Source organism: Parasteatoda tepidariorum, chromosome 6 (genome assembly GCF_982258835.1).
Source record: "Parasteatoda tepidariorum strain Cologne lab strain chromosome 6, Ptep-v5.0, whole genome shotgun sequence".
NCBI lineage: Eukaryota > Metazoa > Arthropoda > Arachnida > Araneae > Theridiidae > Parasteatoda > Parasteatoda tepidariorum.
In genome coordinates, this window is record NC_141760.1 from 74,031,044 (window position 1) to 74,175,222 (window position 144,179).

At 29.0% G+C, this 144,179-nt stretch overlaps 2 protein-coding genes across 3 annotated transcripts in view; one reads left to right on the forward strand and one right to left on the reverse strand.

The window, feature by feature from the left end:
- Positions 1-2,338: 2,338 nt before the first annotated feature.
- Positions 2,339-83,038, reverse strand: LOC107438379 (calpain-9). 2 transcript variants are annotated; one of them, XM_087166036.1, is made up of 19 exons: positions 82,649-83,038; positions 47,930-48,250; positions 34,376-34,445; positions 30,181-30,433; positions 27,827-28,001; positions 25,094-25,168; positions 21,409-21,572; positions 17,657-17,829; positions 15,278-15,441; positions 12,042-12,247; positions 11,088-11,160; positions 10,961-10,996; positions 9,862-9,919; positions 9,455-9,519; positions 8,248-8,316; positions 7,002-7,080; positions 6,794-6,907; positions 4,937-4,992; positions 2,339-4,020 (listed from the first exon to the last, which is right to left on the reverse strand). In XM_087166036.1, exons 2-19 carry the CDS (start codon positions 48,176-48,178, stop codon positions 3,994-3,996), a joined length of 2,106 nt encoding a protein of 701 aa, XP_087022162.1. In that variant the 5' UTR covers positions 48,179-48,250; positions 82,649-83,038; the 3' UTR covers positions 2,339-3,993. The 2 variants fall into 2 exon arrangements, with proteins under 2 accessions (XP_087022162.1, XP_087022163.1); XM_087166037.1 differs by lacking the exon at positions 2,339-4,020 and adding an exon at positions 4,082-4,140.
- A 19,504-nt stretch (positions 83,039-102,542) lies between these two features.
- The window catches only part of Cad87A (cadherin 87A), a 70,693-nt gene continuing 29,056 nt past the window's right edge, over positions 102,543-144,179 (forward strand). Inside the window, exons 1-24 of the mRNA XM_087166039.1 lie at positions 102,543-102,816; positions 109,372-109,448; positions 113,730-113,807; positions 114,892-115,025; positions 116,416-116,484; positions 118,101-118,190; positions 118,820-118,918; positions 123,639-123,773; positions 125,527-125,640; positions 126,571-126,649; positions 128,023-128,135; positions 129,702-129,902; positions 131,806-131,961; positions 132,060-132,224; positions 133,106-133,179; positions 133,275-133,542; positions 134,674-134,819; positions 136,551-136,623; positions 136,973-137,045; positions 138,079-138,257; positions 138,472-138,598; positions 140,106-140,254; positions 141,439-141,571; positions 143,279-143,494. Coding sequence (XP_087022165.1) covers positions 109,412-109,448; positions 113,730-113,807; positions 114,892-115,025; positions 116,416-116,484; positions 118,101-118,190; positions 118,820-118,918; positions 123,639-123,773; positions 125,527-125,640; positions 126,571-126,649; positions 128,023-128,135; positions 129,702-129,902; positions 131,806-131,961; positions 132,060-132,224; positions 133,106-133,179; positions 133,275-133,542; positions 134,674-134,819; positions 136,551-136,623; positions 136,973-137,045; positions 138,079-138,257; positions 138,472-138,598; positions 140,106-140,254; positions 141,439-141,571; positions 143,279-143,494 — 2,908 coding nt within the window. The 5' untranslated portion in view covers positions 102,543-102,816; positions 109,372-109,411. The remainder of the gene's footprint in view (positions 102,817-109,371; positions 109,449-113,729; positions 113,808-114,891; positions 115,026-116,415; positions 116,485-118,100; positions 118,191-118,819; positions 118,919-123,638; positions 123,774-125,526; positions 125,641-126,570; positions 126,650-128,022; positions 128,136-129,701; positions 129,903-131,805; positions 131,962-132,059; positions 132,225-133,105; positions 133,180-133,274; positions 133,543-134,673; positions 134,820-136,550; positions 136,624-136,972; positions 137,046-138,078; positions 138,258-138,471; positions 138,599-140,105; positions 140,255-141,438; positions 141,572-143,278; positions 143,495-144,179) is intronic.

The following is a 144,179-nucleotide window of genomic DNA, read 5'->3' on the forward strand; positions in this document are numbered from 1 at the left end:
CAGATAGATGTTAATATCATTAAACATTTAATTTTTCAGAAAATGTTTGCCAAAACTTACTTTAAATGTAAAAAACTGTTTTAGAAAAATGTAAACATTTCCTAAAACTTTTTCTACATATTATAATATTTAAAAGTGAATAATGAAAAATTTTAAAAACTTACATTTAAAGTTATTTTAAATTTAATTTCAATTAATTCTTTTTTATTCCTAAGACTTTTTTTATCTTTTAATTTCTAATTCTTTTTATCTTTTAGTTCTAAGCGTAAAAAGTTAAAACTTCAAATTCAACTTAAAAACTTCAAAAGCTTTAATAAAAAAGTTCAAATTTATTTTTGATAAGGAACTATAAACTATTTATTGTAGAAAATTACCAGAATATATACAATTTTCTACAAATAGTAACAATAACCGAAACAAAGCTATTTTGAAAAGCAAAATTTCTGAAACCACATTAGCTTTGATATTTGTGAGTGGAAAATTCTGTAACATAGATTGCCTGTGCAAACATTGAAAATGTTCAATTTTCGATAACCAACATTATTATTATCTAACTATCAAAGTGGAATAATTTCTGAAAAAATAGTCGAATAAAAAATAAGACACTAAAAATAGTATTGAACAAAGAAGATTCAAAAATATCTTAATGCATTCAAGCCCTTAAAACCTCATGAAAAATATTAATCTTTTGAGCATGGAGAGCTTGTTTACGATTAGAGAAGAGAAGGAAAAGTGTGTAATGTCGTCGTCCCTTTAGAGTGAAAGTTGCCAAATCAGTCTGATGAGGAGAGTATTATCTATAAATAGATTTTCCAGAAATCTGCCAACGCGACCGTTTTTCCGTCCGAGATAGAAATAATATCCAAGTTAAAATGACTCTAATTTAAGAACTCATAAGTAGATCGGATAAATTAAAAGACCGGGAGCAAAATTTATTACAAATAGGAAGAAAAAAAAGGAAATTTTATTGTATGTTAAGGGAAAAATATTTGTTTAACAAATTTACTTCTTCTTTGTAAATAGATATTTAATAAAAAATTCCGAAAATTCCGTAAAATTAAAAAAAAATTTTAAATATATATTTCATAAAAGATATTTAATAAATATTTTTAAAGAAATTTAATTAAAGTGAATAGATTTTCTAGAATTCTGCCAATGTCCGCCAGAGTTTTTCCGTCCGAGATAGAAATAATATCCAAGTTGAAATGACTCTAATTTAAGAACTCATAAATAGATCGGATAAATTAAAAGACCGGAAGCAAAATTTATTACAAATAGGAAAAAAATGGAAATTTTATTATATCTTAAGGGAAAAAATTTATTTAACAAATTTACTTCTTTTTTAGTAATAGATATTTTATAAAAATAGATATTTTATGAAAAATATAGATATTTTATAAAAAATAATAGATATTTTATAAAATAATCTATTATTAGGTATTTTATAAAAATTCCGGAACGAATTACGGTATAAAGCACCGGCACTTTGGGTGCATCATCCATAAAATCCATTTTTTCCGTAAATTATTTTACTACAGTAATTTTTACAGTCATGTCTATTTAATTAAAGTGAATCGGTTATTTTGCGGTAATTATTACTATGAAAACGATACATCAAATTTTGTTCTCTGTAACATTTTCCGGAAAAGTGTATGTTTTGGTAAAAAGTACTGTAACCCTAAGTACTGGTACTTTTTATCCTTATTTGACCCAGAATATTTCACAGTATATTTAATTCTTAATTTTCTTTTGCGATTTCTCTTGAAGAATCAGTTCAACAATGCTGTAACCTTTATAGGGAATTAAATGTAACCAATGTTCAATTTGAAGTATAGTATCAGATCAATTTCAAAACGAGCAACAGTGTGGTTTTATTTGTTTTTGTTTAAGGTTTAAAACGATATTATTGTTCAACGTATACAGAAGTGAGGACAGTGCATTTAAAAAATTAAATCACCATAGTCTATCTTTATAAAGATAATCATTTCCATATGCTATATTTAAATTTAGTTTTTTCGCTTTTTAACACCGCCTAATAGAAGTGCAATTAAATCTAAATAAGTTAAATCAATCCTATTTCCAGTTTTAAATTTTTATTAAAAGTGACAATAATGTATAAATAAATTAGAATAATGAAAATCAAAATCATGATAATTGCATGTATGTGCTTACTCTATATTCTAAATTTCTTGAATACTTTTAGACCAAATAACTGACGCAAAAGAGAGTAATTTTTAACTCATTCATTTTTTTTTAATAAAATTTATGTGACTCCATCAAAATTTTCCAATCCCTAACAGAAATAAAAATGCATTTTCAAGAGTAAAGTCACAAAACACAATTTTTTTAAATATTTATTTATTTATGTACACATAAATTGTGTTGATTTTATACATGATAATTTAATTTGATTGCACATTAAGATATATAAAATGCTTCGAACATATAATGAAAAAACCTTTTAAAACATTTTAATTAAATTATATATTTAGCTTATAATACAGTCGTTGATTTCGATTAGGAAAAAATACTGTTGATGTATGTAAATATTTTTAAGTAAAATTGAATAAAAATAAAAAACACTGAAACACTATTTTTTAATTTATTTTATTACAAATTATTAAATGTAATAAATACATCGAAATTGAAAAACCAAATATATTAATGATTTCCTAGTATTCATAATGAGAATAATTTCAAATATTTACTGAATTAGGAGAGTACTAAAGTTTGCACATCAAATTAATGAATTTAATTTACAAATATGATTGATAGTTAATATTTATTAGACAAAATGCATTTTATCAATTTTAGTAGTTTAGTGAAACTTTCTTTTTTATTTTAATATCATAAAGGACATAGAAATTTAACCTTAAATAAAATTTGGTTTTATTTCAAATGGCACAAAGACCTTATTTTAATTCACAATTGACTAACTTATTTGAATTATAAGTAAACTTTATCTAGGATTAAATATTTTCCTTTATTTTCTTTTCGGTATTTGGAGGAATACCAATAATTAAGTTGAAGGTATGCGTCTCACACTTATTGCATCGGGTAAACTTAAGATGTGATTTGAAAGTTATTAAATTTTGAAAATAATTAGATCAAAGTCACATCGAAAAGAAAAAAATTTAACTATTTTTCAATTTTACGAATTTCAAATTATTCCACTTACTGTGATTCGGTTACTAGTTTTTTTACGAATTGTTCATATATATTTCTTTGTTGAATTAAATTTCAAGTTAATAGTATATAAAATTAAATTAAATAATAAAAATGTTGCTCAAACCATAATTGAATCGAATTTTTTTTATTATTAACTATTTTAGTGTAATAAGTTGTCTAAAGTAATTTACAATTAAATTAAGTGGACTTAACAAATTGCTGCAATTAAAAGTGCTACGCATACTGTCATTAGGCGATTTTTAGCAGTGGAATTTTAACTTAATTTATGTTATTTTTATCATTCTCTATGAAATGTAGAACTTATAAACTATCAGCTTCTCAAAACAGCGTAGTTTTTTTTATAGAAACAATGAGCTTGAATGAAATTATATTAATGAATAATACAAAAATAATTATACTCTCTTATTATGATGAAAAGAAAATGTTATGATATAAAAATCTATAACCATGGCTTAAAAAAGTGAAAAGATCTTAAAGAATCAATACAAATAAAATTTAGAAATTATCACAAGAGTTTTGAGATGCACTCTCATTACTTGTAAATTGCAAGGATTTTAGCATTGACAACAAAAATCTTACCGTTTAAAGTTCTTCTCTCATGTAGTTTGCATAATAAATATTTGATATATGTATCACATAAAAAAACATACATTTTATGTCTATGACTAGAATAAATTATAATGAATGTAATCTCAATAATCGGTGTCTTAATTATAATCGAGTCTTCATCGATAATAAAAATATCCAAAATTGATTCAAAGCATAATATGATTCGAACATAAAGACTTCTATTAGAAGAGTGTGCTAAGAGTACACTGTTAATAGAATCATCTGGAAAAAAAGAGAAATAAAATAAATAAACAAGTATTAATTAATTCTTACGAATTAATAAACAATAGGATTTAATAATATTAGAAGAGTATGCTAAGAGTACACTGTTAATAGAATCATCTGGAAAAAAGAGAAATAAAATAAATAAGTAAATATTAATTAATTCTTACGAATTAATAAACAATAGGATTGAAAAAAATTTATTTCACAAATTCAGAAATTTCTCTTTAGGCAATGACGTATTTCGATTTCAATTTATGAGTTTAAATTCAGATTACTTAACAAATATTGCACTGTCATATAATTATATTATTTAATTTTTAAAAATGTACAAATAATTTTTACTAGTTTATATTTTCATCAAACTTATCAAAACCGAAAAAAATTGTCTTAGTACTGATTTATATGATTTACGGTAAATATGAAGTACGACATTTATTATAAAAATTTCTTTCAACTCTGAATAAATTATATTTAAGGTTTTATTCTATTTCGCGTTCTTTGTTATGGCTTTTAATGTTAATATCTTTAGTACTTTGTTCATTCTTAATAACTTTTACAATTAACTCTTAAAAATCATTTTTATATTAAGCATATAAATTTGATTTATATGAGAGCTCTACTAAAAATTTTATTAATTCAAAGTTTTCTCACTGTAGTTAATTTTCATTTTCCACCTTTCACTACGCTTACTATTCTTCATAAAAGATTTGATACGACCCATTTCTTTATTATATTTTCCTTCAGTAAGAAGAAGGCTTATATATAATAAGTATGATAAAAGTAAAACATGGTCATGACGAATGATAAAAAGCTTTATGCATGATAAAAGTGTGACATAATATGGAGAATAAAGTATTAATGCATCTATAGTAAAAGTTATAATCCCAAAATATTATAAAAGTAACAAAATTACCTCTTCCAAAGTCATTGCGTTTTCTTTCATCTTTTTCTCGACTGTCACAAATCTCTCTGAAATTTATAGTGACAGTAAACATCAAAAATACATTTAATATAAATTTAGAAATTTTCCAAGTTGAAACAAGTTAAGTATATTAAACTAAAATAAATAAATAGTTTCCAAAAAAGTGGATGAAATGTTACAGCTTGAAATAATTTTTAAAAATATGATAAAGAAATAACTCTACAAGTAAAATACAAAATACAAATCATTCAATCCAAACTTATGTAAAAAAAAGCTTTTAACAAATATAAATTAAGTAAAATTATCAAAGAGATGAAGTTACTTAAATATTAGTCAGGAGTATTTTGGTTTTAAGGATTTATTTCAGTAATTGTTATTCTAGTGGTAAGATTGAAATAGATAACACTTATGTCAGAAAATTAGGAATACTTGAAAGATTTCTATCAAAATTTATTATTTAATTTAATTTTAGATACTATTAACTTGAAATTAAATTCAACAAGGAAATATTGAAAAAATACATATAATCAATTCGTAAAAAAACAATAACCGAATCACAGTGAGTGACATAATTAGAAATTTGTTTTGTAAAATTAAAAAATAGTTAAATTTTTTCTTTTGGATGTGAATTTGATCTAATTATTTTCAAAATGTAATAGCTCTCAAAACACAATTATCATCATAAGTTTACCCGATGCAATAAAAGTGTGACATATACCTTTAAGTTAATTATTGGATTTATGAATTATTAGATAATTCTTTTTCTCGCTTTAAAATTTGACTAAAAATGACTCTTTAATCCAATTTTCATTAATCCGATAACACAAATTCAATTTTAAAATAATTCATTTATCAAATAATGAAAGTACGAGGTAATCTGTATTAACCATCCTTAAAATATAGTTTTAGAATCCTTCTAAAGAAGATATAGACATCAGTTGTCAAAAACTAATATTTAAGTTAGACAAACTGTTTTTTTCTTCTTTTCTTTTTTAATTTTTATCTCGCCATCTTCATATATGATTCGTTAACGTCTTTGTCATTTCCTTGTTTAAATATCATTTGGAGACCCCTTGTATGCTTACTTTCTTTACTTCGATGACCAGGTTCAAGATTATTGATTATATCTTGAGCGTTGCGATTAAAAATATCAATTGAAATACGATCTAGAAATACAGCTGTTGCATAATTTATTAATCCCTCTAAGTTTTAAGCATAGGCTAACCTATTAAGTAGTAATAAATTATGTAAAAGCATTTTGTACTAAAAATTAAATATACTCTTATTTTCTGCTTAAGAATGTAAGTTGATGGGATATAGGTTTCTAAGTATGCACTGTAAAAATTTCCGGATCCAATGAGGCTGAAAAATGTTAGCACCATCAGCCATGAAATCCATCATACAATAAATTCTATTTTTACCGTAAAATTTTCATTGTAATTTTTACTTTAATAATAATTTAATTAAAATGATTTTACAGTAAAAATTGTGATAGATCGGATTTTTGGCTCCCTAACATTTTATGGTAAGAAGTACTGGTGTAATTATCACCCTAATTTGATCTGGAATTTTTTTATAGTGTAATCAAGAAAACAAAGAATGGTGGAAACTTTAATTAGACAATAAATAACTACATATATCGTATGATCTGCTTGTCCTACACTTCTTGTAACCGTAATATTTTTTAAGCAAAAAATATAAATTGGTAAGCATGTACCACTGATTGTAAATGTACCACTGATTGCAAATGTACCACTGATTGCAAATGTATTTGTAAATGCACCACTGATCTGACGACCTTCTTAAAAAGCAAGTTGAAACTTTTAAAATGAATTAAACAATACTCACCATGAGCCAAATATAGTTTGACTAGAGCCAATAAATACGCTTCTGATGTTAAGATGCTGTTTTTAGTACAACGTAAAACTGCACATTCTAAAACTTTGTTGCTTACAGTTACGCCTGTTAAATATTTAAAATTTGATTAAAAATGACGGCCATTTTTTTAAGAAGCAGAATTTCTATAAAATTGATGATTTCCGGAGAATTTCCTTACCTGCATCCCATAGAAGACTTCTAAAATTGAAACTACTTGATTTGCTTCTGTTATTGGAATCGTGCTTAGCAAAAGCAACCTTTAAAATATATCTAAGATTACTACCAAGACTACATTTAATGTTTAAAAAGATCACTGAATATGAAGTTTTATAAAAAATAGTTACGATCAGACCTGATGCAATATTTCTGTAACTGTGAATTTCAATTAATGAAAACAAGTCGAATAAATTCATTTATAGAGGATCTAATCTGCCTTCATGACAATTTGTTAATTCATTGTGTATTAATATTGTATTTAGATGTTGGTACAATATTATGCACACTGTGTAAGTAAAAAGAATTCAGCAATATTTATTAAATTTACTAATACGAAAAAGATTTATACATGTACCTTCTTCCTCCCTTAAAAAAAGATAATTATACTCATAGTCATTTGAAAGGAATATAAAAGTTTAGCAAAATATTTTGTGTTAGTAATATTCTGTGAAATGTTAAGCGAGTTAGGTTATTTTCATTACTGTCGTCAGTCACATTTTTGAAAATTCTTTAATAATTTTGTCGATTTGTTATTTTGTCTATTTATCTATTTATTAGCACAAATTAAGATATCTTTAACCTTATATTTCCTTAGGTTCTTCTGACGTATTTCCCTTTAAATGATGTTTGAAAATTCATAAAAAAACGCTTGAGAATTTGTAAAAACTAAAAAGAAATCATTTAAACAAAAAATTGCTCTTTTATTGGGAAGTTTTTCGCAAAAATATATGAAATATAACAAATTACTATTCTATATTTAAAATCGACCGCTACATGCCTTAAAATGCGGTGTAACCTTGAAAGATAAATAACCTTAATAAATATGTAACCTTAGTAAGTCTTAAAATTTGAATAATTTTAATATTTATCTTAATGTATTATTCTTATTAGATATTAAATTAATATAAACGTCGTTTTAATAAAAATTTCTTGAATACTGCAAGGGTGGTATGTCTGTAGTTGGACAAATCAGAAATATTAGTAAATTTTATCAAAAATGAAATTTGTGTACTCATCAAAGAAAATTTCCTTCATATTTCTATTTACATCACATATTAGTATTAACTAAAATATAATACAAATATGTGGGAATAATTTGAGGACCTGATAATACTTTATCACAAAAACATAAGGACAATAAAATGGAAAAAAAATATTTTGAAAATAAAAATGCGTCTTTGAAAAAAATAATAAGGGTGCTAACTTACTCTCCAGTATTGCAAAGTATAAATCAATCCAGGTAGCTCATTTCTACTAATTTTACCTGTAATTAAAGGCTATAGACATAGTTAAGAAATATAAAGTTATTAATTTTAAAATTATCCTTTCTTTAACACTTTGATTTTTACTATGATCAACTACATACTCTATATATATGCACTATATATATGCACTATACTACAGTGGTAGAAAAACTAACTGTATTTTAATAACTGATATAAACTGACAGAGTGTAGAGTAAATTCAGTTAAAAAAGTATGAAATAAAAGTTTGAAAAATTTCTTCAAAATTTTCAGAACTTATTATATGAATTTTACATAAAACAGTAAAACTAAACACTAAGTATTTAAATTCTACAAGTAAAAATCTGGAAAACGATACTCAAGTAGTTCAATAGTTTTAAATGATATTCTAACGCATTAAAATTTATATAATTCTATGTTTTTATAAATAATTTTAAAAGATCATTGCGGATATTTTTTTTAATTAGGAGTGTCTATGAAATTAAATGCATGGCAAAACTACAGAAAAAGCTTCGACATAAAATACACTGGGAAAAAAGTATGGTTAAATCTACTAAAATACGATAAAAGTTATTTTGCTTCTGATTCTATAGAAACCACAAAGAAGTCGGTAAATTTCACCGCTAAGCCAAATATGTGATAAAAGTTGTTAATTTGATGTTGCAAAATTTGATAATTTTATCATGAAACCTTACAGCATGACATAATGAGAAATGATCGGTTAAATTTACTTTTCAGTTTTGTATTTTTTACTAATTGAGAAGTAATAAGGGTTATAATTCTGAAAATAAAACATTTTGGGAAAACCTTTAAGACATGAAAGGAAAAAATATCAAATGAATGGTTTAAATAGGATATATTTTAGTTTTATTAACCAGAATTATAGTTTTTTTTACCATAAATGTCATTACCATACAGCACGTTAATTTTACCAGAATTGTTTTTCCCCATGTAAATATGAAAAAATTATTGTTTTAAAATTTTAATGTAATTAAATTGTGTATTTTTATAAATTTACAGTTTAAATACATTTTCAGCATATATATCTCAATTCATTATTACAGTACATGAAATTAAAATTGATTGCGGAACCTTTAATTTAGAATAAATTTTTCCTTTTAACAAAAAATTTATGAACCAAATAAAACATGTTCACTGTAAAAAAGGATACATCCCTTAACATTATAAGATTTCGGCAGAGTTCTAAGCTTGGTTTCTCGCATAACAAATTGAGAGCTGTAAAAAATAACACCACACAATACTAAGAATTAAACACTTGTTAAATAATAAGCTATACTTTAGTATAACTGTTATGATATGTAAAAACAACAGTTTAAAAATAATTTATTTTTGCAATATATCTTTGAGCAGGTAATTTAAAGTTTGTAGTTTATAAAAAGGAGTATAAGGCATGTTTTTTAAAAGCAGCATATTGCGTAATTTCTTTAAAAATAAACTATATTACAAAACTCATTTTTTAGGAAATTAATATATTTTGCATTTTTTATACAATAAGCATAAAGTGTGTTTCTTAACAAGCAGTATGTGATTTGATAAAGAAAAATTTCAAAAACTTACACTTCCAACTAGATCTCAAAATTTTTTGTAATGTTAAGGCATCTATTTCAGGAGGAATCTATAAAATAAAATATGAAATGATTTTAAATTTAAAATTCTCTCAAAATCTACAACATAGTGATGTGTAGCTAACTTAATCTGCAAGTATAACTTAAATTTACTGGCCTATCATATTTTAACCAAAAAGAAAAGCTTACACAATTTCAAAATGCAACAATTTTGGTGCTTGAAGCTGTGTTCAAGCAGTGAAAATTATTAAGAAATAGATTTTATAATGTACTAAATAGCACAAATATTGCTATTACAAATAATTTTACTAATAGGATTCATCGTAGTTTTGTGATGTTAAATAAGAACAAGTGCATACAATACAAATAACAGTGGGAAACACATTTTTTGTTGCATTTATAGAAATACTTGATTTTGACTAATTCGGGTGTGAATTTAAAACTAGTTTTGCTCTTAAAGTTGCAGGCTTTTATTAAAATGACATTTTCATTGAATTTTTTGTCCAAGTATAAAAGTTTAAAAACGTTACATATAGCAGGAAGTCATGTAAATTTTACGACAAACTTCTAGGGGAGTCTAGAAACATCATCAAGATTAAAATTGCATGTGAACAACTGCCCAGAAATGTAATAAGTGCGTTTCCTTTTTATGACTTGCTCAAAAGCACACGATGAAAGAGTTCATAATAGAGAAGCACCCCTAGCGGCGTATGATGACATTTCTAGGCATGGGTTCCTATGCAATTTTAATCCTGATGGTGTGCCTTAACTCCCTTTGAAACCCCCGCAACATTTATTCAATCCCCTGTCATATATAATGTTTTTAAGCTTGTACATTTCGACAACACAACAATAGACCAAATGTCATTTGAAAAATTGAAAAATAAAAATGTAGTTTGTACAGAAAAACTGATTGAAGATTTGAAATCAGCGAAACAAAATTATCTAAGATTCCAAATTCTTAGATCAGAAATTATCTAAGAATTTGCTCCCCAGTGTAATTTTTGTTTAATAAAAACAATTTTATAATCACGTTCGCCATAGACAGCTGTTGAAGCTGTTTGTAAAGTGATATAAAATGTAAAACTTACTTTATGCATTAGCTTTGTTAACACAGGAAAATCCTTCTGAAATATTTAAAAATTGGAGCTGTTATTCTCGTTAACGATTGAGAGAAAAAATAAAATGAATTCGAATTGAAAATGAAATGTATCAAACCTGAAGAGTATTCATATCTGCATTAAAGGTAAATGTTAATTCTCGGCAAATCATATTTTCATCGTTTACCTCCCTACAAAAAATTTTCATATAAATTAGTACAGTTCTTCAACAGCGTTACAAAATAGTTACACATTTGGGTGTGCTAATTACTGTAAAATCACTGAATCTTTAATAAATATTACTGTAAAAATTACGGTACAATATTTTATGATGGAAATAGATTTTACGAATTGCCGGCCAAAGTTTTGTAAGTCTAATTCAATGCTGTAAGTTCTGAATGTAAGGTTAATTTTAGATATACAATGCTGTAATTATACAATGCTGTAAGTAAGGTTAATTTTAAAATCCTAGAGTTATGTTGATCTCTAATATTGTCTTTATTCTAAAAATAAATTTCAAGGGCAGTGATTACATCGCATCCTTTATTTGAATTATACAAAGTAAGAGAACCTTATATATTCCTGATAATGAGTAATTTATTTAGAGTGTTGCAGTTTATAAACAAACTATTTACATGGTGCTGTGTAATGATAGCCTTTAATGTGCTTTTTTAGTATCTTCGTCAAAAATTAAAACAATGAAGTAAAACTGGGGTCGCAAACTAATATTTCACCGAAGAAAAACCAAAAGTACTTCCGTAATATGATAAATCATGGTACGGGAATATGAAACAGAAAGGATTTGAAAGACGATCCTTTCGAAACAGCTGAATTTTCAACCTCCAATCAAACCTGTTTTGTTGTTTATTACATTTGCCTTTCTATGTTTTAGATGATCAGATATTGTAAGCGTTTTTAATTTTTTGTCAGTTAATTCACGATTCCCAATGTGAAACTTTGTTTTTCTATTTTTTATAAGGATTCTAAAAATGCATATGTGGGGTGGTTTTTAGAGAACATCATGTATAATTGGGAGAAAAATATTAAAAATAATAAATATGAATAGTTTTACCAAATGTTACTCATTTCATCAGTAAATATTCTGAGTAAGAACTTTGTTTCACAATTTGGCTGAGCGGTAAATGGCATGATCACAAAATCACCCGGTGGTAGTGTAAAAAATATGACAGACTCCCTGACTGGTGGATGCTGAACAACATCTAGAGGTTGGTGGGTGTGCACAAAATGACTGTTGATGCGTGATATATTTGGAGGAACCTGTTGGAAAATATAACACTCATGTACAATGTAATATAGATAAAAATTTATTTAACTGAGCAATCATTATAAACTAGAAAAATAATTCACGAATGAACATCATTCATTCAGTTGTGATTGCACCTTTGCAAATTTTTTGAATTGTTACAAGAAGTTTTCAACATAGAATCTTAACTGTATTACAAACGTGGAAAGCTGCAGTCTTGTATGATTTTTTTAAAAATATTTGTACTTAATACAATGAAAAATGTATAATGATCATAATACCTGCCTAAGTTTAATAACTGTCTGGAGTTTATATGTAATTTAGTTAATTTACTCAATTGTATGGTATTTGCTGTGTATACAATGGGTGATTTTTTTGACAAACAAAGAATGGAAAAAGAATTAGAGAAAGAAAAAGATAAGGAAATCTATGTGAAAAATTTTTAATTTGGAAAATAATGGAGCTTCGTAGAAAAATATTTGTTGATAAGCTAGCAGTTTTTATTATTAAAAAAAATATCGCTAGAAAGCAAAAAACTCCAAGATGTTATATCAGCAAAAAAACTAAAAACAATTGCTGGTTTATAAATATTTTGCGAAGTGAAAATTTAACAACGTATGATTGCGGCATGATAATGAATCATTAAAATTGAAAAACGTATTATTACTTCATGATTACATATAATGAAAGTTTCACAGCGGGTATATACTTATAATTTTAAAATAAATAAACACAAAAATTCCTGGTCAAAGCCGCTATATTTTTTTTAATAAATTTACACACGTTACTCTGATTTTTACCGCAAACTCATATGGAGGACTTCTTTTAATACCAGTTTTAACATAAGGAAACAACTAAAATAAATAAGGTTTTTACACTTGCAGCCAAACTGATGTTTAACTGTCATTTAATCTACATAAACAATTTAATCTGCAATAACAATTTACTATGCATCTTCACTGATTATTTCGCTACTTGCAATAGTTTTTTTTCACGCAAAACTGGAAAATTTCGAGAATTACTGGTAATCTCATTATTAAAGATAAAAATCGAAATAAATTCGTAAGTTATCATAAAATTTAATGCTTCGAAAGTAGGAAAAAAAGATTGATGAAATCTATAAATCTCTTCGTTTGAACCGTTCGTATCATTGCGGCATTAGTCTTGGCACAATTATTTTTTGACAAAAAGAGGTATTTTAAGGTTGCTTGTTACCCGTTTGTTACCAATAGCACTTGTAACACCAAAACTTAATCATAGATTTAAGTAACCGAATTTAAGAAGAAATAATTTACATGGGAATGTAAAAACCAAAAAACCGCAGCAGCTCAGTGCTTAAGGCTCTAAACTTTCATTGTGAAGAACCGCGTTGAAACCCATCCAGCTTTAAATCGATGGGCATACAGCAAAATTTTTAACTAGCGGAGCATTTTAGAAATCTTTTAACTAGACATCGGCCAGTTGTAGCATTTTTAACAGAGTCCACTTGTTAAAACATACAGCCATTGTAGGCCATGTTATGCATATAAGGCATTTTTTTGAAGTTATACTTCTTATGCGACTTCACGTGGAATCACGTGGTAGGATCCAGTTTTCCCTCATTCATTTCCATATTGTTTTGGTTCTCACTAGCATAAAAATAATAAAAATATTGTTTTTCTATAAATATTTTTTTAGTTTGTTTTGATACACATATAATTTAATAGGGTAGTATTTTTTATTTTCAAATTTAGTGGATAACAATTGTAAAAAATGAGTGAAAACAATCCCACGGACAATGCGACGGATTTAAGGTTATGTCAAGGTACGTCTCTTGTGAATATCAGATGATTGTTAGATTTTCTCTTCTGAAATTACATTATGACGCATTCACATACATTATTAATACAAATACATTTCCCAGGGCGAGACGATGAGGCAACCACAAGCACTTCCACTGGTTCAAGAGGGGAAAATGCACAATATTACCGTGATTACAGAGCACGGAAGCGAGTGGAGCAGGAAAAAGAGTCGTTGAATAGAACTAGTGATCCTTCTATGACTGCTGATTCTTCTGCAATTAACAACGCAGGTTGCGAAGTTTAACTTCTTCCGCGCGGAGGGACTCCACGCACAATTTTTTTTCCATATACAACTTAAACAGCCGTGGTGGTTCAAGAGATAGAGCGTTCGCCTTCCAATGAAATGAACCTAGTTCGGATCGCAGCGATGGCTGGTCGATACGAATTCCGCACCGGACTTACACCGACCAGAGTGCTGAAGTAAATTATCCTCAGTGGTAGACGGATCATGGGTTAGGTTCCCCTTTGCCATCAGGCTAACGAAGTTTTTCGTGGTTTTCCTCTTCATGCAACTGAAATGCGGGTTAGTTTCCCCAAAAAGTCCTCCATGAAGGCAAATTTCTCTCAGTACTTGATCCTGGAATTCCCTTGTGTTCTGGATTGGATTGATTACAAGGCTAAGGAGTTAAACATTAAGCAGTCGTAAACTTAAAATTAGGTCAGCTGTTCAACGACTGTTATAAAATAAAATTAAACATATCTCAAAATATGAAAAATATTACAAGATCAATTTCTAAAATGGAGAAAGACTTTTAAGAACGAGTGCGAAGCAAAGTAATTTACTGAATGTTATAAAACGTTCACAATAATTCTGTATTCATGAAAAAATAATGGTTATACAATGCACATAAAATACATTTTAGATGAAAAAAGTGGTGATTGGCTGACAAGTTTTTTAATCGCCACTTGTTATAGTTAGCCGCCGCCCTGAGATGGGTGGAAACCGTTATTTTTGCCCTTTGTCTATGGGTACTAACTTGTCCCTGTAGCAAAGGCGGCCGGTGCGTAATGCTGGCCACATTGCCACCATCTTGTAACTGTGGGCCTTAGCCTCAATCACCCCTTAACCAACAAATGGCTGTTGCTAGAATCATATGCTCCTTTCTTGGCTCAAAGTAAATATTAGCATGGTATTAAATTTGTTGTAGTTTTCAGCAATATAATGGTTCAACACGCTTCAAGATATCAAATAGTTAGGCTTACCTCATAAACAGTGAAACCAAGTGGAAGAAGGGGATGTTTCTTATTTTGCTCCATGCTCTGCAAACCTAGAGAATAAAATTGGAGAATCGAAACTACTACGTGACATTTTTTGGCACCACTTTTTGCTATGTGAACACGAAACTGAGGATTCATTGCAGTTGTGTCTGAAAAAAGAAAAAAATGCTTAGAAATACAGCTTTGCCACAAAGATTCTTAACTTATTTATATAGTATTAGATTTTAGAAATAGTTTCGATTTATTTGTGGGATGCTTATATGGGTTTAAACTATGAACATGAACGACAATACTTAAGAACAATGCACTCTACGTCTTCACGACTCTTCCTCCTAGTAAAACTGTCCCATCCGCTCTCAAGCAACACTTAAAGGAAACAAATAGTTTATTCAGTAGATATGAATAGTTGACACTCTACGGTATATAATTTAGTTTATCTGCCATATTTTTATTTATTTCTGTATGATTACATTTGTAGTATGATTGAATAACAATTATTTGTGATTTATGGTTTTAAAGTTGACTTTCTGCTTCATTTTAGTAATAATCATTGAATTTAGATTGAATTGAGTGGATTTATGTTAGTGTTATGAATTTTTTTCACATTGTGCATTTGTGTAGAAACGCCACATTTTCTAAACAATCCAGTTCTTTTATCTTATATTTTAGTTCTACTATTTGTGGAAACTTCTGTCATATTTTTATTTACTCTTGTTTACTTTTTTGTCCTACGCTAAATTGTACTGTAAGCAGAGAAAAATCTTCCTTTTAATCACGATTTTTCTCGCATTTATTCTTCAAATAGTTATAAAAGATCAACAGTGCATGTCAACCATATAAATATGCATGTTGTTCAACATTAAAATACATTTTAGAATAAAAGAAATATATAGAAATTAAAGTAAATCCTAATTCATTTTGCAAAAAGTGCTTTTTTCTTCATTAACGCAAGACATTTTTAAGGAATTAATTTCTAAGCATTTTGAAAAACTAAAATATAACAAGAAAAAGAAGCGAAGAAACGGATTGCAGTGAATTAAAATTTATAAAAAAAAATTTCAGAAAAACAATAAACTCAACAATCCAACCAATAGTTAAGCTTTTTATCGTCGCATGTCGCTGATACCGTTTGAGTGAAAGTTGCCATTTTCCCGCACGCCTTACATTGGAAAAAAAAATTATGATAACGCTTCGCCTTTTTATATGCTCTATCTTTTGAGTGAAAACTCTTACTGTATTTTTCTGTGAGTATGTCACTCAAAGCATCAGTGGTTGTCATTCTTTTTTTAACATTTAATTAAAAATAATTATTAGCCACTGAAAAAAAACAAAGAAGTTTAGTTCGAAACAAAACTAGAGTGGCTAGATTAAGTTTGAAAGTCTATTGACTTTATCGCGAGCTCCAGTTCAATAACTGTAATTCAAAATTTCTGTCAAAATTTTAATAGAATTACAGGAATATGTAACTATAATTAGCGATTTCATGAAACTCTGTGTTATAAAAAAATTTCTTTTTTTAATTTAGCTCGTTTCGAGTGAGAGAACTCGAATAAATTAAACTTGAAGTTAAGAAATGTCAATGTTTTTGTGGAAATATCTTTGGATTACACAATAAGTTTAGATCACTTACATTTAACGTAATATAAAGTTCAGATCAAAATATAATACAGACAAGAATATTCTGCTATGATTATTTATTACTTATCTATAATCTAAATAAATACCAATTTTAATGAAGTAATTGATTAAAAAAACGGTCTATAACTTAGTATTTTCAGAGTATTCAGAAAAACTTCATCTTCTGTAATAAATTTTTATAAAAATAATAGTTTTGCGCACTCATCTTATATATGTTCATTTATTGTATCTTTCTTTAAATTTAATCCAATATATATTTTAAAAAATATTAATTTCCTTTTATTTCGTTTTTTTACTGCCATGCTCTAATAATGTAAATTAATAGTACTGCAGTCCATCTTCAAAATTCAAAACCAGTGAGAATTAAAAAGATATTATTAAAATAGGTAGCGGTTAACGATGCCCTATAGGTTTAACTAAACTAAGGAGGATTTACGACGATTTAGAACAATTAACAGTGTAGACGTCGTTCGGTGCAATGCTCATTTTAGTTCTGTTTGTTTGGATTATTAATCAGTTTTTTTTCTTTTCATTTTTAAATGCTTCATTAATTTTTTTGATTTAAAATCTTGTGTTCAATTTTCAGTCAGTTGTTTGCTGAAGGCAGTAACCAATAATTCTCATTCATTTGTATACTAAGATATCGATTTCCGAAAAGTTAGTGACTGAATAAGACCACATTGAGCTGGAAATATCAATATTCATCTGAAACTTAAAAAGAGATACCTTTGTACTGGGGTCCTCCTCCGGCATTAAAGCCGACTCTCCATCTCCTGCGCGCGAGGACCGCCCGCCAGGGTCTCTTGCTGTGGAGAGCAGACTCCAACATCCAGTCATCCGGTCCCACATGGAGAAGATCTAGGAATGTGAAATTGCGAAGGAAATCTTCGAAAGACATCCTGCAAAGGCACACTGAATCTCAACATTCATAATACCATAAAGATAATTTTTTTTTTTTTTTTTTTTTAAATATTAGAAGATTAAAAGACCTTTCTCTTCTCAATCAAATTCAACTTCGGAAGTGATAAGACTAGGAAGGAAAAATCTGAATATGCTTTTATTCCTTTCAAAAATATGGTGGATTTTTACAGAGCTCGATAGTACACTGTAAAAAATTCCGGATAAAAGTACGGTCAAAAAGTACTGGCACTTACCATGCTTTCACTTTTTACCGTGAAATTCATTTTTACTGGAACATGTTACGGAACAAAAAAATCTGATATACCGTAATTTTTACTGTAATAATTATAGTAAAATCACTGAATCACTCTAATTAAACAAATATTACTATAAAAATAATCTACAGTAATTTTTACAATAATAATTACGGTAAAATCTCTAAATCACTCTAGTTAAATAAATATTCCTTAAATAATTACTGTTTAATATTTTCGATAAAAATGGATTTTCGGATAAAATGGATTTCATGAATAATGCGACCGAAGTGCCGGTATTTTATACCGTAATTTGATCAGGATTTTTTTACTGTGTATTTTTAAAAGCATGTAAAATATAATGTCGTCATCCAATTATAATTTGAGATATCATGCGCGTGGTATTTCAGATTATTCATCCCTTTTTCTCTCTGAAAATATTATACCAATACGATTCTGCAATCACCATTTTTCGAAAGGTAGATAGAATTATACATTTGTTAATTTTTAGAATTTTGATGGAACTAACCCTCATTTGCGTTACATTGTGAGAAAAAGCACGAAAACCTCCCACGGTTAGCCTGACAGCAAGGGAGCTCTAATCCCTGATCCCTCTAACACTGACGAAATTTTGCATCATCATTATGGTTGGTGAGAGCCCGGTGAGGAGTTCGTATCGATCAGTCATTACTAGGGTTGAACCCGGATCTCTTCATTGGGAGGAGAGTGCTCTATCCTCTGAGCCACAATGACTCGTATTGTGCTATCGAATGATACTAGTTCTTCAAAAATTTGTTAAAGAATAAAAAAGGGCAATTTCAAAATTCTACGCCCTCTATACCAATTCTGAAAATTGTGCAAAATGTCATTATGACTAAAAATAAAAGGCTTTGTAATTTGCTAATTACTTTCCGCAGCACATTTTGTTTGCAAACTAATTTTCAATATTTACAAAAGTAACCTCAAAGCTGCATTATCTGGACTCTTAGCAAATTTTGCGAAAATTGAGAAATATTTATTAATTTTCATACTTTTCTTATAAGTAAACAAAAAAATTAAAAAAAAAATTTTTTTAATACATTATTAGCCCGCCCTAAAGGCTGGATAATTCTTTACGGCAAAATGCTACATACATATAGTTTAAAATTATAGTTTTGCTTCAGGTGCAAGGCTTATGACTCTTCTGAATTTCTTTTTGAAAGAGAATCTTTTTGAAAAACATTGTTTATTTAATTACTGAAAAGTCTTATCATCGTAAAAAAAACAAGTCATAGCAGGCAAATAGAAGCCTTTTATTTCCCTAGTAACCGAATGTTTAAGATGAATTGCTTTCATGGCGCCTACATATAAACGTAAGTAGGTGCAGTTTTTACTCTTAAGTCTTAATACAATTCTACAACATCAATTTACTTTTGATAAACTTGATTGCTTTTAAGGCTGCACCCATATCCCCTTTTCTTTGTTCCTTCAAAAGGAAATATCTGGCTTCATCAAGTCATCTACTACATAAAACCGTGTTCATTTAATTCAGTGAAGAAACTCCCTTAAAAATGTACCCTATAGAATAAAAAGGAATTGATCATGCGGATAAAATGGGAGAAAATAATTCTATTTAGGATATTTTGTCGGACCTTCCCTTCCGCAGCTGAGTAAAACATTCGATAATTTCGAAAATGTGGCACACTTACCCAATTATTCAATTTTGTTATTTTTATTATTATTTTATTTTTTCATTTCTAAGGCATATTTGATTGCGTACTCGTCATTTCCTTTGAATTAAGATAAACGTTGAGAAAATTTGAAATCGTTGAAAATTGTTCCAATTCTAAAAATCCGCCAAGTTAAGTAAACATTTTTGTATTACATAAACCATAAGAACTTCTTCGGCAGGAAAAGTTGAAGTTAAAGTTAATTTGAGTGAAAGGAATATCAAATATTCCTTAAAAGTGATGTACCGGTTCTCTTATAAAATCTGATCAATGTTAAGCCATAATTTTAGTACACTGATATCGTGTAAATATGCTTAAACCGTGTTATCATTTTAAATTAAACCACGGTTCTGTTCAAGTGGAACAATATCGAGAATCTAAATAAATTACAGTATGCATCATATTAAGGTTTCAGCTTATTTGAACAATGTTATGGTTCAGCATACTGTAAAATATATAACACTGCAATAAGCTTGATTACACGAAATTGGTTCAAATTGAAAGAAAGAAAGACTCAATTTTACAAACAACTTATTCAGTAGAAAATTTGCATAGTATTAACATTTGATGTACTAACATTATGGCTTCAAATGTGTGTACATTTGTTTCGGGAGCGTTAGGGTGATTAGGTTCGATTAGTAAGCACATGAGCGCAGGAATTACATTCGACGACATTCATGACTAGTCAAGTGCTACTGCTAGTTCACGACATTCTTTAGGGCAAGGAAAATCAAGTACTTCATAATATGCAACTATTTTAAACCATTTCAATTTAGAAAAAAAATTCATTTAAAAAAATCAAACAATTGCTCAATCAAACAACTAACATCCGCGACCCACAGTTTTCCAAATGTAGCCCCGATCAGGTTTAAATGCTAGTTAATTCATTTTTACTTTGATTAACGGCACACTTGCCGGAATGATGGGAATAAACACCACTTCAATAAGTGGCAGTGGTGTTCATTTCTGCCATGGCGTGACTGAAATTGATATGGGTTCAATTAAGTTTAATTTTAAAAAAAGAACATTAAATAAGTATAATGAAAAAATTTCAACGAAATTATAATACATTCTGTAGGAGCTGCGATGGCTCAGGGGATAGAGCCTTCCAATGAGGTGAACCGGGTATAAATCCCAACGATGGCTGGTCGATACGAATTTTGCACCGACCACAGTGCTGACGTGAAATATCCTAAGTGGTAGACGGATCTCGCGCTAGAGTCCTCTTGCCGTCAGCCTAAGCGTGGGAGGTTCTCGTGGAATTCCTTTCCATGTTACACAACTGCGGGTTAGTTCCATCAAAAAGTCCTCCACGAAGGCAAATTTCTCCCAATACTCGATCCAGCAGTTCCCTTGTCTTCTAGATTGGGTACAAAATTACAAGGCTACGGAGTTAAACTATAGTAGTCGGAAACCTATAAAATTGGGTCGGCTGTTAAACGACGGTTATAAAATAAAATATATTCTGTAAATGAAATGTAGAATAACCGTTCTGTCCTTAAAAATGAACGCTTTAATGAGTTAAATGATTATTTAGCAAATTTCAAATTGTGAAAGCAGTTTCTGTATTTGCAATCCTATGTGATGATGTAATGCTATGAGATGTAGTTCTTACCAAAATTCTCCATCATTTCTGATTCTGACACTTAAAAGCTCCTGGTCCCTCTCGGGAAGACTGTCCCATTCCCAAGAACGATCACTCCAGGGGCCATTCCATTCTCCTTTACCCCAAGGATTTCGAAGACGTATAAGTGGCACTTCTCCAGTTCGTGTTCTTACCTATTAGAAGAAAAAAATAAGCAAGTCAGATTTAAATCCACCATAAACTATTAAATGGCATTGGTAAGACTTTTAATGAAATATTATCTTTTAAAGTGGTTTGTGTGTTTAGAAATAACGCACAACCGTTCGCTAACTTTCCATTTTATGCGATTACGTAAAGTGACAGAATTCATAAATTTTAATTTTACACTTTTGTATAAGCTTCACCAAGTAAAGAATACAGTTGAGTAAAGAAAACCTTCTTATATTCGAAGAATGTACTGGAATAAAATTTTAAGGCCCGTTGTCACACTAAGAATTTTGTAATAAGAAATTGATCTTTAAATAAGATAGAGCTCATTTCTTTGAGAGTCAATTCAAAAATGGCTTTCCAAAATCGGAATGCCTGGGGTTGATGTTTTGAAGTTATAAATATGGTTGATGAATGTCTATTCTTAAATAAAATACTCCAAAAGTTTGTAGTTCTAAAAGTAGCTACAGTAGGTGCATACATATGTGTAATCGTTAAATTACATTGCCGTATATTAAGAGAAAAGTTTTGCACCATGACACTCTTTTTTTACGTTTTATTTTTTAGCTTTGACAATTAAAGTCAAATTTACAATCAAAAGGCGATTTTTAAATGTCTAAATATTCTTTGTGGTAACATTAAAAAAAATTATAATAACTTTTACATGGAGTTATCTTTGGATAAACAAGTTTTATACCTGCGAGTAAAATTGTTTTTATTCGCTTAGTTGCAGAGTTATGTAGAAATGCGCAAAAAGTGAAATTAGCATTACGAGGCCTAAGCTTTCAGTTGCTCTCCAACCTAAATTAAGTTTATATTCCCTCCCCCTATATCTTGAGAATGCAAGTCCGGCGAAACAAAAGGTATGCTTATTCAGAGAAAGTTCATTTTTGCGCATGATTTCTTGACTTAAAATTTAGTCTGCAATAATTAATTAACATATTTGGGTCACCTTTTTTCACCATTAAGATTGATTCTAAGGAACCTATAGATAAAAATATCAGAAGATAAAAAGTAATTCATGGTGTTCCGTTTTTTATTTAGCGCATTTTTAAAAATAATTGATATTAAAAGTTTTAAAAAAAAGCATTGATTCAATTTCAGTACAATTTTTTTCTACATGCAAAATACAGTTCAAAAGATTTCAACTGCTTTTAAAAATCAAGTTTGCTTCATAGAAACAGTTATATATTTTAAAATATTTACATAACTCAGCTTTCAGATGAGAATTATGTCGCTATAAAACTACCTAAAACTAAAATATCGCCCACGCCTTGTCAGAAATTTGAACTTCAGGTCAAGAAAGTCACGGATAATGGTAGAAACTGAAAGCATTTGAGTACTATGACCTACATTGATTGACCTTTCTTTCCATAGGTGTTGGGTTTAAAAGTGAGCTTAAGCGTTATAGAAATTCAGTTATCAGATGTTAGAAAAAAGATTTGTAGTAAATAATAGGTCTGAACTAATGGTATAAAAATTACATGGTCATGAGAATATCTTTGCTAACTTCTTTTTGAACCCGTCTCATCATGATGTGATATTTAGTTGATCTCATTGAACTAATACGAAAATTAAAGAGTTGTTTAAAAAATTATGACTCGTTTGTTTCATATTTGATTTATAGCTAAAGAATTATATCAAACTTATTATTGTACCTCAATAACGTTAACTAATTTACTCTTTTTTTTTCTAAAACAGGATTTTTAGTTTAAAACGATTTTAATACAATCTTATAAATTGGTTTCAGAACAACTTGATTTTTTCCATTACAAAACTAAAAAGGAAAGCTTAAATATTGTTTTGCAAACTGCATTTAAGATCATAAAGTTTTTTCAATTTTAACTATTTAAATACCAATTGGAATAAATATTTCAAAAGGATTTCAATATCTTTTAAAAATAATATTATTGTTTTTCAACCCAAACAGTTTGTAATGTAAAAACTACGGTATCTATTTATGCATATTTTGTTTAAATCTAAATAATCACGACAAAAAAAATTTTGAATTTTGTGAAAAAGTTTTGATGGACATTATTTGATGCAATGCATATGTTTAACACTAGAAAGACGGAAAATTAGTATATACCTAGATTTGCCGAAAAGCAGTCAAAATGACTGCATTGTGAATGCGTAAATAAATTTGTTTAAAATTAATTTTTAAAATTTTTTGTTTTATAACAAGTTATTAGTAAATATTAACAATAAAAAAATTATATGTTGTACAAAAAGTCACAAAATTCTAGGAAATTGTGTCATTGTATACATCATTGTTTTTCTAATTGAAATTAAAAAGCAGTCAAAATGACTTCCTTGGGCTATCTAGTGTTAAAAAAACAGGGTTTTTTGTTTAAAACGATTTTAATACAATCTTAAATTGATTTTAAAGCAACTGGTTTCTCGCATTGTGAAACTAAAAAGAAAAGCTTAAATATTGTTTTGCAAACTGCATTTAAGATCATGCAGTTTCTTTTTAATTTTCCATCAAAATTCTAGTATGAAGAAATATACGTATACAGTATCTATTTATACATATTTTGTTTACATTTAAGTAATCGCAGGAAAAAAAAATATTGAATTTTGTGAACAAGTTTCGATTGACATTATTTGAAGCAATGCATATGTTTAAACTACGAATAAAAACGAATGAATTAAAATAACTGTAAATAACTGCAGGCTACAATTTTGATGTGACTTAATGAGCATAATTATATTGATGAAGAATTTTGTTTATGTTAGGTTAAGATAATAACCAGGCACATTTGAAGCATAAAAATCGACATTTAATCGAAGAAGGCTAATATTAATCTGATAAAATATTTCTTTGGGATTTAAAATATTCGAAACAAAGAAATGCACCAAAACGTCTTCGTTAAATAACAATAAATCTTTTAAGTGCCTGAAGAAATTAATAAAGCGTGAAGGAAAACAAATCTCCACGAAGACAAATTTCTCCCAATACATCATCCAGGAGTTCCTTTGTCTTCTGGATTGAGTTCAAAATTACAAAGCTACGGAGTTGAACATAAGTAGTCATAAACTCAAAATTTGGTCGGTTGTTCAACGACAGTTATATAAGAAAATTGGTAGGGCACACGAGCAAGAAAGCAGTTTCGTCAAATATTTTGGAAGTGTCGCAATTTTCGTCAAAAATGCCGAAGTATTGTTGAATCATCAAAAATACGAATTTTATATCTGATATCCTAAGGCTTATACAGTTTAGAAAGTTCTTTTTAATCCCAGTATACCACGAATGACAGAGGATACCGGAAGAAACTTTCTAATCAATCTAATCAATAATTTGAGTGAACTTTTTCAAGCATAAGCACTTTCATTCTTGAAATGGAAAGTGCGTGGTAGTAAGAAGATAAAACAGAAAGATTGCAGCTAACCACCATAATCTATTTTCTAATGAGTTGAAGAAGAGGAAGCAAAGCGTGTAATTCCATTTAAAAATATCTTTATTTTAAGTGTTTCTTAAGATGATTAGAAGAAGATCTATACTAACCCTTGCCAGTCCAGTCACACTATAAGCATGTTGCGTAACTAATCCATTACGTAGTCGCACAGGTGAGCGCTGATCCTGAAAGCAAATTAAAATAGAATATTTTTAGCTTAATTAACTGAATTCCTACTGGAGAAAGTACCAGATTATCAAAATCAATCGGAAGTAAGAAAAGATCATTCAAGTTAATTTGCGTTTGGGAATCGAAAGTTAAAAATCAATAATGTTAAAATTTTATAAAAATTTCAAAAACTCCGTTTTTCAAGTGGACTAAAAAAAGGAAACTAATTTTTGCCAGACCTTAAACGAAAAACGTAAAGCTCATCGAAAGGTTTGAGGTATTTTTAATGATGATAAAGTTTAAGACAAAATCACTCCTTTCGTTTAAGTTCAACAAAAATAAAGTTATTCTTTTTGTTTTCTTCAATAAAAAATACAGTTTTTAAATTTTTTATTTTATTTTCTGAATTTTTTCTTTTTAGTTTTGTGATGGCTCATGTTACATTCAGATTAGTGGTACAACGACTAAAATTCGCTTTCTCCATTTAGGAAACAATAGGTAGCTAAATGGGCATCCGACATGTTAAAATGTAAGCATTCTAACTACTCGAAAAGCGATCGAAATTTCAATTAATGGTAAAGTGGTATCATACATTATGCCAGTGTTTCACAAAGTGTGGTACGCGTACCCCCAGGGGTACGAGAAGAGTTTAGGGGTGTACGCGTTCTTATGCGAAATATCTTGCAACAAGTTAAAATTTCAAAACATTTTATTTAAAAACAAAACTAGCCATTAAAATTTTCGATTGCGTATTTTTCTATTGGCTACTTTTTGCAGAGTTAATAGTTAATCATTAGTGGTGTCAACAGTCAGTTGCGATTTTTAACTTTTGTGCAATTTTTTATAGTAAAAAATGCATTCATTTTTTTTATTAGTGGTACACAGCGTTACGAAAGATTTAGAAAGGGTGCACAAAAGTCATAAGTTTGGGAAACACTGCATTATGCTAATGGTGGTCACGAAGTGATTGAAGCTGATTTTGTACAGTAGATAAATTTCTTTTGGCGATAAAATGGTATTAAATTCTACTGATAACAATCAGGAAACTATTCGCTACTTGCATTGATATTCAGCGCTGAACTTAAAATGAAGAAAGCAAGAGCAAGAAAGGTTAACCTTTTCTCTAACTCTTCTTCTTTAAACTCCGAACTTAAATTCCTCCCCTCTTTTGCTGCTAACCGTAGATTTAACCTTTCTATAGTTGATTTAGCCGTTGCTAAACTCCATGAACCCAAACGCCCTTCCTCTTCTAATCCTTACAGAGAACTTGTTACCTTATCGTTGTTATAAAATTGCTAATATCCCCTCCTGTTTTGGTTTTAAAGTCGTTTTTAGGCCTTTTAACAAAATCAAATTTAAGTTTCTTTAAGATCCTATTAGATTTGATAATTGCTAGGCCATTTACCCTATTCCCTGTTGTGCGACCTTGGCTACATCGGACAAACTAGACTCTATTAAAAATTCAGACTTAAGGGCCACGATAGACAAGTTCATTATCAAGAATTCTAAAAATTGTTAATTGCTGCACATTGTCGGAATCTTAGGCATAAATTCAATTTCGACAATGCCAAAGTTATTTCTCCCCCCGCCCCAGTCACATCAGCTCATCTTGATGCCATTGAATCTTGTTTTATTCATATGAATACTTATTCCCTTGTTAACGACATTAGTTCCTCGCCAACTCTCCATAGCACGTAGAAATGCATTTTATCCTGATTTGCCTCTCTCGACCACTGTGGGTTTTCTTGTTCTGTTTTTCTTCTTTTTTTCTTTCTCCCAATTATTCTGGTTTTTCTTGTTTTGTTTCTGACCTTTATTTTTTTTCATTTTTCGTAGGCAGCTTTACGTTTGTTATTCCAAACTAATGTTTCTTCTCATTCACTTCTAGTGAGTCTTGAAAATGGGCGCTTATTTTTGAAGCGCCTGAAACATGTCGACTATTATTTTTTATTTGTATATTTTTGATAAGTTTTTAATTAAAGAATATTATACTAGTCAATATGAAAACAAATAATGTAATAATGCAGGTTATTAAAAATATAGTATTAAAATTACACTTTATTAAAAAATAGACTCAAACTACATACTGATAACAGGAATTATTGATATTATGGAATTAGTGGACATTTAAAGAAGATAAAGCATTTCAGATTTTGATATACTTTTAATCCTTTTTGCTCATAAAAAAACTGAACGATGTAAAAATATGTGCTTTATTATGAAAAATAATAAGTTCGAAAATTACTTAAATTCATACAACAGAGTATTTTTCCAGTTTACTTCCAAAGATGGTTTAAGATTTTTGTGTAAACAACTTTTACTATCTAATAAGATCGAACTAATTGCTTTTAACATTTAAAAAATGAATATTAGAGGTTTATTGCTAATGCTGCCAACGTCAATTTTGTAATTAGTTGTAAACTATGAAACTATACACAATACTGCCAATAAAACAATATTCTAGTATGAAATTCATAGTATATATAATACTATGAAACTATATACCAAATCTTTCTACAGTGTAAGATTAAAATAAGAACTTTTCCATATAAACTTCAATTTTTCTGAAGTATCACCCTCCATCCAATTATTTCCTTAATTGTGTGAAACGTAAAGCAGAAGATGAAAATTTTTAAACATCATTTGATAAGAAAAGGGGTTTGCTTGCATCTTACCGTATGAATGCTAGCTGCGAGTAATGTTGACCGAGAGATGCAACTGTTGACCGTTTGGAACATGACGTGTGGATCGTGTTCTGACATTCGAAAATTCTGCGCAACACCACCTGTTAAATCTTGCAGAGCTTGAGCTGTTCTTCCAACGAGCAAATTTGAATAGCCTGAGTAGAACCTTAATAACAAAAAAGACAGGTATTTACAAATGTTTGAAGATACTACAGAACAAAACAGTATGATAGCTATAAACATGATTTTCAGGAAGCCCTAAAATGACTGACATTTCAAATCGATTAACAAATATGAATGAAGATAGAAATGTACGGTTCATTGTGTTCTGTTTAGGAAACGAGATTTTTTTGCACACCAAATTTGAAAATTAGTTACAAACCATATTAAGAGATAGTTCTGCTTTCTCAGTAAAACTATACATGATGTTCTGCTGCTTGTGAGACCAATAAAAGTGTAGGAAGGCATTTAATTGTGTCTTTAGACCGTCTCTACTTACTCGATGCAAAGGGCACCTATTTTAAATATCTTAGTCTGCTGTGATAACTAACTAATAAATTTTCTAATTTATTTTAAAAATTAGTAAGAATAAATTGTTGGTTTTTTTAAAGTTGTGTGCAGCAAACTATACAATTTTATCTCCATCCAATTCTTCTTTAATTGATATTTAAAATAGTATATCATTGTGACACCTGGTATTCTTTTCTATGAGGATTTATGATGCCCTTGCTTCAAATAAAACTTCTAAATTTTTCCGATTCGATGGAATTTTATTTCTAACGTAAAAGTTACAGATTTTATTCGATGTTATTATTTTGGTGACTATCTTCATCTCGATCTTATACATGTAATCTAAGGATGACAATGAAAACGCCGTAGTGTGAATGAAAATTGTTGCCAATACAGGCAATTAAATAAAATCTTTGCAATCTTTCGTTTAAATGCAGTTATTAATTTCATTAATGTCTTTAAAATATTCATATTTTTGAAGTTTTTATGAACGGTAAACACAAAAAACTGATGTGAGAGGTAGAAATCGAATTCCATTAGAGAGTGCGATGACGCAATTCTCTTTTCATTTGTTACAACATGAAATAAAGATAATGAGCTGCAGCTATTATCTTCGAAAAAATTTCACTGCGAAGCAAATTTTCTGTTGCATTTATGTAAATACTTGATATTGCCTAATTCCAGTGTGGGAATTTCAAGTATGAAATTTAGCTTTGGTCTTAAAGATACAGAATATTTTTAAAATGACATTTTTTGTAAATTTTTTGTCTAAATGTGCAAATTTAAAAACGTTACACATAACAGGGGGTCGCATGAATGTTCCTATAAATTTCTAGGGGAATTAAGGTGAATCTTCAGGATTAAATGATTTACAATGACCTGTTCAGAAACATACTAATTAATAGGGTAGCACTCCTGGTAGCGTATGACGATGTTTCCGGACATGGGTTTCTGTGCAAATTTAATCTTGATGCCCCTTAACTCCTCTAGAAGTCTGTTCCAACATTTATGTGATCTCTTATATTATATATAAAGTTTTTAAACTGCTACATTTCAAGAAAAAATAAACTAAAAATATCATTTTTTAAAAAAACTACAGCTTGGAGAAAGAAACTGATTGAAGATTTGAAACCAATGATACAAAAGTATCTAAAAGATCTAAAGTATCTAAAAGATCCGCTAAAAAAAATCTCACGCAACAGAAGAAAAAAAAATGGCTCCTAAGTGCTATTATTTATTTACCTTACATTTTCTTAAGTTAATTTTATATGCTACTTTTATGTATAATTTTACTGCCAAATACCTTATATAAGAGAAATTTTTTCTCTCATATAAAACTAAAATTAATTAATTATATTTAAATAATGAATTAATATTTGAAAAAACTGTATTAACATCAAATGTCATCCACTAGAAGTTTAAACAAATGTATTTGAACAAGACATAAGGAACAATATATAAGAAGGGTGTGAAGTAATAGTAGGAATTGAAAAACTATGCAACTATTAAGTAGGTGTTCTAATTATGATCAATTTTTGCTGTATATAAACAAGGAAAAATTCATTCTAAATTAAATTATCACTTAAGTAACAAGGTAATTTGAATGTGTCACTTATTAATTTTCCAGCCAGATTATGATAAGTTCAAAATAAGGCATTTGATTCAGTATTGTTTTGTAAAGTGTTTTTTTTTTTTCAATGGCTAGAAAAATTCTTCAACCATAATAAAGCCACAAGTGAAACACCCGTTTTACTTCATATTTTATTTCATCTTTCATTGCGTGTGTGGCTAAATAAAGCAAATTTCATCAAAATCTGAATCAATTTTAATATTACTTGGCATAAGCTTTTTCCAGAAGAGCCGGCCAGAACTCGGTGGGATCAGTGGATCTCAGGAAAAGTGGACGTCCTTTGGATGTGGGTAGTCTGTCGTCCACTATAATCTCCACCCAATCACCGAATCTCCAGAAACGGAATCTGAAGATGCCGCAGTATGCTTGGTGAAAGCTTTGGTCAGGAGGAACGACTCTTTCCAGGAACCGTGGTGTCATGGTTAGGCAAGAAACAGCTGCCACGAGACTGTAGTCTCCTGATTTAATTAAAGGGAATACTAAATTAATGAATCTTAAAACAAGTCATACAAATAATATAACATTAAATGAATAAGTCCAAGAAACTCAAGTGGAAAAATCTACTTGATCATATAAAAACTTCAAATAATGTCAGTTTTTCTAGTTTTGTTTTTCACCTTGTATTTATTTTACAATTTTCCGTTGACGACTCTAGGTTATATGTTTTAAATACCTTATATTATATGGTTATATGTTTAAATATGTTTTTACAACCTTTTCGATAGATGTAAGTCCTAGAGAAAATTGTTTGATTGCGATAAAATTGGACAAGCATGAGTTAGCTGCAAGCAATAACATTATGCCAAATGATGGTGAATAAAATTAAGTATTATTTTGATGGAATGGACTTCTAAAAATATGTCTTGCTTAGTCTAATAAAGTAAAGTCATCGGGAAGGGCAACAAATAATAATTATTTTTGTTAAGACGAAAGGAAATTACTTTAGCTTTGTTAATTGTGTCGGCATATGCTTTTTTTTCAGTTTTGTGCATAATTTCGCAGTAGTAATCACTACCAATTACTTTTTACCCCGTAGAGTAGTGATACTTTTTTCCACCCTGTACGAAGAACGGGTATTCAGCTTATGATTAATAACTAGAATGATTATGCTTATGGTTTCTGATTAATAATGAAAAAAATTGCTGGTAATTAAATTATAAAAATAAATTAAAATATTTTTATTGGTACAGTATTTCAGCTTTTATTAATAAAACTGTAATTATTTTATAGTAAACTATGATAAAATTGGTTTCTGGCTCTATGGGAACCCCAAAATGCTCGGTTTTTATCAAAGTGGTTTGGTAATGATTTTGGTAGAATTAGGTAATTTTATTCTGATGCATTAGAGCATAGCATAAAAATTTTTTATTTAGTTAAATTTACTTTTCAGTTTTATATTTTTTCTAAATATGTAGTAATATAATTTTTAAAACCAGAATTTCCAGTAAACCGCTTTACCATATGAAATGAAAAAAATACCAAATGCGTGGTTTAAACACAATATATTTTGGTTTCATTAACCAGAATTATGGTATTTATTTTCCAGAAATGCCATTACCATACATAAGGTAATTTTATCAGATTTTCCCTCTTCATGTTATCTAAACATCTGCACCTGATCCTTTTAAAAAATATTGCTTGGCTTAGAATTATCAGAATATATATTTGTTACCAATGGCTATTAGTTTTTTCAGAAAAATTAATGAAATTCTAAATTTGAGTTTTACAATCAAATTTACCCAGTTTTGCGTTATGTAAAAACAGTTTAACTCAATAAACTAATTTTGTACCTCCAAATAATTCATTAGCTTTGGCTTTTAAAAAGAAATCCACATTTCTTCTTTTTTTAATTTACTTAATTTTAATAACTTTTTTCTAATAATTTTTGGAGAAAAAATTTATAAATTCTTAAATTGAGTTTGCAATCCAATTTAACCATGCTTGCTTTATGAAACACAGTTAACCGCAATAAACTAATTTTATTCCTATAAATAACTAAATATTTTCTTTCTTTATTCTTTTACTCAACTTCAAAATTTTAGTAACTTTTATTCAATTAATTTTTAAGGAAAAGTCATTAAAATTCTGTTTTACAATCTAATATATCTAGTATTGTGTTACGTAAAAACATGCTATCTCACTAAACAAATTCTGTGCTTATAAATATGTACCCTAAAAAAATATTAATTTTTTCCTCTTTTTCATTTTTTTCTTCTTTTTTATCAGTTACATTGTGAGACATCCATTTCTCGTGTTTCCCATCTTTATCAAACTGCAGAAGAGGGTGCAAAGGTTGAAAAGGAAAACATATTAACCCGACCTTTTCAAACAAAACTCTGTTACAATATATCTTTATAACTGAAAGTTGATGACCATACTCAACAGGAGTTTTTCCCCTTTAAGACCAGGAAGTCAACTGACAGTCAATTGGAGTTTAATGTAGTCAATTGGTCTGCTCAGTGGACCTTAAAAATCAACGAAAGTTTAACGTCCCAAGACTGATAGCATTCGCTAAATGAATGGTAACGATCCTTATCTCAGTTCGAGTTCGATAATATCAGTCTGGAGCAACATTTTGTATTAACTTGTGAAATGTTAAATGGCTGAGCATGCTTAACATACAAAAGAATTCGTTACATTTCGAATTCTCTTGCGGTTAGGGTCAGCACTCTTATTTTTATTTGTTTATTTATTTTTTTGGTAATTAGGTCATTGCTTTTTAAGTGAAATTCTATCATGAATACATAAGCAACCAAAATTATTTTTTCCCAATTTTTCTGTTAATTATTGAAAAAAATTTAATTTACAGTTGATTGTTTATCAATTTTTAAATAATTGTAACCTAACCCTTACATAAATTTAAGGTGTTTTTGAGGTTTGCGTGAGATAGCTACGAGGTGTTAAGGTTTATTAAAGTTTTTATTGTTTTTTTATTTATTGCTTGAAGTTTATTTTACTTCAAAAAACAAGCTCAACCCCCAAAGTGTACCAAGTTGTTTTAGTCACACTTGAGGTTGTTTTGAGGTTGATGGAAATCAATCTTTGAGCAATCATCTTAGGAAGGTTGTATTTTAGGTGCACATTCTATTTTTGTACACTTCAAGGAAATAAGTACATCTGAGGTGTGAATAATTCTATCTGATCTCAACTAAAAGTATTGCTGAGTATCTCAACTAAAAGTGTGAGGTTGATTTTATGAGGCGAAAAGGATTTTAAATTGAGGTTTATTGATGAAGCTATTTTTGGTGCTATACATAACCTCATTTTCTACCTCAGATGAGTTTTTGTACGCCTGTCAACCCTAAAACAACCTCGAAAACACCTTATTCTTTGTGAAGGAATTTAGGTAATTTTTCCATTAACTGTCTCGCTAATGTAATATTATATTGAAGAGCTAATTGAAAGAATTCTCCAATAAATTTCTATTTCTAACAATCAAAATATTAGAAGTTGTTTGATAAGTTTCCTGGAAAGTTTCAAAAATTAAAAAAAAGAGTGGTTTTTAGATTCCATATTCATGTAGGAATTAAAGATTTTCAGGACGGAAAAAAACTATTGCAGTTATTTTTGAAATCTTAGTAATATTTTATTTATCATGATAAAACGAAAACTTTAATGCAATCTGTAATTGTCAGAATTCTTTTAAAACTCAATTTAATAAATTATATTTAAAAAAAACAAAGAATAAAACGGATACTTATTATATAATTTATAATAAAATTAGAACATTTTGTTGCTAATCAACAAAATATTCAATTGAAACAATCTGGTTATATGCTTCTAGTTTATGCAGACTAATTCTCAAATATTAAACTAAATCTAATAAATATAAAGTACTATACTACTTACATTAATTATTAAATAAAATATTTATGGCGTAGGGGAATTGGAAAATCGGGCTCTTTGTACTTGTCTCAGGTGTTTAGTAATACGTCAGGCTGATTGAACATATCTTTAGCATTATCTAGATATCCTGATATTTTTCAGGCCAATTACAATCCACCCAGTTGCCCTTAGGCTTATCATAAAATGCTCGTAAAATTACTCAAACATTTACACTAGGCTTGCAGTGAACCTGTTCTCACTACTCTCAGTTCATTACAAACGCCCTGAAATAAATAAAGGTAACTGAGCTGTGACTAATATACTCTTTTAATTAGCCTAAAAGTTTTCAGTCTTATTGTAATAAGCCTAAAAAATTCCTGACTTAATGGTATATACAACATGCTTTTTCTCAAAGAGCCAAAGATATATGCATGTTTACCACTACAGGCACATGGCACCACACTTATGACTCATTTAAAGCATTCATCGATATCATATACTACATGTATGTTATCGATATATGCAAGTATATATGTATATAATGTATATATATTAGAAAAATAAATTTTATCTACCTAATTCTCCTTGCTCGATGTCGAAACGAGAGGTGTTTTCGGATATAAAGCGAGGACGAGCGCATATTTCCTAAAAAGAAAAAAAACTTTTGTAATATGACAACAATTAAGAAAAAGAAAAAAATAATAGACGATGATTAAACAGAAAAAAATTAATAATATAATTAGACTATTCAATTTACATAAATAGTTAACTTTCAATTTACATAAGTAGCTAACAATTTACATAAATAGTTAGTAAGGAAACTATTAAAGTCATTCAAATCAATCAAAACAATCTTTCATATCGAACACATAGAAAAGATTGTTTCTATTTCTGCAAGGAATCAAGCATTTTATACTTCGTAGAAAAGAAATAATTCATGAAAACTCAGCACACTAGTCTGATTTACATGAGATTGGTATATCGCGGCCTACTTATCATCAAGCAAGTAGTGCTTACGCAATAATATCGAGCTGATATGATATATGGTGCATTTATCATTAATTAACTGTTTTATTCCTGTTTTTTTTTGTCATCGTAAATTTAAACAAGCAATGCTGTTACTTTAAAACATATCGCGCAAATAATAGACAACGCCTAGTAAAAACAAAACTAACATTTTTAAAAAAATTGCAATATTTGCGAGTTCTTCGCTTCCATTTGTACCAAATAAAAACAACTCAAGTAATAGAACTACAAGATTCTACCGTTCATTCTAAATTTCATTTTAAATTTTTACTTTCTCGAACGATACAAATCTAATTCCCATATAACTACGCTAACTAAGAACTGATTCATAACGGCTTTTAAACAGAGCCGGTTCAAACAGTTCATTTTGTTCACATCCGGTAACTCAGCGAGACATCTCATTCTACTCACACATTCTGACATAATTTGTGGTGGTAAGCATGCAAATTACAATGCTAATGGCACTTAGTTATGCGTCTTATCGGCGGGCGGTGATTTATTTAATTTAATACGTAGGATGTAAAGGCCATAAATAAATCAGCAAGGCAATTATTCTGCTATTCACCCACGCGAAACGGACAGTGAAATTTTATTTAATCTTTACATTAAGAGGTACTTTACTGTACACCCACATCATTGTTGTCTTGAAATTCAGTAATTCAAAGTATTTCTAGAATACTATATTTAGTAATTGCACAATGAGAATTGAATGTTTCTATAATGTTGACTTATGCTTAATGCTCATGCATAGTTTGCACCGTTATTTTGTTCCAGAGCAAATATGTAGCATGCTACGAACTTACTTATAGTGTATATGTTACTGTTAAAGTGTGAAATCCGTTATTTCATAGAATAATTATGTATTTCATAGAATAACTATGTATTTCATAGAATAACTATGTATTTCATAGAATAACTATGTATTTCATGAAATAACTAGACAAGCCAGTTAAAGTATATAAAATTATTGATTTCTATCATTTAACTAGGTATTCTATAGAATAACGATTACTTGATCGTTAAAGTATGAAAGTTCTTGAAACGGTTCTAGATGCTTTTAGTCAGTTTTGAACAGTTTATACCTGCTTTGCAATGACGTGTGTGTACGATTCATTCCGTTGCTTTCAGACGTAGTTATTAATATGAGCATTACGAGCAAAAATAAATTATATCATCTGCTTTTCCTAATTTTTTATCAGTTAATCCGCCGCAATAGGTATTAAGTGTATTTTTCGAGACATTTTAGCTATTTATGGTCAATTAATTTATAAAATAGCTTTGAAATTGTTTATTTTCACTTTAACGTTCTGCAGTTAGTTATTTCATAGAATTACTAGGTAAAGTACGAAATTTTTAGTCTATACTTTAACTGACTTGTCTAGTTATTTTAAGAAATAATTGAATAAAACACTTTAACGGTAACATATATATACACCAGATTATTATTAGGAAATATTTATTATATTTATTATTAGTCGCTTCCGTCAAGCAGCTGGATTTAATGAAATATCAAAGTTTATGACATATCAAAGATCATTGTGATTATTTGAATGAAATGTCAAATCAATTGTAATTTATTTGATTAAAAATAAAAGCAAATTTGAAAAAAATGGAGAAATATCACAATAATGTAATTGAGTAAATGAAATATATAACAATGTTGTTATTAATTGAATGAATTATCATAACAATATCGTAAGAGATTGAATGTAATATCATAACCCTGTGTTAGGTAAAATATTACAATAATGTAATTGATTAAAGGGAATATCATAACTATATTGTGATTTATTTCATGAAATATCATAACAATATCGTATTAGGTTTGAAGAATCATAACTTTTTTGTGATTGAGTAAATAAAATATCATAATAATATAATTTATTAAATGGAATATCATAACAATATTGTAATTGATTTAATGAAACATGATGATTAAACAACAAATTTATTAAATTAAGCTATTTGAACAATACTGTAATTTATTAGATAAAATATAATAGCATTTTTATAGTTAATTTGATGAAATCTCAGAACAGAATTGTAATAAATTAAATGAAATATCAAAACAGTATTGCAATATACTGAATGCAACAGCCATATCATGCATTATGATCATAAGTATCATGATAATAACATAACAGTCATTTCAGTTTGAGATGTAGACCATTTTTCCAGTTTGAATTAACCCTACCACCACTTTAAAAAAAATTATCCCCAATTGATGACAAAATATTCGATAAAAATAAAACTTTATCCTCTTACCCTTAAACAGAAATCTGAATTTTTAGAAGAAAATGTGTTCTTAAGCTGATTAATTGATTCCTATGTCTCCAATTTAGGAAATAAATCATATTTACCGGAATAATTTACAAAATAAATAAATAAAAATATGAAGAAAAAAACTATATGGCTAAATGTTGTTAATTTGGGTAATACTTTCTATAAAAATGAAGGTCGCTGTGCTTGAAATTTACTTTAGAATAAATGCCTTTAAATACATCATAGTACCTTTACAATGAGCAAACTAAAATAGAATTATAAAACGTTTTTAATGTCGATAAGATTAAAATTATATTTTAAAATACATATTAACACGCTTTTTCACTTTTTTCAATATTTTAAAAACAAACAATATTATAAAATATTGAAACTATCTTTAAATTTTGCAGGGGAAAAAAACGGTCGACTACTTCACATTGCTTAATTCCAGAGGTTCTCACTTCTCTTTGCAAAATTACCCCCAGTACTCTGTGGTGGTAAAGTAGAACATGTTTAAAATTTAAAAAGTTTTTGCTGCACTATATTTTAAATTTTGAAATTAAAAAATAACTTAGTTAACTTCTTGTCAGCTAGACGGTGTAAAAATCCTTTCGCAAACATACATTTATGCGAAACACAATTCACCACATAAGGCGCTACTAAACAAAATACGCAGCAAAGTATTCAGTTGCACCTAGTTAAAATTCAGTCAGATATACAGTCGAACCTCGCTAACTCGAACCTCGATTTCACGAATTTTTCGATATCTCGAAAAAAAAAAAAAACTCCCTTCAAATTTCATATACACTCAATGTTAAAAAAACCTTGATTACTCGATTTTTTTTTCTAATCCCTCGATAACTTGAATTTTTTTTCCATAAATAGTGTAGATTTTTTTCAGAAAATAAAAAAAATATTCCAAAAAAATTTTTAAGAATCGAAAACTAATTCTCATAATCGTAACCAATTCTCAAACAAGCACTTTCTGCTGTAGACACTATAAGGAGATTTATTATCAGAGGAGACATTTAAAGCTATAGTCCACTTAGAAAGTGTTATAGACAAACTTTCTTACACATCTCTAAAGCAAACAATTGAATCTTTTTAAGTGTAAAAAGTGTTTTTAGAATAAATATGGAAAAAATAAGGCATGTAAAGAGCATTTTTCTTTATTCTAACATCGATAACATGCGATTTTCGATAATTCGAATTTTCGATATCTCGAATTTTTTCTCCTCTCCCTTCAAGTTCGAGATATCGAGGTTTGACTGTATAACGTAATTGTACAAATCATAACATTCAAATACTTCTTATTAAATTTCTCTGTCACAAAACCAAGTAGAAACGTATAAAAATGTAACAATGTAAACTTCATAAAATCTTAAATTGTGGATATGAAGTAGATCCCCTGAATTTATTTCCACACGTTTTTACTATAATTATTATTTTATAACCAAAGTTAAACAGCTGACCCAATTTTCGGTTTACAATTACTAATATTCAACTCCATAGCCTTGTAATTTTGAACCCAATCCAGAAGACGAAACTCCTGTATCAATTATTAGGAGAAATTTGCCTTTGAGGCGGACTTTTTGATAGAACTAACCTGCATTTGCGTTACATGTAGGTGAAAACCAGTAAAACCACCCACAGTTAGCCTGAGGGCAAGGGTATCCTAGCCCATGATCCGTCTACTACTGAGGATATTTTACGTCAGCACTGTGGTCGGTGCGGAATTCGTATCAACCAGTCATCGCTGGGATTCGAACCCGGTTCACCTCTTTGGAAGACGAGAGCTCTATCACCTAAGCCACCACGGCTGTATTACTATTACTATTCATGCGTGTTTTCCCTCTGCCAACGACATACAACTCAAAAATATTTAAACGGTGAAATTTATTGTCATGCAGGCTTAAATGACAAAAGTACACTGTAAAAAATTCCAGATCAAATAGCGGAATAAAGTAATGACAATTTGGGTGCATTGCCCGTAAATAACATTTTACCGTGAAATTCATTTTTACCATAAAGTATTATACCGTAATTGTTTCAGTAATATTTATGTAATTGAAGTGATTCAGTGATTTTACGGTAATAATTTTTGTAAAAATTACGCTGTATCAGATTTTTTGTTCCGTAACGTGTTCCAGTAAAAATGCGATTTTATGGTAAAATACCAGTACCCTGAGTTCCAGTGCATTTTACCGTAATTTGATCCCAAATTTTTATAGTGTGCCGTGTATGGGGTCAATCCTCCTTAACATGCAATTCAGAATTAAAAAAGAAAAGAAAACTACAATCCTGGGAAATATATTCTTTTTTTTGAAATTTTGTGCTCTAAGTTGAAATTCCAATTTCAAAGGTGCTGGAAAAGGTGGTAGAAAACGTTTGAGAATCTTTACTTACGGTATTAAAAAAGGGTTATATTTGTTTATTTTCGTTATTTATTGCATTTGAGTAGGTTATAAGAATTTTTCTTTAAAAGAATAAAAATGGAATGTTACAACAATCGAAATAAAATATGAAAGAAACTGTTGACCATAACAAATTAAAACAAATAGACCCAATTTTATTCTTCCTTATTTTAATTTTTAACAATGCATTTTTTAAAAACATATCCTCAAAAGTTAATAAGTTATTTTTAAACGAAATATTCACTTGTTAATGTAAACTTAAATATATTTCTACATTTAATCAAAACTAAGCATACATTCGAGTTATGAGAACTTTGTTTTTAAAAGGCATTTTATTTCTTTTAATTCAATCTTTAGAATCAAAACCGCAAAAGGTTAGTCCTTTCTATTTCTACCTTTTGTCTTTTTTTAATGGCTAAGGCTTATAAATGAAATTTTTATTGTTACATAACTCATCTTTCACCTTTAAAAACTAAATTTTAATGATTTATAGATTTTGTCTGATAGATCTTATCTCAATTATGCAAATGTAACTAGTGTCCAAAATTTAAGGAAACACATTTACAAGAAATAGTGAACCAAAACAAGTAGAATTTTAAACAACGTACATATGGTAAGAACGAGATAACAAAAAGGGCTGGATTCTAGACATTACAGCATGATATTGACTATCATGCTGTAATGTTATATATAATGCTGTATATGCTAAAGCAAAATAGCAAATATGTCGAAGGTATAATATGGAGTTTAACTCTCTATTCTTCTTTCCTTCTTTCGCTAACTATTACTAACGTCCACTTTTTACTTTCATTTTTGCACGCAACAGCAAAATCTTCAAATTCTTCACAATTTATACTTATTTCACATTACTTTACTCATTAGAATTTTCTTTATAATGTCACTGTTTACATTTTAAAAATTAAGAATTTCGGTACAAGTGCATTTACTGGTAGAGTTAGTTTTCAGATATATATCTTAACTATTTGTCTTCCGGAGAAAGAGTGAGGTTTGGCTGTGTCATTGAAGCAACAACTTTGTCTACATATTTCGTGCCTCTTAAAAAGTTTGGAATTTGCTTCTTAAAGCACCTCTAATAAACAATACACTTAATTAATTCTATTATTAATCCTACTATGCACCTAATTACTCCTACTATTTAAAATAAATAATATTGGATATTATTTAGGGCGAATTGAATGCTATTTTTAAAGGTTTTTTTATTTATTTATTTTTTAATGGCGGGCACTTGGGGGTTGTCCCATTGGCCACAGAATATTGAAATTGTCAACCGCAATAAGAAGATTTAATTCTCTGTCCCCCGAACCCACTTCAATGCTAATAATGTAAAGCTTAAAAATCTGAACTAAATTTTTCTGAAAACAAGGTAAGTTTCGATCAATGACAATGATAATCGAAAGAAGCAAAAAAACAGCGGAACTATTCATATATGTTCTATAGTTTTGATTTTATAAAAACTTTTATTTTGAACAAAATGCTTAGTTCTTGATTTTTTGCTTTACAAATAGATGCCAGAAAATTTCAAATCCAATAATTATGAAGAAGAACTGTTTAAAGAAATGGCACGAGTGTTCGAAATCCTCAGACATCATGTGCCTACTAGTGCTGAAAGTACTCCCTCGTCAACAAAAAGCGCGACTGCAATTATTCAAGCTGAAACTGAACATAAAACTGGAGCGAATTATCATAAGCCCAAACATTTTGGTTTCGATAGCAGAAGTGAGCATCTTCCGATGCACGAAGCTGTTCTAAAACATACTTTTCTAAAAAATTTTACACCATCTCGTAGAACAGATTCACAGAAAAAACAGGATTTAAAGTATCATTCGGAAGTGATCAGACCTTTTCAACAAGTTTCAAAGAAATTTAAAAAGCCTGAAGGGAAGATTTTATCAAAGAAAAGTAAATCTCTCAGATTAATTAATTCCGTTGTGAACGGTAAGCAGTTTCAGAAAGTCGACGGAAAACGAAGTCGACAATGGCGTTCAAGTGTGAAAGCAAACATTTCCAAGCAAATAAAAGTTAATACACCTCATGAAGGAAAAATGTTTAATCAAATGCCTAATGAGTTCGTTAACAATACGTTTGACACGTTTATAATGCACCCAATAATGTCTACTGCAAGTACAACAGCTGTTATTATTGAAACGACAGAAACTGCTAAAGAAGAAGAACGTGAAAACACTACAAACTTGCTTTTACTAACTTCCCCTCCTGATTTTGGAAATCAAAAATTTGTTACTACAGAATTCAATAGCTCAGTAGCATCTCCTCCTGATGAAATAAACTTTCCTGGAGAACAAGTGGAAAATATTGAATCTACGGATGGAAGTGAATTGAGTTTTGGGACAGAACAAAACCATAGTATAAACAAAGTAGAAACCAGGGTAAAGCATGATACTTTGTCTGAGAATCACGAAGACTTAAATCAAGGAACTCAGACATGGAATGTCTACATTTGGCAAAACCCTTACTTTATTGGGGCATTATCTGGCTTAGCTGTATTGATGGTTTTGGTAATCTTAGTTCTTTGTGTTTTTTTAACGGGAAAGAAAAGTTCAACAGGTTTGAAGAAAAGCGAAAAGAAATCCTCATCTGCAGTAAATAAGCATAAGTTACCTGCAAGATCAGAGCAGTTTTCGGATATTGATAACAGCTCCGAAAAGGGTCGGAATAATTCATTAAATTGTGATTCCGTCCCGACGAAGAAGAAAAAATGCACTCGTAGTCACTTTGGTCTGGAAACAATAAAAGAAGAGTGCTCTCGAAGTCAAGAAAGAAGAAATTCTGTGGAAGACGAAGGGTGTGGTTTCAAAAATAGTAAAACTCTTCATAGAGAGCCTAACAAAAATCCTTGTGAGAGATTGAAAAGACTTCAGGAAAATGTGAAGCTAAAACAGATGAGGGAAAAAGCCTCAAGAAAAAAAACAGTCATGAAAGGAACACAAAAAAGAGTGATGAGTGATGTATCGAATAGTTTGTTTGATCCCGAAAAATCTCTTCAAGCTGAATCTTTCGATTCTGAAAGCGATAAAAATCAGAATGCTTCGAAAAATTTGAGACAACTGTTTTTTTTAGATATGCCATCAATGCATCCAAACTCGAAGCTGCATGCGACTGATTAATTAATCGGTGTATTTAAAAAAAAACTAGTTTACAACAGTTAAGACATACAATTTTGGGTTATCAGGACAAAAATACTCAAATATGTAAATCAAGAAAATTATAGTGGTTTCAATTTGAAATCATGCGATTTTCAAGTAATTTCTCAAAAAGAGTTATAGTTGTGCTTCACAATCTTTGGCAAGATATTTGATGACAGAGTAAACACTGATATACAAATTTCAAGAAATATAAATATTTTTTTGATTAGTAGTAGTGTTTGCTTTTTTTCCTAATAAATTCACCTAATACATCAATGAAAAAGTATAAAAGTTTAACTAAAACAATTACATGTCTTAACTGCATTAAAAATTCTCTCATTTAAGACGAAAATATACTATAAATTTCCTCATTTGCCACTCGAATTTTAATTCTTTTAAACGATGCAAAAATTTAAATACGTTGCAATTTAATATTTTTCCGACTATTATTAAATAAAATCAGAAAATAGTGGAATAATAATAAAAAGAGAATAATAAAATAATAAAGACAGAAAATTTAATTTGCGTTATTGCGATTTGCTAGCTACCCATTGGTCAAGTGTTTTATTTCTTTATTTCTTTCCTTTTATTCCCTTTGTTTGGCTCGACTTTTATAATCGCCACTACATTTAAAGTCATGGGTTGCAAAAGCTGCATCAATTGGTGCTTGTCCTCTTCTCGTTCAATGCGCAGGATTAGTTTTTTTAGTTCCAACTGATGCACGGTAGGGGAGAGTGGGGTCAATTGTAACAGGGTACGATTATAACAGAGCAAACATTTCGAGTGTCGGGTTCTAGATTTGGTTCCTATGTGGTGCACAAGGTGTATTTAACAAATCTACATGTACACCCCTGATGGCAACCATTTTTATGTACTTTTGAAAGAGTTACATCACAAAAGATATTTTCACGTCACGCAAGTATTTTTTTTGGTATTAGAATATTTTATTGTAACAAAGTAATTTTGTTTAAACAAATAAAAATTATTAACCGAATATGTAAGTGGACACCTTAATTAACATTTCAATTAAAAAAAAGATTAGTTTTTCTAATTAACTAGCATTGTTTTTAACAAATGAAGCTGAAATGGCGTCTCGGGGACAATTGTAACAAGAAGTAAAGGGACGATTGTAACAGCTGAAAATAAATAATCTTATGTTTACAAACCATTACTTAACTCTTTAAGAATCACCAATAGTTTCCTATAGCATTTATATTATGTTGCATGTGCATTATTTTATTTTTCACCTTTCACAGCATAAATTAAAATTTTTAACCCCTTAAAGTTAAAAGTTTAACCCTTTAGGTCTCTGCTCATTATTATTTTTACTCCTAAAATATCACTACTATTTTGATCAATGAAAAAATATATCACAACTATGATAATATGTATAATTAACTATGTTTTAGTTGAATTTATGAACTGTTACAATTGACCCCGTAAGTGGGGACAATTGTAACAAGTGCACGACTGTCAAAAATTGTTAATAACTAATATAATAATATTTAAAATAAGGTATTTAATTTTTTTTCTAGTAGAGGATGGTCTACTTTACTCGTCTGTCAATTAATACTAAAAATATATTGGATTTTTTGTTAGTTAAAAATAGTTAAGTAAAAAGTGTTACAATTGACCCCACTCTCCCCTACTTAATACGTCACAAAATTCTATTTCTCCTCCAGTATTCATATTTAAATTAAAATCGCTGACAAGACAGTAATTGTGAATAATTTTAATCTTAAAACGAACATAAAAATACTTTAAATTAATAATATGTAAAAAAAAAGTTAAAAATACACGCAGGTGAAAATAAAATAAAAAATATTCTATCTGGAAGGCAATCAACTCTAAAAGGAGCCAAAATTATCTCCATTTTTCATTTGATCTTGTTGTGCTGATTTTTTAATAATGCTTCTGCTAGCCTGACTTTTTATGACTCTTACAACTCATATTATTTGTGATTCCGGTGTTTATAAGTTGATGTAATCGAAAAGTATGAGGACATGAAAAATCTCACCCATTTTCTCAATGAGTAATACTTATTAAATTTTTTTTATAGAATTAACTTTGGAGAAAAACAGTCTATAATCGTGAGAAAAAAATTTCGATTCGCTTAAGAATTTTTTCAGATATGGCGAAATACGAAAAAAGCAAAATTAACATTAAGGGGTTCATACTTTTAACTCCTGTCCTCACCGAACTACTGGGGCAATATTTTTCATATTAGGGTTACCACTCATATTTTCAGGTTCAGGAATCCACATCCATCGAAAAAAGGTATGTTAATTCAAAAAAAGTACGATTTTGCGTTTGATTTTGAAACTTAAAATATCGTCTGTAATTATTAATCACCATTATAAGCTCACAAAGCATTCACATTGAGTCTTAGTACGAGTCCTAGTATGTAAAAATCTCTTCATTAAATCTAAAGTTATTCAGGGTGTTCTTTTCTTTTTGCATTAAACAGATGCTTAGCTGTTGAATATAACACGTATGATTTCGTATGCAAGAGTCAATCAGTGAACAATCGCTGCAGGACAACAAACCAAGCCTAACTAATTTCAAGGACGTGGTCAGACAAAAGACTGTAATTTATCCAATAAATTTAATGACAAAATGATATCCATAGAGTACCAGATAGACGAGACTGATAATCATACCGGATGCTGAAAAATTTTACCAACTATTTCTGTTCCAGTGAACTATATCCGGTAAATTGAGCTTCTTGTTTTTAAGGATAATTATGTAGTTATTCTTTATGGCATGCGGTGAAGAAAAAGAGAATGATCAACCTATGTAATATTACTTGAGACAGAGATAAACTAGGTGATTATATTTAAAATGCACGCCTTCGTTTGCATTCTAATCTAGTTCAATAAGCTTTATCGATACACATTTTTAGATTATTATTTAATTATGTTGAACAATATCAGACAGTTTTATTACAATAATTATTTGATTTTTTCTTTTACAATAAAATTAGGAATTATTATGTAATCAAATGAAAAACATTGAAAAAAAATTGTCGATTCACTGACGCATATATGAAATGACTGACTCTTCCAGATATTAAATGTTCAAGAAATTTTGTCTTCTTTGATTAAAAATGCTTTTCTATTGAAATTTAAAATTATTTTAAATCAAATATCTTATTAATTACAGTAACATTACTTGAAAAATAAGCATGAAAAAAAAATTTCCCCTTCTTTGTTAATAGTCTGTGCATGTTATTCACGCTTTATCTATATATATATTTCTCTTAAACGGCAACAAAAAAAAGCCTCATTACAACTCCCCGAATGGCAACGCTAAAAAATCGACCAATGATTGCCGCTGAAAATGTCACATGCCAAATCTAGCTGAGATGGCTTAACATATAGCGCTTTTAAAAACGGAAACTGAAATAACCAGAGAGAGCATAAGCTAAGCAGAAGTGAGTAGTCTTTGTCGATAGATCTCTATTTTAGTATTTTGTCGAAAGCGCCTTTTTTCACGAATTTATATATTACGAATTTATCTGACAATTTTTGATTTATATCACGAATTTATTTGCTTTACTAGAATTTATTTGTTTATGCAGCTTTTTCCATTACAATTCACTTATTTCAATTTTTAATAGACTTAATTATAGCCAAAATTTTAACCTTTTTAAAGAGATATCAGTTTTAGAAATTTTATCAAGATTTTATACTATAGCACATTTCTAATAGGTTTAACGAATTACGTGTCATTTATTTGAATTCAAATTTATTTTAATGACTTAGTATTTACTAAAATGTGTAATTTTTTTTTTAAAAAAGTTGTTATGTGGATTTGAATGATTGTTTTGAATTCTTAGAATTTTGTGCATTTGCAATGTACCTAAGTTAGTAGCGAGCGAAGCGAGCATGGTTTGCGAAGAAAACCAAATAAGATTGCGTAGCAATTTTCGGGGGTTTCTGAGCATTAGCGAGCAGGAGGCGCAGCCCACTAGTTTACAAAATTTAATTACTTAATTAAACTAGAAATATTCATTTTTCTCGCTATTAAAAATCTTTTTAAAAGCATGACTTATTATACTTTAGATTATGAAAACAATGTTATTTTTAGAAAAAATCACGTTAAAAAAATCTTAATTTAAATTCATAATTTAAATCGTTGATGACATGAAATATATATTTACGTTCCTATTATTTGTATTAAGATTATTTAATGTTTTCTTTAGAGATTTTTTTTATCGGTCTACGTTTTTTTTTTTTTTTTTTTTTTTTTTTTTATGCAATAATCGTTATCGATATCCCCCTCCATATCAGTATCAAAAAATAAGCGCCCTTTAGAAACTGAGGAAGACCCTTCTTTATAAAAACCACAACAAGATTATGTCCTTTTATATACATTTATTCATGCTTTATACAAGTTATTTTGCTTTATTTATTGTCTGAAGGTTAGTTTATATGGTTCAAGTTCTTGAATCTGAGGACTTGAAGAAATTTTTCTATCCGGAAAATTTGGTGATTCGTTGAAACTATCCAAGTTTTTGAATGTCACTGATGGGTCATACGAAAAACCTGCGTATGTGCATTGTTCATATTCAATATTTTAAAAAATCTTAGTTACATGAAGGAAGAATTACAAAATAAAATCATAATAACGTAAATGGTTTAACCGATTACTTTATTTATACCAGAAAATATGAAAACTAAACAAAATGAAATGATGGAAGACGTCATGAAACTTTAGAAACTAATTGGTTAATCCTTTGACTACGAATTTTAAAAAAAATTATTTTTTTGTCCCGTTTATTATTCAAAAGGACAAAATAGGTCACAAATAAGGCAAATTCAGTATTTGGGATTTTTCTAACAAGCAGTTATCAATTTAGAGGCTGGGACATATATGTCCCTGCCATACTTAATGGTGGGATACATATGTCCATTAGTAATTTTTAAACATTTGTTGGGACAAATGAGTCCCGTTAGTAATCAAAGGGTAAGGGAAAGAAGAACTTAAATGGAAAATCGATCATGTTCTACTATTATCCAAAGGCTCGAGTAATCTTTTACAAACAAACAAACCTAACAAGCAAAGTTTCCATCAATATCAATAGGACTAGGACTGTATAAACAGGCCTTAAGTATGGCTTCTAAACTTGATTAGATTTGGCAATAACTGATGCGATTTCTTCTGTTTTTCAATGACTATTTCAGTGGTTATTAAAGTTTAATGAATTTTTAATGAATTATACTCCATATACATAAATACAATGAATAAAAAACGTCAAACTTACGAAGGGTCGCATCCATGTTATGGAGGCTTGTGATCTGTGTTTGTTGGTGGGGATTTTGGCTGCATTTAAATTAAAATCTGGATCCTCAAATAGTATCCCTCTCTCCCTGCAAAGTCTCTTCAAGTAATGGAAACCAAGAGGTGTGGGAGGTTCACCGCTACTGTAATTACTCGGTATACTACGATGAAGCCTCCCATTCGGCACTTCAGACACATGGTCATCCGGAGGATCGACCACAGATTGACCCATCAGTTGTCATGGAAGTCACCAATGCCAGCGCATCTCTATTAATGTTATTTCATATCGATAAAGAAAAATGACCTGAAAATAAATAATTGAGATTTTAAAATTTATAAGGTATCATTGACAAAAGAAACAATTTAAAAAATTGTAATAATATTGTTTTACAACATATTGAAAAAATGGCATCTTCAGTTACAGATTATAACATCTTAATAACCCTGTAGCTATTTTTTTAATATCATATGTATCAACAAATGCTGTTTTCATGCACTAGAAATAATAACGCGTCCAAAAAAATAATGAGGATGAATAATGAGAATTGAAAAATAAATAGTGACACTTTCTGCTTTACACAACAAAGCACAACATAAAAAACAATTGCAAACATAAAAAATATTCAGTAAAAAAAGGGGAAAAAACGAATTTGACAGAACCCGAGAGGGAAAACAAATTTTATATCCTGTAATTTTGCTGCAGATAATGCAACATTAGAGTAATTTTTCAAATATTGAAAAATCAAACCCCAAGCGCTTTTCATTTTTACAAAACTGTAGCTTTTCCCCATATTGACGTTTTGCTTCATTTTGAGAATAAGCTTATATGGCTCTGGCTCCTTATATAGGCTAAACTTGACATAATAGTCATGAGTAACTGTTGCGAACTCACAACATTTATGAAAATTGCATATTATTCTCAAAAAAGCATCATTCAATATGATGAAACTGTCCTCGGAAAACTGCCTTAAAAGGCAGCCACTTACATTGCATCTAATAACTGTTATTATTAAAGCTGTCAAGCCACTTAAATTCTTGTACTAATGCTCGAACACACGCTATAATTTTTAATTGCAAATTACTTTTCGGAGTAAATGCCTCAAAGTTTGTTCATATGTATGTGGGAAAGTACACCAACTTTCCTTACCAAACAACTAGAATTACTTCAAAGTTCGTTTATAAATAGCATCCATTTTCTTCAATGAGGTAAAAGTGAACCATCAAGTACACGCGATTACCTGTCGGCTGGAGAGAAAGGCAGAAACGAGTCTACAGACAAACAAATACACACACGTGAAGAAGAAAAAAAATAATTATAAAGAAGAAACAATAATGAATGTTAAGGTCAGCAGAACGCCTGAAGTCAGCGTCGAGTGCATAACACCGTTACAATGAAATACGTTTTGATGGAGGAAGAATGCGGAAGTTTTGATTCTTCATTGGACACTGAGTTGCCAATGAAGGTTTAGTATTAGGTCTGTTGAACCCAGGCATTGAAATTTAATTTACAGAGAATGATGAGCGGAATTGAAAATGGGAGTTTTTTTACTGTAACTTGATGTCATTAAAAGAGTATCAGGAGGATTATATTAACCTTATTCGTGAGATCTTTTTGACCGAGAGAGCGACCACAAATAAGAGACCATTCTCATTAATAAGAAATAAAACTACTGAATAAACATTTTCTAAGCAACAGGTATAAATAGGAACAATAGAACTGATTGAAAATGAACTAGGAAGATGGTTTTTCATTATCTTCTAATTCATTTTTTAGTTCAATAAATTGAAAATTTCGTCACGAAGCATTTTGCCTACTACTCCAAATGAATGTCTCACGCATAGCATAACTATTTACACACCAATTCTATAATATTTTGTTTTGAAAAGTTGTTTTATTTTTTAAGGTATATGCTAGCTTTTCAAGTTACAATATTATTAAAAGTTGGTCAAATTTACAAGTAAACAAGCAAATTATACTAACAAACAAATACTTGTTAAGCATTTCATCAACACAATATGATGTAATATTTATTGAAAGTAATTTTTATTTAAGTATGATTTCAAGTAGTTCTTGCACAATGAAGTAAAAAGATTTGTTATTAATATTGTGATTTAGTGTACATTGTAAAAAATTACGGATCAAATTATGGTAAAAAGCCGACCTAGTGGCCGAGTGGTTAGCGTGTCTGACTGCGGAACCGCTGGTCACGGGTTCGAATCCATGCTCAGGGCATGGATGTCTTTTCTCCTTTGTGTGTGATTGTGTGAATGTTACCCGCCCTATAAACGGGTTTGTGGTTGTGTGACGTGGGCAACGCTGCTCCACCGCAGTGGCTTCGCCACAGGTGCCCACTGGGTAACGAGAAGAGAGTAGCAGTTCTGGCATTCCTGTGGCCAATGGGACAACCCGCAAGATCCCTCCATTAAAAAAAGAAAAAAAAATTGTGGTAAAAAGTATCGACATTTTGGGTGCTGGTACTTTTTACCGTAAAATACGGTTTTACGAAGATATGATTAAAGCATATTTTAAACTCATTGATTAGTATAACACTTTTAACTCGAAATCTTGTTTTACACCTGAGAAAAACAATACTTTAAAATTCAATAATATAGCGATATAGCAAAAGGGGTTATAATCTAGACAGGAAAAATCCCCATTTTTTATTTTTTAACATGTTCCATAATTATTATTATGTTCCGAAAAGATAAGTGAATTCTACATTTAGGTTTATATAACATATTTTATTAGACATTATTGTATAGGACAATAATGTATTATTTTCTTATATTTTATAATTATTATATAAGATGTCCTGATAAGATAAGTAAATTCTGGTTTTAGTTTTGTATGACATATTTTATTAGACATACAGTATTGTATATTTCATTAAACAAACAGTTTTAAGAAATAACTATACAGTAATCTGAATCTATTACTAATGAAAAGCTTAGAAACATTTTTAATGGAATTATTTACATTCTTTTTCTATCTTGGAAACATTTTATTTTCTTATAGATTAAGTCATATAAAAGACTTTTTGAAAACATATAATAATTGTTCGTATATTGTTTCGAATTTTAAATTTAACTTTTAAAATATTTTATAACGTGTGATAGCTTTTCCGCATTGCAATGTTAGTAGAAAAAAATTCAAATGTTGTAAAAATTACCCAATATTAAAAAAAAGATATTGTTCTCAAATTGTTGAATAGTGAAATAAATTAATGGAAACTAATATGTCTGATTACTAATATTTCCTAATCAAACGTGCTATTAATGTCAAATAATGTAACCTATAATTAATGTGTATGAAATGCAAATGTTTTCCTTTACAATTAAGTTCTACAATAGCTTTAATTTTTCTATAAATACCCTACAAAAGATAAAATAAAATGTTCTCTAATTGTTAATTAGTGTTATTACATGTGTACATTGTACAGTGCACGGAAAAAATGAACCATCCTAAATAACATTTGATCTAATGATCGGATCTTCACGTTTTAAGACTCATTCTTAATGGTTTGAGGTAATATAAATATACGTCTACTTTAAAATTCTATTTCTCATGAACTGTTCAACCGATTTCGCTCAAATTTTGTATTTGACAATGAAAAATTACATACTTGAAAATTATGTAGAAAATTATATATCTTCCAGTTCAAAATTTTTTTGACTGCCATTAAATAAAATTTTGAAAAATAATAAATATATGCTAAATTGTATTTTTTGAGGGACCTTATTTCCCAGATTGCAGTTAACCCCTATATTTTGGGGGGTCAGAAATCCGAATACTTCGGAAAAAGGTATGTTTACGGTTAGGTATGTAAAGGTATGTTACGTAGAAAGTTCGTTTTTGTGTCTTATTTCATAACTTTAAATATCGTCTGCACTAATAAATTAGCATATGTGAGGTCCCCTCCCCCTCAAACCATTAAGAATGAGTCCTAGAACGTGAAGATCTGATCATTAGATTCTATGCATATTTTAGTAATCTGAAAGAGTGAAACAATTTCACTACTAAGTCAATGAATTGATGAACGGCGACATTGTTAGAATTTTGCCTCCTTGAATGTCCTTCATGAAATCATAAGAACCTCCATGAATCCTCATACTCTCATCTCTGCCACTCATTATTTTCAATCTCCATCTTCATAAACGTTTATAAAATTTGAATATATTTTTGAAATGCAGTTTTAGAAAAGAACAGTTTTCATCGTAGTTAAAATGACCTACATTAATGATGCAACTACATAAATGCCATTGATAGAGATATATTTTTAGAAAAGAGAAATAATTAGATAATATTTTATGTTAATTTGTCTATCATGTCCTATTAGTCTCGATTAATCGAATCTATCAGTATTGTCAATCAGTCAAACCTATTATTAATGTCAGAACAATCTAAGATAAAACATTAGTTTAAAAAAGGAATAAATGATAGGAAAAACATAACGTAGCGTTTTTGACTAAAAGAAAAATACAATTATTTTCCAAACAACTGCATAAGTTAAGATGTTACGTCAGTCAATCAGAGAACTGCTTCATTGTTAGAATTATGCATCTCTTCCATGAAATCTTATTCTCATCTCTGCCATTCATTATTTTCTATCTCCATCATTATAAACGTTTATTAAATATGAATATATATTTTTGAAATGTAGTTTTAAGAAAGAACAGTTTCCACTACAGTAAAAATGACCTACATTAATGATGTAACTACATAAATGTCACTGATAGAGATATATTTTTCGAAAAGAGAAATAATTTAATAACATTTTCTGTTAATTTGTCTAACACGTCCTGTTAGTGTCGATTAATCGAATCTGTCAGTATCAGTCAAACCTATTACTAATGTCAGACCAATATAAGATAAAACATTAGTTTAAAAAAAGAATAAATGATACGAAAAACATAACGTAGCGTTTTTGACTAAAAGAAAAATGCAATTATTTTCGAAATAACCGCATAAGTTAAGATGTTACGTCAATCAATCAATGAACTGCTGCATTGTTAGAATTATGCACCTCTTCCATGAAATCTTATTCTCATCTCTGCCATTCATTATTTTCTATCTCCACCCGATAGGCTGCCATGTAATTCTTACGCCTGACACATGAAAGGGTGTTGAGTGAGAAAGAGCAAAAAGGCCCTTTACGGGTGACTGAATCGATAGGGCCTTTTTGAATGGACCCATCATTAATGGAAGGTCGTCTTGGCGGGTCCCGAAAGGTGTCGTCTATCTCGAAACAATAAGATGTTTCCTTCCTTGAATTTATTTGTTTATTTTTGGCGTTTTTCTTATTAAATTTTCATACCTTAAGGTCTATTTACTCTGTCCCAAGTTCTTGAATCCGAGAAATTGGAGGAATTTCTCTGTCTTCAAGAAATTGGCTGATTCGTCGACACTATCCAAGATTTTGAATGTCACTGATTGCGCATGCGCATTGTTCATATTCAACATTATAAAATAATGCTTAACTTACATAAGTTTAGAATTACTAAATAAATTCGAATAAAATCATAAAAACACAAATAAACCGTAACAGATTTATTTGGACTAAAATGCATGAAAACAGACAACAAAATGACATAATCTGATGCCTGCTTGTTGACGTCACAAAACCTAAGACGCTGATTGGTTAAGGGAGGAAAAACTTGGAAAGTAGTCTCTACTATCGTCCAAGAACTTGGATCAAGTACTCGGATGATCGTTTACACGATCCAAGCTCAAAGCAAAACAAGTTTCCATCAATATCAATCAATCTTCGTTCAGGAACTTGGATCGTCTAAACAGGGCTTTAAATTAATAAGTTTATTTGCTTATTTTTGATGGGTTTTTTAAAACAAATTTTAAGTCAAGAAACTTGGTTAAAAGACAAAAATGAGATATTTTATGAAAACAATAAGAAAATGATCTAAACGCTTTATATCAAACCATACAGATATATTTTTATATTATAATTTTTTCTTAATATGAATTAATATGAATAACTAAAGAATAGTGAGAAATTCAATAATAAACTAGAAATTCATTCATAAATTTGCAAGTAATACTCCTTTCGAATTGAAATTCAGCTAAAATAAAAAATTTTCACAGGGTTTTCCAAAATTACTGCCCTTAATATATGCTTTTAGATTCCTTGACGTAAATGAAGATAAAAATGAATATACAATATGAGCTTAACTTATTTTTTAAATGAGACAAACATAAAACACTATCGAAGTCTGCCAAATCACTACTAAAGAAGGCGAAACTTAAAACATCAAAACAAGTTTTATTTCCTGGAAGTATTCATAATCGTCTTTCACATTGTCTCTTTTACATCCGGCAATCAAACAAGATTCCATTCTACCTTCCTCAGTAGTGATTTAGTAGAATTTGATAGAGAATTAATTTTTTCCTTGTTTAAACTTTAATTTGCAACCCCTAGCGTTCATGCTTTATAAATTTTGTTTCTGACCGGGAGTCAAAAATAATATAGCACTTATTATGAAACATATTGTATGCATTTACGCATTTAGAAGTCTTGTAGCACGTTGAACCATAATATTGTTCAAATTTGCTATAATCTTAATTTGGTATTAAGTTGAACCATATTATCGTACTTTTTACATTTGATTACACGATACTATGTTTCAATTTGAATGGAACCATGACTCAGTTTAACACCAACTGCATGAACTATTAGAAATTTTGTGGCGTGTTGAACCATAATGTCGCTCAAACTTGCAGTAATCTTGATTTGGGGCAAAGGTGAACTATATGTTTGTACTTCTTAAACTTGATTACACAATACTATTCGAAAACTTGAATTGAAATTAGCGTGGTTGAATTTAGTACCAACTTTATGACCTGCTAAAAATTTTGTATCGTGTTTAATCATAATATTGTTAAAAACAGCTATAATCTTTGATTTGGTGAACCATTTCATCATACTTCTTAAACTTGATTACCCTATGCTATGCTTCAATTTGAATAGAAGCATGGTTCCGTTAACATGTTGAATGCCACTCTAATTTTACATGGCTTGTCCGTCTGGCCAAAATGACTTTCTCAGTATGTATTGCATTAATTTCTTCAAACAATTTAACACTGGAAAAACTGAAATACCTGTATTGCACAAAAGCAGTCAAAATGACTGCATTGTGAAAGAATAAGTAATGTATAAAGAAATTTGTTTAAAATTGATTTTTAATATTTTTGACAACATTTTCAGTTATATAACAAGTTATTAGTAAATATCAACAATAAAAATTATTATAAAAGTCACAAAATTGTAAGAAATTGCGTCATTATATACATCATTGTTTTCTTAATTGAAAATAAAAAGCAGTCAAAATGACTTCCTAGGGCAATCTAGTGCTAAGTACCAATAATAATATTTAAAAAAATTAAAAGCATTAAAAATTTACTCGAATTATGTGTTTCTAATAACCTTGGCTTCGCCGGTCACCGGTGACCCCCATGGCATTCAACGTGGTAAACACCTTATTAAAGTTACCTTTTAAAGCACAAAAAAAAACAGCTGACTTATATCCAGTTGCTTATGTTTTAAATATAAATTATTCCGATCATGCGTGTGTTTTTCTAAGATGGTTTTTATCTGTTATTGAATTTATTTTTTACGCTGAATTGAATTCACCAATCAAGTATTGTTTTCCATATCATTAAATATTTTTAGAAGCATATTTTTACAGTATAACGCTTTCAACTTATTCAAATTCATAAAGTAATCTCTTATCACTGATCTGTAATCATAAAATTCACTCGGGTGTATCTTTTCAAAACCGACAATTTATTCTATAATCTTGAAATACGTTTCAAACGTTTATGGCAAAAAAAATGATGCCGATCTGATATTATGGAAATTCCATAAAGATTGCTTTAAAGCTTTTTGCTCCAGTAAACTACTTGTGCTGTTTGTTTCTAGTATTAGAACGAATACTAAATAACTTAGCTCTTAAGTATATGATGATTGAAACTAAATTTAATGAGTTACTCTAACTTAGAAAAAATAAGTGTATTCATTTGGGATTTTTTCAATATCATAGTGGAATAAATAAAAAGCTCTGGAGAAAGTACGGTACTATATAAACTAGGGAACTGTAAAAATGTATTTTTCCAAAACGATGCAAATATTATCTTCGATGAATGAAAATGATTGAAACTAATGTAACTTCGATGGCTAAAACTAAATTTTAATGAGTTACTCTAACTTAGAAAAAATAAGTGTATTCATTTGGGGTTTTTTCAATATCGTAGTGGAATAAATAAAAAGCTCTGGAGAAAATACGGCACTATATAAACTAGGGAACTGTAAAAATGTATTTTTCCAAAACGATCCAAATATTATCTTCGATGAATGCTGTCTTTTAGAAGAGTGGTTCCTTTCATTTTAAATCCTTTCCTTGAAAGGGATGATTCTCCCAAAATTATACCAGATAAAAATGTATGTAACAAAAAAAGAAAGAAATTTATTAAGTTAAGAACTCAGTCGAATTGAAATATTGAACTTTGAGTTTAATGAAAGTTTTGAAGTTCTTGAACACATGCTGTGGTAAAGAGCTGCAAAAACTTTATTGGTGTGGTAAAGAGAACATAAATTAATGATGTTCCATAATCTTATGGGAACTTTTTTTGCGCCTCACATATTTTGAAGTTATGTTCAAGAGAAGAAACTTGATTTTAATTAACGAATTTTTTATTAGCATTCAGAACCCAAATATCTTATTACCCTGATTTGTGTTTCAGAAACTATTTTGGAATTATTGATTTTTAGAACACAAAACATCTAATTTATGTTTCCGAACACTTCTAATGCATTTAAAGATCTTCAAAGCTCATAGAACACAAAACATCTAATTTATGTTTCAGATATTTCCTGGCGCCTTTCAGTGATCTTCAGAAATCACGGAACACAAAACGACTGATTTATGTTTTACAAACTTTCTAACGAATTTGCTGATCTTCCGAACTCACAGAACACAAAACATCCGATTTTAGTTTCAGGAACTTTCTGATGTATTTAGTGTTCTTCAGAACTCGCAGTGTACAAAACGTCTGATTTTGTTTAAAGAAACGTTTTTGCGCAATTCTTGATCTTAGAACTCATAAATCACAAAATATCATACTTATGTTAGAAAAACATTCGTATCTCCTAAAAATGTATGACGCAACTTTAGTATCATTTCATAAGTATTTCTAAGATGCAAATATAACGTTATTATCGAAGTAACTGAAACGTTTTTGCTAAATTTCAACAGTTAAGACCTTTGAGAGATGAGGGAAATTTCACATTTCTAAATTTAGGAACCGAATAAATAACATCTTTGAAACGTTTTATGTCAAAACATTTAAGTAACATTTTTTCAATCATAGGCAAAAGATGCTGTTCAGTTAAGAGAAGGCCATAGTTCGGGTGAATTTTTTCGTCGTAAATTCTCTTTTACCTCCATAACTAATGTAAAATTTAAAGTACGGAAAAAAATGAGTTCAAACAAACCTGGAGTAAACTATGAAGTTTCAAATACTGAGAAGAAATTTACAGAATATCAAAATGAAAATAGAAAAGGAGACGATAACTTAGGATTACGAAATGGAAAAGTTCTCTTCCAATAATTTGTTGGCATTTTGATAATTTAAAATTAATTTTTCAGCAACTGAAACTTTATGTCTTACTCTAAGTTTGCCTGAACTCATTTTTTTCTTAAAATTTTAAATTAGTAATAGAGGTAAAAGGGAATTTAAGACGAAAAGTTTCTCCCTTGGTGTTCTCTTAAATTTGTCATAGTTGCTGGGTGGGAATTAAGAAATGCTATAAAAAGAAACAAAAACAATTCATACAGTATCCAAATTTATCCTATCTAGGTAATAAATCAAGATAAAATAGCTTCTCTTATGATATAAATTTATCCCAGCTGGGTAATATAAATCATGATAAAATAATTTCTCTTATAACATAAATTTATCCCATCTGGGTAATATAAATCATGATAAAATAATTTCTCTTATGATATAAATTTATCCCATCTGGGTAATATAAATAATGAAAAAATAATTTCTCTTATAACATAAATTTATCCCATCTGGGTAATATAAATCATGATAAAATAATTTCTCTTATTATATAAATTTATCCCGTCTGGGTAACATAAATCATGATAAAATAATTTCTCTTATAATATAAATTTATCCCATCTAAGTAATATAAATCATGATAAAATAATTTCTCTTATAACATAAATTTATCCCATCTGGGTAATATAAATCATGATAAAATAATTTCTCTTATGATATAAATTTATCCCATCTAGGTAATATAAATCATGATATAATAATTTCTCTTATAATATATACCCATACTATAATATATGCTCATAAGATTCTGAAGCATTGCATGACTCATTCAAAGTTATCTTTAGAATAAAGTAAAAGCTGTGCATTACCATGATATGTGTAGTTGGTACGTAAAAACGATAAGAAACTTTCACTAACTATTGCCAAATTAAAAAAAAATCGAGAAAAAAAAACACATTAAGGGAACAATTAAAAATGGGAAGATCATCTTTTACTCCCTTATCACTGTTCGTGGCAACGCCTAATGGATGAAAAATAAAAGCTACCTTGAGAAAAACAGAGAAGAAAAACTGGTCTTGTCTAAAATCTCTTTACTGCTTACGCTCACATTGTTTGCTGTAATCAATTAATCAAGCATGGAACAATGCCATTGACGTGCACCAAACTATGTTGCAAAGTATCATGAGGGAAGAAGAAGCTACTACGGAATCACTGATGCGCTTGATTTTTTTTTTTTATTTAGTTTATTTATTTAATCTCGTGTATAGTCATTTCTTTTTGAAGAGTTTTTAGATCTTCCAAAGAAGAGTTAAAAAAGTTTTTTTTTTCCACAACAGCAGCTGCTTTATTCTCTTCAGAATGTATTCATGATTTTCTTTTTCTGTTGGTTGTTTTTGTGTGCTTTAATAGCAGCTATGCCGAACATCTGCTTGTCAACAATTTCCTGTCTAGATGTTATAGTCGAAAGTAAAATCCTAAATTTAAAAAGAAAATGGGGATAAAAATGAACTCCAACATAGTTAGAAAAATCAGTTTCAAGAAGAACCATAAAACCGATACTTTAAACTATAGTACGATAGTGCTACCTTAAAAGTGGGTTAAGCATATTTTTTCTGGAAAAGAACCATAATATCGTGTGATTATTACCCTAAGGAAAAGTATGGTCAAAACTACCAAAATATGGTTAAATTTACAATGTTTCTGACTCCATGGGAACGCCAGAAAGCTCAGTAATTTTTACTAAAGTGCTTTGGAAATAATTTTAGTAAAACTACGATTAAATATAGTGCTATAATGTGTGATAAAATTTAGTAAATGTGGCAAAATTTGTAATTTTATCATAATTTTTTAACGCTTGGCATACAAACAATTTATTTGGTTAAATTTAGTTTTCAATTTTGTACTTTTTATTAAAGCTTTGATAATAAGAACTATAATTTTAAAAGCCAAAATTTCTGTAAAACCGTTACCATATGATCGAAAAAATTACTAAATGACCGGTTTATATACCTTTTCTTTCTTTTTTTCTATAAAAAAACTTATATCACAAACTACTATAAAATCGAATTTGTCTACTTGGGAGAAATAAAATTAAGTGGTATAACAAAAAAATGAGAATAAAATCACATAGTAATTTAATTTTTTTTCATACCATTTAAAAAAAAAACAGAATAAAAAGATAAAAAGAAATAAAATTCAAAAAGTATATTTTATAGCTCAAAAATAGTACAGAGAAGAAAAAAATTTTATTTAGCATAAATTATTTTAAGTATTTGTTTCTTTTAAAGAAAAGTATTTACCTGAAAAGTAATTTTTCAAAATAACCAAGGAAAGTGATGAATTTATTTAATAATTATAATGCATTCTAGAAATATTTTAATGAATATAATTTTAAGATTGTTTTCTTGTAATACTACTAGGGTTTATCAGTTCTGAATAAAATTGAATTTAACATTTAAGCATTAAATATGAATGTTAGAAACATTTATTCAAAATTTTGCTAAAAACGCAACTTATGATTAAAGGGTGATAAAAACTAAAAATATAATCATGTCATTTTATATACTTATACTGTTATTTTATAATCTAAAAATTGATTCAATTTCCTCGCAGTTATTGACTTAACATTTCGTCTTCAGTTTTTTATTTTACTAGTATTTTGCACTGGAGAACTGGAATCTTACTTTACTAGTATTTTGCACTGTTTTGTTGCATTTATACAAATACTTGATCTTGCCTAATTCAGATGTAGGTACTTCAGATCTGAAATTACTTTTGCTTCTTAAGCTACAGATTTTTTTAAATGGCATTCTTAGCCTTTTTTTTCTAAAATATACATGTTTAAAAACATTATGTATAGCAAGGGGATCGCGTATCTATTGCGACAAACCTCTAGGAGAGTTCAGAATTACATTTGCATAGCCCATATCTGGAAATATTGTCGTACGCTGCTAGGAGCGTTTCCCTATTATGACCTGTTCAAAGGCGCACGAAGAAACCGCTAACAACAGAGGGGACGTCCCTAGCGGCGTATAGCGATATTTTTGAAAGTGGGTTTTCATGCAGTTTTAGTTTTGATAATGTTCCCTAGTTCCCCTAAAAATTGTTCGCAATATTTACACAACTTCCTGTTGTGTATAATGTTTTAAAACTTGTTCATTTCGACAAAAAAATAAACTAAAAATAGAATTTTTAAAAAAAACTGTAGCTTGGAGAGAGAAGCCTATTGCAGATTTAAAATCAGTGGAACGAAAATAACTAAGAACTGTTAAAAATATATCATGCAGGGGTCTGTCCAGACATTTTGTGAAAGGTCCGTTTCTGTAAAATTGTGAAAAAATTACTCGTAATTCGTGAACATAAAATAAACGTTTAGTCACATTCTTTCAACCAGGGTCCTGCTTTTGTGAATTTGTGCAAATAGGGTCCTGTTATTGTAAAAGAAAACTTTTTTCAAGGAGTTTTTAAATTGTAAAGAGATACAAGATTATGCTCAACACTGTAAAATTATAATAAAAAAAAATTAAATTTAAAAGATAAACAGCAATTGCTGCTACTAAATTACAGATGAAACATGCAAATATTTAGTATTTAGCCTATACTGCTGAACGCAGAATTTTCATTTCGGACGAATAAAGGAAGATCAATTCATTTCGGACGAAGGGCGTTTTATAAGCGCCTGCCGAAGAAAAAAATAAGTTCATTTACATCTGTCTTTAAACCCCCCCCCCCTCTGGGAAGGTTTAATTTAAGTAACGAAACAATATTGAAGATAAACAAATTTGTGATGGGACCGGTTAAAAGATAAATTATTTCGTGAAGGGTCCGTTTTTATGAAAAGATATTTTGCGAAGGGTCCGTTAACGGACCCAAATTTCTTCTAAACAGACCCCTGTCATGTAACACAAAAAAAGAAAAATTTGCCCAGTCCCTAGTGTTATCGAAATCAAACAACTGCCCTTCTTTTATTCTTTTTACAAATCCCAATAATTTAGATAAAACGCGCCTCCCAACAACTAAAGAGTATCTCATAACAATTGCAAAAGTATTAGCTACTGAAATACTGCAATTAGAAAAGTATTAGTAACTCAATAATATTATATAAAGCATTGTTGAAATACTGCGGTCCGGAGTACTGATAGAAAAAATTTAATAATTCAAAATTAATAATTTAATGAATTATTAAATTAATAATTTAATGAATTATTAAATTAATAATTTAATGAATTATTAAATTAATAATTTAATGAATTATTAAATTAATAATTTAATGAATTATTAAATTAATAATTTAATAATTCATCACGCAACTCAATAATATACGAAATGACTTTGAAATATTGCGACTTGAGAATTGAGGGTAAAGGAAATTAAAAATTTAATAATTAAAGTTTAATCAGAGTTGTAATAATTTAAATAACAATTTAGGAAAAACATGTTTGTTAGGCAAAACATAGATAAAAATGAAATTGAAAAAGTAACTACTACTGAAATGGTGCTTTCGAAAAAATAGTAGCAACGGCAACTCATCAATATTATACGAAATATTATTGAAAAATCGAGACTTGAACAGCATTAATGGTTAGAGAGAACTAAATTTTTAATAATTTTTAAAAATTAATATGCTGTAGATTTGTAATCTAAAAATCTATTCCTTTTACACACAGTTATAAACTTCGCATTTCATTTCTAATAACTTCATTTATAGCTGAACTACTAAAAATCAAGCACAATAAAACAACATTCCTTATTTCTTTTATCAAATCCGGCCAATTTAGGAAAAGCCTGTCTCACAGCAATTGAGACCTGTTTTCTAACCATTCCAATTGAACAACAGACCTTCTTTAATTCTTTTTATAAATTACTCCAATGTCTCACAGCAATTGAATTTTATCTTCTAACAATTTCAAAAGTATTAGCGGTTGCAATTCAATAATTATATACAAAATATGAATGATATATTGCAACGTGGGCAATGATGAGTAAAGAGAACTGAAAATGTAATAGCTTAAAATTTTTAATACCTATACAAGTGATTTTTAATCCAAGAAGCTATCCTTTTTACACTCAGTTATAGAATTTAAATTTCGTTTCTGATAACTGGTTTTACAAGAAGATTACTCAAATTCAAATATTATAACGACAGTCCTTCTTTAATTCCTTTCTCGAATCCCACCAATTTAAAAAAGCATGCCTCACAACAATTAAAGTCTGTCGCGTAACAATTGCAACAGTATTAGCGGTTGCGATTCAATATTAGACAAAATATGAATGATATATTGCAACGTGGGCAATGATGAGTAAAGAAAACTAAAAATGTAATAGCTTTAAATTTTCAATACCTATACAATTCATTTCTAACCCAAGAAGCTATCCTTTTTACACCCTGTTATTGACTTTACATTTCGTTTCTGACAACTGATTTTACAAGAAGATTACTCAAATTCAAATACTACAAAGAACAGCCCTTCTTTAATTCCTTTCTCCAAATCCTACCAATTTACGAAAAGCATGTCTCACAACAATTGAAGTCTGTCGCGTAACAATTGTAGAAGTATTAGCTACTGCAATGAATTTTTCCACCTACAGCTGCTCCGTAATGATTTGAAAGAGAGAAAGTGAAAGGGATAAAAGAAAATACAATGAAGGAGAAAGAAATTACACAGATTTGCTTCAATAAAACGATGGAACAGATGAAGAGAAAGTTAATGTCAAAAATCTTTTTGCCAGACGAGCGGCACCTGTCATTTATGTTGATCTGTCGCATGTGGAGACACGCTAACTTACACACGAATAACCATTATTTCGCATGGAAAGAAAGACGATGGAAAGGAGATAAAAAAAGAAATGGAGAAGAGATCTGAGAGGATTATTTCAGAATGGATCTGCGAAAAAAAAATGAAAATAGCTCGTGGAAGAATTTGAAGTATTCAGCGTTCCGAAAGATTCTTGAGATGCAGTAAAAACAGACAAATAAAAAAAAATGCACGGTAATTAAACAAAATAACAACGGTATTTAGTAGCGATTTATTTTGTTAAAATTCTGAAAGAGAAACATCATTTTTTTCTACATGTAGTATAATTATTTTCCCAATGAAAATACCTGCAGAAATAAAAACTGCTTTTACGGCAGATAAAGATAACGTAATTTTTAAAATTTTGTCACGTTCACAATAAAATACTCTTGTAAGAATTTAAAGCATCCAACGTTGAGATACTGTAAAACAGACAAATAAGAGACCAACAAGAAGTCTGGTGTAATAAAATTAAAAAAGGATAATATTAGACAATATTTTTCTGAGTATTTTTCTAATTCTATAAATCAACAAAACATCTATTTTTGTTTTAAAAAATTACATAAAAAATTACATTAAAAATACATGAAACAACATGTATTTTTACATTATTCTTACGTACACTATTTTTCTAGGAAAATATTAGTAGAAATAGAGGACAAAAAACAACGAAAGACATACAAAAAGTCTGGTGTAATAGCGAAAACAAAAATGTATCATATATCAATAAAAGTATCAGTAATATCAGTAAATATTTTTCAGTGTAATTTTCTAATGATATAGACAGAAAAACGTTCTACGTGTATTTTTACACCATTTACATTATTATTAAATACACTATTTTTCTAGGAAAATACTAGTTGAAATAGAGGACAAAAAACAACGAAAGACATACAAAAAGTCTGGTGTAATAGCGAAAACAAAAAAGTATCATCTATCACTAAAAGTATCAGTAATATCAGTCAATATTTTTCAGTGTATTTTTACATCATTTGCATTATTATTAAGTACACTATTTTTCTAGGAAAATACTAGTAGAAATAGAGGACAAGAAACAACGAAAGACATACAAAAAGTCTGGTGTAATAGCGAAAACAAAAATGTATCTTATATCACTAAAAGTATCAGCAATATCAGTCAATGTATTTCAGTGTAATTTTCTAATGATATAGATAGAAAAACGTTCTACGTGTATTTTACATTATTTGCATTATTCTTACGTACACTATTTTCCAGGAAAATACCAGTAGAAATAGAGGACAAAAAACAACGAAAGACATACAAAAAGTCTGGTGTAATAGCGAAAACAAAAAAGTATCATCTATCACTAAAAGTATCAGTAATATCAGTCAATATTTTTCAGTGTAATTTACTAATGATATAAATAGAAAAACGTTCTACGTGTATTTTTACATTATTTACATTTTTCTTACGTACACTATTTTTCTAGGAAAATACTAGTAGAAATAGAGGACAAAAAACAACGAAAGACATACAGAAAGTCTGGTATAATAGCGAAAGCAAAAAAGTATCATCTATCACTAAAAGTATCAGTAATATCAGTCAATATTTTTCAGTGTAATTTTCTAATGATATAAATAGAAAAGCGTTCTACGCGTATTTTTACATCATTTGCATTATTATTAAATACACTATTTTTCTAGGAAAATACTAGTTGAAATAGAGGACAAAAAACAACGAAAGACATACAAAAAGTCTGGTGTAATAGCGAAAACAAAAATGTATCATATATCACTAAAAGTATCAGTAATATCAGTCAATATTTTTCAGTGTAATTTACTAATGATATAAATAGAAAAACGTTCTGCGTGTATTTTTACATTATTTACATTTTTCTTACGTACACTATTTTTCTAGAAAATACTAGTAGAAATAGAGGACAAAAAACAACGAAAGACATACAAAAAGTCTGGTGTAATAGCGAAAACAAAAATGTATCATATATCACTAAAAGTATCAGTAATATCAGTCAATATTTTTTAGTGTAATTTTCTAATGATATAGATAGAAAAACGTTCTACGTGTATTTTTACATTATTTGCATTTTTCTTACGTACACTATTTTTCTAGGAAAATACTAGTTGAAATAGAGGACAAAAAACAACGAAAGACATACAAAAAGTTTGGTGTAATAGCGAAAACAAAAATGTATCATCTATCACTAAAAGTATCAGTAATATCAGTCAATATTTTTCAGTGTAATTTACTAATGATATAAATAGAAAAACGTTCTACGTGTATTTTTACATTATTTACATTTTTCTTACGTACACTATTTTTCTAGGAAAATACTAGTAGAAATAGAGGACAAAAAACAACGAAAGACATACAGAAAGTCTGGTATAATAGCGAAAGCAAAAAAGTATCATCTATCACTAAAAGTATCAGTAATATCAGTCAATATTTTTCAGTGTAATTTTCTAATGATATAGATAGAAAAACGTTCTACGTGTATTTTTACATTATTTGCATTTTTCTTACGTACACTATTTTTCTAGGAAAATACTAGTTGAAATAGAGGACAAAAAACAACGAAAGACATACAAAAAGTTTGGTGTAATAGCGAAAACAAAAATGTATCATCTATCACTAAAAGTATCAGTAATATCAGTCAATATTTTTCAGTGTAATTTACTAATGATATAAATAGAAAAACGTTCTACGTGTATTTTTACATTATTTACATTTTTCTTACGTACACTATTTTTCTAGGAAAATACTAGTAGAAATAGAGGACAAAAAACAACGAAAGACATACAGAAAGTCTGGTATAATAGCGAAAGCAAAAAAGTATCATCTATCACTAAAAGTATCAGTAATATCAGTCAATATTTTTCAGTGTAATTTTCTAATGATATAAATAGAAAAGCGTTCTACGCGTATTTTTACATCATTTGCATTATTATTAAATACACTATTTTTCTAGGAAAATACTAGTTGAAATAGAGGACAAAAAACAACGAAAGACATACAAAAAGTCTGGTGTAATAGCGAAAACAAAAATGTATCATATATCACTAAAAGTATCAGTAATATCAGTCAATATTTTTTAGTGTAATTTTCTAATGATATAAATAGAAAAACGTTCTACGTGTATTTTTACATTATTTACATTATTCTTACGTACACTATTTTCCAGGAAAATACTAGTAGAAATAGAAATACTGCTCTTGCTGCAGATGAAAAAATTATAAGTTTTAAAATTTTGTCCTGATAACTTTGAAATAACAGTAATGTTCAAAATTAGGATCTTATTTATTGCTTTCAATTAAGTATACATTGAAAGGTTATTTGATAAGTTTTTAATTAAATACTGAAGCGGAGTGTTTCAAACATCTGAAAACTTCATATTCTGAGATAATTGGGGGGGGGGGAAATTACATGTCTAATGCAACGTATAATTTTCAAGAGTTGCATACAGGAGTAGAAATTTAATAAAAAGGTAGTCAATGGTCCATAGTCCAGTGATTAAAACATATTATTAGCCCGTACATATTTTTACTGGTCTTTTATACGTCTCAACTAGATTCTGTGTTTAAAAAAGGTTACTAAAAGTAATTTATATAAAAAATTACAATAGTAAGAAGATATTACAAGGCTACGGAGTTGAACATCAGTAGTCGTAAACCCAAAATTGGGTCGGCTGTTCAACGACGGTTATAAAATATAAAAATTATAAAATAGTAAAAACAGGAAGGCCGGGATAGCCTGGTTGGTAGGGCACTGGGCCCGTGTCCAAGAGTTCGTGGGTTCAATTCCCGCCGGTCGAAGACTCCCCGTGTAGTAAATGGTGACTGTTGCACGTTAAATATGTCGTGTCGCAAAGTTCTCCATGCTTCCATAACAAATCAATACCTCTGGAGGTACTGATCCAGGAGTTTTCTTTTCTTCTGGATTCGTTCAAAATTACAACAGTTGAACATTATCGTAAACCCAAAAAAAATTGAGTCGGCTGTTTAACGACGGATATAATATAAAAATAACGTAGTAAGAGGATGTAATGTTCAAAATTAGGATAAAATATGATATTTTGTGATACACAGACCGAAACAGGAAACTGAAAAAAAGAAAGAAACAGCGTGCCGTCTCTTTGCATCGATTACTTGTCGGAGGACCACTGATAATTATTTAATGGCTGTTCCAGTCAAATTTTGGTGCACGTGGACCATTGAATCACCGTTATATCGCCCTGGTTATACATCGGTGGATATTTTTAAAAATGAATAATTTTTAATAGAATAGAATTGAAATAATGAAGCCGAATATAAAATAATAGTACTGGAGATAATCGAAGAACATTTCTGGACTATATTTTCATAACTTGTTTTTAAAATCAAGATTTCCATATGATGTTCAAACTGGAATTTTACAAAATTATGCTATGCGTAAGTAACGTTACTCTAATTTGCTTCAGATCATAAACCCATATCATAGTCTTTATTATTTAAATAAAATGCATCAAAAATAATTTAAAAGCAACTGTGCAATTTTTCTTTAAAACATTCCTTAATTCTAAAGTAAAGACGCTCTCATAACATAAAGTGATGTTTAAAAATCAACTAAAACTAAACATTGCAACTATTATAAATCGTATTTTTAAATTATTACAATATTTAACATTACCACAATTAGGTAAAGATAGTTTCCATGCAAGTTTTTTTCTTAATTAAATATTTCATATATACATTTTTTTTCGTAATTAAATATTTCATTATATGCTCATGCCACAGTATTGCATGGAAATATTTTGGAGAAATATTTCGTTCGAAAAATATTAATTTAGATGATCCCTACACTTAAACTATAGAGGACGTAGACAATGACCATTAAAGCGTATGTAGTGATCAAGTAATCGATTAATTTAAAATGACATAATTATGAATTTGAATTACCCCGAAACGAGAAATAATTATGGCAACATTCGATATTTATTTTACATTTGATATTTAATTATTTATTTATTATTCTTATAGTCACTAAGACAATATTATTTTTCATTAGATATTTTTGTTTATTGGTTTATTCTCATTTTTCTTATTATATTTATTATCATCATCACTTCGAAAAGAAGAATGCACAAAAATTCCGCATTTCTAAAAACTCAAAACATTCTGTAACATTGAAAATGTTGTTACAAATTTCATTAAGTTACGTTTTAAGTCATGTTTTATTTACAAAGCATAAAATATGCTGTATTTTTATTCATAATTTATCTCCAAATCAAGCGATAGACTACAACATCAAAATTACATTCAGATGTCTTCATTTTTAAAAATGCTCACAAATAAATAATAACAAGAAAGCAAGAGAATGGCGAAACTTTATATTCTTTCTCAATAGCTATTTAAACTGTTCAGATAAAGATCTCTGAATCAAAAACAACCTTCCACGCATAAAAGCAAATACTCTTTCAATCTAAATGTTAATTCTTCAACGTTTAGTTTATTAGTAATTTTCTTTCATCAAAAACAATAATTTCAAAATTTAAAGTCAATTCTTTTCCTTGCATCTTTTATTATAAGGCCTACCTTTAACTTCTCTTCTGAATGCAATGCCATTGAAATTACAAGAGAAAACCTTCACGCACTAAGAAACAAGAATATTAGTAGTTGAAATTTGCCGAATATCTGCGTGTTACAAGCTATTTTTCTACATCGTTTAACATTTTATACAAAAGGTAGACCATTTATAGCTTTCTCTTTATTTTTGGAATTTTACAAATAAGGAAATAAAATGTTCGTGCTTTTTTCATTCACGTGAAAGATTGTTTTTTTTTTTAAAGTACTTTATTAAAGTACGCGAGATATTATTTAAAGGAAGTTATACTGTTGCATATTATATTAAGCAGTTATTAGTAGGTGGTGTTAATAATAACACATTTACAACGCTTTGAGACTATTAAATAAGTACAAAATTTAAGCAATTTAACATCTTGTGTGTAGTATTATAGAGCAAATATAAGAAATGTTGTTTCTGGCAGGTAGTCTAGTAGAAGCATTTTTAACAGTGGCAATTTTTTAAAACGTTCGGCTACTCATTCAAAAATTGAAAATTTTAAACAGTTAAAAAAAACCGTTTATATTAAAAATGTGAGACATTTTCAAAGCATTTCTTTAAATAGGGTAAATATTACAAGGTTCATTTACAAAATGAAGGAAAATTTCAAGAGACAAGCTTGAAATAAAATAATTTTTTTTAAATATTATGAAATATTCATAATAATTCCATGTTCAATATATTTTATTTTATAACCGGCGGTGAACAACGGACCCGATTTTTGAGTTTACGACTCTCAATATTCAACTCCGTAACTTTGAACTCAACCCAAAAGACAATGAAACTTCTAGATCAACTCCTGGACTAGCCTTTGTCGAGGATATTTTGACGAAACTAACCCACATTTACGATGGATGGAGTGGAAAACCTCCTACGGTTAGCCCGGCAAATGAATTTTAATCAGTGATCCGTCTACCACTGAGGATATTTTACGTTAACACTGTGGTGAGGGTGAGCCGGTAGTGAAATTCATATCGACCAGCCACAGCTGGAATTAGAAGCAGGATCATCTCAATTGGAAGCGAGCACTCTATCCCCACAACCACCACGGCTCCATATATATTATTTTACTTTATTTTGTAAACGTCGTTGAACAGCTGACCCAATTTTTGGGTTTACGACTTATAATGTTCAACTCCGTAGCCTTGAAATTTTGAAACCAATCCAGAAGGCGAGGGAACTCCCTGGGTCAAGTATTGGAAGAAAATTGCATTCGTGGAGATAACTTCTTGATGAAACTCAGCCGCATTTGCGTTGCATGGAGAGGAAGATCACGAGAACCTCCCACGGGTAGCATGACGGCAAAGGGACTCTGACCCATGATCCGTCTACCACTGAGGATATTTCCCGTCAGCACTGTGGTCGGGTGCAAGTCGGATGCGGATTTGTATCGACCAGCCATCGGCAGGATTTGAACCTGGTTCGCCTGATGAAATGCTCATGGGGGCATTTTTTTATGAAGTAAATAGTTATCCGGTGTCAACTAGCGGACAGTTTTTTAATCAAACAAACATTTATGGTTTATAGTCCCCGACTTGGACAGTAGTGATTTATTAAATCCTGCTTTAAGTTTTTTCTAGCATAAATGCAAATTTGAGACCTCTATTTTACAAACTCATCCACAAGGCCATTCAAGGTCATGTTGACCATACAATGGTCAACATGCCTTGGTGGCTCAAGGGATGGAGAGCTCGCCATCTAATAAAGTGACCTTTGCTCGAATCCCAGCTATGACTGGTCAATACCAATTCTTCCCCGACTTACACCGACTACAGAGAGGACGGATCATGAGTTACCATTGCCGTCAGGCTAACCGTGGGAGGTTTTCGTGGTTTTTTTCCTCGAATTATGTTGCGTTGTTTACCAAAAATGTCATTACCATACAGTACGATATTTTTACCAATTTTTTTCCCATTGCGGATCTATTCATTAACTTATATATTCAACTGTCAGACCCGACATGTATTGCGTTTTTACAAATCGATTCACCCATTCACTAACCCTCATGTTCCCTGAATCCCTAATTCTCTAATATGTCGATTCATTGATTACACTCTGTAACAAAAAAATCGACGCACCAAGAACGCACTAAGACGGGCAAAATCGACCCTCGATCAGGCTGGAATGATGCCGACTGGAGACGTATAGTCTTTAGCTACGAATCCCGCTTCCAACTGTGTTCTGACGATCATCGAAGACTTGTTTGGAGACGCACAGGGCAGAGGAGGGATCCTGCCTTCACTATTGCACGCCACAACGGCCCTCAACAAGGCATTATGGTCTGGGCTGCCATTTCCTTTGACAGCCGACCCCTTTGGTAGTCATTAGAGGTACACTTACTGCACAGCGGTACGTCGACGACATCCTAAGACCTGTTTTGCTACCGTTCCCTTTGCAGCACCCCGGGCTGGTTTTTCAGCAGGCAATGCCAGACCACATACGGCACGTGTTGCTATGAAATGTCTGCGAGCTTGCGAAACTCTTCCTTGGCCTGCCAGATCACCAGATCTCTCTCCCATCGAGCATGTCTGGGATATGATGGGAAGGCGATTGCATCTTTCACGGAATGTTGGTGACCTCGTTCGACAATTGAATCGAATTTGGCAGGAAATACCGAAAGAGACCATCCGGTAGCTTTATCGGTCTATGCCACGCCGTGTGGCAGCTTGTATCCAGGCTAGAGGCGGGTCAACGCAACACCTTATTGAACTTGTTACTGTAACTCTGAAATAAATTATTCAATTGTTCTGAAATTTTAGTCATTTACTATTCTGTACATTGTCTTCCTATCCACCAATTTTCGTTTCAATCGGACAACTCCTTCTTGGTGCGTCGATTTTTTTGTTATAGAGTGTAGCTTCATTTCCATCCTCGTTTTTTTTTATCATTCATTCACTCGCTATGTTAATAACCATTCATAATAGCAATAGCAGTAACATGCCATTCATAAAAAATATTGAATGGCAAAATATTAAACTTCAAGACTTATTTTCCCAGTCTAACATGCATTTGCAAAAATGTATTAATAAAAAAAGAAAAAACATAATAAAAGCAACTTAAAATATGCTTTTTTTTTATTTGCTGTGATTCGAGGTATCATTCGATGAGAAAAAATTAACTCTCTAAGGCAATCTAGAAAGTTAGTTGTTATTCATTGGATTAACACTTAATGAAAGATTTATCATAAATGCAAATAAATCATTTTGAAATTATCTCTGATACGGATAATTCAAAGAAACTGGTTCTGGGTAAATGTAGAGCCAGAGAAAATGATATCTAAGAAGAAAAAGGGATGTGTAAGAAGAAATACGATCACGTCCAAGAAAAGACCCCCAGGTCATCTCTTAAAATGAACCCGGTGCAAACTTGTAATATATCTCGTCTTGCTAGAGGGCTTAAGATGATGTACCGATTAATTTTAATATTTGCTACTAATTACACATCACTCGCGTAATAGATTTCTAATACTTTCATTCTAATTTGCTCCTGAAAGTTAAATTCTTCTAATCATGCAAATAGAAGTGTGAGTGAGATAAACTACTTTTGAGTGAGATAAACTAAGTCTGAACTTTTGAGCGAGATAAACTAATATTAACAAAAACATTCTTATGTTTTAATACCGTGCTATGTCAAAGTGCAAAATAATACTTAAATTTGATTAAAGGAAGCTACAGTTCAATTGAACGAAAACATAGTTCAATTTAATGCCTTATGATAGTACAATACAAAATATGAGAGTAAAATACAGTTTAACGCCTTATAAAGGTAGCAGTAACTTTGAATATTATATAATAACTGGAAAGTTATATCTTGAATGTCCAAGATACTGATATTTAAATTTTTCTGAGAGTGTATGACTATTAATAGTGTATAATCACGGTCATAATAACAGTGTATAATATATAATAGTAAATACAGAGCTGCGGTGGCTCAAGGGACAAAGAATTCACCTCCCTATTGAGGTGAAGCAAGGTTCGAATCCCAGCGGTGGCTGGTTGATACGAATTCTGCTCCCGACTCGTACCGACCATAGTGCAGACGTAAAATATCCTCAGTGGTAGACAGACAGATCATTGGTTAGAATCCCCTCGCCTTCAGGCGAACCGTGGGAGGTTTTCACGATTTTCCTCTCCTTGTAACGCAAACGCGGATTAGTTCCATCAAAAAGTCATCCTCAAAGGCAAGTTTTTGCCCATGCTTGCTGCAGGAGTTCCCTTATCTTCTGAGTCGGGTTCAAAATTACACGGCTATGGTGTCGAACATTACTAGTCGTAAACTCAAAATCGGATTGGTTGTTCAATGCCGGTTATAAAATAAAATAGTAAATACCAAATAATACTTGTTTCTAAAAGAACAAGTAAAAGAATAAGTTGTCAAAGAAAACAGAAGCATTTTTCTGTGAAATATATAAAAGAAAAGCTTAATTCTTCTTAATCAATAGATAACACAGTGTTGACTATTACGACTATGCCTAGTCGTAACATTAGGTTAGATATGCACGATTTTATTGCTACTTCAAAGCCATTAGTATTTCTAGCTACGCTAATTTTGTTACTTTTATTCACACTAGGTCAACGTCCTATTTCTGTGAAATGTGTAGCACAAATGCCTGGTAAAATAGCACTATTTTGTGCTTATAGAAACTTTGCATGAAGAACTACTCAGACATTACTCTAAAAGCAAGCGATCATTCGGTCAAAGCAATTTTAAATTGAAATAAGACATGAGTTTATCCTTGATATGGATCTTAGGTTTTTAAGCCTTACACTAACAGACAAGTGAATGAAAGAGGAACATAATCGTTCCTGGTTTCTCGCAAACTTCAGATTTGTTTTCATCAATTGCCCACTCAGCCGTTCCCTCGCGGTCAAACTGGACCCGCTCTACAGTCCACTTCTCACGGTCATCTAACTGATTTAGGTTTTTAGTGCGATTGATAATATGGCAAAAAAAGAATAGGATGTAGCAGGAAGTTCGTCAAATACAACAGCTTCCTTTCAAGTTGATTTTAACTTAAAGAATAACTTTGTTACAGATTTTTAAATGTGTTCGAATTTGCAACAAATTTAATGTGCTTTTAAGTTAGTAGCAATCATTTTATCGTACTTTTTGAATTAAATTGCATGATAATTATGGATCGACTTGAACGGAAACATAGTTTAAGTTAACATCTCATCTACGAAACATAGTTTTGGTTCATTTTTTAACAAAGAAACATAGTTTAAGTTAACATCTTATCACGAAACATACACTGAGAAAAAAAAGACTCTATGCCTTTCTGGCTCTATGAGAACACCAAAAGGTTCAGTAATTTTTACCGACGCACTTTGGTAATGATTTAGGTAAAACTAAGAATAAAATATGATTTCATAATAGGTGATAAAATTTGGAAAATGTGGTAAAATTCGGTATCATGATACCTTACAGCATGGCACTTCATCCAGATAAATTTATTTTTTCAGTTTTAATTTTTTTTACTATATATATGGTAATAAGAACTACAATTTTGAAAACCAGAATTTTTAATTGCCATATGAACAAAAAAAGAGCCAAATTAATGGTTAAATACAGCATATGTTAGGGTTTCTTTAATTAGAATTATGATTTTTTTTACCAGAAATGTCATTTCCATGCAGTACGGTAATTTCACCAATTTCTTTTTCTCCACGTAGTTTATCAACGAATTACGAGTTTATCAACTAATCTTATCAATGAAGTAAAAAGGTTGCAGTAATTTTGCACCATATTATGTTTCAACATTGCATCAATTTTCTTCCAATAAATAATATGTATATAAATGGTATGGTGTATAAATGGTTTTATTTTAAGTAGGCCATTTATATATTGAGAGCAACTCTTATAAGAACGAGTTTAACTAGACAAATGGTACCAATTATTTAGTTTGTTTTACTGATAATTAGTTTTATTTTTGACAATTTATCTTTAAGAAAGTTTTTTAAGTTGATGGTTCAAGGATATTTCAGATGTGATCATAATTTATTTTTTGTTGAGTCATAATTCAAAAATAATGAATGCTTTTAATAAGAATAAACTACCAAAAAGAATCTTTTTGAACAACGCCAAAACAAATAGAACAAAACTATTTTTCCAACGCTAATAGGGAAAAAAGTTTACACGAATTTTAAAAGTTCATAACAGGATTTTCTTTTATTTGCCGTGTGAACTCCAACCCTTTCTTTAATTATTTGAGCATAATGTATTGCTTATGATATGGTTATGTTAATGTTATGAATGTATCATAAGCATATTTCTATTTGTTTTTTAAAGGTCATAAACTAAAGAATTCATGTTCTTCTGCTTATTCTTGAAACTTTAATTAACTTACTAGATAACGACACATACACAAAAAAATATCGTGGGGTTGAATTGGGTTATATTGATGGTGGCAACGTACAATAATTATTTTATCTAGCGTAAAATGTAGGGCACAAGCACATACGGTTTTCTCATTCAGAAACAAAATTTATATCATGAAAAAAAAATTTTATTTATAGTTCGTTAATAGACGGAACCTATACAGAAAGGTATGTTGAGAAGGCTAATATTTTCACTTCAACAACCTAGATTTTTAAGGCTGATATAATAGAAAAAATAGAATAGGAAGTCAATCAAATACGACAATTTCACTCAGCTAGATTTGAATCAATGCTAATTTATTAAGATAAGAAAACAGTACTCTTCATTATTTTACAAAAGTCCAATTAGTGTAGACATTTTTCTGAAACGAAAGACTAGTGAATGGATAAAATAAAATTCAAAGTGAATAAGTAGCTTATAGTTACAGCAACAAAAACCAGCGAGAAAAGATAATTTTATTTAAAATCAAAATTATAATAGCCGTATGAAATAATGTAATTATAGACAGTGTCTCCAATCGATGCGATGCAATAAAAAGTCGATCAAATATGACAGTTCTACTGAAATTAACTTTAAAAAGTAATTTTAGTCATCAAGAACAATTTCTAAAAACAAGAAAAATATTCTTCAATATTTTATAGAAGCCTAATTAGTGTCAGTGACATTAAAAAAATGTGAGATATTAAATAAAATAAAGCCTCGAAATGGATATGCAGTTTAGTGGCTAAAAATATGACGAATTTTCTCCTGCAAAAGCAAAATTATAATCTTTGGGAGAAATAATTTATTTATACTTCTTTTATAAACTGATTATAAATAAGTATAGTATATTGATGAAAACATTATCGATATTTTCATATCACTTATCTTAGAACCTTATGAAACTGGAAGTAGATCAAATAAAACAGTTACCATGAAATTGTTTTTAATGATGGTGTGTGTAAAAAAATACTAGCCGTCAATATTAATTTCATAAGACAAAGAAATAATGTTTTTCATTAATTTAAAAAACTCTAAGTATTAACTGAGACATTTTTCTTAAAAAGAGATGAGCTATAAAAGTGACTTGACAATTTATCGGCAAGACATTATATGACAAATTTTCTCTTTCAAAATCAAACTTCTAATCATCGGAAGATATTATTTATTTATACTTCTTTTACATGCTGCCTCTATATAGTATTGAACATTGAATGAATTTTCGAATTTTCACTTCACTTATCAGAAACTATAGAACTAGAGCGCGATCAAATGAAATAATTATTCTAAAGTTGTTTTTTATACTGGTATATTTAATAAAGAATGCTATCATCAATACTAATTTCATAAGATGAGAAAGTTATGCAGTTCATCATATTATAAATATCTAATTAGTGTTGAAAACATTTTTCTAAAAATAAAAAAAACGGGCAAATGAATAAAATAAGTCTTTAAAGTGAAAAGACAGTTTATTGATGGTGATGGTAAAACATAAATAATTACATCTCACAACGTAAAATAGCGTGCAAAAAGATGAGAAGAAATTTCTCTCTCAAAAGCAAAACTATAATCATCGAAAGAAACTGTTTATTTATATTTCTTTTATATAATGAATCTATATAATATTAAATATTGAAAAAAATATCAATATTTTCACATCACTTATCTCAAGAATCTATAGAACTGGAAGTCGATAAATAAAACAATTTCCCTGGTGTTGATTTTAATGCTGGTATGTTTAAAAAAAATTGCTAGTCATCAATACTAATTTCACAAGACAAAACAATAATACTCTCTTCAGCCTTTTTGAAAGTCCAGTAATTAGTGTCGGAGAAATACAAAAAAAAAAAATTCAACTGTCATATTCTTTATGTCTATAATTTTATCTTTGATATATTCATATCGACAGCTCGGTAAAATGATGAAGATTGTTAAATAAATAAATAAATAATGGATGAAGAATTAAATCGTTGTGAACACGCATATGATATTTATTCATATATTAAAAAAGGGTTTTAAGAGTTATTCATTTGATATAAAACGCATTAGTTTGATATTCACTTCTACCCTATAATTACTTCGGAACTACAAAAATGCATTTGTTCGAATTTGTTTATAATTAAATCATGTGTATTTATCTTTATATGTAAATGGAATGTAGACTACAATTTAAACAATAAAATAGTGATATTTTTTTAATGAATTCTTCATCTTGTTTTCAGGAAACAATTATTAATATTAACGTTTTAAGTAGTGATAAATATTTTGAACTTAATTAGTGCTAAAGATTATTATAAATTAACTATTTAATGTTACTTTGTAAATAAATGTGACTTTATGGTTTATGAATTACGCATCTTATGTTACATTTTTATACAGAAAGAAATTAATTTCCTGTAATAGTCTTAGTTTGGATTATTTCAATTCCTATGAAAATTAATAAAGTTAATTTAAAGTTCAGATTTCAAAACACTTTGAATGAAGGTATCTTTATTTGAAATTTTAATGAATACAATTTTTAAAAAAATGTGAAAATATTTTATCGTCCTGTTTGTCAAAGAAAAGTTCCATAAACTTTAAAAAAAGTTAGGTGCAAAACCAAGTATATACTTTAAAGGATAAATACAAATAATACAAAATTATTAGTTTATTTATGATTATATCTCTATTAAACTCAAGCGCAAAAATGGCCATGCTTTTTTTTTAATCAATAACCTATATTCATGACCAAAAAACAGTGTGTAACTAATTTCGGTCTTTTATTAAATTACTTTTAAAACAGTCTTTTGAGTCGCTGCACACTTTAGAGCAGTACTTCTCAGCGTGTGCATCGGGTGGGAAAGCTAGTGTGTTACGGGAAATTGCCAAAGTATGCTGAAATTATTTTTGACAAAAAATTGAAATTATGTTGTTTTAGCTTTAAAACAGAAATAGCAAATTATTATATTTTCATTAATAATTGGAAGAAAAAATAATGCTGAGAAGCATTAAAGTTAAATTTAAGCTGCTTTTGGGTTACCGTTGAAACTCCTTAAAAAAATTAAAGAAAAATCAATAAGTACTATAGACAACAGAAGACGAACAGCTTATTGATTGAAGGAGCGATAAAATTTACCTTTCAGCATTCTTCGGTAAAAACTTTGTTAAGCTTTGACTTTTTGTTAAAACTTTGGAAACCTCAACTAGCTTGAAATCTATTAAAAGTCCTTTTGCTTTTCTATGGTTAAACGAATTTGAATTTTCAGCCTTGGTGAATATCAAAACCTAAAAGCAAGAATGCCTTATAAGTTGTCAATGACATGCAACATTGTCCATGCATTTCAAAATCTCGGCTCAGCTGTTAAATAAATTTTGCATATTTTTTTTTAAATACAAGTTTGTTCAGAAATATTACGTTTATGCGTTCAGAAATTTTACGTTTATGTGTTTAGAAATTTTGCAAATCATTTTAAATACTTGACTAGAATGTAAAATAGCGTGCTGTAAACCAAAAAATGTCATGAAAACACTATTTAGATTTTATAAGTTTATATTAGTTTTGCAAGTTTGTAAATTTTCATCATGAATTTCTAAGTTAAGAATATTACTGAGAATTCAAATTACATTTTCATGCATCTAAAAATTTTCTGTAAGTTGTTATTAAGAATGAAAAATACTATTAAAATAACGTTTTTTTTTATTTACTTTCTTTGCAGTTCAACATAACTAATTTTCGTTGTTTTCGGAAAGGATTTCAGTTTATGAAATAGGAAATACTTCTATATACAATAGATATGCATGTAAAAATTTGAGAAAGAATTCATATCTTGCTCTGTAGTTCTGTCCAGCACAATAATGGACACAAATGAAATCTCTTATCTTTCTTCAAAAAGCTATTCTGGGCACGAATTTTACATTTAAGCTAGTTTTTGGTTAAATCCCCAGTCATGTTCCGGTCATATAATAGAATTAATCTGTGAGAAAATAAGAGCCCGAAGATACATTTTAGAAAGATTAATGATTATCGAATGGAAAACTCGTAGTTAAATTATGTCACGTATGATGTGATGGGAGAGTTTCGCATCGAGTGAAATTTTTTTGCAGAGTTGGTAAATAAGGAAATAAACTCGCAGCGGCTCTTTTAACCTCTCCTAATTAGCTTTCTCGATTCGGTTAAAGAGCTTGAAAAATCTCATCAATTCTTTGATGAGCTTTTCGAAATTTTTGTTTCATTTAGTTGTTGCCGGCCATTTATCATAATAATGAGGTTTGATGAGAGACATGCTGATATGTTGATTGTTGTCGAACATAAGATGAAAAAGTGTGTCTTACGGCATTTGTGGAGAAACAAAATGGCATAAAGTCAATGCAGTTGTCTTTTTTTGTATAATTTAAACTATTACAATAAAACAATTAGCAAATTATCATTTACTAAGAGAGGAAGGAAAATATAATTTTAACAAATCGGGAAATTAAAAACAGCTGGAGAAACGCAAATTAAAAAAGTTAGCAGTAGCTATGATCCTATATAGCCCCAGAATTCCTAAACTCGGATCTGTAGAACACTGGGATTTCCTTAAATCTTCTAAAAGTTCTATAAAAAATTTACATTTCTCAACTCAGTAAATATAACATGCTATAAACTTCTAGAATATTGTTTTTTGAAAAATCGTCAAACCACCTTCATGTTTTTAAGTTTTCCACGACATATAGAAAACCTGCAAATTATGTTTATATTCACTTTATATTTTTGAGACATTGTCTTGGTAGAATGTTAGCATAGCATCAATGGATAATATGATATAGTTTATCATGAATAATACCAATAATTATAACCATTACTACAGCAATTAATCATCATAAAATAACATTAAAAAAACTCTAAATTAAAGAATGTTAAAAATTTAATTCTAGCTTTCTTCAGCATTCTTTTCAAATATACGCCCAAATTTTGTCAAATAGTCTTCGTTCTCAGTTTAAAATAGGTATAATTTTTTATACCTGTTTTAAACTTATAATTTATTATGTATTAATCAATTCAGGTATAATTTTTAAATACTTTAAAGGGTTTTGGAGTTGACCAGGTATATTCTTACATTTGTTTTATCTTTCTATTATTTTTAGCAAAGATTTATTTGTTTATTTATTTTGAGAAAGAATCGTTTTTGATACGATTTTGATTTAAACAAGCAGACGATTTTTTGTGTTAAAAAATTATGTAATAAAACAATAACTTCTCACCAGTCTGATATATTACCTTTAATTTATTATACTACCTTCAATTTATAACATTATCTTCATTTTGTTATACATTATGGAACTTATCCTGATAGGTTTATTTTTTCAAAAATACTGATTTATGAACTGAAGGGAAAAACGAGAATATGGTTGAAATGAAAACGATTTTTTGAACATTGTAATATAGAATTCTTTTTTATTTGTTTATTTTTTCAAATTTACTATTTTGACTGTTTTTTTAGTAGAATTTTTCCATCTAATAACTTTTACGAATTTCGGAAATCAAACAAGACCATGAATTCCAAATTTGTTTTTAGTTTTTTATTCTATTTTTCGTTACTTTCTGAGAATATTTGGATCATGCAGAATACAAAATTCTCAAATTTCAGCCATTCAAAGGAAGCGAAAGGATTTTAAAGGTGAGTACTTGCATAAAAGTATAGTCAATTTTACCCAGTGATTTATATCGAATAATTATTCAATATCAATAATTATTCGATCAAATCGATATCAATCAATTCAAATAATTATAGGATTATACTTTACCTAAGTCCTGACTTTTTTTAAACTGTCTTAATTTAACAATTTTGCTAGAAATGAATTCTTGCACAATTTTAAAGGTTTGATTTCAGCATTGCGTCAAAATGTAAGAACACTGTTTTGAAAATATTATTATTCTAATAAGATAAGAGTATTATCTCATTTCGTTGCAGTATTTCATAGTAAATATCCAAATCTGCACAATCATTTCCATTTTTTTGTTAAAAACTGCTAATTAATAAGTATTTAAATAAAGTACAAATACTTCATAAGGTATTTTCCCTGTAAATAGTTGTTTAAAGCCGTATAGAAAAATGCAGTAAACACATTATTTTACATGTCTATTAAAAGGAAATTAATTACTAAACATATTACATGAACACGTTAATAATATTTTGTTAAACTATCTTCTGATAAAAAAAGTCTAAAATAGGTAAGCTTAAAGAAGTACAAAACGAAGGGACGAATTTAATGATGTCGAAGGGATGAGATACTAAATTCACCACTTGAAAGCAGGGACTTTCTTGAATTCATCATTGTTGCTTATTATCCAACTTACATTGAACAAACTTAATTTATTAAACAATTGAATTTATCATTTTATATAAAAAAACTAAACAAAATTTTAAAAAATAATAAAATAATTACAAATATAATTTATTTTATAAACCAATTTTGAAAAAAAGTCGAGCTTTTTACCTATAAAAATGCCATAAAATCTATGAATATGAGCAAGGAATCGACAATTTCTTATGCAAAACATAATAGTTGCCTAGGAATGCTATAAAAAATTCCGAAATAAAGTTTTTTTTCGAAAATAAATAATTTTTAAAACCAGAATATATAAAGGGAAATAGATTTAAATTAAATCATTTCATATTCAAAATACATCGATACAAAATACATTGGTAACCTTGGATAATCTATTATTCAAGTAGTACTTGGCAATTAAAGATAATTTTTGAAAAAAGAACTTCTTAAACCGACAAATCAGAATACTTTTAGAATTAAAAAATAATACATAGGTCATAATTTAATATAACTTTTTCTAATGATTAATATTCATTTCATAATGTATAGATTTCGTAAAAATTACGAAAACCTCGTTCTGATAAATATTATTTAAAATTTTATTTCTATGTAACATAAAATAATTACAATGCTCTCCCCCAAAAAAGGCAAATTAATTAGTCATTAATTTAAAATTAAAAATTTCGCTATGATAAATATTTTGTATCACAAAAACTACTGTTTGCAAATTTAAATTTAATTAATTAAGACTAATTTAAATGCACATCCCAATTTCTTTAAAAGAATATTTCTATGATTCAAATAATTAAATTTGAAAATTGCGAATATCTTGTTCTGATAAATATTGTTTATTTCCTTTCTATGTAATATAAAAACTATAATAATAATATTGTTTTGAAGAAAAAAAAAAGACAAAGCAGCAAAAAATCTATAACATATTCAAAAAATAAAAATTTCATTATCATAAATATTTTATGCAACAATAACTACTGTTTGCAAATTTAAATTTTATTTATTTCGATTAATTTAAAGTGCACATCCTCGTTCTCTATTACAAAGTTCAAACGATTCAAGTAATTAGATTTGAAAATGTGAATTCTACGCTCACCTGACAATGGACCGCAATCCGAACTATTCCCAAAAGATAAACGCGAGAAGAGGAAGAAGAAAAAAAAAAAAGAAAAGAACTCAAAACAACACACACCGCACTCTTTCAAAATATACGTCAGATCAAGTTCGGCACATGAGTCGTTTTGTTTTCATTCTTCAATGTTCAGTTTTCCACAATGAAAATTAGTTTCGGTACCGGCCGGCGATGAGCGCGCATGCGCAACACAAGCTTGGCCCGTAAACTAGCCGCTAAGGTTCATGCCAAGTAAATCGTTACGAGTTTCAAATTAGTATTCTACCTTTTTATATTTCAATACACCTGACTGAGGCAGTGCGCACAGCCAAAGTTTGTACCGTCAATGAAGTATTTGCCGCTTTTTGCTTCTATGATTACGTTGGGAGTTGTCTCAGTTATGGGAACGAACTTTTTTTTTTACCAAGGACAGAGAAACCTGTTCTTAGACAATTTATTAATTCTGCCTGAAACGAAGGCATATCTAAAATTCTCAAGGAAGAAAAATCAAATGCGAAAGTTCTGAACTTCCCCAAATTGCAACCCCTCACAAGAATTATCTAAGCGCGCATGGTTTGATTTTGCAATAAAATTTGTTTTGTGCTTTACTTTGTCTATTGACAGAAAACTTTTTCCTTATTTTTTTTTTCCTATTAGGTCGATATATTTATTTTTATTTTGTCACAAATCTTTTCGCTTTACTTATTGAAGTGAATTATTATTGTTAGAATGTGTTCTGTTGGTGATTCCACAATATTGTCTTTATTATAACTTATAATTTAAAGCGTTATTCATCAAAAAAATTGAGACGTAACATTGAAACTTAAAAAAAAAAAAAATTATGCATATTTTGTGGCTTGTAAAAGCTTATTTTTGGTGGAATTATGAATACAGAAATTATTTCAGAAATCCATTAACTGTATAATTTTATTGTGTCATATTTTTTTTTTTTTTTAATCTTTCACTTAGTCTCCAAATATCACGTTATAAAGGCTTATTAATACATGAATATAAAATATTAATATGATATCGAGACAGCTTAAGATTTTATCCGGCATATTCGCTTAACTAATAAAGTAATATTCGTCCAAATTTAATTTAAATTAGATTGATTATATAGATTTATTAGATTTAATATATTATTATTAAGAATTTAAATTTACGTTTTAAGTACTGGTATAGGTTTGACATAAGAGTTATTAACATCTTGTTTTATCCTTTTTTTTAAAAAATTCATGCATTTTCTTTCAAATAAATAAATTGCTTTTCGCCAACAATATAAATCAAATGATTTCATTAAAATTACGATTTTAATTTTTTTTACAACTTAAATATTAAAAGGAATGAGTAAAGAAATTTGCATTTCTTTTCAAGAAATTTAGATTCAAGAGGGGAAAAAGTATCGGAAAAAAATTTCAAAATTGTTGAACAGGAATGTATAACATTTATGTACATAACTGACAGACTTATAAAAGAACAAAAAACTGATATTTAAATTAAAGTAAAATTAAGTTATTAATAATTCAGAAAATGAAAATATTCAACACTTTCTTGTATTTGTATTTACTATCAGCTGTATTTGCATAAAAAAAATACGTTTTTGCCCTTATTAGTCTGAATGAAAATATCATATTTTAGTATAAGAAAAGAAAACAATTAATTCTATGAATTTAATACGCTTTTTTCTGGTATTACTAATTAATGTTTTTTTTTTTTTTTTTGAAGATTAGTTTAATCCTTAAATGAATTGGCGCAAAAAGTATAGAAAAAAAAGTGAAGGAAATTCTTCGATTTCACAATAAAGGATAGAATTATTGATTGTAAAATTATAAAAATTTAAATTTATAAAAATTTAAATTTATAAAATTTTATATTTTTAAATTATCTTCTTCTTCATCTTCTTCTACGTTTTTAAATTATGTTTTTCTAAAAAAAAATATCCTAAACGTGTATTCTTCCTTAGTGTGTGATATTTAAACTCAATAATTTAAGTCATAAAGAAGAGAAAAAAAAAATATTTTTTTTAATCATAATTTTTTCACCCTGCTTTAAAGTGGTTCAAAGTAGTACAAGTACAAATCGAATGGTACTCTCGTTACGAAAACACCTGGCCCATATATTCATCATGCTGTTACACTGTAAAAACTGTGGTGCAATATATCACCAAATTTGGTGTTAAATAATCCAAACAATTAAACGAATTTATATAAGTCGATAGGCAATAATTTCGATTCTTATATTAACGCATACATGTAATAAGTTGCAATCAGAAATCAAATCTTCAACAAGAAATAAATGATTTATTGTTTCTATAAATACAAAATGAATAAATATGCCTCTAATAAAAAATTAAGCTATGACGAAAACCATATTCTTTATGCATTATGCTAATTTCGAAAATAATAAGAAGAAACATTCTTTTTAAATTGAGGGTGGAGCTTTAACTAGTGCTTTGAAGGGGAAAAAATAAGCCATTCGCATGGTGTACACATGAGTTAAAATATGCTATTTCGAGGATCGCACTTTCGATTTATCCGCTGTTAAAAATGCCAAAGCAATTTATTATAGTTTAACAGATGGTTCGAAATATCCATTAATCACAGCGATATTACGAGAAAGTTTGCGGGATTTGAATAATTGTAGTGGTAGTTACGCTACAATACTTTCCCACATAAATTTCATCTGTTATAGAATTCGATGAATGGATACCACTAGTTTTTTCATTGCTGTTTTCTGAGAGGCCGGTAGAGCTGTATTAAGATCACGGTTGTGAGAGTGGTCACTCCTGTGTTGCAATTAGCAGTCAAGTGTGTACATGGCCCCGTTGGCGTGTTTGAGAATGAGTAGCAACAGAGTGAGGAGGACAATGTCAAAGTTTCAATTAGCAAGTCAACTGTTCACAGTGATCCATCCATCAAACTAGACGTTTTCATATTGAGCTGAACAAGGGGAGCGTGTTTAGATCACGTCAGGGTCACCAATGGGAGACTATGCTCTCGACTAAGCAAGCCGTTATCTATCAAAAGGTACCTTCATATAGAATCGAGTTAACATGTCTTCTATACTAGTGAGTGGGGATGGAATAATTTCAGTGACAGTTACTGTACAACCAAGTTGCGACAGCGCAAGCTGCTGATATCACAACGGGAAGAATATTTGAAGAAAAAATTGTAAGATTAAATAAAGCAAAATAAGTTATTGCCTTATAAGAGAAGTGAAACTGCTACCACAAGAAATCCGAAAAACATTAAGAAGAAATAACATACTAAATATTTCCTTGGGAATACCACAATAATATTGTATCAATATAGCCGAAGCAACATATATCAATACAATAGTGTGGGGAGCACTCAAAAAATTTTTTAACAAAATAGAGATAATGAGAGCTAATGAGAATTTTAGTGTCTTAAAGACATTTTTGCTGCATAAGGGACTTTAATCCAGAAAAGGAAGAAAACAGTCCCAAATCTCAGCCATCTTGTGTCGGAAGAGACTTTCAAATATAATATATGCATTATAAAAAAATTTATCCATTTGTGGTGTTGACCACAAGTAGAATAGGAAGGATAAACATCACCCCATATCGTTTTACCAGATAAGGGTAAATGTCAAACTTCGAAAAAGCTTAAAGGGTAGGAAATCCTAAATAAAAGGGTCAACATGTTCATGAATACCATGTTTTTACAGGTCATATTCGGTATTACATCACAGCTCCACAGGGATGTAACCAATTGTTTATACACATCATTTAAAGCAAAAATATACAATGACTAATGAAGCAGAATTACTAGATGCTAGCTCTATCTAATATGCATGCATTGTATATAATTACATTCGAAGAAACATTGTCCCTAATGGTAGTGATAGAAAAAAATCGTAAATAAATAATGCCGAAAATTAACTGAATGCATACGTAGAGGAAAAGCACCTTAAACTCAATATTATTCTTACATGCGGTATCCATACCGTATCTGAGTGCTATTATGAACTCAACCAAAAACAATTAAAAATACCTGTGAAGGTTGTGAAAATAACATTGACGGTGAAAACACATTGAGCGAGCATGTGTTAGAATAAAAAATTTTAACCTTTGAGGAGTTTTTAAATTCGTCTTTGAAGCGTAAACGGAGAAAAAAATTCTGATAAAATTACCGTGATGTAGAGTATTGACATTTCTGGTAAAACAAAACCATAATTCTGGTTAATAAAACCTAAATATACGGTATTTAAACCACTCATCGGTATTTTTTTCGTTTATATGGTAACGGTGTACCACGAATTCTGGTTTTCAAAATTATAGTTCTTATTATAGAACATTTAGTAAAAAATACAAAACTGAAACATAAATTTAACCGAATAAACGGTTTTTATGCCATGCTCTGATGTATTATGATAAAATTTCCAAATTTTACCACATATTTTAAAACCATATTTTATTTTCAATTGTACTGAAATCGTTACCAAAATGCTTCAGTAAAAATTTACTGAACTTTTTGCCGTTCTCATAAAGCCAGAAACACTGTAAATTTTACCATATTCTAGTTGCTTAAGCCATACTTTTTCTCAGGTGCAGTTGATTAAGAAATTCATGAAGATACGCATAAAATTTTCATCATTTAAAAAGACTAGATTTTATCACTTTCAACGTGTTGTTTTTTTAGTTTATTAATATTTATCTTAAACACCACAATTACTTGTTTGTCTACGTGTTGTTGGTTGACTTTGGCATTTTTGACAACTGAAGTATTTACTGGTTGAAATTAAGAGAAATTATTGCTTTTACTTTGGAATCTCCTTAAAATATTAATTCTTCTATTATTGCTGCAATTACTAATCGCTCATCTTATTATAAGTTGATGTTGAATTAAAATTGAAAAAAAATATTGATCGTCTAAAAATTCTAATTTTAACTTGCCAGTTGTGATATCCGTACTGATGTCGTTAAATTTTTTTTTAACTCTGTTATTATAAGATATTGTTTATCTTTTTTTTTTTTCAAATTGATGTTGATTTAAGTATTCAGGTATGATCCGCAATTTGTTGTCGCCATGATAATGCTGAATTGATGAAACGTTTTGGGGCGTAATGACTCGATGAAATAAGGTTTTTTTTTTCGTAATGACACTTTAATGTCAGGCATTGAAGCGTTTAAGACACTGATCGTCAGCTAAGTTCAAATATTTTCCATCAAATAAAATGTCAGTTCCTGTCAGCTCAATTTTTTTAAATCTTACGTTTAGTTATGAACAAAACATGTTTGTCCTCATTTATTACTCATTTTTTATTATAACTTCTATTATTATTCCACAGTAGGATATATATATATATATATATAAATACAAGAAAACACGATCCCACATCCTTATTTTCTTATGTCTATAATTTTTCTTTTATATTTTCTTCTATATTTTACATATATATATATATATATATATATATATATATATATATATATATATATATATATATATATATATATATATATATATATATATATATATATATATATATATATATATATATATATATATATATATATATATATATATATATATATATATATATATATATATATATATATATATATATATATATATATATATATATATATATATATATATATATATATATATATATATATATATATATATATATATATATATATATATATATATATATATATATATATATATATATATATATATATATATATATATATATATATGAGATAAGACTGAACCGAGTTTCAGATCAATTTGAACCTAAGTATTGTTGTAAAGCAGAGAGGAATTTATTTGTTCAATAATAAGGTTCAGACCGGCTTTGTATTAAAGGTTTCTGTTAATTTGCACGATGTTTTGGTTCAACACAATCGAAAATTGCTTATTGCATAGTATATTTGATTTTTAAGAAAACTTATTGAAATTTCGAAAACACTTAATTACGAAATAAAATAGAATAAAAATTACTTCTTTTGATTTTCACTTCACATGATGTGGTAAATTAATTGTCAAACTTAATCCTACATTTCATGAAAGAGAAAAATGAAAAATATTTACTTCCCAGTCTATAATATCTATAATAAATATATCCTAATAACTTTTATTTTCTGTATTTAGTATGGGACTAATTAATAAGACGCGATCATGGCATGTCTTTTCTTAAATATAGCATGTCTTTTCTGAGTATAAACCTAAAAAACATGAATGATAAGTCCAAAAGGAGAATATTAAACGATCGCTCATCCCTCTGCATTGTAGTTGGAACTCTAATTAAAGGTTTAAGTTTTCTTCGACTAATGTCACTCAACACTGCTATTTATCTATTGAGGTTAATTTCTGGGAATCAAATCGTATTTTGATAAATTATAAAAATTATGTTGATCCTTCTGGTATCCCACCCTTTCCTAATGAATGAAAATCTATTCTAATTAATTTTTTGCTCCCTGGGGTTTGCTTGGGTTCATCTTCTTTGATTAAATATTTTGCTCGTGTTTATCGGTTCACTTTTCTATTATCATTCGTTGCTTAGACATTGAGGAAGTTTCTTATTTAGAGAACCAAAACTATTGTATGTCCATTTCTGTACTTGATTTGGGTTTCATTGCCGTTGATTATGACAGTTATTTGAATTATAGCCTGTCACAAAGTTACATTTTTCTTCTATAACCGTCGTCGAACAGCCGACCCGATTTTTTGGGTTTACGGCTAACAATGTTCAACTCTATAGCCTCGTAATTTAGAACCCAATTCAGAAGACAAAGAAACTCCTGGATCAAGTATTAAGAGAGATTTACCTTCATGGAGGACTTCGCAAAGTTAATTTCCTTTTATTTTATAACCGTCGTTGGACAGCCTACCCAATATTTGGTTTTACGACTACTAATGTTCAACTCCGTAGCCTTGCAATTTTGAACCCGATCCAGAAGACAAGTGAACTGCTGGGCCAAGTGTTGGAAGAAGTTTGTCTTCGTGGAGGACTTTTTGATAGGACTAACCCGCATTTGCGTTACGTGGAGAGGAAGACCACGAGAACCTCCCACGGTTAGTCTGACGGCAAGGGGACTCTAACCCACGATCCCTCTACCACTGAGGATATTTCACTTCAGCACTGTGGTCGGTGCAAGCCAGATGCGGAATACGCATCGATCAGCTATTGCCGGGATCGAATCCCTGTCACCTCATTTGAAGGCGAACGCTTTATCCCCTGAACCATTGCCACTCTCACAAAGTTAATTAAACTAATAAAATGAGTTGCAAGAATAAATTTATGACAAAACTAATTATATAATAGTACAAAATGAAATACCTTCATTTCTAATCAAGCAGGAAAAAATGGAAATATATATTTGAAATTAGCATTTACTTAGCTGAAATATTTATTCATTCCTGGGATTCGGTAAAAAATTTTACAGAGCATAAGACGGAATCGGGCATTTTAACCGGTGATTTCACATATTTGGTAAAGACACGAAGATAATTTTTCAAATATTAAACGCCGTTAAAGATAAAACAAATACTGTGTGTGGAATCGTTTCTGAGCATCACAATATAAATTTACAGATCAAAAATAAATATTTGAAACTAATAAAACAGTTCCGAATCCATTATCGACCCAATTTCACAGATAATATGCTACTATGAGAAAAAAGGGTTAATTTTGCGATAAATTCCCTTTACTATCCGTAATCTATTTTTCAGGTCTCTTATATTTACATAGTTGCTAAAGGGATTGCATTGTTTAGAGAAAACAACAAGTATTTGCATTGTAATCTTGATTGTTGGCTGATAGGCGGAAGTAGTTCGACCTCCCTCATAAGAAGAATATTATTCCAATGAAGGAAATAGGCAGGAAAAAAATAGTTTCCTGCCTATTATCGCACTTAATAGGAGTGGGATCGGTGCTAAAGATCAGTGTGCTGAATGCCATTTCTGAGATTAGATTTAAATTATGAAGAATATCAAACTTTGCCAGTTGAGTATGGGAAAATGCAAGCTACATTATTTATCCTGGGAAATAAATTTAAGATAACAGGAACATAAGTTAAATCAGAAAAAATTCAGAGAATTGTAAGATCAATCAATTCAATTTTCAATGCGATATTCGTCAATCAATTGGATTTTAGAGATGAAGAGGATCAAAGCATTATCATTTGAGTGTGATAAAAAATATTTTTCTATATTGTTTTTACAGCATGAGGAAAGTTTTAAGACACTAAGAGCAAGCATTTAATCATAAAAGTTAAATGAAAGATAAACTGATTCAGTTTGATCGTAATCTGTTTTTCAAGAAAAAGACGATAGTTATTTTGTCATTCGTTTACGATAAAAACATAATCTACATTGTATTTTGCGCTATAAGAAACCTTTGAAGACACTAAGAGCAAATATTTAATCATTAGCGTTTAAGTGAAAGATAGGATAATTTAATGCATCTATCTGTTCATCATTCACCAATTTGCTTCTTAAATATGAAGATGATCAACACTTTTTGATTCGATGATGATAAAAACATCAGCTACGTTACAATTTGCACTATGGTAAAATTTTTAAGACACTTAAATCAAACATTCGTTCATTAAAGATTTAATGAAAGATTGAATGATCCCATACATCTGTTTGCTGATCATCCATCAATTTTCTTTTTTAAATGAAGATGATTAACATTTTATCATACGAGTATGATGAAAACATCAGATATATTGTAATTTGTATGGGAAAACTATCAAAATACTTAAAGCAAATATTCATTCATTTAATATTTAATGAAAGATTGGATGATTCCAAACATCCATTCATTCATCATCTATCGATAGGTATCTGTTAAGTATATAATGTTTCTTAAATCTATAGGGTTTAAATTTAAGATTTTAATAGCAAAAATTATATCACAAAATGTTTAATAGGAGAGGGTATCATTATATCCTCGAAGAATGCAGAAGTTTGAAATCCTGTCTTTTATGTAATCTTAGACTCTAGTCTAATCTTTTTTTAACTGAAATAAGACACATGAGGGGGAAAAATTCTAATTTGAAATAGAATCTGTACAGCGTCATGTCATCAGTTAGTACGTAAATGAACCTTAGTATAATCTTCGAGCTTCTTAGTTACGATTATAATTTTTAAAAAGTAATAGTTTTTTTTAAATTATTGATACTTGTTATTCATTGCTTGTTATTTTTACAATGCACCACTCTGAACTTTTCTTTTCCTTTTCAATCAAAAAAGAAATCATTTAAGGTCTTAAAATAATATTTAAGTGAGATAAAACTAAAAATGCTTCATTTATCATTCATATTATTCATCATTTCATTCGATAATTCATTCTTTAATTTTGAATCACAAAACTGCGGCAACCAAGGTTTTATATATTTGTATTAAACCATTTTTCGTTGCTTAGAAGAAAAAATTAAATTGACTTTTACATTTCGGAATATGTAATGAAACGAAATGTTAATTTGCTTCGAATTCTTATCAAACAAATCAAGAAAGAGAAATAGCTTACGCTAATCACTTGCGAGCAATTAGACTCATATTATATCTTAATCACTTTTCCTATCGACAAAGTAACTACCTGACACAAAATACAAAGATAGCGAGTCACATTAATACAGCATTTAGTGAAAACGATTCACTGTCAAACGCTATCCGCTGAGCCTTTATCTTTCTGGCGATAATTCATATCTCTTTGAAAGACATAATGAGGCAGCGTTGTTCATGCAATAATTGTCCTCTAGGGACAACATGCACAGGTAACAAAAAAGAAATAATAAGCAATGGTTAATGACACGCAAAAAAGTTTCAAACAAAGGTCAATGTTCTTTTCTCGTGTAAGGGGAAGTGAAAGTACACAACGGCCAAGGGGCAGAGATGAGTTTGAAGCTAAAGGGTCAATAGAATCTATAATCCATTACGGTCATCGTTTTGATCGTTTTAGCCATTTGCCCTCCTTGATGGATTGAAAATGTAACTAGGAAGTCGGTGCTTCGGTGTTTATGTATTCCATAGCCTGTTGGAAACGAAACGAGTTAACCCACCTGGGATTTTGACTGCAAATACCACTTTCACCCTTTATTTTTTAACCCTAAAGCAGGATACGTTTTTATAAGACGAGATTTATCACTAAATATGTATAATATGCAGTGAAGTTGCCTAACGGTATTTTCTTCTGATACTAATAAACACTTCCTGTTCTCTAGGAACCATAGAAAACTTTTTAGAGAAATTCTGGTGAAAAGAGTCTATAAGTTTGTAAAACATACCATAAGTTTGTATTTTGTGCTAAAGCAAGGTATGGGGAAATTAAACCAAATTTGTATTTCCATCTTCTTTTTACAGTAGAAGTAAAAATATTGATAAAAAGAATATAGTATCAAATTGCATTAAAAAACAAATATACTGAAATAATTTTATTCATGAATACAACTTTTTTCATGGAATGAAACAAAAATTATTGTTTACATGATTTTAATTAAAATGAAGAAATACTATAATAAATTAGGCAAATAATATTTTAGTTAGATGAGGACATGATTAATGCTCTACCAATTGTGCGCATAAAGTTTATAAAATATATAAATGAATAAAATCGACGGACAACTGAGTATTCATACGCAAGAAATAATGCATTTTTTGAATAGGGATCCTTTTTCAAAAATTCTGGAAAGAGTAAGGTGTTTCCTAAATAACGAAATGCATGCATTCTAATTGAATGGCTGCATGCAGAGAGAGCTTCTATCTTTTCGAGAAAAACTAATAGGAAAAAATTAATTTTAAAACTATTCATTTAGTATTTTCTAAAAAAATGTTCATGGTTATGTCAAATGCCTAAAACGTAAAAAAAAAATTTTAATTTTTTCACTTCGATAGTAAAAACAGATAATAGTTTATTTTTTGCTTACTATTAATATTATTATTATTATTGTTTAGATTTCCTGAAAAATAAAGCCCTTTCTGCCTACAGCGATTCAGTTACAAAGTTTACAGACATTAACTTTAATGGAATTATTTTGCATTATTTGAGAGTTAACTTGAATTTTTTCTCCTCGTTCAGGAAAAAAATTGGAAAAAGAAATTGCATTTCGTCTGAAACTACGTGACCCAAAAAGAGTTATTAAAAGGACCATTATGAAATTTCTCCCTCAAAAAAAGTAATAACAATAGTAATAAAAATTAAAATTTGTCTTTAAATTGACCAGAAAATTTTATCTTGATCAAATGAGAAGGGTAATTCTACACAGTAAAAAATTTTTGATCAAATTACGGTATAAAATGCCAGCACTTTAGGTATATCATCTGTGAAATCTAATTTACCGTAAAATCCATTTCACCGTAAAATATTATATCGTAATTTTCACGGTACTGTTTATATAATTAGAGTAATTCAGTGTTTTTGCGGTAATAATTACTGTAAAATTATGACGCATCAGATTTTTTGTTCAGTAACATGTGCAAAATGCTCGGTTATGTCTCGCACATGACACAAGAAGTCAGTTAATTTATTGTAAGAAAATATTTTGCAAAATGCACTCATAATTAAAGTAATACGTAGATATAACTTTTTTTTTTTTTTTTTTTTTTTTTTTTTTTTTTTTTTTTTTATAAAATACCTCCGTAAAATTTAAACTACGATCCATCCCTTCACCAGAAATTGCCCAAAAGCTTAAATGAATATGTTTAGTGAAATTTTAAAAGAATATGTTAATGAAATAAATACCATAGTTTTCTTAAAGCGAAAGGCAAACATAACATTTCTATAAACTTCAGTTTCCAATTTTCCGAGGTAAAACTCATTCGAACTGTATTTCTTCCATAAACTTTTATTTTTCTACAATTTATTTTCCAAATTTTGTCATTTTTTGGACACTTAGAAAAGAGAAAGGGATTGAATTTTGAGACCTTTGAGAAGTTTTTCAAGGGGACGACGCGATCACATCACTGATGGTTTTCGTACAAGTAATGTCATTACGTTCTGATCGAAGAAAACTGAAAAACTTAATCACTTATTAAACTTTTTTTAACGTTTAACATCTACCAAACTCAATTAAGGGATCATGAAAAAAGGCTATGATTTCTAATCTTCAGAAATTTTCAAGCTCTCCAAAAAATACTTAAAAACTTGTACTCTTTTAGAGTACGAATTTGGTGTCTGATAGGAAACGATATTGAGGGCACCATAATATCTGATTTCGAACTTGATTTTCTAGATTTTAAAAAATCCTAATATGGAAAATGAAGAAGAAAAAATTGTGGACACCAAATTCTCAATACTTCAAATCTATGACAGATCCTTAAACATAATTTGTACAATAAATTTCCTCAAAGGAAAATTTCGTTGCCAAAGTTCTTATTGTTACTCATCTGAGAACATCGATAATCTTCTCCTGCTAAACCAACAGCTGCCTCCAGGTGGCTCCTAAACAATTAAGAAGGTGAACAGGACTAGCGGAAAGGGAACAGGAACAAGGAGAAAAAATCTTTTAACCATTTTGAAATTTCATGCATTTCAAGTGACCACTTCTGAGTCTTGCCAAGGCCAATTGTAAAGTCCTGGGGCCGCTGCATACCAAAGACAGGCCCGACACCTATGCAGTGTACCAGTTATGATCCGGTGGGAGGCACCAAGCACCAAAGTTGAATGAGTATTTAATTGTTTTATTAGATTGTCTAATACTTTTAGACACAAGATAGGAGAAGAAAGAAAGTCATTTGTATATTAGTATCATAGAAAAAAAGCTGTTCTATAAAAATTTTCGTTCAATTTTATTTATTATTTTTTATTTTCTTATTTATTTACTTTTGCTTCAAAATGAGCAAAGAAAAACAGATTTCAAGTCGAAATTTTTTTAATATTATGGATCGTTCTATTGGGGGGACGCAGTATGATGAGCAGATAAGAAAAAAATGGGGGAAAAAAATGGAAAAAAAATGGGAAAAAATGCACATACCAAAATATTCCTATTCTTAAAGTTTTGAGCTGTTTTGCAAAACTGGATAGTCCATCTAACTAACTGAAAAAATTAATAAAAATAAAATCAAGTACATTATTTTGTGAAAATGTCATACCATCATTTTTAAGTTCATCGCTTTTAAAGCGATGAACTCAGATGAAATCTTAAATCAGAAAGCTTAGTTATTTTCCATTGTTTCCAAAGTCGTCTAATGACTTTAATTCTAAGAATCATTTTAATGAAGAGTAATGTGACATTTTACGCTTGATTAAAGATGCAAATTAAATATTAAATTAGTAAAACACACGCATTTTAATAGCTTTCGAAACAGAAATAATATGAATCAAAAATGAAAAAAACACGATAATTTCAAAAATATCATCAAACATTGTCAATTTCCAATTCTTTTTTAATCTTTTATTTTGAAAAAACAAAAAACAAAATATTTCCAAGTCATTATTATGCTGCATGTTCATAAAGCATGAAAAACACCCTTTCTCATTAACTGTGATTTTACATAGGCAGTTTCCATAGAGCATGACATTTAACATTTTTGAGTAAAATGGCTTTTAATCTGATGACAGATTAGGTCTTTTAATGCTAACAAACTTTACTCTTTTCTGAACTTAGAAACAAGAATTCTTTGAAAACCATGTGCTCATCTTGAAGGGTTTTTTTTTTTAATACATACGCATTCATATCTAAGATTTTAACTCATAAATGAAATCATGGTAATTGAATGTTTACGAGTAATGTAGTCAAAAGCTACACATTGCAAAAATAACATTTTTACCACTAACTGTTCCTCAGTGTTGTTTCAGAAATGATAATTTATACAATGTCCAAAAACCTCACGTGGCCTACGAAATCGTGGTGCTTCTTTCCTAGTCTACGGTCATAAATATTCCGTGATATACCACGAGGAGGTAAGTTTGCTTCTTACCCCACCGTAAATATAACATTGAAGACATTTGTTTTGCACTTGTTTTTTATATTTCAGCGAAATCGTAACAGCAAGTGACGAGGTCCCGAGGGGAGAGAGAGAGAGAGAGAGAGAGAGAGAGAGAGAGAGAGAGAGAGAGAGAGGAGAGAGAGAGAGAGAGAGAGAGAGAGAGAGAGAGGAGAGAGAGAGAGAGAGAGAGAGAGAGAGAGAGAGAGAGAGAGAGAGAGAGAGAGAGAGAGAGAGAGAGAGAGAGAGAGAGAGAGAGAGAGAGAGAGAGAGAGAGAGAGTAAAAATGTAGCCCCGAATCCCATAAAACTCCATATTATTTTGCAATTTATGAAGAATTTCAGCTGAACAACACCATCTGAAATATTGAAACACTTTTAAAAAAATTTTATTGTTCAAAAATATCGCTCCGGCTAACTTAGGAAATTAATTTTAAAATGTACCTTGTACCGTTATAAGTTCCATCACATTTTGTCTTTCTGTAAATACGATAGAGAGCAGCACCAGAACTTCTTCAGAGAAGCATTTCGTAGTTTTTATTTCCTTTTATAGATGGCAGCACTAAATTACTTTTAAAAAAATTTTAAATGAATCATGCTTGTTTACTGTTTTGAATTTTTCAATTTGATTAGGTTCCAATATGTAAGATTTAACAATTTAAATTCCGAGTAAATATTTCTTTTGACGTAACACTTTTTCTTTCGACACACATTTTTGAAATTAATGTTCATCTAAAATCAATAGACTAACTATTTTATTTTTAAATGATATATATATATATATATATATAATATTATTAAAAATAGATACATTTTTATTGTTTTTTTAGTAAATAATTAGTGTAATTTACATATGTCTAATACAAGAAGAAAAAAAAAACTTCGTTCCATGGTATTAGAGGGTTATTATGGGTCTTAAAAATATTTGATAATGGTAGTAAGTTCTGGTAAATACTTTTATAAATATTTATATCTCAGAAGCGAAGTTTACAATGCCATTCTCTAGAATACGAAGAAAAATTGTTTATTCCAAAATATTATACGCTTTATTCCTTTTATTGCACACACTAAAAAAAAAAAAAAAACACTTTAAAAATATAATCTTCTTTTTATTGCTATTTTTAGAAAAATCTCAAAAAATTGACGTTTTCAGGATTACATTTATTTTTATTAATTCTTTTACGTAATTGTCCATTGTATTACCCCATATTCGGAAAATGTTTCATAAAAGAATATGCTGATTTTTGAATAGTACTGTTTAAAGAACGTACAATGCGCAAAAAGTAAAAGAAATACCCTAAATATTGTTTGATCAATTGATCGGATTTTCATTTTCAAGGACTCGATTTTAATGGTCCGAAGGGGTGACCTCAAATATGCTAATTCTTCAGTGCAGACGATATTTTGAGTAACGAAGTCAAGCACAAAAATGTACTTTCTCTGAATAAATAAACTCTGATTTTTTTCTGATTCTAGGAATATGAAGTCCTTACCCCCAAAATATAGGAGGTATCCAAAATCTGGAAAATATTGTCCCACTATAGCTGGATCAGCAGAATGATCGTAAGTGAGGACCCTTTAATGTTAATTTTACTTTTTGCGCACTTTGTCATACCTCGAGAACTTTTTAAGCAAATTAAGACATTTTTGCACACTATTTTAAATTTGATTTAGCCAAAGATTATTTCACACAAAAAATTATTTTGATAATTATTTCTTACTATTTATTATTTTGTTCAATAATAGTCGGAAAAAATTGAAATTCAATGTATACAAATTTCTACATCATTTAAAAGACTGTAATTTAATAAGGCAAAATACGAAATTTATAGGAAACCAGCCGAACAGTTTCCGGAAAATCAAATTTTAAAAAGGTTAGATAATTAAAATTCAATTTCTCAGGAACAACTCAATAGATTTCGTTCAAATTTTGTATTTTGTCATACAAAATAGCATTGTTAAATGACATAAAAATTTGTGTACTTGAAAATTCAAAATGTTTTTGACTATTAATAAACAAAGTAATAAAAAATATTAAATAGTAATTAAAATTTATATTTTGCATGGGATAACCTTTGGATAAACGATATTTATAAGTGTGTTCAAAAATTTTCCCTTTAAATTTTCTCGAGGTATGGAAATTTCTTCGAGGAAATTTTTTAGTGGAGAAAATAAGCAAAAGGTAAAAATGACATTAAAGGGTCCAAACTTTGGATAGCTCTCCTGACCATACTATTGTTACCATATTTTCTAAATTGCTGCCTCCAATATTTTTAGGGAGTTGGAAATCGTAATCCATCGGGTAAAAAAGGCATGCTTATTCAGAGAAAGTGTGGTTTTATGAATGATTTCTTAACTTAAAATATTTTTTCTACTAAGTAGTATAATAGAGCTCACTCTCATGAACCATTAAGATTAAGTTCTAGTACGTGAAAATCCAATCATTACATCGAAAGTTATTCGAAAGCCTATCGATATATTATTAAAGTGTTTGGTTTATTTATTTATTATGCACTGTACGTCTCAGATGCAAAGTTAACTAAACAGCACTATATTTAAAGATTTAATAAATTTTTTAGTAATAATACTTTCACTTTTTAATAAATTTTAAAAAGTGAACAAGAGGAAATAAAAAGAGAAGGGAATTGTCCCTTCTATAATTACATATTCGGGCACTTTTTTACAAATGAACTCTTTGAGCTGCAATGGCTCAGGGGACAGAGCGTTCGCCTTCCAATGAGGAGAACCGGGGTTCGATCCCGGTGATGGCTGGTCGATACGGATGCCGCATCCGGCTTACACCGTATACAGTGCTGACGTGAAATATCCTCAGTGGTAAACGGATCATGGGTTAGAGTCCCATTGTCATTAGGCTAACCTTGGGATGCTCTCGTGGTCTTCCTCTCCATGTAACGTAAATGCGGGTTAGTTCCATCAAAAAGTCCTCCACGAAGGCAAATTTCTCACAGTACTTGATCCAGGAGTGTCCTTGTCTTCTGGATTGGATTCAAAATGACAAGGCTACGGAGTTGAATATTAGTAGTCGTAAACCCAAAAATTGGTTCTGCTGTTCAACGACGGTTATTAAAAAAAAAAATTTACTATTTCATTTTTTTACTGATATTTTAGGCAACTTTTCAAATCAGGAGTTAAGTGGGACATATTTTTTTTGAAGGAGCGAAGTAAATAAGAATTATTTTTCACAAAAAAAATTAAAAGATCCGGTGAGCATTTAAGATATTTCGTAATTGATAATTTTTCGCTCACATTTTTGATCGCTGCTTATAGGAAGAAGAAAAAAACATGTTTATTTTTTACTGTTACTGTCATTAAAATTTACAATTCAGAAACAAAGTATAGGGATCCATTTTAATTAAGGCTCCTATACTGCTCTATTCAGGGGCTCTAATTTTAATTAGTGACACGAATGAGAATTATATATCTAAAAATATTAGAAAGCTCTAAGTGGTGTAAATACTTTCAGTAATACTTTTCCTTTTTACCACTGCAAAATAAAACACATTTTCTTTAAAAAAAATATTTTTTAGAGATATTTTAGAAAAAGAATTTCAGTGCGTCATCTTTTTAAAGTGTAGCACAAATTAAAGCTATTTATCTCCCCATAAATAAAGTTTTCCGTTGCGCAAATATATTTCGATACCAGGAGAGACCCTTTTTCTCAAAAAATTTTAAAAAAAAACGATAACTTAATATGCACAATACTTTTCACAAAAACGCCCTCATCTCAAAAATTTTATAATTACTGCTTATTTCTGTTATACTTGAAAAATATTACAGTGCGCAAGAAAAAAAAAAAAAAAAAAAAAAAAAAAAAAAAAAAAAAAAAAAAGGAACTAGCCACCATAAATAGCTTTTGTTATTCCATTTGATCTTAACGTTTTAGAATCCGATCTGAATGGTTCGAAGAGGTGACCTTAAATGTGCTAATTAATTAGTGCAGTCGATATTTTATGTTGCGAAATCAGATTCAAAAACGTACTTTTTCGTAATAAATAAACCTTTTTATTTATTTATTTATTTATTTATTTATTTATTTATTTATTTATTATTATTTTTTTTATTAGTTCAGATTTTAGACCCCCAAAATATAGGAGGTACCCGCAATCTGGAAAATATCGTCGCCAGTGTTAAGTCAGGAGTACCTAACACTGGGGTCAAAACGATCCAAAGTTTTGACCCCGTAATGCTAGTTTTACGTTTTTCCTATTTCGCCATATCTCAAGAACTTTTTAAGCAAATTGAAAAAATTTTGCACACAATTACAAAATTTGTTAATCCACCGATAATGTCATGCAAAAAATAACTTTTAGGAGATATTTATTATTTTTTTATTATTCTATTTAATAATGCAAGAAAACATTTCAAATTGTTAAGTATATAATTTTTTTTTTAAATCATTATATAGAGTCTAATTTTGCATGACAAGATATGAAATTTGAGCTAAAGTGGTCGAATAAATCCAAAGAAATCAAACTTTTAAAAAGTCATATAGTTAAAATTTGATTTTCTCAGGAATTATTCGACCGATTTCACTCAAATTTTGTATTTTGCCATGTAAAATTGGATTCTTTAATATAATATAAAAATCGTAAACCTTACAATTCAAAATAATTTCGACCATTAAAAAATTAATCTATACTTATAATAGAATAAAGAATTTGTGCATGTGTGTGTGTGCGTGTGTCTGAATATCAGATTGCATTGCGGGTAAACCCGAGGCTCTAAGATGACGTCATTCAACATGAAGCTAAATTAGTACGATTGTGAATAAATGACGAAGCCCGATTTTCGAACTTTTAACTAAATTTTTTGTTCAGAAACATTTAAAAAATGGAATTTTTTCATTGACTTGTTTTAAAGAGGATCATATTTATAACCGTCGTTGAACAGCCGACCCAATTTTGGGCTTACGACTACTAATGTTCAACTCCGTAGTCTTGTAATTTTGAACCAATCCAGAAGACAAGGAAACTCCTGGATCAGTACCCCCAGAGGTATTGATTGGTTATGAGAACATAGAGGACTATGCTACTCGACAGATTTAACATGCATCAGTTACCATTTACTACACGGGGAGTCTTCGGCCGGCAGGGATCGAACCCACGACCTCTTGGACATGGGCCCAGTGCCCTACCAACCAGGCTATCCTGGCCCTCTCGGACCAGTATAAAATATGATCCTATGGCTAGGATAGCCAGGTTGGTAGGGCATTAGGCCCATGTTCAAGAGTTCGTGGGTTCGATACCAGACAGGCCTCCATGTTCTCATAACAAATCAAAACCTCTGGGGGTACTGAATTGGAGATTGATCGTTCTCTGATTCAGGATGAATGGATGTATGAATGGGTTCACCCTATAGACGGTGTGGCGTATGGGTGTGGCAGAAGTCGAATTCTTGGCCATAGATGGCACTAATGGAGAACAAGAACAATGGCAACCCCTCTGCCTTAATGGCATACGTCAACAACAACTGGTCCGAGAACTGAAAAATATACCTTAAATTTATTAATTAATAAGGTGCAGACCATATTTAACGGTACGAAATCTGGCACATTAAAACTCATTATGTCTGATTGCCTTTTTCTATTTATGATTATGTTTTTTGACCTGGTATTACTTTTCCATTTTTTTTCTGGAGAGGGCACAGTAGCCTTAATATGGAAAGTATGGTTTTAGCAAGGAAGAACAGTATATAGATTATATTAATCTGGTATTTCACCATTTTAAAAAGTAAATTTTAAAAAAATTGAGCACAATAATTAAAACTGTTCTATTAAACAAAATTTTACGACTTAATCTAACGGAGTAGTTGCTCGTCAAATATTTATAAAAAGCATCTGTCAGGACCCTTTAGTCCCGAGTATTCTTCCCCCCTTCTTTCCTATCCCTACCCTCACCTTAAAAACAGGCCAACAGGTAAGCCATAACCGAAAGAATGGAGGAACTTCGAAAAACCGGTTCTACAGTTTCTTTCATGCCGTAGTCGGAAGAGGCCACGTCTTTGTGAGATCTCAAGAATACCGCCTTCAGGTGTGTTTGTTCTTGAAAGAAGATGAACCTGTTGTTGTCATTTTAGAACAATATACACTAAAACCAATACTGGTCTTTCAATGGTAGTTGAAACCTAGCCACAACATTTGGATTAATAGTTTGTGATATCATTATGATACTAATTATTTAAGATAGTTTGCTGTTTATTATTCAGAATAAAAAACTGAGAAAATCCCGATAAGTGGGTGAGTATAGATCTATTTTTGGGCGTTTGCTTTTAACAAAACTGGTGAAACAAAAGTAATGTTTTGGTTCGTTGCTTCAATGTCTTTTAATAAATAATCCCAATTTTTGTTCGTAAAGAGTAAAAGATTATGAATGTTTAGATATTTTTAAGAAATCACTGCAAGGCTTAGTACATAAACCGTGTGCAACCTAAAATTAATATGTATTCATTATTTTTAGGAAAGTTCAAAACAAATGACGATATAGTTAGTTTGTATGACTGTAGTTAAGCTTAATATAATGTAAAGTTATTTATAAATTTCTCTTATTAGATGAAAATAGGTTTGCATTTAAAGAAAAATAAATAAATGTTATAAACTTCATCTGTTTTGAAGAACTGTATATACATTTATTTTGAGGAAGATTCGAAACTATATTTTCATTGAATCAGAAAAATATATAAACAATTCCATTTTTGTAAAAATAATACCCAAATAGTTTCCATTAAATGAGGGAAAAAAATTAACTATTTAAATAATAACATAATTTGACTGTGTCAAATATGTTTTCATTAAATAATGTCAATGTCAATTGTAATAAAGTCATTAATAATATTTTTATTTAATAATATCAAATGTGTTTCCATTAAATGACAAAAATAAATCACTTATTTAAATTATAACATAGTTTACCCACCATGAAAATTTTTTTTAAGCATTTATGAGAATGATTTGTCTTCATTTAAGCTATTTTGGAGTCATTTAAAAGAAACTTTGCTAGCTTAAACTTTGCTAATTTCCAAATTTCAAATTTTTTTTTTTTGAATAATAATTAAAAAGCAGAATGCATTGAAACCCTTAAATGACAAGGTTAAATATGTAAAATACTTTGATTCTAAAATACTTTCTAAATACTTTATTACTAAAATACTTTCTATAAATTACAAAAATTATTATTTTTTTATTATAATATAAATCATAATTATCTAAAAATCCTATATTATTAAAAATTTTATATATCATATTATTATTTTTAAAAAAATATATCCAGATTTTTTTTTAAACTTAATTTTAGCATTTAATTATTTCCGTGAAATGAACAAAAATCTTTACACCTCAATATCGCTAAAAATATTAAATTTGCACTAAACTTTTTGTAGGTTATGCGTTTGTTGTTATTAAAACTAAACAAGCATTTCCAGAAATTGAAATTTGATTACTATTTGTTGAAAAAAGTTATTTGCTAATATATTAATTAATTACTCTTTTACGTTTTAATTTAAAAATTAAAATTTAAACAAATATGTTATAAATTATTTAAATTTGACACTTTATCATTTTATCATAAATAATGAACAACAAGCAAAAAAAAAAATTTCAGTAAAACATTTTCATTTAATAAAAAATATAAAAGCTATGGACATAAATTTTAAGTGATGTATCACTGTACTATATGATTCAAACTTGCAACATGATTAAAAATTTACTAATTATTTTTTTTCTTTACATATTTAGATTCAAGTATAAAACGCCTTTAAAATAAAAATCAATAAGTTAAAAAGTATATGCCTTAATTACTTTTAAAAAAAAACTTTTCAGTACAATAGATTATGAAATTCCAATCTATAGATACTGTATGTTTCGATTCTTTTCATAAAAAACGATTGGTCTTCGAGTTTTTGATCCTATTATTTGTTTAAAACTGAAAATTTCTTTCATCATATCAGAAGGATATCGAAAGTTAACATTTATTCTGATCTCCTGACCAAACTAAACGAACTAAGACTGCGACTACTCCTTATATTTTAGAGGTGAGATATCCAAATTCGTCGAAAAAAAGGTATGTTATTCAGAGAAAGTACGTTTTTGTGTCTGATTCCGTAACTTAAGATATAGTCTGTACTAATTAATTAGCATATTTGAGGTTACACCCACGAATCATTAAGAGTGAGTTCTAGAACGTAAAGATACTACCATTAGATCAAAAGTTATTCAGGGTGGTCAGTTTTTTTTATTTTGCTCTCTGTACTATGTTACGATACAGATCTTTATGAAACTAGCTAAAAATAATTTTATTTTTTATTTTATTGATACTTTACATAAATACTATTTTAAAAGCCTATTTTAGAGTCAATATAAGGATTATACATATTTTACGTAAGAGGATTAATTTCTTATCCGTAACTGTAACGTCATCCTATATATTTATTGGTACGTAACTACTTCTATTTTTCAGTGTTTCGTCAACTGAATAATTTTTAACAGTCTTTTGATAAATTTGTATTGGGGGATATTGTCAGAGGATGTTAACTATTGGTTATAAAGGATAAGTGTCTGTGAAGAAATTAACTTAAAAAAAATTTTTAACATACAAAAAACATATAAATAAAAGTGCGATTTGAAACTTTGTTTCATACAAAAAAAGAAGAAAAAACACAGAAAGCCAATTAAAAGCTTCCTAGCTTTTTAAAATAGCAATTACTGTATTTTAAAAGCATCATGTAATGTAAAAAGAAAGATAATCAGAGAAAAGTCAGTTTGTAATTGATAACATTATACATACCATACATACATAACACATAATAACACACACATTATACATTCCACACCGTCAGATATATCATTACAGATACCATGCAGTCACTCAGCATAATACATGCGTTATACATTAACTAATTAAAATAATCTTTATTTACTTTTTATTAAAAAACTAAGGATTTCTTTACGTTCAGTGAAATTGTGTGTGAGTGCAAAAATAAATACTGTTTTTTTTCCTTAAAAAAATTAAATTACCTTTTTGAAGGCAGTTTAAAGATTTATAGTTCACCACATAATGAGACCAGTTCTAAAATTCTTCTGGAAATAAGAAAGGAATGCCCTCTTTGCACTGAATAGGCAACAGTGAAAACGGAAGACTTAAACCTTTCCTTAAGAATAAATTGCCTTTGTTAAACGATATAAAACAATGCATTAATTCAGGCAACCGAAAACAATAGAGACAGTAGCGCAAAGAGCTATCATTGACAGTTTCACATTTTTCACAGACATAAACTGGTGCTTGACTTTTTAATTTTTATTGCTCACCTTTTTTATTTGCTAGAAATAAAATTAAAAAAATTTACATGACTTTTTCACAAAGTATCAGATCAAATTCCGTGTGATTATAATTGAAGAGAGGTTCTAAATAAAATTTTGAAAAATTGGAATTTCTCGGAGACAGATCTTATTTTAGTCTTCATTATGTGTAAAACATTAATTTGTATTGTAAAGTATTAAAATTTCGCTGATCTTAGTACTTGAAGATACCAAATGGCAATCTTTTGATATTTTTAGAATTAAAGAAGCATCCCAAGTCCACATGGTAATAAGCAGTCTACGAATAGCTTTAGGATGACTATCATTTGGAGAAAGCTTGCAGTTAAGAAACAAGAGCAAAAAATCATAATTTTAATTTCTGATTATCAACGTCACTTATATTAGAATTTTCATCCAATAAGGTTTTCAATTATTAATCATAAATGGAGATCTTTTAGCGCAGGAACACATTTAGTGAGATTTGACAGTCGATGGCAATGGGACAACAGAAAGCTATGGATGGATGATTGAATGTAAACAATAAGAAGCTTTTTAAAACCGGAAGAAATGTAGAAAACTTCCGGTGTGTCCCTCCCCTTATGTTATGTTTACGAGGCAATGAGTGAACAGGCTTGGTATTCTAGGAAGTTTTATTGCTGTGACTTGTGTTTAAATTTAAGAGTAATTTTACCCTTCATAAAAATTTTCTGTAATTTTCAAATTCTGAAAGGTCGTGAATCGTAAAGAAATTTGAGGAAATTACTAAACATAGAAAAACCGTAAAGTTTGCCATGTTTTGAGTTTTATCCGTTTTTTCGCTATATTTGTGTAAAATATCACCGTTTGTTATTTTTTGGATAGCATCATAGCCTGATAGTGGAGTTTTTAAATTTGTTTGTAATAGCATAATATTGGATGGCTGCTTTTTTCTAGATTAGGCTAAAAAATAAATCGGAAGTAGAAACCCAAATGTCTTACGACGAATTTTAACCCCTTGAACTGCCTGTGCTTAGCTTTATATGGGCATCTATTCATACTCCAAACACATTTTTACATGAAAAAAAAAAAACAATATTAAAGCATATTCTAAACTAAGCTAAACTTAAAGCATATTCAGTTACATCAAAACTTAGAAAATTAATTTTCCAAAACTTGAAAAAAATTTAAAGTATGGGGGAGCAGATTTTCTAAATTTTTTAAATAGTACAACGGCAAAAAATCAATTAGTCACTACATTTTTAAAAGCATTTTTAATCATGAGCTTCTAGTGACATTTACCGTTATAATTTAAAACAATTATTTCCTTCTTTTAAAAAAAATATAAACTTTAAGAATTCATTCATTTTAGTTTCGGAATTTTACCCTTAATAACATTTTCTCTTCATACTGGTTTCAAGGATTACTCACGTTTTCTGGTTCAAGGTTTGTAGTTGGACTAAATCGCAGATAAAAAAAAACTGAAACAAACCGCTAAGTAAAACAAATGCCTGTCATCAAAAAAACATAAAATTTTCAAAAGAGAGCATATCTTTTATTTCTGTCTTGCAAATTATAAAAATGCTTCTAAACTTGTATAGATGCAGAAATACTTTTCTTTTAAACTACGTTTTTAACATTCATGCGTGCAGTTTCTTTTTTTTTATTTTAAAGCAGTGTAATATCTGGTAAAAATACAATTTTGCAGCATTACTGTCAGTGTTGCAAAATTAATTTTAGTAATCATGTGTTCATCAAGTTTTAAAAAGGCATTTTCATTTATCATTGAATTACTTATTCAATGCTTATTAATGTCATTATCTATGCAAAAGTGAAAGTTTATTAATGATTTCTATGTGACTTTGAAAGACATTTTAAACGTGATGTGTCATACGACGAAAAAAATTCTTATAAAAATACCATACTGTATAGTAATAACGTTTCGGGTAAAAAAATTAAGAAAAAAAAGATAAATAAAGAAACATCATAACGATTTTGGTTAATAAAAACAAAATATTCGGTATTTAAACTATTGAATTGGCAATTTTTACATTCATATGCTAATGGTTAACCTGAAATTCTGGCTATCAAAATTACAGCTCCTATTAACCCACACTTAGCAACAACAAAAAATATTGAAAAGTAAATTAAACCAAATAAATGGTTTTTACGCCATGCAGTAATGTATTATGATAATATTACTTTATTTTACCATATTTTTCAAATCTTATCACATATTTAAATACCATATTTTAACTGTAAGTTTTACCAAAATTATTATGAAAGTGCTTCAGCAAAAATTATTGCTTAAGCTTTTTGATGTTTTATAGAGCCAATGACACGGCAAATTTTACCGTATTCTGGTAGTTCTGCCGATTCTTTACTGTCAGTGTATAAATGATTGAATAATCATTTATAAATGATTGAATAATCATGTCTTGTATGCTTTATAAAATGATTAACAATATTTTTGCTGCTCAAAATTGTTTCAAGTATGCTCTAAGCAAAATTTATGTTAAAATTATCCTACTGAAAAGAAGGCGAAATATTACTGAAAAGAGAAGAAAAAAATATCGAACAGAAAGGAGAAATTGTTAATAATTGTCTCCAAAGTTTCACATCAACCTTCTGAATTCAATACTTGTATGTCAGCCGATTAGAATAGCTTAATGAGGTATTTTTCCTTCTTAGGGTATTTAATGACATATTTTTAACCTTTCAGTGATGAAAATAATAAAGAATAAAAAGGATATTTTAAAAAACATTAATTTAAATGAAATTAATTTAGGTTCGCTTAAAATGAAATTTTGTGGAAAAAAAACGCAGAACTTCATGACCTTTTCTAATAGTGTGCATAAGTAGTATGCAACTTAGTTCTTAAAAATGCAAAAATTAGTCGAAACACTTTCCAAAAAGAGTTAATTATTTTTTCTATCTATCTATTAAATCCAATTTCAGCACACATCTTAACTTAAGAAAAAGTTAATTATGTAGTTCAATAGAAATTATGGACTCTAATATAAAAAATGTTTTTAAAAACACACGCATTAATAACATAGCCAAAATGCGTAGCACAAATGCTTTGTAATTTCCTAGAATTTTAACATTATTTAAAGAAAAAAAAATTCAAGTATTAAACTTACTCCTCAAACTATTTATGAGAGCAGCATGCTCTATTTTCATACTGCTTACGAGTGTTCCATTAAAATACTTACATAATCTCTTTTTTTCCTTTTCTTTGTTCCTTATTATTTCTTTTTAATGTTTGAAAATTATCGCATCGGTTTCAAAACTTTGAAAATTATTGCATATTAGACACCTTTCTACCATACAATTTTTACAATTTGAACGAATGAAATCAAAAATAAATAGAATAGTTTATTTAATGAATCATATTGTTTTTTGTGAATCAAAAAGTTACTTAAATTTCCTCCTTTTGTTACCAGCATTATTGTTTTAATTATCTTATTCATTATAACACATTTTATTATTTTCAGTGTCTTTAAGGAAATTTCTTGTTTTCAGGTATAGCTCATAACAGTCACCACATGCACCATAGACTAAAATGATATTTTCAGCATTAGTACTATTTAGCTATTTAGGTAAATACAACCTTCTTTATAAATATTCTTATTCCTTTTTCTCACAAATTTGTAACGTAATCGAAATTTTCTAATCATATTGCCTTTTTTTAAAATGAATTTTGTAGGGAAAAAATAATGGAATGAGGTTTTGTAAAGAAGATACGGTTCGTTTATTGTAAAAAGTGAATTATCTTGCAAAATTATGTGGAAAAAAACAATTACTAGTTATCAGAATTATATAGGGAATTTTATTGCCATTATTTGAGTTGATTCTCTTTAAAAACGATAAATGATGACTAAATATGTAACTGTACATAATTAAAAAGCATGAAATTTCTCTTAATTTTACTATAAGACTGTCACATGTAGCATTATTGAATTCAAATATAACTTAATCCTTTATGTAACTGTTTTTTTTTTAAATATTACCTTTTCAATAAGTTGTGTTATGCATTGTTACAAATTTTAACGTGCATCGAACCATGGTTGAGACTTTCTACTTCCTTCATATCGATCTAAGTTGAACCATTTGACTTCTTAAACTTTGATTCAACTTGAATCGAAATATGGTTAAACTTGACACTTTATTAAAACAAATTTGCACTTTATTATGGTTCAAGATAACGTTATTTAGTTAGAATACGAGACTATTTTTTATGAAAATGTAGCTGCATGTGTAATATAATTATTCACTAAATATAATTATTGGGGGAAAAATTAATAAATATAAATCCCTAAAAAGTTTCTTTATTTTTGTTATATTTCTTTAATGGAAGCTTTGATATGTCTTTAATTATTTTTTTTTTCAAATAAATTGTGTTAAACATTGTTACAAATTTTGTCGTGTATCGAATCATCGTTGAGACTTCCTTCTTCCTTCATATCGTTCGAAGTTGAACCCTCTTAGAGCACTCTTTAACTTCATTACGCGATACAATTCAACTTGATTCGAAACATAGTTCAACTTGACACCTTATTAAATATGTAGCAAACGTACATCTTATTATGGTTTAAGACAACGGCAATATGGTAGAATATGGTACTAAGTTTTAGGAAAGAGTTGTTTTATGTATAATATAATTATTCATTAATTATAATTATAAGGAAAAAAAATTAATAAATATAAAAGTTACTTTATTTTCGCTATATTTCACTAATAGAAGCTTTAGTGCGTCTTTAATACATTCATAAAATAGGAAAATAAAATTTAACGATGAAACAATACTATGTTTGTGGAGCTATTGTTCTTTTTTTTTTTTTTCTATTACGTTGTTATTGATTTCTGTTTACTGAGTTGTTCTAGACATATATTCATTGGATTTTCATCATCGTATTTAAAACATATGCGTAAATCCCTAACCTTGCATAAATCCTAGAAGTAAGATAAATCTTCTCGTTAGTTAAAGTAAAATTGCGGTCTTTTTCAGCTGCTTATACTTTTAAGCTTTATATTTTTTGACACAAAAAAAAGCTTTCAAATTTTATTTATCTGAATATATTTTGGGCAAATAAACTTTTACACTGAGAAAAAAAAAATTTAAAATTACCGTATTGAGTGGTAATAAGCATGTATGGTAAGAGAAACTATAATTCTGGGAGCAATAACTAAAATATATAGCATTTAAACCAATCATTTGATAGTTTATTCCCTTCATATAGAAACGGTTTATCAAAAACTCCGGGCTTCAAAATCAAAGTTCTTACTATCACACAATTAGTAAAAAATACATAAATCTTAAAGCAAATTTGACTGAATGGTTTTTATGTCATGCTCTAAGGTATCATGATAAAATTACCACTTTTAAACACATTTACCGAATTTTGTCACATATTATATCACATATTATCAAATTCTCTAACAGTTAATTATATATTGTTAATTTTGCCAAAATCATTACCAAAGCGCTTCGGGAAAAACTAGTGAGCTTTTTGTAGTTCTCAACGAGACGGAAACACGGTAAATTTTACCAAGTGTACGAGCAAATATTAAGTGTACGAAGGAATATTTGAGTGTCATTTATCTTCTTCAGAATTTTCGTTCACGTTTCGTTGCAAAGTTAGCCATCCATATGATATCAAGAAAAAAAACAGCATATGTTATATAAGATATAAAAAAATTGGTGTTTGTGGATAAGAGGGCATTGTCCTCCAGAATTTGAAGAAAAAAATCGATATGGCGAGAAGAATTATTAAAAGTTTTATAGGATTAAATACGTTTGAAGGAATGCATTTGACAATCCGTTAAAATCCTCTAAAAATTTGAATGAATCATCCTTTACGGTGAATGACTTTTTGAAAGCGTAGGATTTAAGAAAATACAAAGATTAAGAAGTAAAAAAAGTTAAGAAACTCCTATGATTTCATCGTTAAATACAGCAGCAATTTTCGTCTACAAAATTAAAAAGATTTCTTCTTTTGAATAGTGGTTTAACAAAAACATTTGCACTTTGTATTATATTGCTCTCAGAAATTCGTTTCGACAAGATTCGAATTTATAATTCTCTAGCCTTACTGATAAACATGGTCAAAATAGTTTAAATTTTAGACATACACAGTATTAATCTTGGGAATTATATAAGAGGTAAATTTCAATCAAACCTACATCAGTTTTTAATACTTTTATACATTTTTTGGAAAATAAAAATAGCCAAAATAGTAGAATTTAGAATTTAGAAAAATAACCAAAATAGAATTTAGATTTTCAAGAACAGGCTATACTCTGATTAAAGGAAGTTTTTTTTTTTTTTTTTGGAATTAATATATTTTATAGCTGTTCACACACACACAAATATTGCGAACAATAAAATACAATCTTTTCGTTAAATAACCTGTTTTAAAAGCTAAAAACTAAAATATGTGCAGAAATAGCATTAATAAACAAGTGATAAAATAATCTCACAGTAAATTGCACCCCCGTTTGATTAGTGTGAAAAGTAAATATTTGTATTTTTTTTTTAGAAAACTTAAAGTAAAACTTATATTTTGGCTGCAGCCTACAATGTGACCTGCCCTACGGATGGGCTATAATATTGAATATAGCATAGATTTCATTTCTGGTGTAATTTTTAATTTTGCATTTCAATAATACGGCATTTAATTTTTTCGTTAGCAAGTGCAATCCATTGATAAATTTATTTGTCTATTGATATTGATTTTTGAAATACACTAATTTATTAAAAAATTATTGCCAGTTTTGAAATCAGTTCAGTTTTACTTTAATTGTTTTAAAAAGGCATCACTACCTATATAGGGAAGAACAGTGGGTAAAATAATAAAATCAAATAAAATAATAAAATGAAATAAGCAAATAAAGTGAACACTATAACAGGTATGCACAACGAACTTTTGGTCTGTGAGCCACTTAAACTACAAAATACAGTGTTTAGGTCAATATGAATATAATTCTGTAATTGCAAAAATGCGAAGTATATTTAGATTCTTTTTGAAAGTAATATAAATGGGTTTCAAATATATAATTAGTCCTTTTTCCGCACACTGTAAAATATTCCAGAAAAAAGAACCGGCACTCAATTTTTAGTGGCTCACTGGTTGTGCATTACAGTCATGATGTTAACTTTATTACTTGTTTTGTAAAAGTTCTGCCTGTACTTTTTACCGTAAAATTCATTTTGACAGGAATATTTTAAGGATTTGATGTACCATAATTTTTACAATAATTATTACCGTATAATCACTGACTCAATCTAATTGAATAATTTCTATAAAAATTACAGTATAATATTTTACGGTAAAATGGTTTTTACGGATGGTATACCAAAAGTGCCTTTTTTTTTATATCGTAATTTAATCCGAAGTTTTTTACCATGAGAATAATGAAAATAATGTCAATAAATTTAAACAAGCAAATAATATTCTATAAAGCAAATTACGGTGAGTTTATAGGCATACAACGAAAAAGTTAACTTAAATTTACATATATTCTTCAAGTTAACTTTCACTATTATTCAGAAAACAAAATTTGTACCTAATACAGCATCAGATTACTGTGATAACTAATGCTGGAATTTTAAAATTATAATTTTTATTTTTATTATTATTAATAATTATCTTATCCCTACGAAATTTTCGTTTATTATTCTCTTTCAATTCATATTTTATTTTATTTTATAATTTTATAACTGTCGTTGAACAACCGACCCAATTTTGGGTTTACGACCATTAATTTTCAACTCCGTAGCCTTGTAATTTTGAACCAATTCAGAAGACAAGGAGACTCCTGGATCAGTATCCCCAGAGGTATGACTTGTTATAATTTAAATTTATACGTTTCTATTTTAGGCCTATCCGTTGCCAATCGTCCACCTATTTTCCTTCGAAACATTGATTTAGCTGTTATTAAAGAAAACACCCCCATTGGTAAGCAATAATTTCTTGAAACTTATGTATTGTAAATGTTTATCCAAACGTTTATCAATCAATTTTCTACAACTAAAATGACATTCCGATATAAAATATTTGTTGCTACTATTAAATACGCTTTCATTCTTATAAAAATTTCAATAAACCAGTTACCGAGTATTACTTATTTTGATTTTTCAACTTCGATGAAAACATCCAATGTCCGGAGTAAATATCCTTAATGTACTTTTAAAAAAAATCTCGATCTGTTCATCGTTAAGCAAACTACTGCATTAATACTTAAAATTGTTTAAAAATTCTGCAGACTTTTTCATTAACAAGTTTTTAATTGAACTCGATACCAACTATAATATGATAAATAAGTTTATCTATCTAAAAAAATTTCTTTGAGAAATTTAATTTAAGAAAGAACAAAACTAAACTTTAAATCTGAAAAATTTATCTATCAAAAAAAAAAAAATTCTTAGAAAAATTTTATTTCAAGAAACAATAAAAAAAAATTTAATTCTGCAAGAATTTGCACCAACAACAAAAGGCCAAAATTACTATAAAATTACGTTATTTATAATGAGATTTCTGCATCTTAGTTTAAATACGCTTATTTTAAGCCTAATTTAAATTTCTATTTTATTCCATTCCTTTAATAGTGTATTATTGTAACTAAACTTATTTAGTTTTAAACACAAAAAAGCATATTTAAAATTTAAAAATACGTATTTATTATAGCTTCATTATAAATTCCCCTCTCATGTAAAGCTTATACAGTTAAAATATTATAATCGCTATTTTTAGTTAAAATTTTATTGGTGGCAAAAAGTTTCATGAGACTTAAAATTTTCTTTTGAGACATAGTGGAGAACCGAGATGTATTAGTCATAGTCTTTTTAAATAAAAGAAAAACTTATTTAAATAAATAAAAACTTTGATAAGTTTAACATTTGTTAAGGTACTGAAAACGTTCGAAGTGTTTTATCGAAGAATAAGCTCTATAGGCAGTATGGATGTAAATAATACCTTTACGAAATATTATTTGCTAAATATAGTTAATTGCTTTATCAATCAAAAAAACTACTTCTTTCAGGTTCTGTATTTTTCCAATTATTGGGTTCTGACCCAGAAAATTCTACAATTACATACGGGCTTGAGGGGACAGATAGGTTTCGTGTAAACAGTACAACTGGAATAATTACAGTTGCTGAACCCATTGACAGAGAGGTAAGTACTGTCTAAAGTACCTTATACCTAGAAAATAATTTTGAAATTAAGAAGTTATGGAAAATATTCTTATTTTAGAAGTACTTCAGATAAATCTAATGATATGCACTATGAGGTAACATGAATTAATACTATATTTACAAATGATTTACACGTCTAAGTTTTAGCAAATTAGCACGCGCAACTTTCCATAATAAGAATAATTTTATATTTAACGTTAAATTATTGCACTATAATTCGAATGTAAAAGAATATACTACAATGTTTGATCATAAAGATTTAAAATTGAAATCATAAAGGTGTTACAATCATGAAGATGTTAAAGAGGATGCACTACAATCATTGAAATCTTTACATTGGAACATGTCACCGTTTAATTGAATCTTGTGATTAAATTCAGGAAAGATTACACTTGATGATAGAAAAAATTATTCAGCTTCAAAGATTATTAAGGTGAAAAAATCGCCATGTTTCGAGAGCTAAAAAATCAAGACGCCCATTCTGAAAAGTAAAACAAAGCAGAATTAACAAAAATAAAGCTAAGTTTATCAATGAAAATATGGAAAATAAAGTAAAGATGAAAAACTGGGTATCGGCATTCTTCAAGATAAGGTAAAATAGTAAGGTTGGTCAAAATGATGGCATTGTCAGTATTAATTATATTTTTTTAACATATTAATTGACATAATTGGCATAAAACGTTAATTGCCATAATACATTAATTGGCATAAAACATTATGTACAACCAACCTCACCTTGTAATTGAGTGTTTGTATCATATCAACTTTTTCCACTTTATAAATTTTTGAAGCTAATACATTTTTTTCATGATTAAATACATCCTTCCACTACAGTTTCTTGGCATTATTTCTTTTAAGGAAGATTAATTTGCACGACAAAACGTTTCAACTTGTCACTGTATTAAAGTTGCAGAAAAATGGAATGTTAATTCATACGACAATATGGTTCAACCTGTCACCGTATTAAAGTTACAGAAATCCAAATGTTATTGCAAAAATTTGAATAACGTATTCCAAAATTTCTAATATAGAAGAATTCAAATTCACGCAACTAATAAAAAAACCGATCCGCTTCTACTTTTTGATTCATCGAATAATTTGTCGGAAAATACAATTTGAATATTCGATTTTATATATTCCAAGTCAAGTCAACTAATTTAATAAGATTCAACAGTTTAAGCTTGCAAAATCAATCTCTATGTTATTTTCATTTATATCAGCATATAATAATAGTATATTTTGATCGTTAAATTATTTTTCATGGTACTAAATGATGTCAATTATTTAAGTCAATTATTTTTAGAACAATTCTTCTAAGTATATGCTTTAATTAACTTGAAGTTGAAAAGTAATTACTTTAAACACTTTAGGAAAATGACAGCTTAAGATTTTACGTGACTCTAGAAGATGTGGTTGGAGCTGGACAAGATAATAATTTGGTGAGTAAATTCAGAAAGTAAAGCATTACTTTTTTAGCCAAAATTTTTCGTAGTTAAGAAACTAAACAGTTATAACTCTTCATTAGCAGTTTTTATTTTTTTTAACTATATTAGTTCAGTTAGACTATTATTTTACCTTCGCATAACAATTTTTTGTGAATGGATTAAAAGATGGAAAGTAGAGGCGACTGATAGATCGAGATAAAATGAGTGGCTTGAGACAGCCGCTGCCGACAAACGGCTGTAGTGCAGACAGAAGAAGAAGATAACAAATTTTACCTCTAATTCAATTTCAATCATTATAAGACTGAATTAGTTTCATGAATAATTCGAATGCATAAGTAAATATAATCAATAGTTCATTTTTAGTTCAGCACGCCTAACACAAATCCTTGACATTCAAGTTGATTATTTTCATAAGTTTAGGACTTAGAGAATTACATAACTAAATATTTAAATCACTATCACTGTGTATTTTAAATTAGAAACTTAGAATTTCTGTATGAATTGCAATATTCAAAAATTTCCAATTGATAATACGATTTTAAATTGAAAATTAATCCTATCAACAAAAGCAAAGCTACATTTTTTATTCGAATGTCATATATAAGATGATAAAATATATGACAATGGTTGACTTTTGCTAAACTGACTTGTAAAGAGCTTTGGAAAAAAAGTATTCTGATTCATAGTAAGTTCACTAACAGTTATATCAAGATAAAAATTTAATAGTAAGATTAAAGGACAAAATAATGATGAATTAACTTAATAATTGTAGTTCTAAATTTAAAAATGAAACATTAGCAGATTTGTTTTAAAAAAATAAGTATTTCATAAGTCGCATAGATATTTTATAGTAAAACTTACCGTTTGAGAATAGCTAGTATGAAGAACTATGAAATAAAATTTCATTAAAATTGGATAATGACACAAGGAAATAATGAGAATTTTATTTGTTTCTAAATATTCTGATTTGAAGAAAATTCTATTCCATTTAGACTATTCTATTTTATTTAGAATATTCTATTCAGAGTGTTCTATTCTATTTACAATATTCTATTATATTATATTCTAATTTGAATATTTTATTCTGAGTAATCTAAATATCACCACCAGGTAGCATTTTATGCTTTACAGAGTACCTAAAAAGTGTCTATATATTTTAATAATCTTCTTTTTACAAAAAAAATTATCAATCCTGATACCGGGGAATATTATGCGCATGATTTTTTTGGCTATTATTGGAGTTTTGAAATAGATGGGGTGAGATTACGGCAGAACAAGTTTTTGCGGGATCCTCACAATCCAAAATCGCAATCATTCATATCTGAGGATCTTCAAGGCTAAGTTCACCACCTAGTAGTAACGTTCGAAAGAATTTTTTTTAGTTATAATTTCCATTGTTTCATCATGCCAAATTCAATTTTCTTGAAATAATTGTACTCCAATTTAATTTTCATGAAATAATTTTAATAATTCTACTAATCTATTATTCGCCAATTTTATGCTCGAATAAGTTGTAGTATATTTAATAAATAAGATTACGCTCGCTAACAAATTTGGTTTGTAAATCATAACTTTTTCAACTAATACAGATTTTTTCAAATGATTTTCAGGTCAGAGTTCCAGTAACTGTTATAATATTGGATGAAAATGACAACGAACCAGTTTTTCATAACACACCTTACAAGACAAGCATTCCAGAAGTATGTGAATTAAAGATGCATGAAAAAAATTTCAGCTTAATACACCTCAGAAAATAATAATAGTTCTAAATTTATTAATAGTATTTGAAATGAAATTAAGCTTTGTATGAATATCTGAATGAATATATGTACTTTCACTTGGTTGTATTCCTTCCTGGTATAATATTTCTTCAAACTTCTCATCCATCTTAAAACTTTTTTTTTTCTCATTCCTTCCTTTTTCCATCTTAATTTATGGTGAATCATTTCATATTAAGCTCTTTTTGAATTTAAAAATAAGACTTAATTTGAGAAAAAATTTGTTAATCAAAATTTAATTTTCTAATGAAATTTTACTAATTATTATTTTAATGTTATTTTATTTCAATTTTTTTTTCTAAATGCTTTTTTTTTTCTTATCTTTAACTTTAATAAATGGCTTACATAACTCTTTTTTAAAGTCAAAATTTTTAGAGCTAATTATGACTGTAAATCGGATAATTGTAATCTAACCTCATAATTAAATACTGAAATTACATTTAAAAAATATTCCATATCTCAGTGCTGTTACCATGAGAAAAAAAAACTAATGAATTTTTTTCAGAAAATTTAAATTCATAAAATTCAAAACATAATTTTTTTAATTTTAGGATACTCCAATTGGAACAACGGTAATTGATAATATAAGAATAACTGATGCCGATGATGTTGGAGGTATCTTACAAATCAGATGTGATTTTCATCCACAGGTTAGTTCATTTATTAATAATTGTACAGGAATAAAAATTTATAGAAAATACTGTTATTTTTAATGTACTATTTTGCACTGTAAAATTAATCCATGGAATGGTTGCTGAAACTTAATGGAGGGATTCTTTCAATCCTTCCTTACATTAAAAATGACTGAGTTCTATAAAGTTATCTGGAGATTATCTGTTATTTTTGGTGAAAGAAATCCTAAATATACATAATCTTTCAAGACAAAACCACACAAAAAACAAAATCTCTCGTGGTACGAAAGTATATGGCAAAGTGCAGAATAATGCGTGTTCAAAATATTGCACGAGCCGGAAAATTGCTTTGTATACTGATGTGGGCAAAATTTCGAGTGAACAAAACTTCCGTTAAGAATAATATATTAATAAAATATTTTGAAAGCCTGCGTATTTAGTTCTAAGACAGTTATCTAGACAACATCAGAGATAATATCTAGATAATATGTGTCAGGTTTCTCATCATTTTTATTTGGCTTGATAAATAAAAGATTATAGCTACTAAGGACAACAACCGAGGCTATCATAGTACTTCTGTTATACCGAAACACATTCCAAGCCGAAAGCATAATTCTTTCTCTTGAGCGCATAACTGTGACAATATTTCTCCGCCACCCTCACCTTTCTCAGATAAGCTGAAAGTGTAAACGTGTCTTCCGACATTTTTCACGCAAAATTTCATCTTCCCTTGCTACTCTGGAAGTAAAGAACGTCATTACCAAAAAAAGCAATGCAGAACATAATATCGGACACAGTTTTGTCTACCATCATCATCATTTGTATATCTTTATAGGACAATATCCGCACTCTGGTCAGCACTTGAAACACTTTAAATCAAGCACTTAGAAAACATGAAAATCTTTCGAGCATATATTCTGACCTGAGCAAAATTTAAATTGAGAAAAACTCACGTTATGAATAATTGCCTATTAAATTATTTTGTAAGCCAGCTTATTTAGTCCTGATAAGATCAAAGCTCTTGCAAAGATACACAAATCTGTAAGCTTTCCTTCAAAATATCTGTTACTTACTCGTTTACTCTTTGTCAGGTTTCTCATCATTTATGTTTAGCTGTATAAATAAAAGATTATATGTACTAAGAACACCAACCGAAGCTAGCAGTGTACTTCTGCTGTACAGAAACATATTCCAAGCCGAAAGCATAATTCTTTCTCTTGAGCGCATGAATTGTGCCAGTCTTTCTCCATCACCTCCAGCTTTTTCAGACAAGCTAAATGTGTAAACGTGCCTCCTGACATTTTTTCGCAAATTCTCATCTTCCCTTGCTACTCTGGAAGCAAAGTACGTTACAGCGAAAAAAGCAATGCAGAAGATAATATTGGACACAGTTCTATCCACCAACAGTTGTATATCTTCATGGGGCAATGTCCAAAATTTTAGCGCTCGGGCCAGCACTTGAAACACCTCGATAAAATGAGCACTACTCAAAAAGAAAATAGCCATTGAAAGGGCAGATTCTGAACAAATTGCCAAATCGTGAATCACCTCATATTCCTGGATGAAAGATAAAGTTAAATGGAATGCTAACGTCACGGAACACTTTCTGATTAAATCTCCCAGCATAACACACCAAGTGATATAGAACAACGTAAGCAACAACGGCATTTGGGTAATGAGCATACTGGTTAAAAGAAAATGTACAAAAATGCAAACTTCCTTCGCTGGAGAATGCAATGTTACGTTAGTTTTAAAAGTTAGCTCCAGAAACCACTGGTCAACAACACTTTTTTCGAAAAACGCAGCATGGATTACGGGAAAGACGACAATAAGAAAAGACACTAATGGAATTAACATCGCAATGTTGGTTATTCTGTTGTATTTTTTTCTCAAGCTTCGCTTCAGAGAATTGTATTTGAAAAGAATGCTTTTGACTGCAAGTTTTTTGTAGTACATTGAGAACCAACTTAACCAAATGCAGACTCTCCATAAAACTCGGGAGAGTAGCACTTTTTTGCACTGAAAATTTTTACAATTCAAAAATTGATACAAGTACTGAAATGTTATAAACACTAAACATACATTAAATACTGCCATAAACAAAATGCGCACTAAAACCCAGAGCTTTGAAATTGAATTTAGTTGGAAACCTGGAACTCCATATACGTATAGCATAAAAAACAATGCATTGCAAGTTTCAAACTTTTTTTCAAAATATTTTACAAAATTTGAAATAACATTTTCTCTCCTAGACTCCATTGGAATTAATACATTTATTTCTCTGAATAAACAAGATGTTTCTTTGGCCAACATGACGACAAAAATACGGATTAAAATTAGCTATAAAAATATTGTTTATAAGATTTTAACTACCGTTAAATATAATAAGATGACAAAGATAAAGTATAGGTGATAAATCAATTTACTATCACACAAACAGCTGTGACAAACAGGTGTTAAATTTGCGTGTTAACATAACAATTAGGAATCAATATTAACCTAAACTAATGATTATTACAATGAAAAAGGTGATGACTTTTATTGATTTTTGCTAATATTGTTAACATTTACTGTGTTCTCTTATTATTTAATTAACTTGTAAAGGATAAAACACGTTTTCCGATTTACCGGTGAAATTCAATTAAGCACGTAACTCATTCACATTGATTAACAATCAGTCAAATAGTGACATAAGTCTTATACAAATAAATATTACCGAAGTAAACAAATACAAATATTATCAAATTATGTAGTTTTCTTCCTTTGTGACAAATTTTTATTCAACATTATACATGTGGTTTTTAAAGCGTTGTTTTTTCTATCTGCAGCATTTAATTTTTTGTAGCTTATATTTGATGTAATTTGAATTGGGTTTATTTTAGTAATATACACAATCTAAAATTATCTTTGAAAGCAAGCAATCATTGGTAATATTATATTTAGATTTAATTTTAAATTTGACCTTTGAAATAAAACGAAATGTAGGTTTCATACCTTAAAAGGAACAAATTTTGTATTATTCTATAGAATATTTCTATTATTTTAAGGCACGTAATTTTACATGACAGGACACAAAATTTGCGCAAAGTTATTCGAATGGTTTCTGGAAAATCGAATTTTAAAAAAGTCGAATTTCAGAATTTTAAAAAATGTAATAATAAGTTTAAAACAAATTAAATTTATAACCAACTCATCAGTTTCTAAAATATCGCAATTATTTTTATTCATATTTGAAATGTAAGGAATTCGGGAACATAAAAACTAAAATTCGTAAATTTATATAAACTAGAACAAGAAAACTAAAAAACTAGAAAAGGAATTCGAGGACATATGAATAAAATTGAAAAGCTTATCGAAACAGCTAATATCTCAAGTTATCTTATGTATTTGCATGTGTATTTTATAGTTTCCCTTGCTTGAAAGAATAATTTTAATTATTTTATGATCTTCTTTAATAATTAAATAATAAATTTCCATTTTAAAATATTTATCATTTAATATACTGACATTTTGTTTAAACATTGCATGCAAAAAAAGAAAAAAACATAAATTTCAATTTTAAAATACTTATCATTTAATATATACTGACATTTTATTCTAACCTTACATGCAAAACAAAAACCTGAATGGTAATCCACAAGTAACTGGACAAAAATTGTAATGCTTATAGAAACCGCTATTAGCATAAGTTATCTTATTATACATGTGCATTTTATAGTTTCCATTGCTTGTAGGAATAATTTTAATTATTTTTTTTTTGAATTTATAAACCGTTAAATGATAAATTTCAATTGTAAAATATTTATCATTTAATATACTGACATTTTGTTTAAGCATTGCATGTAAAACAAAACCCATAAATTTCAATTTTAAAATACTTATCATTTAATGTATGCTGACATTTTATTTAAACCTTACAAGTAAAGCAAAAACCTGAATGATAATCCACAAGTAACTGGACAAAAATTATAATGCTTATAGAAACCGCTATTAGCACAAGTTATCTTATTATACATGTGCATTTTACAGTTTACATTGCTTGTAGGAATAATTTTAATTATTTTTTTTTTTTTTTTTGAGTTTATAAACAGTTAAATGATAAATTTCAATTGTAAAATATTTATCATTTAATATACTGACATTTTGTTTAAGCATTGCATGCAAAACAAAACCCATAAATTTCAATTTTAAAATACTTATCATTTAATGTATGCTGACATTTTATTTAAACCTTACATGTAAAACAAAAACCTGAATGGTAATCCACAAGTAACTGGACAAAAATTATAATGCTTATAGAAACCGCTATTAGCACAAGTTATCTTATTATACATGTGTATTTTATAGTTTCCATTGCTTGTAGGAATAATTTTTTTTTAATTTTATAAATCATTAAATGATAAATTTCAATTGCAAAATACTTATCATTTAATATACTGACATTGCGTTTAAACCTTACATGTGAAACAAAATCTTGCATGCTAATACACAAGTAAATGGAACAAAGCTGTAAAGCTCATCGAAACCCTCACTAACCCAAGCTATCTTATGATACATGTTTATTTTATAGAACAATACAAAGCATGCAAAATAATTTTAAAATAAACACGTATTTTTCTTACGAATAAAAAATTAATGAATTTATTTACAATGATATCTCATTTATGGTATAGTTAATCAATTTGTTGTTTACAATATTTCTAAGAAGTAACTTTATATATGTCCTTTGTTTTCATAGTTTCCATCTGCCTGTGACAAATTTTCGGTGGTCACCCAATCCTCTTCACCCCAATCTTCCTCAGCTTCATTAGTTCTTCGCAAAAATTTAGATTACTCAGAAAACAAGAACTTTCGTCTCAGGCTTATTGCTGATGTAAGTATAACTTACAAAAGAAAATGTATTGCTTTATTTTTTTTCCTAAAAATTCATTTCAAGTGCCCGTAAATACAATTATTTTGGTGATAGGGGCTTATGTGAGAGAAACGTTTTATACCTGGGAGAGGGTATGATGTAAAAAGAAGGAGAAAGCATTATATATTTAGGGAAGAGAGCATTTTAAATTAGACGACGTATACTAATGACACGATTTAAACAACGGAAATATAAATACTTAAGAATGTTTGGCTAAAGAATGTTTATCACTCGGTTCACAAGCTAAGTTCACGTTAACATCGTTGTAATTAATTAACAAACTGTCTGATCTGAAGTAATGATAGAGCCTTTAGCGGAATCGATAAGAAGACTTCATTCTATATCACTACTGCCTAGAAGTCAAAAAACAATTATTTTTTTTGTTCGAGAATATTTTTATATATCTTTTTACTGTACAGTTTTAGCATAACTATCCTAGCATAGATCATTAAATGCTTCACATTTAAACTTAGAGGCCTATTTCAGTAGTTCCCAATTTTTTTTATTTTTTTTTGTTTTTGTTTTTTTTTTTTTGTTTTTTTTGTTTATGGAATCCTTAATGATTGGCCTTCTTTTGTTAGAGCCCCGACCTTATCCAACAATTGCGAATCCATTAACTAATAAAAGACTGATTTATTTCGAAAATATACAAGAGAAATGAAGCGCGATGACTCAAGAAATAGAACGTTTACTTTCCATCAAGGTAACCCAGGTTAGAATCTCAGCGGTGGTTGGTTAGCACGAGCAATGCTCCTGGCTTGTACCGATCATTTTGCTAACGTAAAATATCATCAGAGGTATACAGGTAATGGACAGAATCCCCTTGCCATTGGACTAACTAGTATGCGATTTTCGTGGTTTTCATTTCCATGTTACGCAAATGCGGTTTAGTACTATCAAAAAATCTTCCACGAAGACTAGTTTGTCCCAATGCTTGTTCCGAGAGCTCCCTTGTCTCTTGAGTTGGTTTAAAATTTACAAAGCTATGGAGTTAAACAATGATAGTCGTAAACTCAGAATTGGATCGGCTGTTCAATGCCAGTTATAAAATAAAATAAAATAAAATAAGAAGAATAAAAAATTTTCATCGCTTTATTTCCGGTGGTTTGAATTCGTAATCCCGTAGTTGAAGCTAATCTTTGGTGTATGCACATAAGCTGAAAATGAATCAACTAAACAAATTACGGTTTTCATTGAAACTAAATATAAAATTAACTGCTTTAAACGGTAAAAAATGGTTATTAGGAAAGCATATTTCTTTATCAACAAATTTAGCTATTTTAGTTTGATTTAAAAAGAGCGATGAAGAATACTAATTCAATTTTTTCCACATGCGTGGCCTTTTCATAATTTATTCATGATATTGTTCTTAGAAAAATTTTATTTTTTTAAAAAAATTCCATTTCTTTTTCATTGGCCCTTTACTTAAAATAATTTCATGAAGACAAACAAAATACTAAATAAATAATGGTTAACTTAATGAATCTGAGTCAAATTACATATTTTAAAAATGATAAGAAAATAATTAAAAGAAGTCCTAAATTCTCCCAACCCTTTCGACTCTTCCTCCACGAAACACCATTTAGGAACTCTTGTTTTTAACTTCATTTTTTCATAAACATATAATAAATTCTAATTAGAAAGCAATGGATATATTACTTTCTTTTAAAGCTGGATTACAGGCTAAATTGTTAATCATTGCTTAATGTTTCAGGATGGTCGCTACAACACTTCAGAGATAGTCAGCATTGATGTAAATGATGTCCAAAACAGGCCACCCATATTTATGGGGTCACTGACTGGTATTGTAGACGAAGATGTTCCTGTGGTAAGTTCAAGAGAAAAAATTATTTTTGGAAAGATATTTAAAACTTTCTTACATTTTAAAGCAATCTCTTTGAAAAAAAAAAAACTTTTCTAGGAGCTGCACAAAGCTTCATAGTTTATTTATTTATTTTTTTAATAATGAATTATATGACAGACAAATTTACCGATTAGATATTAATCTAGTATCATGTGAGGGGGTTTTAATTATCGACTATGTCAACCTTCATCCATCAAAAGGTACCTCCAGATGGAATCGAGTTAACATGTCTTATATACTAGTGATTCGGTATTTAATACTTATAGTGGTAGTTACGCCAAATTACTCCCCTTCCAAAATTTTATCTGTGATAGAATTCAACGAGCAGATAACACTAATTGTTAATACATGCTGTTTATTTATTTATAACATTTTTGCTCATTGTATTTTTCTTTATTTTTTTGTTTTTATAGCATTTCGCTTATTTTTTTCATTTTTTTTTTTTTTTTTTTTTTTTTTTTTTTTTTTTTTTGGTTTATAGCAATTTGCTAATTTTTTTCTATATTGTTTTTATTACCGGGAGACTTTATTTACTTTACCGGATCTTTTTTTTTTCCTTGAGCAGTTTATATTAAGCAAATCAACTGTTTAATGTGGACCATCCATCATGTTAGCGAGTTCAGATCCCGTTGGCAAGTCACTATTGAAGGGATTTAATTATCGACTATGTCAACCTTCATCCATCAAAAGGTACCTTCAGAGAGAATCGAGTTAACATGTCTTACATACTAGTGAATTAGTATTTAATATTTATAGTGGTAGTTACGCCACACATGTATATGATTTTCATCACATCACATATGAAGCACTTATAAATTATTTTTTGTTCGTATAAAAACTATATTTTAATTACTTTTTCCCAATGCTATGAATAAAATATAATTTCCCATTTAGGGAACTCTCGTAATCACGTTACATGCTAAAGATGGCGACGAAGGAAGTCCCAGAAAAGTTATTTATGAGCTAGTGACAAGTAAGTGGCTAAGCAACTTACCAATCTTAAATTAATTATATTATACATAGTTTATGCATGCACCAAAAGCACCAAAAATTTAACAATATTTTGAATAATTATTTTAAGTGTTAAAATATCAATAGCAATTCTTCCTGATTAAATTTATAAGCAGGTTGCTCTCGAAAAACGTTTAAAAGATTTATATAGGATCTTCCGTTGAGACCACCATTAATGTATATGTTTAGAAACCTCGGTCAAAAATGAAAACTCATTAGGGCTCACAAATTAGGTAGAATCACAAGTTAGAAAAGTAAAGCGAAAAATGAGTGTGTCCTGATGAAACTTGAGGACGTTTCTAATAGTCATCTTTCAAATCCTCTTAGTCCCTTTTAACCACCTAACAGGTTTTGATGTTTTCAGCCCCTGCCTTTCTTAATATTCAGATGTTGAATTTCAAAAGCACTTTTTTCTTGAGCTTATATATTAATTGCCTTTCATCCCCTCAGTGGGTGGATAAAATGAGTACCAAAGAATGATTGGGAATTAAACAATGGGTATTCTGCATCGGGCTGACCACCCAACCGGAACTCTTGCACCCTAGAGCCCAATGGTCAAGTAAACTGAGATGGGCACAGTAGGCTTGGGCTCTCGATGGCTGTCACTCTACTAAGTTTAGTTTAGTATATATTAATTTGTATCTCTCAATGTGCATAACTTTTTGACGTCATTTTCGGCAAGGACTCTAAGATTCAACATTAAAGGGGATGATTGCGTAACATCCAGAACATAAAACATCTTTATTATTTTCTTAAAACCAACTTTTTTTTTCTTCGTCCCTCAAACTAGTTTAGTTTTTCATCTCTCAAGTCCCAGTAGTGGACAAGTTCTACAACATTTAATTGTCAGAAGACTCAAGTTTATAATCAATCAAACATTCAAATTAGGTATCATTCTATTTCAGTTAGATATGTCCAAAAAAATCAAGACACACTTGCTATGAGTCTAGCAGACACACATACCTAGCATGCCAAGTCTTTTGCCAGTTGTTTAAACTTCGTGAGTAATCCTAATAAAAAATTATTCCCCGAAGAGTTTTAAACAACACCTTATAATTATTTTAATTGTTTTCAAAAAAGAAATGAAAAGAAAATGAATTTTCTTTACTTTTTGGTTTTAATATTACTCTAATACAAAATTTAACAAAAACCAATAATAATGAAGTGACAGTATTTAAAAACGAAATTGTTAAACAAGTTGTTAGAATTTGTGCTCAGTTAATAATATTTTTAATGAATAAAAAAAATAATACTGTAAACAAATAAATGATTTTAAAACAATCGTAGACTTTCATTATTTCTAAAAAAATAATTACCGAATTACTTTTTTGACAGATCCTGAGGAATTCTTTAGCGTTCATCCGGAAACTGGGGAATTAAGAACTGCTAGGCTTCTGGACAAAGAAATATTTCCATCATCAAATGGTGTTATAAATGTTGGCGTAAAGGTAATTAAAACACTATGTTTTGTTATTCAGTCGTCAACGAATTAATTTCCACCTAAAATTTTCTGATCTTTAAAATTAGTTTTACGAGGTTTTATTAAGTCTTCTAATCATACTATTAACATTGCTCAAGATTTTGCGATTTATATATATCATCTAAATATTACTGGTATTCGCATCTAAAAAGTTCGAAAAATTTTAATATAATTGGAATTTATTACCTGTAGTTCAAAACATTATAAGAAAAACATGGGAGATTTAACCCACCTCTTAGAAAAAGAAAATTAAGGTAATTCAGTTTATAAGTTGACATTATTTTATAATTTATAATGTTTGTCTTCTAATTACAGAATTATTTTACGCCTAAGAATGATACTTTAAATGTGTATACACTGGGTCAAATATCCCTACTTGAGGCCAGTTTGCTCCACTAGGAGGAAAGTTTGACCTACGGAAATTGAAAAAGTTATTAGAACCTACATTGTAAAAGATTTTCCAGTGAAAGCACATAAAAATACAAAGGAAATAATTAATGAGGGAGTCTCATATAAAATTATGGAGTTAGAAAAAGGGAAAATTTCTATGAAAATATATATAAATATTTCCAGTTATTTTTCAGAGATAAAGTAGGAAAAAACTCTGTAAGTTACCTCTCGGCTCTAGGACTATAGACCTTTTACTGTTCAGAAGCTTCTTCTTAAAATTCTAAGATGAATTAAATTTTACTAGATTTATATGATTGTTCTGTAAGCTTAACTATTTCTATTACTCTCTTTTTTTTTAAATTTGATTCTTGGTTGCTTCCTAGTATTTTGAAAAGTTTTCTTTATATTTCCTGTTGTGCCCTTTCAAAATTTTCTCTTTAACAGTTTAACAAGGGTACCTAACAAAATCATCGGTTTTGTACAATGAATCAAATCTCTTTTAATAGTCGTTTTGAAAAAATAAAAAATTAAAAACACATTAAAATAGAAAATATAAACAAAAATTATGTAATGGAGAAAAAAACAGGAAAAACATCTGAAACTCATAAAAATTCGGCACTGAAGCAGCACAGAAAAAACGATAAGTTTTACTTTCATTTTGGCCCATAACAAAGAAAAGAGCTTGCAAACAAAAGTTACTTTTTTGCATAAAAATAATATCACAGGAGATTTTTCCTTGAATTTACTTGCAGATCATTGATGGTTAGAAAAGGCATGCGATTTTGTCTGTTACCATGCTGAAATCTGATGCCCATCAGTTACATAAACGTTTAAATATATATATACATGTCAGAACATCTCAATGGTCTAACCTCCTTTGTTTCCCATAATTACATCGGAAAAATGATAAAATAGATTCGAAGAAACTGCTTAACTCAACCATCTCTTTAAGTACGCTGCTTTTGCAAGTTAACCACATGTTTAACCTGACTTCTGTATTTAAACATAAAACGGAATAAAAAAAAAATATTTTTTCTAATGGAACTTTTAAATGTATGCTTCAGTGTACTCTGTTGGTCAAAAAAAATAAAACTTTAGTACCCGTTACTCACAATTTAAGTTATGTCTTACTACATTATTTTAGGCTACTGAAGTTATGTCCAATGGAGCTCTAGCTGTAGGTAATGAAGCCTGGACAGTAGCAGCACTGATGATTACAATAAGGGATGTAAACGACGAACCACCGACTTTCAACAAAATTAGTTACACTGTCAATTTGAACGAGAACGTTGCTAATGGTACACCTTTGCCTAACCTCGACATGTTTGTTCAAGACACGGACACGGTAAGGAAACAATGTTTAGCTTAATAATAATTATAATATAATAATATTATAATTCTTGTACATTACTAATTATTATAATTATTAGTACCAAGCATGCTTGCGAACTAAACACTGGAGGTTTCACGTTTGGCTGACCACCTAACCGGAACATCTGCTCCTGCACCCCAGAGCCCAAGGTCAAGAAAACTGAGATGGGCACAGTAGGCCTTGGCCCTATATGGGCTGTCGCGCCACTGAGTTTAGTTCAGTACCACGTACATCAATTATTAATATAACTAATATTAATGATAACTATATTAATAATTAATGCACAAGGGCGAGTCAAATAAAAGTGAGCAGTTATGAATATATGACAAACGGAGTACTTTATTAAAGAGAAGTCTTTATAAGCATTTAGACATTTGTCCCACTGACAAATGAGTCAAGTGATTCCTTTCTCATGAAACTCCTGGGGTTTGTTGCTTCAAAATATGACTCCTTCACGTCCTCGTACGACATACATATGGTTCCCTGGAGCAGTTTTTCTCAATTGACATTTGACAATTGACTCAATTATATGGCAAGATGACCCCGACACTCAGCAGGACCATCGTTTCATAATATCGAGCCTGGTTGATAGTAGGAAGCGAATGTGAGAAACAAATTTATATATATATATATATATATATATATATATATATATATATATATATATATATATATATATATATATATATATATATATATATATATATATATATATATATATATATATATATATATATATATATATATATATATATATATATATATATATATATATATATATAAATTTGTTAAAATATTATTTTTAATTCAATGCATAACAATTTCTCAATGTTCTTAAAAACACGAATTATATCAATTTCAATTTCCTAGCCTTTTAATGTCATGGCTAATCAACTGCCACATTTGAAAACATTTGGATGAAACAATCTTCCCTTTACAACATTGCGATTTGTAATGAAATTTTTAGGCATGCATTGTGAAGCTCAATTCGCTTAAATGTTAAAGTTATGAGGCTCTGTTACAATTTGGTTCATATCGCTATTAACGAGGTAAAGGGCACATTAAACAGCTTTCAAACTCTAACGGCAACATATGTATATTCATATAGAACATTGTTCAATATTTTTGCTGACATTGTACTATCAATAAATAAGTTATGATTCGATTTTTTTTTACTATTATTGGTTATCTATAGCTTTTTTTTTTATGTTTTCTATTTGTTAGAAAACCTACTAAACGCATTTTATTCTCTTTTTTTTTTTAAGGAATATTTTTACGCTTGAGTTATAAAGGGTGACTTCAAATCTTCGCTAGATTTAAACCTTGCATCATTTGTGCCATAAAACATTGAGAGAAAAAAATGTGAAAACTGATAGTTCAGGTTTATTAAAAACGGAAAACTACGTGAAAAAACAACACATTTTCATTATTTATCAATATTTTTTTTAGCATTGTTGAGTCATTTGCTGGTTGCGTAATTTACTTTTTGAGATCAGAATCAGGGATTCGAGTTGTGTGATTTAACACTGTTGGATTATTTTTTGCCTAAATTCTAAGGCTTCTACCGGCTAGACTCCAATCGCATACTTTTCGAGGGGAGGAATTAAGTGCCGTGTCAACGAAATTTATCATCATTTATGCAAAACGCCTATGTAGCACGCACTCGTTACCCAATATGTTATGTCATACCCCAATGCCACATAATATATAAATCAACAAAGAATTCATTACATTTAATTAGACACTTATGTTTTACATCAAAATTACTACTTTGAGGAATTTTGAGATACTCTGTATATGCGACATGCTAATGTAACGTTTTTTTTCACATCAAAAGGCAAAAAATCAATATAAAGTTTTTGTTAATATTTTCTAGGGGTCTAATTCTGTCTTCAATATTGAGTTAGTGGATGATTCAGGCATCTTCAGTGTTGAGCCAAACTTGGCGACTGGCTCGTCTTCAGTTAGCATTCGAGTTTCAAATGGGCCTCTTGATTACGAAAATCCAAATCAAAGGAAATTTATCCTGTTGGTAAGAATTACACAATTATTATTTATTTATAAATAATAATTATCAAATTTATTTGGTGATCTTTACTGCTCATAATCAACACTAAAAAATATTTCCAGGTCGTTGCCAAAGAAGCTTTCACGAATCCTCAGCTGTCTGGAACGGGAACTGTAACAGTAAATATTTTAGACACTAACGACAATGCACCAAGATTTGACAAACCTGAATATAAGGCCAGTGTTATTGAAAACGCACCTGCTGGAACAGTTGTAGACACTATAACAGTAAGTAGAACTACTCCACACTGCTTAAAGAGCTTTGGACACTTTATTTAATTCTAATTATGTGGATCGTGGAACAGATTTTACAAAAAATTTTAGATATTCTGTTTTAAAGCATATTTAATTTATTCAATAACAATTCCTGAGAAATCAATTTATGAGATTTAGCATATAAAATCAAACACTCTTAGATCAATTAATTCAACCTTGAATCCGAATATAACCTCATACTACAATACGGTGCAAGTTCCTGAAAAATTAATAAAGAGTTAAATGAAACTATGTAAACGTCTAAGTCGAAACATTAAAACATGCAATCAAGTTAAAGAAGTACTAAATATAGTTTAAGCTAGCACCATACTAAATAAAGGTTGCAGCAGATTTGAACAATATTGTTCAATATATGATCCAAAATTTCTAGGAAGTCATTTGTATCTGAGCTACTTTAAGTACAAGTTCTTAAATGCTGTTCCGTGGAAAACATTATTTCTGTTATTACTTGATTTACGATTCCATTCGCTTCAAATATATGCAAATTTGAAATAATAGTCGACATATTCAAAGATCTCAAAAACAAAACAAAAAAGGTAATTTGAAAAATAAGCGATTCAAATCACTTTTGCTTTTTCTGGTAAGTCTTGAAAATGGGAGTCTGTTTTCGAGAGCTTGAAACAAGTTGACTGTTTTTTCTAATTTATACATTTGTTAAGTGAATGAACTATCTTATCGTTTCTGTTTCCTAGGATTATTTATTTAATTTATTTCTGTTAGTTTTGTCGATCTTCGACATCTCAAAAAGACTTGATGCGACTGGTTAATTCCTGATTTTTGCAATAAAAATAAGCAAAAATAAACTGTAATTGTTATAATTATATTTCTTTTAGGCTACAGATAGAGACACTAAGAAATTCGGTGAAGCAGGTATCATCTATTCAATTTTTGGAAACGGAGCTGAGAAGTAAATTTAGCAAATTTTTATTTTAATATCATCATTTGTCAGTTAAAAATTTTAAATAATCATTCAATTTTATTTCTTTCATTTTCGGTGGACAGATTCCATGTAGGAGATAGATCTGGTGTTATCACAGTTGCTTCTTGCCTGACTCCCGGATCCGGTAACTGCCTAGATTTTGAAACAAGACCCACTTATTACCTGTCCTATCAAGCTGTTGATGAATTAGGTGATGGATTAGCTGCTGTTGTCCCTCTCACCATCTCCCTTTCTGACGCTAACGATAATGCACCAGCTTTTGTACATGACTCATACTCCGCAACTATTGATGAAGGTGCATTTAAATTTGACACTCCCCTAAGAGTTCAGGTAATTTTTAATTTTACCTCAGACACTAAATTTTTATTGTTGTTGCAAATATTGTCCTTAATTTGAAATCTTTCACTTAAGCAGTCGAACTTCAACAAAAAATAAGCATATTAGTATAAATACAATATATTTGTGATTTAAAAATGAATTTTTTTTATAAAAAATATTTCAGTAATTGCAGACAATACATGGTAAATTAAGTTTTATGCATTATTTGACTACCAAAAAAGAAATTCTCGAGTTAAAGTTTTGAGTTCCAAGAGTTAAGGTTTCAAACTTTTTTTGTATCGTTTTTGTAATTTTACCTATAATTATATTTAGGTTCAATCAATAATTTATTATTAATTTAATATTTTGATTACTTTTATGCAAATATTTAATGTCAAATGACAATGAAAAAATAGCGTTTTTTTTTAAAGAAAACGTATTTTATGCAAATATTTAATGTCAAATGACAATGAAAAAAATAGCGTTTTTTTTAAAGAAAACGTAATTATTTTTTAACAATACATAATTAAATGGACACGAGTCTCAAAAAAACCATCGTGCTTTTCAAACAAACCCTGATACCCTTTTTCAATTATCACACCAGTTCTTCTTATCTTTCATTTCAACAAAAACCAAAATTTGACTAATTTACTTTTTTATCAGTTTATATACACACTAAAAATAAATTCATAACTATATATTACTTTCAGTTCCAAGACTGCGAATTCAAATGCGGAACATAAATCCCAATTTAAGACAATTAATGATAAAATTCCATTTATCTTTTTAAATATTTTCAAATGAAAGTAGACTTTTATTGCTTAATAGGCTCACAATTGTTTTACATATTTTATTTATAGAGTCGGGGCTCCACCAAAAGAAGGTTGATCATATAGGATTCCTTAGCCGTAAAAATATTGGGAACCGCTACTACAAACTATTGAATATGATTATATTTTACCCTATAAATGAATACCCTATGATTACCCTATAAAATGAATTACAGCCATATAATATACATAAACATCAGTCTGGTCTTCCATTATGGTTCTTGTAAAATAATATTGGTTTTCTTTGAAAATGATATTCTACTGCAGGATGGTTTTTACTTAAAATAACAAGCAATAATTTAACTTTTCGCAGGCAGTGGACGCAGATGCAACATCGGTTGTGCAATATTCGATCATAGCAGGCAACAATCACAATATATTTGCCATCGACGGGAGATCTGGAGAAATAACAGTTGCCCAGAGGAATGGTTTGGATGTATCAGCTTTGAAGACAGACCAGTAAGCAAAAAATTACATTTTTACAAGAATATCTATTTAATTCACATTAGGTATATATTTTAGCAATGATCCCATTTAGCAAACCATTACAGGCAACCTTACGACAAACGATGTATTTTTAATTTCATTTGGCTGGAATAGAAGTGTTGAATAATTAATCCTTTTTTAAACTTAGTAGAAATATTTGTATCCCAAACTTGTACGCTTAAAAGATTGAATAAAGGCATGCAAAAAAAACTTTACCGAAAAATCGCGCTTTTTAGCTTTTACTATGAACTTTACTTTTATACTTTTGCCTTTTTTTTTTCATTCCAGCTTTGTCCAAACTCTCAAATGCAACATTCTGAATGTGATTTAAATTTAGTGATCAGGCTAGTCTTCATTTTTAATGTGTTAAAGAAAGTATATAAAAGTCTGCTCAAATAAACCTTGTTTCAGTGATGGCCATAAAATCTAAAATAAACCTTGAAAAGGTGAATTTATCCTCAATTTGAAAACTCTTTCTACCCTTGGTTTGGAAATGATAATCATCCTCGATTTCAGATGGTTTTTCTAGTCATGTTTTCTAAAGGCAGATTCTATATCGATATAAAAGGGCTGTATATGCAAGTTTAGTGCGAACTTAATAGTGCTTAAACTTGTATAATTAAATTTAACTATGTTTCAAGCTTGCATGGTTTATAAACCTTCTTGGGCTTTGTCATGAAGGTTATTACTGAAATTAAAATCAACCCTAAACTGTTATCCAGGATGTATATTTTTTTCGCCTTAAAAGAAAATTGTGTAGTATTTTTAAATTTATTATTTGAAATGTTTATTTTCATATTCTTCAAATTGCATTAGCTAAAAGTAGAACAATTTGTTCAAATGTTTTTTTAAAGTAATCCTCGTTCATATCCTAATTTTATACGCTTTCCCCTTTTTTCCAAGAAACATAATCAAAATTTAAAATGATTACTTAATAGATACTTTCAAGTGTCATCGTTGGTAAATCACGACATTTGTTGATTCAAAATCCAGTCTGGCACGACACACACGCGTGACGTCGTTTATAGGTATCCAATTAAAACGGATTTAAATCACATGATTAGGCATAATCACAAGTTTCATCACAAGTTTCATAAAACAAATTTTGAAATAAAATTTTACAGAATTATTTTTCAGGATTTAGTTATATAAGCAAACATTCATACGACTTAATAGAAAAATGTTTTCCATTCAACATGTTACAATTTGGAATTCAAGATTAAATTAGCTCAGAGCTTAATGTTTTGATATGAATTTAATTTCACATTCTTTCTAGTGCTACTGTAAAGCGTTTATTAAGCCCAGCAAACATGTTCTGAGTAGTTCATGAAAACATGCTAAATTACACTTCTTGTTAAACAGATACAAAAATGCAGTCGAAATCATTAGTAAGAAAGGTAGAATATAATACTTAAAAGCCAGTTTTATTGCCTGGTTAAACCTTAATAATCATTTTTAAACTCTCCTCTGTTTCCTCCGACAATCAAACAAGTTTTGATTTTTCAGTTCAGCTATTCTAAGCAGTGATTCGTTAAGTTTTGATAGAGTTTTTGTTTTTCCTCCTCTTCAGTATTACAAATTTAAGAATGAATGAATATACTTTTTTACTTTATCTTTTTAAAGGATTCTAGAAATATATAGTAAGGGTGATCACTATATATTCGAGTATATGCACTAATAACTTTTTATTTTCTTTACTCATAGAATTATTCTTACTGTTCAAGCTAGTGATGGAGGAAGTGGTATAGTAACAACAACAGTAAAAATTACAGTTAAGGTAATTATGAACTTCTCATGAATATCATTATATGTATTAGAATATATTAATTTTCTTAAAATAGTTTCTTGAACACCTCTATTTTTTTAATGTATAAATTTTTTTTTGCTAAACTTTTGTTATATGTTAATTTCAAATTATGTGTACCAACTCTGAGTTTTGAATGAGTACATATTTATTACTTTATTTATTACCAGAAATTTTATATTTATGCATTTCTTACAAGTGGAATGATACATTAACTGAGATTTCATGAAGAGTTTAATAAACATTTACTGTTAATATGTACTACTATAAATTGAAAATATCAGAATAATGCACTTTATTTATATTTATTATTACATTTTAGGATGCAAATAACAATGAACCTATATTTCAAAAGCCAATATACACTGCTAATATCCCAGAATCGTCACCAGCTGGTAAGTTGATATTTCATTCTCAAAGAAGTTTAAATTCAAAACTTGATTTTTTAAAAGGGAAGTACAATTCGTTCTCTCTTTTTTTTAATGAAATAGCATTCTTAAAAAAAGTTGCATATGGTTTTCAGATTGAGAATTCAGTATCTTTATTAGCTGAAAATACAATTTTTTTAAAAATATATTAACACATTTTTTAAGTAATAGTCTAGCTTTCTATTCATATAAAATAACGAAGCTCTGCGGGATCCTACAATTATACTTTGCAATCCTTTAACCTTTCAGCAACTGCACTATGTGCTTGCATAAATATATATAAAAATTCTCCTAAGCAGCAAACACTAAGAGAAGGAGAAAACGTGGTGTTTAAAGTGAGTTGAGTTTTTCCCAAAAATTAAAATTAACAATTGGTAAAAAAATAAAATTGATTATTGGTGCTTAAAATTTCTAACTTTTTCTTTCATGCCTAAAAAATATTGTAAATATTGTAATCATAAAGATTCATTATGAATTTTAGTTTCACTTTTTTCTCTCAAAAATAATAATTGGGGATATATTTTTCAATGCTCGGCTGAAACAGCTAAAAATAAAAATAAGGTTTTTTTTTTCGTGCCACAATTCAAAAACAGATTGCTTTTCCAACAAACCAATCAAATATGAGCTACAATTGTGCAAGAATGATGCCATCAGAGATCTTATCATTTACGACTTGCAAATGCTTATCATTTGATCATATCCTGCATCAAAAAACCATTCTGATTTTTTTTTTTTTTTTTTTAATTTGCATAGCAATTTATATTGTGCAGTAAGATTCGTTAAAAAGATATTCCAGTGAAAAATAATTTCAAAAGTAGCTCAAAAGTGCCATTTTCATTTTATGATGATACTATTTTTATTTAAAGCACTCTATGTGTTGGTAACTCAGATACAACTTGTATTAAATTTGCATAGAAATCATAACATAAAATGACCCGTTTTGAAACTTACGTGTTATGTGTTTGGGAAATATTCTGAATAAATAATGAATACTGTTTAGGTACTATCGTCGAGCAAGTTTCAGCTTCAGATGCTGATACTGGCGTGAACGCTGAACTTTCATATAGAATTCAAAGAGGTGGTTTTGACGACTTCCTAATAGATTCTAATTCCGGTGAAATAACAGTAAAAAGTGGAGCCAAACTTGATTATGATCGAAGAAAAGAATATAACATTGAAGTAAGCGTAATTTTTCATTATTTATTTTTCTATTAATTAAACTCCAAATATAATCTTACCATTTTAAAAAGTTAATATTAGCATTGATACTTTTTAATATTACATAAGACTTAAGTCTTATCCTTGTATTTTTTTAAGAAGAGTGAAATACAGCTTTAAAACTTCATGAGTCATGTTTACTTTATATAATTTCTCGTTTATTCATGTGACATAGGTTATAGCAGTTGATCATGGAAGCCCTATACACACAGGAACTGCTACTTTAGTGGTTACTATCCTAAACAGCAACGATAAAGCTCCCTACTTTACACCTTCAACACAGCGTACACAAGTTACAGAGGGTAATTATGATAAATATATTAACTGAATATAACTACAATGTAGGATAACATATCATAACTACAATAATATAAATAAATAATATATATCATCACCCAGTGGCTGAGAAGTGGCACTTCGCGCTCCCGTGTCACAGGTCTAAGGTTCCATCCTCGGACCAGACAATGTTGATTCAGCCTCTCACCCCTTCAGTATGTCGATAAAATGAGTGCCAAGTTTGCTTGAGGTTGACCACCCAACAGGACCATCTCCTGTATCCCAAAGTCCAAGGTCAAAAAAAATTGGGATGTGCACAGTAGGCCTACGCCCTCTCTGGGCTGTCACGCCACTATGGTTTATATTAATAAAGTGGCTTATTTACTTATGTATTCAAAGTGGCTTATGTATTCAAAAAGTACAGTTGTTGAACTTAACTCACGTTTTAAATGTAAATAAACATTTTTTAAAAAATTTATTTTTATTAATATGCAATACCGGAAATAATAGCTGAATGGCATTAATAGGGCTAAAACGAAGCCTAAAAAGGATCAGTAGATTTATTTGTATATTTGCCCTTCCTAACAGATAAAAACTCTTAAATGATTTGTTTTACATGAGAATGTATTACATTGTGTTTAAATTATCTTTTATTTGTTAGAAATGTGATCTTTATTTATAAAATAAATCCTTACTGCCTAGTAAAATGTCCTTTTGAAACTGAAATACTATTCAGTTTAATAAATCTTTGAGGGTTTAATAATATATCTATCCGGTCATATTGATTGAGCAAACAAATTCGAACAAAGAAAGTCAGGAAATTATGGGCCACATGACTTGAAAAAAGGAATAACTATATGTTGCATGAGAAAAAGTAAACACTCGCTTTTTAAAAAGGAAAGATAAAAGATATCTTGATGGCGCTTCAGCTTCCTTTATATTCTGCAAATAGTCAAACATTTTTATCTGCAATAAAATTAAATGAAAAAATAAAGTGGACATTTACATTCAGCAGAAATATCGCTAAATTTAATAAAAATGAAAATTTCATTCAATAATGCGGATGAATTTCACAAGGATAAAATTAATGTAACTCTGAATAAAACGAAAACTACAATCCTTGCATGATGATATCAAAAGTCCTTACATATATTTTTATCATTCATATAAATTTGGAATTTTTATTTAATTTACAAATTTAAAAGACGAAATTAAAACTTCGAATTTGAATTTAAGTTATTAATTGTATAATGTAACTGAAATTGATTAAGAACTCAAAGTTCCAAAACTAATTAAAATACGTCTAATAAAGTTATAATTAAATGTATCTCCTCTTATATTATTAAGAAATATATTCATGTTTTTGCAAAATCTTCAACAGTGAAGCAATTTGAATTTTTATTGATTTCAAATTCAGGATACAGTAATTCCTATTACCAACTCTTCATTGTATAGTAGAATTTCTGTCTTTTTATTTTTTTAACAATTTATAGAGATTGAATTAAAACTTTTGTTGTATGAATTTTTTTTTAGACCAGAATGAGGGACACGTATTTTATACGCTGAAAGCAGCTGATCCTGATATTAGCAGTCCAGATTCTTTAGTGTATGCCATCTCAGAACCAATCACTGCTACTGACAAAGATGGAAGACAGTTGCCCTCACAAGTATCTGGATATAAGGTTAAAAATCTTATAGTTTTCCTCGTCAATAAAATAGTTAAAATAAGTCAAAGATAATTCTATCATTTCTCTATTAGTTTTCATCTGTATCTACTGTTTTAATCGCATTCTCAGCAATCTCTCATTTTTGAGTCCCGCAATGGACAGATCGTTAAGATACTTTTCCCAGCAGATCACCGAAGTCAAGCATCACTGGCTGCAGTCAGTGTGCGGGTGGGTGACCACTTAGATCAGTTTGCGTAGGGACCGAGGGTGTGGCATTGGTCCTCGCTAAACTGTTCTACCGTAAAGGGCTCGACTTCGCTTGCAGGTCGTCGGGCTACCGAAGTGGGGGCTGCCATCCCCTCTGCAGAGAATTAAAATTGTGATGGCATGTCTTCGGATCATCCTCAGGGATGTTTCCCAGATAGTCGCCAATAGCCCATTGTGCAGCTCTAGTGTGACGTAAATGAACTACAACAACTCTCATTTTTTATAATTCAGTTATCCATCAGTTTCATTTCGTTAATTCTGCTCATCAGATCTTCACAAAATCTCTGTAATAAATATATAATATTCTTAATAATTTGGATGTATAATTCCACGTTTGAAACTTTTTAAATATTTAATATTCATTTTAAATTCTTGATTTTCTGTCACTAAAAATAATAAATAAGTAATTTTTTTAAACTTAAAAAAAATCACCAGATCCAAATATCCAGTTCCATTAAAACATAACCACCGTAATTAGAAAAGTAAGAAATGAGATGGAATGTTTCAATCAAAATAAATGAACAAACAATTGAATCGGGAAGGGACCGAAATGTCGTCAACCGGAAAAATCAGCAATGAGAAAGGGTGTAAAAGCTTTTTGGCCATTCCTTCAATGGTACAACTGCAGGAAAAAATTCACTTAAGATTGGAAGAAAAAATTAGTTTATTTCAAATGCGATAAATTGATAATATATTAATGGATTATAACCACATCAAACTTATGTACTTTTATTATTATATGTTTCTATTTGCAATTCTCCCACCTTTTCTTAAAATTAAATGCATAAAATACTCAATTTTGACACTTTAACAATTTTATTCATTTAGTTTAGTATTTAACATTACTCTAGCTAAATTTAATACATTTTAAATGACTACATCAGTTGAGATTGCCTGGTGTATTAAATCTGTATATCTAATCATCAAATTAGGCTTTCTTTGATGTTACCCCAGAAACTGGAGAAGTTCGAGTCTCAAGCCGCCTTGATCGAGAGATGGCCGCCATCGTCACCATGACTGTTGTGGTAACAGATATTAGTGCTACCCCACCCCAAACCGGAACAGGTACTTTATGAGTATAATTCTTTTTAAAAAAAATTTCGTACCCTAAAAATTATGTTTAATTGAAGATTCATTGTTGATACTCAAATCTATTTGCAGCTCAAATTGACACAATTATCAGACAGTTTTGAATTTGTTTGGATGCAATTATTTGTATTCAATAAATCTTAAACATGAATTTTTCATTTCAAATAATAGAATCAATATTTTTGGGTTTGTAAAAAATATAGAATCTAAATAGAAAAGTATATCTTTATTTTTTTATTTTTTTTTATATTGAAAATCACAGGATTTGATTTTATTTTAAATTTTTTTATGATTCATAAATTGATTATGTTTTATTTTATAATTAATTGTTTTTGAAAAAGAAATATTTTTATTTATTTTCTTTCAAGTGTAAAATTGTTATTAAAATTGATTCACAGATTTCTCTAATAAGTAAGATAGAAATTCAAATTACATCTCGTATAAGCAAATAATGCTTATTTATTTACACTGAAACTTTTCCGCGCTTTCGATTGATGTATATTCCTATACATATATCTTTTATTACCTATGTATATTAAGATATATTTTTCTAAATTTTAATAAGCAACTACATAATAAGTTATCAAGTTAGTTCAAGCTTTTACACACTAGTCCCTTGTAGCGGAGTTGTGAAGATGAAAATAACTTTTTTTTAAAAAAGAAATTGTTACGGGAAAACTGAACAACTTTTTAATGGGATACCTGCAAGTGACGTAGTGTGGGTATCTCGGTTCTGATTGATTGTTGACACGTGGCATTTGTTTACGTTAGCAACTGTTCTTTCCATTGTATTCCGAGTAAGCCAATCAGTTCACGTAAGTGAGACATTCTATATTCTTTCACAAAGATTTTAATTCTTTCACAATATATTTTTTACTTAACACAGTCACGAAGTCATGTAAAACATAACAAACTAATAATGCATCGAAATTGCCAGCGACACAAACAAAAATATGTCATAGTTACAATAAAATACATAAACAAAAAATAAATCTAAGTTAATTAAAAGACGTAGATGAGAAAGAATTACATTTCAACAAATTCGATGTTCGATGTATTCTCAGACTCAATGTATTTAAATAATTAAATTCTAACTTATGTAGAGAAACTTTGCTCAACTTTAACACGCCATTTTGCTTATAAACAATCAGCTGACGTCATAGATCACATGTGTGGGTATCTGTGATCTCCTTCTTCTTGAAGTCCAAATACCCAATTCCTCATATAAACTAGAAAGCAAGTAAGTAATCATTCAAAATATTCAGTCAACAACAAATCAACAAACAGCGGTCATCATCAACAAACATCAACAGTAATCAACAAAACAGCGTTCTTAATTCTCATTCCTTTATTCTTGTAATAAAATATTTTAGAATAAACTATAATTTAAAATAAATTAATGCTTCCGTATTTAAAAAAGGGAGCCTTTTTCAAAATATGTTTAAGAATAGCTCTTAAGTTCCAACAACAGAATTATTATATCCCTATTAGTTTGATTTTCTTTCCTTTTTAATTAAATAGAATAAAACAAACATATTATCTGATTAACATTTTAAAACACTTCAAAATAGCACTTGAATGACGCTCTAACAACTTTATAGTTTGGTTAAACAAACTTTCTTTTCTGCATTTGTAAAGACAGCTCTTCAGCGTGTCTATTAAGTTAAATATTTCTGTTTTTAGGAACTCTGGTTGTGACAATCATCGATTTGAATGACTTTCCGCCAACTTTTTCACGCCCTTGGACTCCCGAAAATCCTGAAATACACATCAATGCTATGGAAGAACAACCGAAAGGAAGCGTTGTGACTACACTTGTTGCTACAGATTCTGATTCAAATATTGCAGAATACAGAATTGAACCTGAAAACGAATTCTTTCATATCGATCAAACATCAGGTATGTTAAAGTGTAAAGAATTTTTTTTTTATTCAAGAATACACTGACAGTTTTATGTCATATATCACATACAGTTCATTTCTGTCATACCAAAGCTGGGAAATTTTCACAAAATTGATACTTCCATTTTCATAAAAATACGTTATTACCCTTTGACACTGTGAAATAACTGTGATTCTGTTTCTATGGATTTATTTAAAAAAAACACTAAAATAAGACGACTACTTAACAACTATTATTTGGAAAAAAGAAAAATCTTAGCATAAAGACTCAATGTCATGCAATCTTATTCGTTGCCGGTCAGTCTGGCTCTTTTTAGGAAAGAGGTTATTCCCAAAAAGAACTACGCCACCGCCATCTGTGAATTAAAACAAATACTAAACAACCATCCTGATAAAACACTCTTTATTCAAGTTATGAGATTGTGTTTAATAAAACATATAACTGCACAATAATAAAAGTTTAAGCACATGAAACACGTAATTGCAACAGTGAAAAATCCGCAATAAATTACTCAAAATCATGCATACTGGAAATGTTTTAAACTCAAGGCTTAGTAAATAATTAATCACTTATTTAATCTAAATTATAAAAATTTCGAAATTGCTTACCAAAATCAACGTTTTGCTTCATTTTGTAGACGCAATTTCTCTCATTCGAAATTTAATACTTGCGTTTTTTTCTT

Coding starts and splice junctions, on each gene's coding strand:
- LOC107438379 (XM_087166036.1), bottom strand. CDS start 48,178: ATGGGTCAATCTGTGGTCGATCCTCCGGATGACCATGTGTCTGAAGTG. Junction 30,434..34,375: donor CATCGAGCAAGGAGAATTAG/GTAGATAAAATT, acceptor TAATTAAATCAG/GAGACTACAGTCTCGTGGCA. Junction 28,002..30,180: donor CTGGAAAAAGCTTATGCCAA/GTAATATTAAAA, acceptor TTTGTTATTAAG/GTTCTACTCAGGCTATTCAA.